Source organism: Bufo bufo, chromosome 8 (genome assembly GCF_905171765.1).
Source record: "Bufo bufo chromosome 8, aBufBuf1.1, whole genome shotgun sequence".
Classification (NCBI taxonomy): Eukaryota; Metazoa; Chordata; class Amphibia; order Anura; family Bufonidae; genus Bufo; species Bufo bufo.
This window is the reverse complement of record NC_053396.1, coordinates 221,208,991-221,353,169: the sequence shown is the minus strand read 5'-3', so window position 1 is coordinate 221,353,169 and position 144,179 is coordinate 221,208,991.

Here is a 144,179-nt window from a genome sequence, read left to right as displayed (position 1 = left end):
CACTATTCTGCTGGTGCAGTCACTGTGTACATACATTTCAATACTTATCCTGTACTGATCCTGCGTTACATCCTGTATTATACTCCAGAGCTGCAGTCACTATTCTGCTGGTGCAGTCACTGTGTACATACATTATTTATCCTGTACTCATCCGGAATTACATCCTGTATTATACTCCAGAGCTGCACTCACTATTCTACTGGTGCAGACACTGTGCACATACATTACTTATCCTGTACTGATCCTGAGTTACATCCTGTATTATACTCCAGAGCGGCACTCACTATTCTGCTGGTACAGTCACTGTGTACATACATTACAATACTTATCCTGTACTGATTCTGCGTTACATCCTGTATTATACTCCAGAGCTGCACTAACTATTCTGCTGGTGCAGTCACTGTGTACATACATGACATTACTTATCCTGTACTGATCCTGAGTTATATCCTGTATTATACTCCAGAGCTGCACTCACTATTCTGCTGGTGCAGTCACTGTGTACATACATTACTTATCCTGTACTGATCCTGAGTTACATCCTGTATTATACTCCAGAGCTGCACTCACTATTCTGCTGGTGCTGTCACTGTGTACATACATTATTTATCCTGTACTGATCCTGAGTTATATCCTGTATTATACTCCTGAGCTGCACTCACTATTCTGCTGGTGCAGTCACTGTGTACATACATTACTTATCCTGTACTGATCCTGAGTTACATCCTGTATTATACTCCAGAGCTGCACTCACTATTCTGCTGGTGCAGTCACTGTATACATACATTATTTATCCTGTACTGATCCGGAATTACATCCTGTATTATACTCCAGAGCTGCACTCACTATTCCACTGGTGCAGTCACTGTGCACATACATTACTTATACTGTACTGATCTGAGTTACATCCTGTATTATATTCCAGAGCTGCACTCACTATTCTGCTGGTGGAGTCACTGTGTACATACATTACTTATCCTGTACTGATCCTGAGTTACATCCTGTATTATACTCAAGAGCTGCACTCACTATTCTGCTGGTGCAGTCACTGTGTACATACATTATTTATCCTGTACTGATCCTGAGTTACATCCTGTATTATACTCCAGAGCTGCACTCACTATTCTGCTGGTGCAGTCACTGTGTACATACATTTCAATACTTATCCTGTACTGATCCTGCGTTACATCCTGTATTATACTCCAGAGCTGCACTCACTATTCTGCTGGTGCAGTCACTGTGTACATACATTATTTATCCTGTACTCATCCGGAATTACATCCTGTATTATACTCCAGAGCTGCACTCACTATTCTACTGGTGCAGTCACTGTGCACATACATTACTTATCCTGTACTGATCCTGAGTTACATCCTGTATTATACTCCAGAGCTGCACTCACTATTCTGCTGGTGCAGTCACTGTGTACATACATTACAATACTTATCCTGTACTGATTCTGCGTTACATCCTGTATTATACTCCAGAGCTGCACTCACTATTCTGCTGGTGCAGTCACTGTGTACATACATGACATTACTTATCCTGTACTGATCCTGAGTTACATCCTGTATTATATTCCAGAGCTGCACTCACTATTCTGCTGGTGCAGTCACTGTGTACATACATTACTTATCCTGTACTGATCCTGAGTTACATCCTGTATTATACTGCAGAGCTGCGCTCACTATTCTGCTGGTGCAGTCACTGTGTACATACATGACATTACTTATCCTGTACTGATCCTGAGTTGCATCCTGTATTATACTCCAGAGCTGCACTCACTATTCTGCTGGTAGTCACTGTGTACATACATTACTTATCCTGTACTGATCCTGAGTTACATCCTGTATTATACTCCAGAGCTGCACTCACTATTCTGCTGGTGCAGTCACTGTATACACACATTATTTATCCTGTACTGATCCGGAATTACATCCTGTATTATACTCCAGAGCTGCACTCACTATTCCACTGGTGCAGTCACTGTGCACATACATTACTTATCCTGTACTGATCTGAGTTACATCCTGTATTATACTCCAGAGCTGCACTCACTATTCTGCTGGTGGAGTCACTGTGTACATACATTACTTATCCTGTACTGATCCTGAGTTACATCCTGTATTATACTCAAGAGCTGCACTCACTATTCTGCTGGTGCAGTCACTGTGTACATACATTATTTATCCTGTACTGATCCTGAGTTACATCCTGTATTATACTCCAGAGCTGCACTCACTATTCTGCTGGTGCAGTCACTGTGTACATACATTATTTATCCTGTACTGATCCTGCGTTACATCCTGTATTATACTCCAGAGCTGCACTCACTATTCTGCTGGTGCAGTCACTGTGTACATACATTATTTATCCTGTACTCATCCGGAATTACATCCTGTATTATACTCCAGAGCTGCACTCACTATTCTACTGGTGCAGTCACTGTGCACATACATTACTTATCCTGTACTGATCCTGAGTTACATCCTGTATTATACTCCAGAGCTGCACTCACTATTCTGCTGGTGCAGTCACTGTGTACATACATTACAATACTTATCCTGTACTGATTCTGCGTTACATCCTGTATTATACTCCAGAGCTGCACTCACTATTCTGCTGGTGCAGTCACTGTGTACATACATTATTTATCCTGTACTGATCCTGAGTTACATCCTGTATTATACTCCAGAGCTGCACTCACTATTCTGCTGGTGCAGTCACTGTGTACATACATTTCAATACTTATCCTGTACTGATCCTGCGTTACATCCTGTATTATACTCCAGAGCTGCACTCACTATTCTGCTGGTGCAGTCACTGTGTACATACATTATTTATCCTGTACTCATCCGGAATTACATCCTGTATTATACTCCAGAGCTGCACTCACTATTCTACTGGTGCAGTCACTGTGCACATACATTACTTATCCTGTACTGATCCTGAGTTACATCCTGTATTATACTCCAGAGCTGCACTCACTATTCTGCTGGTGCAGTCACTGTGTACATACATTACAATACTTATCCTGTACTGATTCTGCGTTACATCCTGTATTATACTCCAGAGCTGCACTCACTATTCTGCTGGTGCAGTCACTGTGTACATACATGACATTACTTATCCTGTACTGATCCTGAGTTACATCCTGTATTATATTCCAGAGCTGCACTCACTATTCTGCTGGTGCAGTCACTGTGTACATACATTACTTATCCTGTACTGATCCTGAGTTACATCCTGTATTATACTGCAGAGCTGCGCTCACTATTCTGCTGGTGCAGTCACTGTGTACATACATGACATTACTTATCCTGTACTGATCCTGAGTTGCATCCTGTATTATACTCCAGAGCTGCACTCACTATTCTGCTGGTAGTCACTGTACATACATTACTTATCCTGTACTGATCCTGAGTTACATCCTGTATTATACTCCAGAGCTGCACTAATAATTTTGCTATTTATAAATGGAAACAAAGGAAACTTTGATAGATAGATAGATGACTTTCTCTGCATCCAAATAAAAATATGCCTGAAAATGCAGAATATAGAATATTTTAGGCTAACAATATATTTGCAGAATTCTGTTTAATGGCCACAAGTTCAGCAACCGTCTAAATGGCTCCTTTCCGGTTTCATTACAAAATCTTTATCCTGTAACAAGCCAAATCCTTCTCCTTTTGTACTAAAGAAAAAGTTACTTTACTGCACAGTAACTAAAACCTGTCTGAATTTTATCTGCACTTCCCAAACAACAGAAGGGAACAAGACTGCACAATTAAGAAGGAGGAAAGAGTCAGCGCAAAATCAATGGCGAGTCAACAAGTAAGAGCTGTTCACGGGGACATGATGACTACAGAGAGAAAAGTCTGGAAGACTGTACAGGAGACGCTCGATGAACTTTCTCAACCCTCCACTTTTATTTCTCCAGTTTTTCATCAGATACTTCTCGACTTGTCATAGAAGGCTTTGTTCTTCCCAGCTGGTTTTGAAAAAGTAATGGAGAAAGACCTCATATAAACTTGTATAAAATCCACTCTCCCTTAATTTCACATAAAAATTGAACGGCTCCATCTGGTGCCTCGGTATTTTTAGACAGAGGAGATGCCAAAGATTTTTGTTTAAAGCCTGTTAGCGGATGAATGCTCTCGAGGTTGATACTTCTTGTAATATGTGGTGAAGAATGGTTCGAGTCTACTTTTGTTCATCGATTGATGCTACTCTCTACTGGAGAGGGGTAAACTCTTACATAAAACTTTTTCGTTTAGCGTGGGCACTTATGCTGTTGATAGATGAAGGAAGATGTTTTGGTTTGATGAGTGATTCTGGAGTATTGACTTGATTGCAGAAAATACTTGACCTTAAAAGAGTTGTATACTGGAGACATTCTAGCAATAGCCCACCAATGTCTATGTTATCGGCAGAGGTCCGAACCCTAGAACAAAGTGACTGAAATGCTAAGGAATTATTGTGCCACTTTATGTTCTCTTGGCTCCTCTTTCTGCACATGGCTGGTCATTGACTATATCATGTGGTTTCCGAAGAAAGCCAAGTGGAGCCAACAGGAGATCATGTGGCCACTGTATCTTCTAGTGTGCTCAACAAGTGTCAATACCTTAGATTGGAAGGGGAACAGCACTATTGACCACTAGGACCAAGATCCATAGTTACGGATGATGAATTTCAGTGCTAGACTGGTGTCCTCATCATCTTCTTCTGTATAAGGCTGGATTCGCTCATGCAGTTTTTGTTTTTGATAAAATATTTTGAAGCTAAAAATAAGAGTGGGTCCAAAAAGTAGTAAAGTCTCTTTTGAATCAATTTTTGGGTTTAGCTAAATAAACTGCACCAAAACTGCCCATGAGAATACAGTCTAAATAACTTGCCTTCATCTTACTTTGGAGTTACTGTAGGATGGGAAGACTCAACTAAATATAAAAGAAAATTTATCCTTGAAGGAGTTAACTTATGTCAAGTATATACAGATCCCTGGTGACTCGAAACATATAGTAGTCATGGTTTGTAAGCTTGCCTCCATCCATCCAGTTGCCTTTTTTGTACTTATCTTTTAGAATCTGTAAAAAATAAATCTTCCCACAGATTAACTAGCCTCACTCATAATTCTTTAACCCTTTCCTGAATGCTTCAGATTGGTCAGTAGTGTCGGAAGAGTGTATGGAGCAGGCTCATGAGCTTAGCCCACTCAATTTGCAGCATTTGCCAGCTGTGTAATACAGTTGACAGTCGGCCTCAATACCGGGATCAGAGAGAAATCAGATCCTAGTCATTTAGCCCCATAGGTGCCACAGCCAATAGAAACTACAGCATCTGAGAGATTTTTTCAAGGGAGGGTCTCTCTCTGACCTCTGAGGGGCACCACCTGGATGAAATCGCAGACATGGTTACCATGAAAGCAAAGGTGGACTGGGAACTTAAAGAGACCCTGTAAAAAAAATTTTAAGTGGCCCCCATGTTGTAGGTGGATCCACATTGACCTGGCTGGGCAACAGAAGTATGCTGGGCCAACACAAGCAGGCAGGACCAACACAAGTAGTTGGGGTCAGCAATACCATAGAGCAGCACAAAATACCTCTCCTTAAGCTGTCCTCAAAAGCTTTCATGTCCTGTCCTCCTCCTCCTCCTCCTCCTCCAGTTGTCTCTAATAAAGATATGGAGCAGGGGTCCTAGGAGCACCCAGCAAGCCCTACCTTCAGCATGCCGCTTGTACTTACTTTAGTAATGACCAGGCCTGTTTCCCTGTGCCATTTGTACACTGGTTACTATAGTGGCCTGTAGTCTATAAAGGTGAACAGCAGAAGAGGGAGCCGTGTGCTCCCATGCCCTGCTCCAGTATCTGGAGGGGAGGGATACGGTTGAATTCAGAAGGTGGACCTGTGGCTACTGGCCAGGTACATGAGTAACTGATGCTCCTAGCAGCAAAGAGGAGGGCTCAGGCAGCCCATTGGGCATAGGACTACTGGGGGATTTCCCTGTAGGGTCTATGGCCAGTCTGCCCCTGCATGGCAGGGCTTAATAGCAAGCCCGGAAAAGTCAAAAATGTCCAAATTATCAAAATATAGAAGTATTTATCCCACACGGTGAACACCATAAAGGTAAAGATACTTTCATAAAACAAGCCCTCATATAAATGTGTGAGCAGAAAAGTAAAAGAATCTATGGCTCTTGCAAGGCAGAGAGGAAAAGATTAAAATAAATAAATACAATTAGACAGGTCCTTAAGTGGCTAAAGGGTTATCCTGGTTATAGAAAGTTATACTCTATTCATAGAGGAAAACTATCAGATTGGTGTAGATCCTACCACTGGGACCCCCACCGATTACAAGAATGGGGGCGCCGTACCCCTTGAAGCCCCCCCTGAATTGGATGGAATGGCTGTGTGGAAAAGCATGCCGGTGATCCAGTCATTTCTATAGGAGCTTCAATGCGGAGTGGACGTGCCTAGGGCTCAAGAAAATAGCGCACTATAGGGTAGTACGTCCTAGCTCATGGATAGGACAGAAGTGCTTTGTGATTAAAGGCTCACCTTTTAGGGTTGTTCTATAATAGGCACAGCTCTACTGTAGTCATATTAAACGAAGAAACCATTGCCTTCGGGTGTGCGGCTGCAGGATGAGGATCCAATGTAGAAGGATGTCCAGTCCCTCTTCACTGGCCGTTGCGTGAATGAAAAAAGAAATTATGCTTTTTGCCGCTCCAAAACTCGGTCAAGGCAAACTTGAGTTTCTAACTTCTTTTTATTGCAATTAAAAAGGTTTTCAATAAAAACGCATTTCGGGGACTTAAGATCCCCTTTCTTTTCTATAGGAGCAGCAGAGATAGCTGAGCACTGTACTTGGCTATGTCCAGTGGCCCTAGTTAAATGAATGGAGCGGCAGCACACTTTTCTGACCAGCTGCTTATTCCATTTTAAGGGGGCTCCACGAGGTACAAAGCCCCCTTATTGTGATCAGTGAGGGTCCCAGTGTCAGAACCCCCACAATCTGTTAACCTCTATCCTGCCATTAGGAACTTTTTATCTTTATTATTATGGAGAATGAAAGGACCTTTAGGGAAAAGGTCACCTACTGTATATCATCAGAATAGTAAGCCAACAGACATATGGAAGTTGAGCCATCTAGTACAGGACCTTCAACTGTATTACAGACCCCTAGATGTTGACTTCAGCAAATCAGATCAAACACTATGCACAGATGTATATTTATATAGTGTATGGTAAGTCAGGTCTGTCTTCTAGTCCATGCTTCTAGAGGAGCATCTTATAGTTAGAGGAGCACTTCAGGTTGCTTGTTTCTTGGGCAAAGTGAAGAACGTCTTCTAGAGCATCTATAGCTCGGGAGTATTTGTCCTGTTTTATACAGACAACCCATTGATTTAAATGGGGATACTGTTATAATTTTCTTCTCCTGTGATGGCAGTGGAGGGAAAATAATCACATGATCACTGGTGGCCTGGGCAGAGGTACACTTTATGATCTGCATATTGTCAAGGAACCCTTCTAACAAGTAGGGGTTGACCAAAGTGGAGAACCTCTCAAATTGTATCACTGTAGAAGTTCAAGACCACTAACCTGAAAGATGTTTTTTAAGAGGTTTCAAGCACATTAAAAAAGTCCATTGCCATTTCACTGACCATGACAAGACAACGAGTTAAAGGGGGGAAGGGGGGGGGGGTTGATGTCATGACGATATCTGCACATGTTTGATAAATTTGCATGGTTAAACAGGACATACTTTTTCATTTTTTCTACTCCATCCCAATTCTGGACTTAGTCACAGTTGATAAATCTTGGCTAAAAGTAAATAACATGGCTTTCTGTTCACCTACCGTTATTTAAAAATGCTAAAATGTTTTTGCAAATACTGTAAGCCAAAGACACAAATGTCCCTTTTCCAACTTTTTGAAGCTGAATTCTAGAGTGCAGGGGTTGATAAATTCCCCCCAATGCTGAAGTCTCATCTCAAAAGCAAGGACAAGCAAATCAATTTGAAAATTCGCTCCAAAGTCTCCAAAAGGTTCTAATTCTAATTAACCAGAATTTTGTGTAATTTAATTTGAGACAATGGAGAAGAGAGAAGAAAGAGGAGCAGGAATAGAAGGATGACAGAGAAGAAAGGAGGAGGAAGAGGAGAGGAAAAGAGAAAGTAGAGGAGGGGTAAAGGAAAGAAGTAGAGCAGATAGAGGAAAGGAGGAGAGCAAAGACAGAGGATAGGAAGAGAGGAGAGGTGGAGAGAAGGGAGGAGAGAACAGTGCCGAGAAAGAAAGGAAGAGATAAGAGAGAGAGAGAGAGTCACTATCAGGATATTGGGACAATTGGGGCCAACACACATTGGGGGACATTCATTGAGCTATTTACGCCACCATTGTGGCGTAAAAAAAAAAGGCGCAAATTATTGTGCATGCCATATTTGAGACTTTTTGAGCTTCGCAACACTTTTCTGAATTGCACACCAAAATTACACTAGCTCCCAACAAAGTAATTGCTGTGTATAAAAAACTCAATTTTTTATCAATTATACAACATATTTAAAAACCGGTAATAGCAGCATGCATACACAGGAATAAAGAAAAACAGGACCACATATAAAGTGTCATATGTTAGTCTACAAAATCCATAGATGAAAATTGTTAATGTTCAGTTTCCTTCAACACCATCTAAACCAAAAGGAGAGAGGGACAAAAGGTTTACCCCAAATTGCATGGTGCAACCTCCTCAATGGAAGAATAGGAGTCAGAAGAAAAGTCACCATGCTAGTTACAAATAAAGTGCTCAGTGCAATAAAGTACATACAAAAATGATCAAAGAGTAATTAATGTAGAGAATAATACAGACCAATGTAGTCCTGACCCCGATGCCCTCCTCTATCCCCTCAAGCTCCTAACCCCTGAAGACGCCACATCTGTGGTGAAACATGTTGGGGGAGCTTTGTTTGTTATTTTAAACACAAGAAACATTATTGTTTGTGGAAAGCTATGGGGTCGACCTGCAGGCGTCCCACAGCATTGATAGTGAGAAAAACATTGAGTAAAAGGATGGAGGATAGTTGGGAAGGGAACTATTGGGAATAGACTAGCTCTAACTGAGCAGAAAAGAATATTGGAATGGTAGCGGATACTGACAGAGCTAGTTGAAACAAAGCAAATACAATATTAACATAGTAACATAGTATATAAGGCCGAAAAAAGACATTTGTCCATCCAGTTCGGCCTGTCATCCTGCAAGTTGATCCAGAGGAAGGCAAAAAAAAACTGTGAGGTACAAGCCAATTTTCCCCACTTAAGGCGGAAAAAATTCCTCCCCGACTCCAATAAGGCAATCAGAATAACTCCCTGGATCAACGACCCCTCTCTAGTAATTGAACCAATTTGCTATATTGGCAACAAGAGTGTTGCTAAAGATAAGCGATTAACTCTCAGCATACAGCAACCATTGATAATTGATACTATGTAGCGTGTGTGAGCCAACACAACCACCGTCATTATTATAAAATCCATACCCAGTTCCACCAATATATGGAAAATATTTGCGAAAAAGAAAAAAACTAAACACTAATAGTTTTTTGGTATTTTAATATCACTAGAGGCTTTTTGAGAATATATAACACAGATAAATACAAAATACTCTATATGAGAGACATCCATTTATTCTGTGTTTATTTTAAATGAACATAATAAAGGTTATTTTTTTTTACTTTTAAAGAAAAGAGAAATAATTAGGGCCTAAAACAGAATTGGTATAGCTATTAGCTATTGATGTGTGTTCATTATATCATAAGGGTAAATTTTTTCAATAGACTTGAGGTTCTGGCTCTTACTCCAGCGCAGGGGGATCAAAAGTGCCTTATGGGAACACTAGTCTTGATAAAGCTCCCTCATTATCTTTTCTAATGCACGTTTTTGAGAAAATCTAGCAGTTCACCTTAAGCAGAGAGTAGCATCCTTTGATATGGAAGACTGAAGAAGAAGAAGAGCTCCCCTTACTTCTCACATTTAGTTGAGCTCCCCATCGTCTGGAGATCAGACTGACACAATGCAACGGCTCCGCCGCTACTTCTCAGATATCTAAGACTCGGGAACATTACAGGGACTCCACTTCTATCACCAGCAATAGTCAGACATCATTGCCATGATGAAAAGAATGACAAAAACTTCTCTGGTCTCTTGAAGAGTAGCATTGTCTACAATCTCTCCTACAGTCCTCTCTTTCTATACACATATTTAATATATTTTCTATCCATTTTTATTATTCCTTCAGGCAAAAGATTTAGATCAAAGACAACATGCAAACTTTTTATGCAGAGACTTTCATATAGTGTCAAACATTTGGCTTGTTACTCCACTAGTTGTAATGGGAGATGTATTCATTATAGTATATATAGAGATAAGTGACCCAGGTGAGATTCGGTTCAGGTTTACTGAACTTTTTGAAAATGTTGGTTAGGACCTGAATGGTTTCGGACAGAACTGAAGTTGCTCCAATTGCCCTGAAAACTGGTATATAACGCCTTCTAGTCTCCTAGGACTCAGAATTCTTAGGAAAAAAAATTATATTTTCATTTATTTTTTATGTTATTTTATTGTCCCCCCTCCCCAAGCCCTGGAACACAATGACAGCAATAGTAAATTATATCTGAGTGACACTGACATACATACGGTGCTGCCCATAATTATTTATACCTCTGGCAAATTTTGACTTAAAGTTACTTTTATTTAACCAGCAAGTAATTTTTTGACGGGAAATGACATAGGTGTCTCCCAAAAGATAATAAGACGATGTACAAGAGGCATTATTGTGGGGAAAAAAATAAAAAAATCCTCAGCTTTTATTTACATTTGAGGAAAAAAGTGTCCAGTCCAAAATTATTCATACCCTTCTCAATAATCAATAGAAAAGCAGCAGAAGCCTTACACAATAGACAGCAGGCTACAGCAGTTGCATGGTGGTTGCGGTGGCATGATGGAAGCAGCAGCAGTAACCATACAGAACATAATGGTTGGAAGGCAGCAGCAGTGACATGATGGAGACAGCAGCTATAAAGAACATGATTGTTGACAGGCAGCAGCAGTGACATGATGGAGACAGCAGCTGTAAAGAACATGATTGTTGACAGGCAGCAGCAGTGACATGATGGAGACAGCAGCTATAAAGAACATGATTGTTGACAGGCAGCAGCAGTGACATGATGGAGACAGCAGCTGTAAAGAACATGATTGTTGACAGGCCGCAGCAGTGACATGATGGAGTCAGGCAGGCAGCAACAGTGGCAAGATGGGGCACCGTCAGATCTATTCATCGGCCTCAGCTGGAGGAGTGTGAATATCCTATTGAATCCAGGCTTGGTTTATTTTGACAAAAGTGATGTATTGGACACTGGCAAATGATAACTCAGTCTGTTTGGGTGTCACGACTCACCATGCCCCCTGTGCCACTGAAAACCCTCTCTGAGATGAGATTGGAGGCTGGGCAAGATAAAAGAAAGAGTGTGCTGTGCTAGTTTGGGCCCTGTTCCAGTCTGCCTGCCCAGCAATCACTGGGGTCAGGGGACAGGGTATGCACCAGAGACTGGCAAGAATGTAGGTAGGCCCAGTGGCATAACTAGAAATGAATAGGCCGAACAGCTAATTTTTTTGAACGGGCCAAACCCCCAAGTAAACACGGAATATTAAGGAGAAGAAAGACAGACTTGTTCTGATTTGGAATGCTGGCCAGTTCCCAAAGGATCCAGTGATGCCAACTCATGTGCTATAATAGAACTCTGGTGCCTATGATTGTGTTTGAACGGCCTCAGCTTATTTTAATCCTGCACATCTTGTACACGGCTGTGGTTTTGTGTACCCTCCCTGTGGAGAAAAAAAAACGGCATATGGGATTGCTCGCACAGAGCTACAGGCAGCCGAGCTCGGCGTAGCTTTGGGAGGTTTTGGGCCTAACCCACCCACAGTTTCAGTGGCATCACCAGATCCTGAAGCAGAAGTGGCACTGGCTGTTTTTTGGGAGGTATGTCGCCTCAGCTCTTTATTGCTTCCACCACCACCCTTCACTGATTTTGTCTTCTCCTCAGCACCCCGATCCAGCTCCCCAGTCCAGTTCAGCACAGAATCGGAGTCCTCACCCTTCCTAAAATGTTATTAGACTGTGAGATATCATGGTGGACTCCTCGGTCCCCCTCCCCTGCTCTGCATTTTCCCACTGTCGCTGCCCCCACCAACAATGCCATGGCTACAGATGTAGCTATTACCAACTCAACTATGCATGGGGTCCCCAGCCTCCTCCTGAACCTCCTCCTCATGGCAGCCCAAACACTGATAGCTCTCACACAAGTTGTTAACAGGGAGACTCTCTTGACTATCTGCCATAGTGTGTGGGGGTGGTTTTTTGCCATGTTTTTGGAAAAAGAAAGGCACGTCACTTGGAAGGAGCAGTGAAGACAGAGAGGACTCCACTGAAAGCCTTCTTTGGGGCTGCTGCGACTGAGAGGGGGAGTGAGCCACCCAATCCACAATCTCATCCGCTTTCTCCTCAACTATAATCTTGCACCTTTCCGAAGCCAGGGACAACTACGTCCTACTACTACTACTTCTGGAGGGATGCGTATTTTATATGATTTTTTAAACTTAAAAAAAATATATAAATAAATAAATTATGTGAGATGCCCTGACACAGAGTTCTCACTAGTATTCTATATGCTATGCTAGATTGATGGATTTGCACTTATTCCACCGACCCAAAAAAAAAGGATTTCTGTTAAAATGGGAAAATAATTAATATCATTGCAGGTAGCTGCTTTTGAGGTTCTGAAGCAGCTGCAGTTCTGCTAGGAGGCACAGCGGCCTCAGCTCCTCACTTCTCACTCCCTGGCTGACAGCTTCCTTTCTTCTCCCTATTCTACATACAGAATTCTTCTTCTTCTTCTTTGTAATCTTTCCCTTTCCCTTTACTATCGCTGGCAGAAGAATGCAAGCTTGATTAATTTCGGACTCTCCCTGATTGTATGTCAGTGATGCAAGTACTGAAAAATCAAACAGTTTTACCCCAGGTTTCCATAACAACACAGCCATTTTTCTTCACTGGTAGAGGGGCACTGTGGATGTCACGGTTTGGGGGGGCGGGGGCACTGTGGATGTCACTTATGGGGGCACTGTGAATGTCAATGTTATGGAGGCACTGTAGAAGTCAACGTTATGGAGGTACTGTAGATGTCACTGTTATGGGGGCGCTATGGATGTCACTGTTATGGGGGCACTGTGAATGTCACTGTTATGGAGACATTGTGAATGTCACTGTTATGGAGACACTGTGGATGTCAATGTTATGGGGGCACTGTGGATGTCACTGTTATGGAGGCACTGTGGATGTCAATGTTATGGGGGCACTGTGGATGTCACTGTTATGGGGGCACTGTGAATGTCACTGTTATGGGGGCACTGTGGATGTCACTGTTATGGGGGTACTGTGGATGTCACTGTTATGGGGGCACTGTAGATGTCACTGGTTGGGTCATGTTGGGGAGGTAGTGTTTCAGGTCATGTTGGGGAGGTAGTGTTTCAGGTCATGTTGGGGAGGTAGTGTTTCAGGTCATGTTGGGGAGGTAGTGTTTCTTGTCATGTTGGGGAGGCAGTGTTTCAGGTCATGTTGGGGAGGTAGTGTTTCAGGTCATGTTGGGGAGGTAGTGTTTCAGGTCATGTTGGGGAGGTAGTGTTTCAGGTCATGTTGGGGAGGCAGTGTTTCAGGTCATGTTGGGGAGGTAGTGTTTCAGGTCATGTTGGGGAGGTAGTGTTTCAGTTCATGTTGGGGAGGTAGTGTTTCAGGTCATGTTGGGGAGGTTAGTGTTTCAGGTCATGTTGGGGAGGTAGTGTTTCAGGTCATGTTAGGGAGGTTAGTGTTTTATCTATAGCTTGCTGCTTTTCCAAGACTGCTTACCAAGAGCTGATCTACAGGAGCATTGGAGATATTCAGGAGATACTCAGGAGGTAATCTGGAGGTGGATACAATCTAAACAAGTAAGATTTGTTTGTTTAAAATCTTTCCCCTCTTTACAATGGCAGACCTGGTTCTGTGCAGGAATTGTTGTGCTTTTATTTCAGGTTCCACTCTTCAGAGGTTTGGATACTGTCTGATCTGTAGACAGCTCTCCATAATGCAGCAGGAAATTACCTTTTTGAAATATGAGATTTTTAAATTAACCACTAAACAAACTCAGGCTGAGAACATTGTAATGTCACTGCCACAGAGGCCCCCTAGAATTGGAAGATGGGTTACTGTAGGTTCTGGTAGACTGAGAGTTGTGGATAGAAGGCATGTCCCACAGTCTGTGGCTCTCCATAATTCATTTGCAGCACTTTCAGAGTGCAAGAGCAACATGGAGAATGGTTCAAGCACAGTGGGTGAGAAACAATCATCTCCCATGCCTAAAGTATGTAAGACTGCAGCCAAAGACAAAAAGGAGAAGGTGAGGATTGATAGTAAGCAGCTGTTGGTGGGCGATTCCATCATAAGAGGTGTGAAGTTTGAGGAGAATGGTGTTGTGAGATGTCTCCCTGGTGCTACCGCTAGCAGGGATAGACGACGGATCCTTAATATTGTTAGGCAAGCAAAGCAGGAAAGGAAAGTGGATGTTATTCTCCATCTTGGGACAAACAATCTGGCTTGCAATGAGGTTTCAAAGGTGAAAGAAGCTTTTCACACACTTGGAAAGGATATACGGGAGGTTGCAGTTTTGCCTGTGCATAACCTTCAGCATGACAGGAAGATGCGCATTAAGGAATTCAATGTATGGCTTGGTGAATGGTGTCTGAACCAAGGGTTTGGCTTTGTGTCTCATGATAGCTCTTGTTGGAATGGAAAAGAACTGTACAAGAAAGATGGTTTGCATCTTTCTCTCAAAGGAACGAATGTCCTCGTGAACAGTTCCAGGTATTTGCTAAGAAGCATTTAAACTAGGAAAGGGGGGCAAAAGAGTGATAATCCAGCAGTCCAACTGCCCCCCGGAACAATGCCAGAAGAGGCCAGTAGCACAAAGGTTAAGAAATGACAAGCTCAGAGTCTTGTCTACAAATGCTCGCAGTCTAGGGAATAAGATTAATGAACTTGAGGCTATAATGGCATCTGAGAATATAGATGTAGTGGCTGTTACTGAGACGTGGTTCAAGGGGAGTAATGACTGGGATATATCAATACCAGGGTTCTCTCTATACAGGAAAGACAGAGAAGGCAAGAAGGGGGGAGAGGTGGCCCTGTATGTGAAAGATAACATAAAATCTAATTTGATACAAGTTAGCGAGAACAATTTAGAGTCAGTTTGGGTTACCGTGCAGCTTGATAATCATAAGGTAACTCGTGTAGGTGTGATATATAGACCACCTAGCCAAGTGAAAGAATTAGATGATCTACTAGTTGAGGAAATAGCTAAAATGACATTGAAGGGGGAAGTTATCATTATGGGAGACTTCAATCTTCCAGATGTAAACTGGAAAACCAAAATAGCTAGTTCTGCCAGGAGTACAGATATTCTAAATTCCCTACTGGGATTATCTCTACAGCAAGTAGTGGAGGAGCCAACCCAGAAGGAGGCCATTTTAGATTTAGTATTCACAAATGGGAATTTGGTATCTGATATTACTGTAGGGGAAAGCTTGGGATCTAGTGATCACCAGTCAGTGTGGTTTACTATAAGTACAGTGACTGAGTCACACCACACAAAAACAAAAGTTTTAGATTTGAGAAAAACAGACTTTTCTAAAATTAGATTAGTGGTATACGAGTCCCTATCAGATTGGAACAGTTTCATTGGAGTCCAGGAGAAATGGGACTACTTAAAAGTGGCGCTATTGAAGGCAACAGAAAATTGCATTAGGCTTGTCAGTAAAAGCAAAAAAAGGAAGAGACCACTGTGGTACTCAGCAGAAGTGGCCAAAATCATTAAAAACAAAAAGATATCATTTAGGAATTATAAAAAAAAAAAACGAGGATGACAGACAAATTTATAAGATTAGGCAGAGAGAGGGCAAACAAGTTATAAGAGCTTCCAAAGCACAGGCAGAAGAGAAATTAGCTCAGTCAGGGAAAAAAGGCGAGAAGGCATTCTTCAGATACATAAATGAAAAAATGAAACTAAAACAAGGAATTACCAAATTAAAAACAAAAGAAGGAAGGTATATGGAAGAAGATAAAGAACTAGCTGACTGCCTCAATGAATACTTCTGTTCAGTTTTTACAAAGGAAAATGAAGGAGAAGGACCTCAGTTAGGAAAGAAGACTAATGAATCTTTTGATGCATGTGTCTTTACAGAGGAAGAGGTTCTAAGTCAGCTGTCTAAAATTAATACAAATAAGTCACAGGGGCCTGATGGGATACACCCAAAGCTATTAAAAGAGCTCAGCGGTGAACTAGCAAAACCATTAACAGATTTATTTAACCAATCACTGGCAACAGGAGTCGTCACAGAAGATTGGAAATTAGCAAATGTTGTGCCCATTCACAAGAAAGGTAGTAGGGAGGAATCGGGCAACTATAGGCCAGTAAGCCTGACATCAATAGTGGGGAAATTAATGGAAACCATACTTAAGGAGAGGATTGTGGAACATCTAAAATCCCATGGATTGAAAGATGAAAAACAGCATGGGTTTACTTCAGGGAGATCATGTCAAACTAATCTTATTGATTTTTTTGATTGGGTGACTAAAATAATAGATGGAGGAGGTGCAGCAGACATCGCTTATCTAGACTTTAGTAAGGCTTTTGACACTGTCCCACATAGAAAGCTTATCAATAAAGTGCAGTCTTTGGGCTTGGACTCCCATATTGTTGAATGGATTAGACAGTGGCTGAGGGACAGGCAACAGAGGGTTGTAGTCAATGGAGTATATTCAGACCAAAGTCTTGTTACCAGTGGGGTACCTCAGGGATCTGTTCTGGGACCCATATTGTTTAATATCTTTATCAGCGAAATTGCAGAAGGCCTCGATGGTAAGGTGTGTCTTTTTGCTAATGACACAAAGATTTGTAACAGGGTTGATGTTCCTGGAGGGATACACCAAATGGAAAAGGATTTAGGAAAACTAGAGGAATGGTCAAAAATATGGCAACTAAAATTTAATGTTGATAAGTGCAAGATAATGCACCTGGGACGTAAAAACCCAAGAGCAGAATATAAAATCAGTGATACAGTCCTAACCTCAGTATCTGAGGAAAGGGATTTAGGGGTCATTATTTCAGAAGACTTAAAGGTAGGCAGACAATGTCATAGAGGAGCAGGAAATGCTAGCAGAATGCTTGGGTGTATAGGGAGAGGAATTACTAGTAGAAAGAGGGAGGTGCTCATGCCGCTCTACAGACCACTAGTGAGACCTCATTTGGAGTATTGTGCTCAGTACTGGAGACCATATCTCCAGAAGGATATTGATACTTTGGAGAGAGTTCAGAGAAGAGCTACTAAACTGGTACATGGATTGCAGGATAAAACTTACCAGGAAAGATTAAAGGACCTTAACATGTATAGCTTGGAAGAAAGACAAGACAGAGGGGATATGAGAGAAACTGCTAAATACATAAAGGGAATCAACAAGGTAAAAGAGGAGAGAATATTTAAAAGAAGAAAAACTGCTACAAGAGGACATAGTTTTAAATTAGAGGGGCAAAGGTTTAAAAGTAATATCAGGAAGTATTACTTTACTGAGAGAGTAGTGGATGCATGGAATAGCCTTCCTGCAGAAGTGGTAGCTGCAAATACAGTGAAGGGGTTTAAGCATGCATGGGATAGGCATAAGGCCATCCTTCATATAAGATAGGGCCAGGGGTTATCCATAGTACTCAGTATATTGGGCAGACTAGATGGGCCAAATGGTTCTTATCTGCCGACACATTCTATGTTTCTATGTTTCTATAGTGTATAACAGAATTGTATTCTGGTCATGCGCCATGGTCAGGTCATGTTGGGAGCTGTAGTGCTTTTTATATATTACAAAGTGTTATACTACAATGTCATATTGAGTTATTGGGTAGTATGTAGTTCTGCATTTGTAGAAAGTGTAATAAAATGTTAATAATACTGGTTATACCCACTGGTCTCGTTACTTTGTTGCCTTCCATCACTTGTCTGCATATATAACCCTCTTTCCTGATCTTTGGCTTACCCCTATACAGCAGTATTAAGGAAACAACAAACATACTGAATGCAATTGATAACACAGATTAAAATGAAGAAATGAATCAATCAACCTTCCATCATCAGCTAAGCACACAAAGAACCTATCATTATAATGAATTGAACATGTCACACACATTATTCGTGTCAGCGAAGAGACTTAATGCATTCAGAGTGCAACACTAAAAGCAATTTCTTTGTAATATTACCTAAAACAACCTGTTATTCAGAGGGAGCCGATCGCCCAGTTGCCGCCTGTTTTTCACCTTTGATTCATAGTTTTGGCATAAGTAATGCGCGAGATGTATATTCTGAATTTAAGGTCGTGCTCAAGGTCATATCCATACAGGTTATTAATACAGACACTTCCCTTTCAATCCACATGAGTAACTTATCCTTGAATGTGTTATGAGCGCATGAAAGGAAATACACCTGCGAGAAGCTAAAGAATAAATGTCATGTCTTTCAGCAGCAGAGTATCAGACCCCTGGACCAAAGCTTCTATATTTATAATCCCGCTATGCAAATTAGCTTTCCTCCAAAGGAAGACAACTCTTGAATATTAGCCAAAAGGAAGAGTCACTCGTCACTAAACAGGTGCTTACCGGTTCTTGCCTTGGGAGGAGAACTAATTATTTATTTTTTCCCCATGGGGCAATGCCTGTAAGTAAGTCTGGCTACACCAGTTCAATTTCTTTAATGAGGAGTCCTCTTCTCTTTCCAGGAATTGCATCAAATGAACCTCATCAAGTCAAGTCTGCTCTGTAGTGATGAGGGGCAAGAACCCTGAAACAGCTGTCTACAGATAGCTCTTTACCAGAAGGAAGAAAACAATTTTGCATGGATGAGATGTCACTTCCACTGGGGATGAGGCTAGAACTATTCTTCTCCCTGGTGCTTGTGCGGAAGAGGTGAATTCATAAGTTTTCACATGAAGCACGGAGAAAGAGCTGGATTTTCAAAAGAGGAGACTCACATGACCAATCCACGCAACCTCAGGATAGTGAGTATATTACATACTTTCTTCTACAGGTGAGTTATGTGTAATTAAGTTGGGTTTGCAACATTTGCTGGATCCCGGAGAACTGGCTCTGTCACCAGTATCAACCCTATTAAACCAGACATACTGTCTGTTAGAGTCGATCATGCTGATTAAAACGATACCTTTCTTTTGTCCAGGGGCATAGTGTGGGGGGGGGGGGGGGGGGCTGGTGGGGCCGTTGCCCCGGGCGCCAAATTGCAGGGGGCGCCAGGCAGCTGAAATTTCAATGAGGACCACGGGAGCCTATGGCTCCTGTCCCCTCCGTTATGACTAATAGGCTTCAGGCCACTAGGCCTGAAGCCTATAAGGCAGTAGAGCGATGCAGGACTCGGTCACAAATCGATAACCTTACTGTGACCTCCTGCGTCGGATCTTGCGAGATGACGCAATGACGTGGCACGGGAAGGCACAGTGAGGCGTTCGTGACCGCCTGCGCCGGGACGCCACAAGCTGTGATGGAGAGAGGTAAGTATTAATTACTATTTTTTTAATGTACCCTACCCTAATTGCAAAGGCACTGGGGGTACTATGGGGGTGGGGAGGAGCAGAAAGAGGAGGATCACTGAGGACATCATAATAATAAGAGTGGAGAGGCGGCCATTATATTAATAATAAAGAGGGGGCCATTATATTAATAATAAAGAGGGGACCATTATATTAATAATAAAGAGGGGGGCATTATAATATACAGGGGGAATAATATTATGGGGAAGGGGGACTATCTGTCTGGCTCTAGCACAGTATTTGGAGGCAGCAGGATGACAGTGTTGAGACACCAGGAAGGAGAGGATGATAGTAAAGTGAGGAACCTAATTTTTTTTCTGTGAAACTCTGCAGAGACAAGAAGCGGCTGAAAGAAGGTGTCATGGCGGTCTTATCTCTGAATGAAAACGTTGAGGAAAGAGTCTCAATCACAGGAGACCTCACTGGATGTAACAGGTATGGTGTGGTATTCTACTGTTATAATAATGTCCATCCACATATCTGTTTCACAGTAGGGTTGGGGGAGGAGATTGAGAATTTGGCCCACCTTGACGCATCCTGGCCCCACACTGTGCGTGTTCTGAATTCTGGGGCCTCACACCCATCTACTACATTATCTGTACTCAGAGAGTTATCACTGTGTTATCTGTGGTGTTACATAGGACTGCAGGTGACATCTACTACATTATCTGTACTCAGAGAGTTATCACTGTGTTATCTGCGGTGTTACATAGGACTGCAGGTGACATCTACTACATTATCTGTACTCAGAGAGTTATCACTGTGTTATCTGTGGTGTTACATAGGACTGCAGGCGACATCTATTACATTATCTGTACCCAGAGTTATCACTGTGTTATCTGTGGTGTTACATAGGACTGCAGGCGACATCTATTACATTATCTGTACTAAGAGAGTCATCACTGTGTTATCTGTGGTGTTACATAGGACTGCCGGGGACATCTATTACATTATCTGTACTCAGAGAGTTATCACTGTGTTATCTGTGGTGTTACATAGGACTGCTAGTGATCTAGTAACATAGTAACATAGTACATAAGGCCTAAAAAATACATTTGTCCATCCAGTTCGGCCTGTCATCCTGCAAGTTGATCCAGAGGAAGGCAAAAAAAAAAAACTGTGAGGTAGAAGCCAATTTTCCTCACTTTAGGGAATTAAAAATTCCTTCCCGACTCCAATCAGGCATCAGAATAACTCCCTGGATCAGCGACCCCTCTCTAGTAGCGATAGCCTGTAATATTATTACGCTCCAGAAATACATCCAGGCCCCTCTTGAACTCCTTTATTGTACTCACCATCACCACCTCCTCAGGCAGAGAGCTCCATAGTCTCACTGCTCTTACCGTAAAGATTCCTCTTCTATGTTTGCGTAATCCTCTTCTATGTTTGTGATCTACTACAGTATCTGTTAAAAGGGGTGTGTCGGGGGTGGGGGGGGGGCACAATTTTTGACTTGCCCCAGGTGCTGGCAACCCACGCTACGCCACTGCTTTTGTCTGTATGTTAAACAGCTGCAGAGATATCTGTGTTCTATTCCTATGGAAATGAGAAGTTTGAGCAACAGGTTGCAGGGCTTAATACTTTGAGAACTGCTTTGCAACACCACCTGTTCTCTGCTCACTTCCCTCCCTATGATTTGCAGAACTACACATGCTGAGGGCAGAGCTTTGTCCTAGTATGTACATACACTATTTACAAAAAGTTAGGGATATTTGACTTGTGGGTGAAATGCCCTCTAACCTTTACAGGTGAACTTAATGTGACCTTCTCTAATCTTCTCAATGCACATGTCCAACTGTTCAATGTTTCAGTACTTTTTGCACAACTTGCTGTTCTCAAACAATGAGCTTAACAGCAAAATTCACAACAGGTGTTTGATCCATGAATCACCCAATAAATTTCCTGGTTTAATTAGAATTGGCATTAAACAGTCCTCCTCATCATGCTGTTCACATTTTGACATCATGAGACCAAGACGACACCTAACAATTGATCAGTATCTCGCCCTTGCAAGGCTTCAAGAAGAATGTTTTCAGACTGAAGTGGCTGTTGAGCTTAGAGTGTCTCAGATTGTCATCAGCAAGTTGTATCAGATATACAGAGAGACTGGAAGAGTCACAGAAAGGCAGAGAAGTGGACGTTCTTTGGCCGCATCCCCCACTGATGACCGCTTCATTGTCAACAATGCCCTGCGGAACGGAATGATGAATGCCACACAACTCTAGGCACATTTAAGGGAGCTGAGAGAAACCAAAGTGTCCCATCAAAGCAATCAAAACCGTTTACGTCAGCATGGTCTGTGTGCTATATGACCTGCAAAGTTACCTGACTACACCACCAGGAACAGGTGTCATCATCTTGCATGGGCCAGGGAGCTATATGCTGGACGAGGGACCAACTAGGCCTCAGTGCTGTTCACTGATGAAAGTTAATTCATGCTGAGCAGAAATGATGGCCGGCAACGATGTTGGAGACGTCAAGGAGAGCGCTATGCATCAGCCAGTGTTGTCACCAGACGAGCTTTTGGTGGTGGTGGTGTTACAGTGTGGGCAGTTGCATCTAGTCAATACAGAACTGCCCTACACTTTGTGAATGGTCCAGTGACAAGCCCATACTACTTGAAGAACATCATTAATTCAGTCATTGTGCCTCTGCATGAACAACACGGGCCTAATTTCATCTTCATGGGAGGACAATGTGCCAGCTCATCGAGGTCACATCATTAGGAAACGGCTGCTGGAGACTGCAAATAGACCTCAAATAGATAGGCGTCTACTTTCTCCAGACCTGAATCCCATTGAAAACCTATGGGATCAGCTGAGCTGCCGTGTAGAGGCTCCTAACTCTGTACCCCAGAACCTCAATGCCCTTCAAGAAGAGTGGTATTCCATGCCTCAGCAGACAATAAGTCGACTTCTGAACAGCAGATGTCGTTGTCAAGTTGTAGTTGCTGCTCAAGGCCACATGGCAAGTTATTGAGACGCTGACATTTTTGTGGCTGTATACCCATCACTAGTGTCGGCTTCTGTTTCAATAAATTGTTTGAGATGAGGAAACACTGTTGCTGCTTCTACTTAAATGCCCGACTTTTATGATGTAATATCACCAGAGCGAGAACTTTTTTAAGTTTTCCATAAATTTCACCGGAAAGCCAAATATCCCTAACTTTTTGTGAGTAGTGCATCACATACTCTATGTGCTCTAGCTTTACCACATTGAGATACATCATTGAGAAAGCTAAAATACATATCAGTGCTTTATTCATAGGCACAATATCTGATTATAATAAAACCAGTAATATGTGTTAGCTTATTTAGTTTGAATTGATTAGATGTAACATTGAAATGTCTTGTTTGAACGTGCTCCCACTGAAATGTACAGTGGAATATATAGGCACTGACATTACAATAAGAACCTGGTTCCACGTGAACCCTGCTTCCATTGGGTAACATAGTGGCCTTGCAAAAGAATATCAGCAAGGGCTGAATAAAGTTGTGTGTTCTCCCATGTTTGCTTGGGTTACCACCAGTTTCCCCCTATGCTCCAAAAACATTCTAATAGGTGACCTTAGAATTTAGATTGTGAGCCTCAGTGGGGACATGGACCAATAAGTGTCCACCTCCAGAGCATACCTTGAATATCCTAAGTCACAGATCCCTTGATAAAGGTCGACACCGACCGAAACGTTGGGGTTGTACTGCTAAACTAATTGTATTGCTCGAATAATTGCTCTGGATGGAACAAAAAATTATGTATAAATTACTATGAATTAAAAAACACTAATTGATGAAGTACATATGGTGTGCCGTGGATTTCTCCTGTAAATCAATTGACGCATGTCCTCTACGAGCACCCACCACCTAGGGTGTGCAGATCTCATATCTTCCCTTATGGACCAATATGATGGCACTAAATTAAATGGACTTTAGTCCCAGTTAATTGAACTGATCAAGATGAAAATTCCATATTCCAAATTTTTACCATACAAGACATTGATGACCAACATGGATCCGTATTTCAGCCTTCATTCTCCTAAATTGGGGAAACCTGCTTCACAATAGGATATTTGTCGGCCCATGAACAGGCAGATTCTCAATCTTCTATTATCTCTAGTAAGATCATTAAAAAGGAAAAAACATTTCTAGAGTTTTTCTGGACTTGCTCTCTGTACTTCACATCGACAAGGACACACAAACCTTCATAGGTGATTAGTTGTAGTGATCACCGATCAATGAGCCGATGTCTCGGGGCTCTCCAGTCTTGCTAGATGCGGATACATTGTAACGTGCTGACTCCATGTTGTTGTATGTACAAACTAAACCTCATTGTGTCAACAAGAAGAATCAATGTTTTATTACTTTCTGAGGCATTGTCTAAATATATACAGAACAAATATCACATTGTGACACGTATGTAACAATGCGTGCGCAGTAAAAATGCAGACAACGCAATTAATCATCCCCGTCTCCGGTAACACTGGATCTGCCTCTCTCTATGCACCACTTGCTAATTAGACCCATCCTGCTCCTGAAGTATCCTTAAAAAATACATAAATCACAGTAATGAGTAATGGAGAGAAGGGGCTTTTATTTTACGGGGTTTTATGTCCGATGTAGACATCGGTCATGTACTGTATGAACAATATATGTAAGTGACTGTATAATGATATTCAGTTTATACGTACATTTATGCTAATTTTTCACACAATATTGCCGGCGCGGACTGGAATTCATACTAACCGATGAAGCGGCAGCATGCTAAACAGTCATCATATACCGAATACCATGTGCATGATGGTCATTTAACTTGTACCAGGCGTAGTGACGTCCAGAGACTGACCTGAATGTGGCCCCTCAATCACCATTAGCAGATCTGGGAGCCAGTGTTATGAGGTACATGAGCATTGGGGTAGGGCAATGATAAGAGCCTACCAGCTGGACATTGAAGGCAATAGGGACCACATTCAACCAGTCACTAGAAGACGCAATAATAGACATAAAAACAACCTGAGGACATTTCAGGAATGGATTCCGGAAGAAGGCAGCTATGGTTTAATAATAATAATGACTGATACCTTTAAAGACTGACACCCTCAAGTCTGACTTGAGAAAGCAGTGGGACACCCCACATTTAATGTGGACATCCTGCATGATCATTTTACCTTGCAGTACCATGCCTGACCACGTGGTGTGCTGTGAAGAACAAACGTGCCCATGGCTGACAGTCCACAAAATGTTCCTGTAATTAAGAGAATATGCAATATTTTAAAGCACCACCTAGTGGTAGAAACATTGACTACAGTTTTACGTCATTTTCACCTATTGTTAGGTGACGAAATGCTTTGAGATTGAACAGTTTTCTTTGAATTATAATTAAACAGAAAATTGAGACACCTTTATAACTCGTCTGTGTGACTGGAGCTGGATAGGACAGATTGCAGGTGGGAAAAATCACAAAAGTGCATTGCTTACAATTTTCCCTTGCGCTCAAGGGCTGAACACAGTCTGAGAAAACCATTCCCGATCACATAAAATAATACCGCCATACAATGTACAAAATAATGTTACTATAAGATATAAATAACAGAGCCACATAGATCTAAAATAATCGCCCCAAACTGTGCATTCACTGGCTAAAAATATATGTCACGTCATACGCAGATAACAGGGTTCAGGTCTAGGGTTCCTAAGCATAAGGAGAGTGATGAAGGACCGAAGATGGTTGAGACCCCAGGGCACATGCCCCGTATGCCCTCCCTCCATTCTGGCACCCTGTATGAAGAATCAAGTCTGTATTTCCAAGTAGAGATGAGCAAAGTTCTCAAAACTTTGATTCAGCTGCTTCGCCAAATTTCACAAAGAAATTCGCTTCGTGATGAATTACTTCGAAATACTCACCTTATTTATTTGACTGTGAAGAGCCCGCTGCAGCCATTGTGCCTGATGATCCAGCGCAAAATCTTGCGCAGTGCTTGGTGAAGTCATAGCTCCCCACACACGAGATCTCGCGCGGGATCTTAAACCTAGATGGCCGCGGAGGACCCTCTGTGTGCAAATGGATGGGGAGAGTATGTTTTTATTTTTGTCTTTTTGCAATTTTAGGGAAAATTGATTCGTTACCATGAAGCACAAGGACATTTGGCTTTACTGTGAATCTAATTTTACCTGAAATTCGTTGTGAACTTCGATCCGCTCAACACTATTTCCAAGTAATCCACCAGGTCTTCCCTCAAGAACAAAAATGTGAAGTAATGGAAGCCATTGTACAACCATTGCAGGAGAGAACAACTTGTTTGCCAGCGAGTTTAGGCTACTTTCACACCCGCGTTTGGTGCGGATCCGTCATGGTTCTGCACAAACGCATCCGTTCAGATAATACAACCATCTGCATCCGTTCAGAACGGATCTTTTTGTATCATCTGTAACACAGCCAAGACGGATCTGTCTTGAACACCAATGAAAGTCAATGGAGGACGGATCCGTTTTGCTCAGTTTCGACAAGCGGACAGCAAAACGCTGAAAGAAGCTGCAAAACGCAGCAAAACGCTGAACTCATGCAAACTGATGCATTCTGAGCGGATCCTTTTCCATTCATTGTATTAGAATACAAACTGATCCGTTTTGGACCCTTGTGAGAGCCCTGAACCTATCTCACAAACGGAAACCAAAAACGCCAGTGTGAAAGTAGCCTTAACCCCTTAGTGACCACCCATACGCCTTTTTACGCCGGTCACTAAGGCCTCTTGCACACAAACACGTATACGGAACCATTCATTTCAATGGGTCCGCAAATAAATCGGAATGTACTCCGTATGCATTCTGTTTCCGTATTTCCGATTTTGCGTTCAAAGATAGAACATGTCCTATTATTGTCCGCATGATGGACAAGGATAGTACTGTTCTATTAGGCTCCATTCACACGTCCGCCAATGGGTCCGCATCCGTTCCACAATTTTGGGGAACGGATGCGGACCCATTCATTCTCTGTGGGGACAGAAAACATGCGGACAGCACAAAGTGCGCTGTCCGCATCCACATTTCTGTGCCGCGGCCCCGAACTTCCGGGCTTCAGCCCCGAACTTCCGGGCCGCGGCTCCGCAAATAATAGAACGTGTCCTAGGCAGTTCTATGGGGGGATGGCAGCCGGGTGTATTGTGGATCCGCAATTTGCGGATCCGCAATATACTACGGACGTGTGAATAGACCCTAAAGGGTCAGATGTAAGAATAGCTCTGATATTAAAATTCAATGCACTATAGGGATAATGCACTGCCTTTTAAAATCAATCAGAATGTTGCCTGTTACAGTCCCCTTGTGGGACTACTAAGTGGTAAAAAAAAAGTAAAAAAAAAAAAAACACATTTATTCAATAAAAAAATGACATAAAAAATAAATAAAAAATAATTGCTTTTTTTCTAATTGAAATTGCAAAAAATAAAATATCCCCAATCTGTTTGGTAATGACCCGGACTACATAAATATCATGTAAATTATCCCCTATGGTAAAAAAAAATAAAAAAGACAGAATTGCTCATTTATTCTTAGTTGCCACCGAATAAACGTAATAACAAGCGATCAAAAAGTGCCATTAACTCCAAAATGATGCCAATAAAAAATACAAGTTGTTCCACAAAAATCAAGCCCCCACAAAACGCCAAAGAAAGAATAAAAAAGTTATAGGTCTTGGGAAAAAAAATGAACGCCATAAAATTTATAATGTAAAAATGCAGTGGCAGTATTGCTGTTTTTCCCATCTCCCTCCCAGAAAGAGTTAATAAAAGTTAATCAGAAAGTTATGTGTACCCCAAAATGGCGCCAAAAGTACAACTTGTCCCGCAGAAAACAAACAAGCCCTCATAAAGCTATATAGACGGAAAAAGAAAAATAATGAAATGCGACGATGAAAAAAGGAATAAAAACGCTTGGTCAGTAAGGCCCAAAAGAGGCTGGTCACTAAGGGGTTAAGATCGAAGCTTTCAGATTTCAATGCTTTAGAGCCACTTTTATATGTTCCCAATTGACTTAACCAAATGCACACATTTCACTTCTTTCACGTGAACTGAACAAGAATATTTTTTTTTCCCCCTTCTCTTTATAGAAGAATCCAAAGAAACATCAGGGAACGTCAGGAAAAATCTGAGTGAAAACATAGTAGGAAGAGAAAAATGTCAGGTTGTCAGAACACGGCAAATGCACACGGCCGGCGTTCAGTCTGGGAAAAGCAAGCCTCTGACAACATTAAGTCATAAGTAATTCATTATGATCCCCGAGAACAAAAATTCACAAAGTCCCTCAAAGACGGGAGGAACGGCCTGAAACGCGACAACTTCTTTTGTTCTTCTTTGCAGATGTTATTAAGCACAGCATCAAATTAAGTTGGAGCAGAGAGAACGATCTTCCTTTTTACATCAATCTTTTACAATTCTATGTATTTCATCTCCTTTATATTTTCTTGTGTAAACTGTATATATAAAAATATCACGCAGCTCAATAAATGTTGTAAGAAATGAGACTCTATACCATGAGTGACAATAAGAGGGCTTTTCAAGTGACCCCAAAGTGCTTGGATCTGGTGACACTTTTTCATGAGTGGGGTCTGACCTACAGTGAAGGGGGGATGGCACACTATGGAGCATTGTGGTTTCCTCTGATTTTTTTGGAGGGGTATGGTGCTAGGCAGTCAAAATGCATAAGGTGGCTTTACCACTTTGTTCTCAGGATCCTTGTGGTCAAACCCAAATCAATTAGCAAGTCGTGATTTACACTCATTGCCCAAAAAAAATAACGACCCAGATAGAAATGTCTCAATGGTAGAAAACACAGCATGCAGCTATATCTCAGATAGATATATAAACGGTTAAAGGTGTTGTCCAACAATCGGCTTTGCCACAAAAGGGGGTAAAAGTGCTCCCCCTGTAACCCTATGAAAAGGCTCTCAGAGGCTACTTTTGGGTAGTGTACCTCTTGGTAATTGCTCATTGACTGCTAGACATGCCTCTATGATGTACTCGAAGACATTTCATTTTTCCCAGTTGACAGACTTTGAGAGGGGGAGCTTTATTGCAGGATGGTAATAAAGATAAATTGCCCGCCATCTAGGCCATTCTGTTTGAGCTGTTCTCGAATATCGGCACTTTGAGAATTCGCAAATATTTTGTATATAGTGCTATATATTCGTTATATTGAATATTCAGCATTTTTTCCATCTGAACACATGATTCCTCCCTGGTTCTTGCTTGTGGGCCAATGAGTCATTGTCCTACAAGCAACTTAAGCAGGGAGGAATCATGGCTTCTGATGGAAATAAATGACGAATATTCTAAAAAACAAATATATAGCACTATATTTAATATAGTGCTATATATTTGTTTATTAGAATATTTGTCATTTTTTTTCCATCTGAAGTGAACACATGATTCCTACTGCTTCTTGCTTGTGGGCCAATGACGTTATTGGCCCACAAGCAAGAAGAAGGTAGAAATCATGTGTTCAGATGGAAAAAATGACGAATATTCGATATAACGAATATATAGCACTATATTCGAAATATTTGTGAATTCTAGAAGTGCCGATATTCGGGAATAAAATTTGTTATTCGAATAGTCGTGCTCAACACTATTAGACACCTGTATCCCTGCCGGGACCTTTTCCAGGTGCTTAGCAGAAGGGAATTTGGTGTCACAGTGTTCATTACATTGACATTCAGCTACCGTTTGCAGTGGTATATTGAACGAGAAACATGGACTGCTACAAACTGGAACCGTATAGTCTTTAGTGATTAATCCAGATGTGACGATGGTGAGGTTGGAGTATGGAGGCCTAGTGGTAAGTTCTTTAATCTTGCTTTCTCTAACATACTGCCCCAACTGCTGGTGTGATGATCTGCGGAGCCATCACATGTGACAGTCGGTCACCCCTAGTAGTGATATGAGGGACACTAACAGCTCAGCGATATGTGCATCCGGCCCCCACTTGTGCTCCTCTCATGGCAGGGCTTCCAACTGGCATTGTTCCGCAGGATGATGCTAGTCCACACACAGCAAGGGTTTCTGCCAGATTACACCACTTGTTTGGCCTCACCAGATTTATTGCCAATCCAGCATTTATCCAGGCTAGAGGCCATATCTCATCTTGTATCCAGGCTAGAGGCTGTATCTCATCTTGTATCCAGGCTAGAGGTTGTATCTCATCTTGTATCCAGGCTAAAGGCTGTATCTCATCTTGTACTCAAACTAGTGGCCATATCTCATCTTGCATCCCAGCTACAGACGGTATCTCATCTTGTATTCAGGCTACTGGCCATATCTCAACTTAAAACAAGGCTACAGGCCGTATCTCATCTTGTATTCAAACTAGAGGCCATATTGCATTTCCTATCCAGGCAAGAGGGTGTATTTTGTCGTGTATTCAGAATAGAGGCCGAGTCTCATATTGTATCCCAGCTACAGACAGTATCTAATCTTGTGTCCAGGCTAGAGGCAGTATCTCATCTTGTTTCCAGGCTAGAGGCCGTATCTCATCTTGTATCCGGATTAAAGGTTGTATCTCATCTTGTATTCAGGATAGAGGCCGTATTTCATTTTGTATCCAGGCTAGAGGCCATATCTCATCTTGTATCCAGGCTAGAGGCCATATCTCATCTTGTATCCAGGTCAGAGGCCGTATCTCATCTTCTATCCAGGCTAGAGGTCCTATCTCACCTTGTATTCAAATTAGAGGCCATATCGCATTTTGTATCCAGGCTAGAGGCCGTATCTCATCTTATGTCCAGACTAGAGGTGCCCAACAGGGTCCTAGAGCCTCCTTCCTGTCATACAGTTTTTTTCCAATAAACCTGCTTTTTTCTAATATTATAATCACTTATAACCTTCCTTCCAAAAACTTTCTTGGTGCAATGTTTTTTTAATTTACAGTACTTGTTTTGTCGGTGTATTCTAGCGATATTTTACGTCATTGCTTGTTTAAGAGGAAAGCTCATGAAGTGGCAGAATTTAAAAGATTAATATTTTTGCCACATTAAAGGGGCATTCCAGGTTCTTAATATTGATGACCTATCCTCAGGATAGATGTGGGGGATTCAGTCAGCACAACCCTGTATGCAGGTGCACATCGCTATGGCGAAATACATATACAAACGCAAAATACAAATGCAATAGCACTCTGCAACCAGCACTCTGCCCTGCCTCTATGCTGGATGTTGAATGAGGCATTGGTGTACATTTTGGCCAAAGCGTAATAAGCCACTCACCACGTCAAGGTCGCCTCTATGAGTGGTCCCTAACACTAGTTCCTACCTGTTATGGGCCATGACAGCCACACAAAGTCCAGGGAATGCAGGTACAGCAAGCACGCCAAGCACACTCTGCTTTTAACCCCCGTCCGGTGCCATTACAGCTTTCATCGGATCCAGGGATGCAAGTACCAACATGCATGCTGAGCCCACCATATACTTCTCCTGGAGCCAAATGGTTACTGGTAGGTGCTATATAAGCAGACTAGTTTTATATGTATTTCGCCATAGTGATGTGCACCTGCATACAGGGTTGTGCTGACTGAATCCCCCACATTTTTTCTTTGTAGTATATATTGGAGGCGTGGCGATCTCCATGCAGTCATGCACACCTGACCAGTTAGTCTGCCCTGGAGGCTGGTTTTAAAGTCAGTATAAAACTGAGTCTGCTTATATAGCACCTACCAGTAGCCATTTGGCTCCAGGAGAAGTATATAGTGGGCTCAGCGTACATGTTGGTACTCGCATCCCTGGATCCGATGAAAGCTGTCACGGCACCGGACGGGGTTAAAAGCAGAGCGTGCTTGGCGTGCATGCTGTACCTGCATTCCCTGGACTTTGTGTGGCTGTCATGGCCCATAAACAGGTAGGAACTAGTGTTAGGGACCACTCATAGAGACGACCTTGACGTGGTGAGTGGCTTATTACACTTTGGCCAAAATGTACACCAATGCCTCATTCAATATCCTCAGGATAGGTCATCAATATCGGATCGGCGGGGGATCCAACACCTGGCACCCCACCCATGAGCTGGTTGAAGAGAAAGCCACACTATACACTTGAATGGGAACAAGGCGCTAGTGCAGTTTCAGCAGCAGTGAGCAGAAGGAGAGATAGGAGACAGCATGGACGCCCAGTGCATGCCTTCTCTTCATACAGATGATTGGACCCCCCCTTTTAAAAGGGGTATTCCAGTTACCAAAAGTCATCTCCTATCCATCAAGAGAATGAAATTGCAGCATACTGTGTTTTTCAAAATGTGTCTATTTTTTTTTTTTTTTAGCTCCATGTTCTCCCTGCTCTTACAGTAAAGAATCCCATCTATGATGATGGCAAAACCTTCTTTCCTCTAGACACAGATGATGTCCCTTATCATGGCTGCTGCCCTAGGTAGAAAATATCATCCGAAAGGCCTCTGTACTGTCTCTCATTACATTTGTACATTGTAATTAGATAACCTTTCCACAGGCCAATTCTGCAGGTGATGGAAGGAAACATTTCTTCTTGCCACTTCCACAGTATGGAGAGGAGCGATCTCTAATACCATCACTTGTCCTCATACAGACTCATTGTTTGCTGGTTTACACAGCACAATCTGCTGCTTGCAAACAACGATTTAGGTGACCGCATCAATCATGCGATTACCCAATGAACGATCATTTCACTCTTTCCTCGGGTAATCGGTGGAACTTTTACACCGCATGATCCCTCTCTCACATGGAGCGCGATTCACTCAAGGAACACGCTCGTTTGAAAGGGCCCTGAAGATGTCTCTATCTAGATTAAAGAAACCCTAGTTTGATAACCGGTCTTGGTTCATAAAACCATCCATGTTTTTCAAGTGACCCTCAACTTTAAGAAAAAAACCAACAGAACAATTACTTGTTTCCTGACCTCCTTTTCTTCTGTCTGGCTGCTGATCAGACATTTCCTGGGCTTCTCTTCTGTCATCCAAGATGACAGAATCAGTTTTCAGACTGAGCATAGGTAGTGCAAGACGCTTCCAGCTTGTCCAGTCCTGTTCACGTGAGTTGTAATGGCCAATCCAAGGGCAGCAGGGAGTGCCTTAGTCTACCAAATGCACAGTGCAGATCAGATAGTCTGAGAAGTGGTGCAGCCATTTTACTGACAGGACGAGACACCGTAGGGGCACTAGACCAGAGAAACATTGGAGTTGCAGCCTTAGTTTTATTAGTAAATCCGTGTGTTACCATGTGCTTTTTGAACATCTCAGTACAAAACCAAGGTCCATAGTTAGGATTTTGTTCCCCTTGGCTGCTATAATAGCGTCCACTGCCTGTGATGACTTTCCTATAGGTTTTCTACCAATGTAATTAGGAATTATCCATAAAGCATTAGCTGTAGCCACACTCATTCATCGCAAAGGCATTGGATGGTGTTGAGGTCAAGGTTCTGTGCAGGTTATTCAAGTTCTTCCAAACCAAACTTTCGATAATATTTTATGAACGTCATGCATTTTGCAAAGTAGTGGTGCATCTAAAAGGGTGCAGTGATAGCATTCATACCAAGGGGTTCAAAAGCTTCTGTCCACATATGGATTATAAATGACAAATGGTAGGTGGTGGTCCTGCTGCAGATATTGTTTTGAGTAGCAGGAGTAGGGATGAGCGAACCCGAACTGCAAAGTTCTTTGCGAGTTCGGGTACCCCGACCTGATCCTGGACTTTTTCACTGAAGTCCGGGTTCGGGTTCGGTGTTTGGGTGATTTTATTATTTTCCGTTATAACATGGTTATATCAGAAAATAAAAGCATTCTTAAGAGAGAATGCAATAGACTATAGCCATTTACGGGTAAAAAACAAAACAAAAAAACAACTCACCTCACCCACTTGATCGCGCTGCAGCAGTCTCTTCTATCTTCATTCAGCAGGACCTGCCAAAGGATCTTCAATGTGCGTGATGACATCACCGTGCTCACCACGTGGGAGAGAGCGGTGACTTCATTGCGCACATCGCAGGTCCTTTGGCAGGTCCTGCTGAATGAAGATAGAAGAGACTGCTGCAGCGCGATCAAGTGGATGAGGTGAGTTGTTTCTTTTCTTTTTCTTTAAACCCCTAAATGGCCATATTCTTTTGCATTCTGTCTTAAGAATGCTATTATTTTCTGATATAACCATGTTATAACGGAAAATAATAAAGTGAAGTTCGGGTCCCGGAACCCGGTGAACCCGTGTGTTCACTAATCCCTAACCAGGAGATTTTGCCTCTAAGCAGTGAGTGATGCAGAAATGTCCAAAATGGCTATATGTTTTTGGTTATGCCCCATAGTTTAAGGACAGCAGAAATGCCCCAAGCTCTAGATACACTCGTCTATTCAAACAAACAAAAAACAGTAAAGTCCTAAAGGAAAGAATATGCAAATAAGAACAGCCCCAAAACTCTGTACACAAATAAAGGAAGTACTGTGACGTATATCTAGAATAGCATGCAAGGAATAGTTCAAGGAAAGTGATTACATTGTATGAAAGGACAAAACATTCCATTATCTAGCGGAGTGCAAGCAAACACATATACGACCACTTCATAGAATCCACAGTAATAGCTAATTCAATTATTTCAGTCACAGGAACAACATTCTCTAAAAGAAGCACAGAATTTTTTTTAAAAACACCAAAGTGCATCTATTTCTACACAATGGGGGACATGATGAAAATGGCTTCATTCTGAACCATGGTTCTATTAACACTAGACTGAATCACAGAATGAAATGATTTATCTGGAAATATACAGGATGCCCAATGAATAGAGATAGAAAATACGCGTAGGCAACATTATGGTCAATGCCAGAATGCTAGATAACAGTCTATAGAGTGCATGCCGCTCTGTACCATGTGAGCTCCCATTAAATTCCCCTTCCAATTGAACCTGCGCGTCTAGCATTAGCATTAGAGCCCAAGCGAGAGATCCTACAATGAAGTGTCCTTAAAAAAAAATATACAAGGTCCTAAAGATAATTATGGGTCTCCATGTGCCGATCAGTTTCCAACACAAAGAGGAGATTCAATACTTTCTGCTGCTAAAGACGGATTTTAGATGAGTACATGTGGCGAATGGAGTTTTGTTGGAAGTGATTTAAGATGTCTGACGCACCCTCCAATCCTCTGGTTCCATCTCCTAAATCAATTCTGATACCTCTTGAAGGGATTTTCAGGGAATCCACAGGATAGGTCGTCCATATTGGAACTGTGGAGGCCCCGATTCCCCAGCCTCCAAAAATCAGCAGTTTAAAGAGGCTGGTGATCGCTGTGGTGTATGCACGGCTTACCAAGCACAGTGTCATACATTGTACAGCGTCTGAACTTGATATTGGAGCCGAGGCCCTTTGATTTGAATGAGACCGAGCTGCAAATAGGCCATGTGAATGATAATTGTGACATCACATGGCCAAGAAAGAGGTTGAGGTACTGATCGGAGTGTCACGGCTAGTGATGAGCGGCAGGGGCGATATTTCGCGAATATTTGGGCGAATATTCGCCATATATTCGAGAATTCGCGAATTCATGATCTCCAGGCATTATTTTCTTGATTGCGAAAATTCGCCTAAAATTCGCCTAAAATATGAACTGGTATTTAAAAAAAAAAGAAGAATATTCGTGATTACGAATATATTTTGCGATATTCTAAATATTTGCGAATTCTCGAAGTGCCGATATTCGCGATTAAAATTTGCAATTCGAATATTCGTGATCAACACTAGTCACGGCCTCTTCATACAAGCTGATCATCAGTGGTGGAGGAATTCATACCCCCACCAATAAAAAAAAATTGAAAACCTCTCCTGAGGATAGGCCATCAATCTTGAACCTTTAACCACGTGTATGGCACTGGCCGGCACTTTAAACATGGCGCCTGCTCGAGTGTGCAGCGGGCGTCATAGCCACAGGGTGCATTCTGTTTCAGACAACAGATACCCGCGGCTAAAGTCCGCGACTGGGGGAAATGACGATCGTGGACTTTTAATCCTTCAGTTGTCATGGTCAAAGTGTGAGCTTCCGGGTGTGCCCCAGCTCCCCTCGGCAGAGATCGAGGGAGATGGATGCGTTGTGTGGCAGCTTCAGTCCTCCGGAATGAACTGAAGCTGCCGCACATTAGTAATTCTACTAAGGCCAATGCATTGGAGTGTATAAGAGAAGCAATCTGTGATGATTCCTTGTTATACTTCTCTATGGGAACGATAAAATAGTATTTAAAAAAAATATATATATATATAAATAAAAAATATAAGTAAAAAAATTTAAGCAATAAATAATGCACATCATGGGTATCGCCACATGCGAAAACACCTGTACTATTTTCGAATATGGAATATTTTTCTCATACGGCAAATCGTGAAATGGAAAAGTCAAAATGGTTGATTCGCCATTTTATGGTCGCTTCTCCTCCCACAAAAAATGTTTTAAAAAAGTGATCAAAAAGTCTTACACACCCCAGAATGGTATCAATGAAAAGTACAGATTATCCTTTAAAAAATGTCAGACTATGGGGGATGAAAAAAAAAAAAAAAAAGAATCATGCTCTGCGTGTGTGATCCTCCGTTATGGACTTGCAGGAGAGCACAGCTTTATACTGATTTATAACGCTGCGTGCCTCCGCTTGACCTTACTTCTCCAGGATCATAGTGACATAAAGCTGCCAGTCTGATCCTGTATCAGTAAGGTCAAGCAGAGACACGTAGCCCTTGAAATGCAAGAAAAACTATGCATCTATCGCATCGCCATAATCCTACTGCCCTGGAGAATGAAAGTAACAGCTCAGTTTTACCATATAGGAAATGTCGTAAAAACAAAGCCCATAAAACAGTTTTTTTTTTAATTTCACCCCATTTGGAATCTTTTACAGCTCCCCACTAGTGTTGGGCGCGAATATTCAAATCGTGAATTTTACTTCGAGAATTTGCGAAGATTTAGAATATAGTGCTATATACCATATTCGTGCAATGTGCCAGTCCGCAGGGGAAAACACGTGAGGTTCACGGTGGGCCGACGGGTGCAACAGTTCATCGGTTACTCACGGTTAGCAGATGCCTCCCTGGGCCAGCAGTGCAGTGAAGGGGAGAACAGCACTGGATTCTCCGGGGCACACTCTATTACAGGGGACACACCGGCCAGGTGGTGATTGAGGTGCCCTTGATGGTGATTAGATTTTCTGGGTGTTTGTGCGGCTGGGCCCCTGACTTAGGTAATGTCGTGTGACGCCAGCACCTTGATGGTGCAAAATGATGAGAGTGGTGGTAGTATGGAGATAGAAGAACGAGGCAGGGTTTGAATCCAACTCAGAACTTTTCTGTAACCAGGATCTTAACAGCAATTTTACATCCAGTTATAAAACAGTCTCTTATGAACATGCAGGTTGGGTGTGATGAATCCCAGTAACAGGCTGTACATGTATATATCTAATTTGAGACCACTGAGATTATACAATAAGAGGTCCAATAACTGTAGATCCCTATTACATATACATGAAAGATGCTGTACATGTAGTTATGTCTCAGGCTATAATAGGAAGTTGTGTACTCACTGATGTTCAGCTCCTTGCCTTGCTTCGGTCTCAGTAAAGGTAGTTCAAGTCTTTGTCTTCTACACACAAGTGATGTAACAGTTGTCCTATCTCTCCTAGAAGAAACGGTGTGGCTGCTGGAAGCTAATACACCTTCACCTTAATACAAAGGCGCCTCAAGCCTGGAATAATGGCTATTGTCCTTCCTTTGCCTTTCCACAATAAACTTAGTAAATTTCACTTGACACTCCAGAAGAGTAGATGGTAGAATAAAGACTTCACCTCTGCCTATTTTCCTGGCTTGACACTGAGACAAAACGAATTGGCTCCTCTGGGCCGTGGAGACCAAGAGAGAGCTGAGAGGAGAGGGTCCTCTCCTTCCCCCTTGCTCCTCACTCCATCTCCTCTAACTCTCGCACTCTAAACTCCCTAACTAGGCCTAAACTGTATGTTATATATATTGTGGTGCTATCCCCATCTAGTGGTGGAATGTAAGTAGTGCACCTGACAGCCTGGTAAAAGGGATTCTACACAAGAATGAAATACTGAATAATACAACATATGACATAACAAGCTTTTGCAGTGCCCACATACACTAGTGGGACGCTGCATTCGTATTCTCGAATATTCTAGATTTTTTTTCATCATTAACCTCCCTTCTTGCTTGTGGGCCAATGAGAAGGCTGCAATATCTTTGTCAGAGCTTAGCAACATCCCTAGCAACCAATAGGAAAGTTGCCTTCCCCTTACTATATAAGAACCTCCCCAGCAGCCACTGTATGCAGTTTTTTGCAGTTCTGAGAGAGAGCAGTATTATTGCTGTGCTCTGTGCTTTCCTGTGTCTTTACATTAGATAGTTAGTTAGCTCATATATATAATACGGATAGTTAGTGGGAGATAGTCAGTGTAGGTTAGATAGTCATATAGTGTAGCTGATAGGTTTTGCTGTCCATACATACATGCTACAGACATAGTTCTGTGATGTCACAAGTTCACAACAATACTTGGTGCACCAATCACTAATAAGTAGTCAGATCTGTTAAAATGTGAAGTTGCACGTATTGCGCCAAAATATTTGCATCATTAATTGCCGATTTGCGAATATATTGGAGCACTCTATCTGCATATAAAGCCATTGTAATGTTCTGCCATGCCGACCATTTTCTCCAGTCTCAGAAAACTTCTAACTGCTTGGAAATTGTAGCAACAGTGACCCACGCCTGTATTGCGCGCGCATTACGTGAATATTACATTGCCGATTTTCGCAATCAAGAAAATAAATCGCAAATTCTCTAATTCGCAAATTAATGATGAATATTCACGAAATATCGCAAATTCAAATATCGCCCCTGCCGCTCATCACTACTCCCCACTATATTGTATGCAATATTAAATGATGGAATTAGAAAGTGAAACTTGATCCGCAAAAAACAAACCCTCATATAGCTAGGCAAATGGAAAAATAAAAAAGTTATTGCCCCAGAAAGGCAGGGAGTGAAAAATGAAAACACAAAAATGAAAAATCTTCCAGACCTGAAAGGGTTAAAAAGATTCTCCATGAGTACCTATAATGCCTTTTGTAAAAATTTTATTTTATTCTAAACTAAAGATAAATCACTACTTTTTGTGTTTTTACCACCCTTTTTCCAAGCCTCCTGGAGCAGGCTTTAGGTTTTCATTAGTGTTGAGCGAAGCGAGCTTCGAATGCTTCATCCGAAGTCGCTTCCTTCAAAACTTCGGAATAATACTGTACGGAGATTTGTCTCTGTACAGTATTAGAATGTATGGGCTCTGATGAGCAGAAGTAAGTTAACTTCTGTAGTTGATTTTTTTAAAGTGGAAAACCAGTTTAAAAATTGAAACCAAACTTGGTTTCGGTTCCGAGGTACTAGTACACCTACTAGCTCTCAGGCATGCCCAATCACTCGTCAGGTACGCAGACCTCCTCACTTGTCAACGCACTGTCTGTGGTTCCACATATGCATTGTTGAGAAACAGTTCTAGACCCGGTCCTGGTACAGTCCTGAGACAAAACATTTTTTGAGCATTCAATTTAATGAAAACAACGAATAAACTGAAACAGGCTGTTTTTCAGCTGATCAAAAGTTTAGGGCCACACCTCCAAAAAAAAACTAAACCCCCCAAAAACAGAAATCCAACTTCCAAACATGAACTCAGTAATGAGTAGCTCCGCCGTTATTGTTTATCACTTCAAAAAATTTTTCGGCATGCTTGATGCAAGCGTTTCCATGAGGTGAGTGGGACCATTTCTCCAAGTGGGGAAGACGGCCGCACGAAGGCCATCTACTGTCTGGAACTGTTGTCCATTTTTGTAAACTTCCCTTGCCATCCATCCCCAAAGGTTCTCAATTGGATTTAGATCAGGGGAACACGCAGGATGGGCCAAAAGAGTGTTGTTATTCTCCTGGAAGAAGTCCCTTGTCCTGCGGGCATTGTGTACTGTAGCGTTGTCCTGTTGAAAAACCCAGTCGTTACCAAACAGACGAGGGCCCTCAGTGATGGGGAATGCTCTCTGCAACATCTGGACATAGCCAGTGGCCGTTTAACGCCCCTGCACTTTCTGAAGCTCCATTGTTCCACTGAAGGAAAAAGCACCCCAGACCATTATGGCGCCCCCTCCACTGTGGCGCGTAGAAAACATCTCAGGTGGGATCTGCTTGTCATACCAGTAACGTTGGAAACCATCAGGACCATCAAGGTTACATTTTTTCTCATCAGAGAATAAAACTTTCTTCCACCTTTGAATGTCCCATGTTTGGTGCTCTCTTGCAAAGTCCAAACGAGCAGTTCTGTGGCGTTCAAAGAGACGAGGTCTTTGAAAACGTTTTTTGTTTTTGTAGCCCTTCAGTCTCAGATGTCGTCTGATGGTTATGGGGCTGCAGTCAGCACCAGTAAGGGCCTTAATTTGGGTCGAGGATCGTCCAGTGTCTTGACGGACAGCCAATTGGATCCTCCGGCTCAGTGCTGATGAAATTTTTTGGGGTCTTCCACTTGACTTTTTTGTTCCATAACCCTCAGGATCATTTAAGAAATTCCAAATGACTGTCTTATTGCGTCCCACCTCAGCAGCGATGGCGCGCTGTGAGAGACCCTGCTTATGCAGTTCAACAACCCGACCACGTTAAAAAAGGGAGAGTTTTTTTGCCTTTGCCATCACAACGTGCAACTTTGATTGCACTCCACATAAACTGGAGATCAGGCAACTTTTTTTCAATGCCCTTTATTTTCCTTATGTCGAAAGAGCAGTCTGACTACAGCAAAGTCAAAGTCATGGCTTTTCATCTGGTGTCTATCAGGGCATGATAAAAAAAACAGTCCCCTCCAGAACCTTGGAGGACTCAGGACCACCATGTCCCTACCGTATCTATTATTTGTTTTGTGTATTTATTTGTTTTTGTGGGGTTGTTTTAAAAAATAGAATAAAGGCTACGTTTTAGAATTGGTGGTACTCTGTGAAGACGAAGGGCATGATAGTAGTTACAGTTTTACAACAGTTGGAGGGCCAGAGGTTGGAGATGACTGCCTTAGAGGTTGTATCTGACTCATGTTAGCCTGAGACTCCTTCCTCATGGGTAGTGCCAGCTATGCAGGAGCTATTCCTTCAAAAGGAAATGTAAGAGAGAAGAAGAAAAAGCAAAAGAGAGGTTTAGGGTACAAAATGTTATGGGTGGGTGTACACCCCAAAAAAAAAAAAAAAAAGAAGTACCCCAAGGGTAGGGCGCCGAGAGGGTGGATGGAGAATCTATAGAGCTATGTAATTCAGGATCCAGATAGGCGGGGAAGGCTGCCCAAGTTGTAAGAGTGTATAGAAACTAACACTCTGGTAGATATATAAGTATAAAAGAGTACGAGTTCAATCCGCGGGATGGGTAACCCCACGTCTGAACCGTAACAAAAACCACCTCAACAGGCGCCAATCCCTTTACATATGAGTATTCCTGTGTATATTTGATGGAGTTCCCAGATCTAGATAATATTAAGTGGAGTACAAACTGAGGACAGGTAAGTTTATAATCAATTAGCCCATGGCTATAAGTGAGAAAAAAAGATGTCTCAATACACATATGTTCTACTCGCTTCACAGGGGAGATGTCCATCGGATAAAGCTCAATACACCTTCGGACAGAGCCCCCCTCGCCGGGTTTGCTTATTGTGTGATGGTAAATGATGGCAGCCGGGTCGTCAGCATCTGAACAATTCCCTTTTATTGGACAAAGTACGGCACTCAACGCATTTCGGGGGTCGCACGCCCCCTTCTTCAGGAGTAGTACAACAATAAAACAACAATAAAAAGCTAATAGTCCTAACACTCTTACCTCATGGTCACCCTTTTATACATGGGTATCAAAAATGAGAACCGGAAGTGTTGTCCCACCTCCGGTTTCGGCATGAGGCACATGTATTTTCTCGTCGGGCAGTGTGTAATAATATATGAGTATATATATTGTGCTGCCCGAATTTCCTCTACAAGCGGTGGGGATTCTAACTCATGCATTTATCTCTTTATCAAAGTATTCAGGATCATAGTGAATCCGTACGCTCCAAGGTTGAACACACGGCCACGTCCTTTCGGTTCCGGCTACACTTAAAGTCCTGCCTCTCCTCCTGTGTGCGCTGGTGATTGTGTTCACAGGGGGAGTGGACATGCGTGCCACCCTGGAGCACAAAGTCAGAGGTACGCAACCCTTTAGTGGTTTTAAAATACCCACAGAGGGCGCAGAATTTGACAAATTAGGTTGGCCAGAGTGAACCCTACTAACAAAAAGGGAGTAAAGGGGGGAAAAAAGGGGGAAATTTAAATCAGGAGGAACCATAAAGGCACAGATTAAGACATTAGGAAAACCAAATATATAAACAAATAAATATATAGTTAGGATCTATTTAAATGGATATAATAAAATAAAAGTTATAGTAATTATTAAAATAAAAAGGATGATATATTAGTGTGTATTAAAACATCATAATAAAAAAAAAATCCTCCTTTTACCCCCTTGAAAGCAGAGGTCCACACATAGAAAGTTTTTTCAATATGGTGATGGAAGATTTTAAAAGCTTATTAGGTAACCGTCCGGAAAACGAACAAGCCCCTAGGGTGAATGGCCAGAACAACTTGAGTGCTAGTGAACAGTCAGCTCTTAAAAGTCTTATGAAAAATAGTAACATCGTAATTAAAAATGCTGACAAGGGTGGGGGTGTGGTGATTATGGATTCCGATTTCTATTTTGAAGAATCACAGCAAATACTTTCTGACCCCAAGTATTACAAGATGCTAAAAGAAGACCCCACCAAGGAATTCAGAAGATCTCTTTTTGAACTAATAGATTCTGGACATTCTCAAGATATTTTAGATAAAAAAGAAAGAGCCTTTTTAAAAACCCGTCCGTATCACGTTTTTTTTTTTACCGAAAATACATAAGTCCCTCAAAAACCCACCCGGGAGACCCATTATCTCTGTGATTGGAAGTTTAACCTCCAATCTCTCAGCCTATATTGATAACTACTTACAGAAATATGTACCCACACTCCCCTCATACCTTAGAGATACAACTACTTGAACCGTTCCAATGGGAGGAAGATTTCATGTGGGTCACCCTCAATGTTTCCTCCCTGTATAGCAACATTAGGCATGATCTAGGCCTTAAGGCCATAGCAAAGGTCCTTGGGAAAGATCCAAAAATGCCAGACCCCAAAAAGATTTTATTTTAAGAGCTATTGATTTTATATTGAAACATAATTATTTCACTTTTAATGATATTTTTTATATTCAAACCAGGGGAACGGCAATGGGGACCAAATTTGCGCCCTCCTATGCCAATCTCTTTATGGGGGTCTTTGAAGAGGTCGTTGGGCTTTCAACACATCCCAGAATTAAATAAGTTCATTGACGATATTATTTTTATATGGCAAGGAAAAAAAGGTGAACTCCATCATTTTCTTGAATCTATGAATTCCAATGATTGGAATCTATCATTTATGTTTGAATGTCACCCCATAGAAGCAGTCTTTTTAGACTTAACTCTTACAATTAAAAATAAGGTTATTTCCACAAGGACTTATTTAAAAAATGTTGATGCCAACAGCTTCTTGGAATATAGCAGCTGTCATCACAAGTTGAAACAGAATATCCCTTTTAGCCAAATGAAGAGAATCAGGCGCAATTGTTCGGACGATAGAGTTAACTTATGAGAAGCCAAATTGAAACCCTAAAGACTAGGTTCAGAGAAAAAGGCTACCCGAAAAAACTTTTAGAAAATTCAGCAAAAAGAATATTCCAAATATCCCAAAAGGAAAGTTTAGTGCTACGGACAGAGAAATCTAAGGAGGAGGAAGGAAAAGATACTCATCATCTTAGTTTAATTACAAGGTATAATTCTCAACACATGCAAATTCGAAAAATCTTAGCAAAAAATTGGCCAGTATTACTAAAAGATCCCATTTTGGGCAAATGAATCTCCCCAACTCCAACGATTATCTACCGCAGGGCCAAGACACTTAAGAACATAATAGCTCCTTCTTGTCCCAAACTTAGTAAGACCAAAAGACATTCTGAAAAATCCAAAAATCTGGGCACCTCCAGATGTGGAATAAAAAGATGCAAGTGTTGTAGCATCATTACACATGGCACGAAACATTTTAAGACTCCCAACAACCAAGAGATTTTTAACATCCAACATAAGATGGACTGCGGGACTTCGAATGTTATATATTTATTACGGTGCCCCTGTAACCTCTTCTATGTGGGTCGAACTACTCAAGCATTAAGAGAGAGGATGAATGAGCATTGCTCTAACATCACTAGGAAGGTACATACACATAGTGTCTCCCGCCACTTTGAACTAGCACATGGTGGTGACCCTTCCTCCTTACAGGTTACCCCAATTGAGTGGATACCACGGTCTTACCAACTGTTGTGCCGTAAGGAGATGTATTGGATCTTTTGCCTCAATACATTGACACCATTTGGGCTTAACGAATCGCTTGAGTATACCACTGTACTACTGACCCCTAATAGTGTGGGCGAGGACTAAATCCAAAATGAGCTTGACAGGTTGACAATCTGGGGACATAAGGATATAGGACCACAGCTGGTCCAATTTCTTTGGAAAATAATCTAAATATTTGAATACATACATTGGGACAATAATAAAATAATTTTAAAAAATATAAAAAATTAAATATAATTTATATAAATTCAGGGGCCGACGATAAAAAATAAAAAAATGATAAAGAAGATGAAGGAGAAATAAGCACTAGCAATGAGGTTTCAGGGGAAGAGGTAATGGGTACATAACATTCAAATTAAATATATGAAGAAAGCGAGAATTTTTTTATATATTTATTGTTTCTAGTAGATTATATCTAATTATTTACATTTTGTATTATTATATTTTTTCCTTATGGTGTTTTAATACACACTAATATATCATCCTTTTTATTTTAATAATTACTATAACTTTTATACATTTTATTATATCTATTTAAATAGATCCTAACTATATATTTATTTGTTTATAAATTTGGTTTTCCTAATGTCTTATTCTGTGCCTTTATGGTTCCTCCTGATTTTAATTCCTCCCTTTTTTTCCCCCTTTACATTTTGTAGTAGGGTTCATTCCGCCCAACCTAATTTGTAAAATTCTCCGCCCTCTGTGGGTATTTTAAAACCACTAAAGGGTTGCGTACCTCTGACTTTGTGCTCCAGGGTGGCACGCATGTCCACGCCCCTGTGAACACAATCACCAGGAGGAGGGATGGCGAACCTCTGGCTTTGCGCTCCATGGTGGAGCGCACGCAGGACTTTATTGTAGCCAAAACCGAAAGGACGTGGCCGTGCGTTCCACCTTGGAGCGCACGGATTCACCACGATCCTGAATACTTTGATAAAAGAGGTAAATGCATGAGTTAGAATCCCCACCGCTTGTAGAGGAAATTCAGGCAGCACAATATATGTACTCATATATTACTACACACTGCCCGACAAGAAAATACATGTGCCTCATGCCGAAACTGGAGGTGGAACGACACTTCCAGTCCTCATTTTTGATACCCATGTATAAAAGGGTGACCATGAGGTAAGAGTGTTAGGACTATTAGCTTTTTATTGTTGTTTTATTGTTGTACTACTCCTGAAGAAGGGGGCGTGCGACCCCCGAAACGCGTTGAGTGCCGTACTTTGTCCAATAAAAGGGAATTGTTCAGATGCCGACGACCCGGCTGCCATCATTTACCATCACACGATAAGTGGACCCGGCGAGGGGGGCTCTGTCCGAAGGTGTATTGAGCTTTATCCGATGGACATCCCCCCTGTGAAGTAAGTAGAACATTTGTGTATTGAGACATCTTTTTTTCTCACTTATAGCCATGGGCTAATTGATTATAAACTTAACTGTCCTCAGTTTGTACTCCACTTAATATTATATAGATCTGGGAACTCCATCAAATATACACAGGAATACTCATAGGTAAAGGGATTGGCGCCTGTTGAGGTGGTTTTTGTTACGGTTCAGACGTGGGGTTACCCATCCCACGGATTGAACTCGTACACTTTCAAAAGGATATGCCATATAAGTAAAGAAGAAAAGATTTAGATTTTTGCTTGTCATCCTGATCACCAAGGAGCAATTGCGAAAACTTGAAACTGGTCTTAAGGGGGAAGGGGGGGTCAAGGTCTGACTTTTGCTATCCTGAGTCCTTAGGTGGCGCCTGCCACGAATCCAATACAATTTGCCTATTTTATGTAATCTATCTTTATACAAGCTTTCCATAGAACTGTCCCTCTGCCATCTATATACATGTCTCACGGCTTGTAAATAAGGCTCGCGTCAGTTCATTTACTGGTCAACCTAAGGGGACAAAGCTTTTATTGTCGATAATCAGGTAGAATTAACAGGCAGCTCTCGCTTTATCGGAGATAGGGAGTAATTAGCGGCACAGAGCGTTCCATCACATGCTACATCAATGTTTCCCTCCACTATCACACAAAGTAAGCTGCATTAGTTTGCTTCCTTGCAAAAATCAAATCACGAAACCGGTGAATTTTTAATGAAAAAACTGCATTATTTAAATTTTAGTGCATTTCTAATAAAGTCACATTAAGCCTTAAATAGAAGAAATGTCAGTTCATAATAAGGTTATTTGCATGCAATTACTTTTTATGAAAAATGTGTGTGAATAAGCAGTGAAACACCTTTCCACTGCTGTTGACACTTCACTATGCCCCTCAGCTAATCCTGGCCTCTTAGTATAGTTCACTCAGAAGGTAGAAGAGACATGAAATAGTTATCGAACATGTACTTCGTTCTGAAATCTGATTCCTGCATATTATATAAAAAAAATATATTAAAAATAACTTTGTGGAAACAATGATCTAAAACAAAATCAATACATACTATCTGTATATAGAAATCCATATCCATATAGAAATCCAAGTTATTTATGTTCTTACGAAATTGAAAGTTAAAATTCTTCAGTGTCTTCTCTTGCTGCACCAACAGCTCTTATGTCTGACACTTTACACCTTGGGTGTTCCATTAGGTGGTTCAGCATTTCCAAAATCTAGACCTTAAAGAGTCCCAACATAGTACTGTATGATGTCATGAACATAAAACTGAAGGATTAGAAGTTAAAAGGGTTCTATGGGCTACAAATATTGATGACCTATCATCCAGATAGGTCATCAATATCAGATTGGTGGGTTCCGACACCCGGCACACCCATCAATCAGTGGTTTTGGGCAGCCATGGAGCTGGAAACTAACAGTGTGCAGAATGGAAGCAGAAGGCTCTGTCCTTTTTGTACTTTCCATCTCCAATGTTCTGAAGCTCAGATCCCATTTACTTGAATAGGAGCTGAGCTGCAGTACCCGACATGGCCACTACATAATGTACAGAGCTGTCATCCTCCAGCTTCTTACACTGTATAGTTTCTGGCACCATAGCAGCCCAAAATAGTTGATCAATGGGAGTGCCGAATGTTGGAGCCCCACCTGGAGGATAGGTCATCAATATAAGTAGCCCCTAGAATCCAATTAAAGGAAATCCTATTACAATAACATTTTGGGATTCCTTGAAGACTGAAATTGAAGAATGCAGTGCTGGTGTACCAGACTCTTCATAACCTCATTAAAAAATAGAATAATTAGATTGATCTAAAGTATATTAGTGATATTAAAAGGGTTGTCCAGTGGGAGAATAAGGGACAGAATAGTGTAAAAAATAACTAAAAGAAGGATTACTCACCAATATCCCGCTGCTGCCACTCGGGTGTTTACCAGTTCACTGCTGGTACAGTGGCCGGGGATGGGGTGGCCCCAATGCTACGCTGGGTCCCCAGGACTCCGTTGAGGTGTCACCACGGGTTGCTGCTCTCCAGAAGGGATGGTAAAGCATGCTGCACCCCAATAGGAAATAAGTCCAGAGAGTCAGGGTCTGTAGTAACCAGCGTGCTTCTTTACTGAAGGAATTCAGGTGCAAACCAATACAGACGAGGCATTGGGCCGGCTTCTCCAGTCTCCTCCCTGGCAGAAGAAGGGTTTGATGCTGAGGAAAGGCCTGAGCTAGCTGTCCCTCTCTCTCAGAAGGCTGGTACCCTGGTCAAAGGCTGGAGGCCCACGGTCTGTCATTCAGTATTCTGGGTGGCTCCTTGGTCACAGGGCTAGTGACTCATGGTCTGTGGCTCAGCGTCCCCATCTCAGCGTCTTCTTTTGGACACTCATGCAGACTGGCAGGAGTCTCCCCTCCAAGAACTGGTCCCTAACTGCAGAACACTAGGGGTTCTGACTGCTCTTCTTTTATACAGTTTCTAGCTAGACTGGAACCTTCTAGTGGGAGGGGTGGAGTGGAGAAACTCAGCCCAAACAATTGCAAAGTTACCACTCCTGGCTGTCATAGATTTACATTACAGCATCAATTATACTCAGTGGCAATGACACAGCAGTTTTTACAGACAAAAACAAGTTCCCAGACATAACAACAGATCTAAAACCAGACATTCAAAAGGTCAGTCTGTCTGGTTTTGGTGGTAAACAAGTTTTTTTCCCTCCGAAACATACTATCCTTTAACATGCTCTTCTTTAAACCCTATGGCAGCTGTGGAAAATTACCATCTTCTCATTCAAAGTCCCAAAAGTCTCTCAGTATTCATTAACCCTTTCCACAGATCCTTGCAAATATAGTGCAAATGAACAGGATATATATCACAACATACATATAAAATGCAGTTAAGCAGTATTAAACCGTGCAAGTTAATCCTTTCAAGTGTACTAAAGTAAGACGGTTATAACTTTACATAGGGGAAACAGGGACAAATGTCCAGACTTCAAAGTATCCCTGCTCCCGAGCACTACACTGGTCTCTGCTTCCTTGTACGTACTTGACGCACAGGAAATGACATGTGATGACCACTCAGTTGGGACTCACCTTAACCACAAATTGGAGACCGGCAGCGACCAGGTGCATATATAAGAAATGCAAAGAATGGGCATTGTTGAGATGAGGAACACTTTAAAAATTTTATGTCATACTGCCCATTATCTAAAAAAAAAAAAAGAAGATATCATCCCACTGGAAAAACCCTTTATATTAGACAACCCCTTTAGTATTAGAGTTAAATTGATCAAGATAGCGGAATCCATATACTGCACCTTGGCTTCAGCTACCCAGGTTGCCGAGTGTAAATAACTCTATTATTCTTCACCCTTAACCCCCTTACAAAGATATGGACTTTCTTGAACTAATCCACAAGTCACAGTCCCCATATTAGTCAAGGGTTGATGATGAAGACTTCAAACAGAAGAAGAGGTGTAGAGCAGATAGAATGGTGTAGGTCAGGATAGCCAAGGGTCAATACCAGGAGGGCACGCCAAGGGAAAAACAGATCTTAGTCCTAAAATGGAGTTGATACACAGAAGACAACAACATAGATCGGCATTAAATCGAACCTACAGTAGCTACAGTACATGGCATAGAGAGAGGAGGACAAGGCAGGTGTGCAGTTAAGACATAGCAAGTCTTTTACAGAAGCTGGGTGAGGATAAAAAAAATGCAAGCATTTCCTAGACGACAATGTCATACCTGCCAAAAGTCTCTCATATGAAGGCACAATCTCTGCCCAATTTGTCCCAAATCCTCTGAACCTTTTCCTTATAAATTAATTTATTATGTACAGATATATCATTCCGCAAAGAGGCTCTCCATGAGCTTTATATTGATGGCTTATCCTTAGGCTAGATCAACAATATCAGATGCGTGGGGGTCAGACACCAGGTACCCCCATCAATCAGCTATTCTGCAGCAGCTCCGGTTCCAGAACACTTGTAGTGGACGGAGCTGGTTACTATATCATTGCTCCCATTCACTGGAGTACTGGTCAGTGCACCCATAGTGGAATTACTGTACACTTTCCATGCAGATCAACAGTAGATTACAGGACAATACACGTGAATAGATTTTATTAAATAAAATAAATTTTATCCATGTGCATCGATTTTCAACACAGATTTATTAAATTTCCAATGTGGAGAGATGAAATCTGCCACAAATCCATGGTTAAAATCCTTATGTTGCACAAAAGGTTAATCTTTCTTGGATGCAAAACAAAACAAAAAAAACAGTTGACAAATATATTTCTCAACCAGCAGTAGGCATATGCTATGGTGTGTATGTAGGAATTAGCAGTGTATACATCACCCACCCCAAACTGTCTCCAACATGAGCCGCGGCTTATAATGTTTACTACTAGATGATACTTGCCAGAGAAGAAGGAGGGGAAAAAATTCATCATCTCAACAAAAATAACACATCTGATCTGTTCAGAGGCATTGAAAATGGAAGGAGTCTTTTTTTAATTGACAAGTCTGCCGGTGTGATATCAAAAAAACATGCTTTGGGTGTGGAGGGCTGAGAAGCCGGGAAGTTCTGAATGGTAATTAGCATCCGAGGCAGACAAACTCAGAATCCGTAACAACTTTCTACGTAATGCCATATGCCCTGAAAAAGAAGGAAGTGGGGGCGTCAAGAGGGAGAGCAAAAGTCAAGGGACCCCTGTCTATTCTCAATCAAATGAGAGAAGAGCAGAAAACAAAAAGAACTTGGTTGATTGAATCTAATCAGCATTTCAATGGTAATGAGCCTCATTATTGACAAAGGGGGGAACAATACATATACATTCTTCAACCTTACTTCTACTTCAGTATCCCCAAGGCAAGCCACTCTTGTTTTCTTCCTTGCTGAAGATAAAATGCATGATGAATTAGGACATTTTAATGAATTTTTAATGTTTTCGGATCACTCGCTGTCAAAAGTTAGGCCGTAAAAATCAGAAACGGCAAAAAGTAACACTGAAGAAAAAGATCTATAGGAAAGAAAATAATTGGTCGCCCATCTGGTAAAAGCTTTTAAATGCGCTATTTGTCTTCATCAACAAATGTCCTCTTGGTCCTAAATGAATTCTGGTTGTGCCGGTAGACAGGACTGGTATGTACAAACAAGTTCATTAAAATTGCAGGAGCCCTTAGCACGTTGATAACAGCTTGCCGAAGGTTAACATCTATTGTTCCATGCTAGCGACATCATGCTTTTATAGAGCATATTTATATGCTAAATTGCCCATTATGTTAAGCGGCATGTTTTCCATTTAGCAACATCAGGAATAAAGATTTGACTAGAGCCGTTCAGATTTTATTAGACTTTGCACCAGCCATCCAAACCTCGGAAACTTCCTACGGGGAAGAAATTTTTGCTGCAGCTCTACAAAAAACTAAGAAATTTCAGCTTGCAGTAAAATGTTACATTATGAAGAGAAAATAAATAAAAAACATACAATGATTCAGATGAGGAGAACGTTGGTAATTATAGCTAAAGACATGATTGAAGCAAAATGCTGAGGACAAATCATATACCATGGAGCACTGACATGGGGAAAGGCATTGGCGGCCCTCAACCTTTACCTTGGTGGTCACAACCCTGTCACCCTGCAACCGCGTTGAACTAATAAGCAGTGAACTGTAAGAACTTTTTTCTTGTTTTAATGATTGATGCTCAGGGCTAGAATGATCTCATCAGATCAGGCAATTTTATGACTATTACAAACATTTCCAATATGGTCAATTTCAATTTTCCCACATAGGGAACAATGGAAGGTAAAAATTAAAATTAGCATTTTGGCGCATTATGCAATGCAAAGTATGAAACCATATTCCACATCATATCACTGCTAGCATTGTTCGATTTCAGGAGATGTTTTACAGAACGTGTATCCCTCTAAAATTCAGATGTCCAGGTACAGTAGTCTGTACTGAAGCAATGTAAAGTTAAAAGTGGCAGATTTGCAGTATATATTCTACATCACGAGGTCTACAGCAAATTACAGGGACAATACATGTGGATGGGGTTAAAAAAAAAAAAAAAACTGAGCAGCTCAGAAGAAAAAGAAATATCTTTCCCCCACTAGAGAACTTCTCTGCATGCGGGTTCCAATGATGGTTGTATAAATTCCTATGTAGTGAGCTCCCTCTAGTGGCAGCTGCAGAAAACAAAATGTTATCTTACCTGGATGGCTGTGTGGAAGCAGAGGATTTGGAGCTCTGTATCAGAAAACTTTACCTTTTATAAAAATAAAAAATAAACGTCTGAAGCTTTTAAGAGTCCATCACCTTAAATTGCAGGCACAATCTTTTTCATTGTGGTTACCAGCACATCCACAATATTTAAAACCCTGCATATCTCTGCACCAAATGCATTCTGAATTTTAGCCGGCAAAGGATATCCATTTTCAAAAGACATTCTGGATCACAAGGGGCTAACACCAAAATACACAACTTTGCCTCAAAGAAAAACTGAATTGGCTGGAAATATCACACCAGTCACTGATTAGAGCAGATAAATAGCAAGTGGTCAGTAATAAACATGATAATTATTCCCATAATTCTCCCAAAATCCCCCTCCCCACACACACAGGATGTCATCGTGATGAACCATAAATACTACCCAGGACCTGGTTGTATCTGTACTGTCCTCATTTATATGAGGTTTCCCGTCTTTATTGACCCATTGTCTCTGGTAAACCTGATATAATGTAACAATTATGTAATATTTATTGGCAAAGCAACAAACTGGTATACGGTACATCCAGATACAGATAATAGGGAGGACACATGGATCACTGCTCAGGGCCTCAACCATCCACCTCCCAGCTTTAAGATGTAGGAACTCTTAGGGCCCCTTGTCACATGAGAGTCCGCAGAAGAGGTCCGGATGCGTTGCGGGTGGCCTTGCGGGAAACCCGCGCGAGTACGCATGCAATTTCAGTCAGTTTTTGGCTGCGAATGCGTTGCGTTGTTCAGTTTTTTCCATGTGAGTGCAAAGAGTTTCATAGCGTTTTGCACGCGCGTGATAAAAAACTGGATGTGGTACCCAGACCCGAACTGGACTTCTTCACTGAAGTTCGGGTTTGGGTTCGGTGTTCTGTTGATTTTATTATTTTCCATTATGACATGGTTATAATGGAAATAATAGCCATTCTTTAATACAGAATGCTAAAGTAAAATGTCCCTTGAGGGTTAAAAAATAATAAAAAATTACTTGCCTCATCCACTTGGTCGCGCAGCCGGCATCGTCTTCTTTCTTCTACTTGCAGGACCTGCAAAAGGACCTACGCTGACGTCATTGCGCTCACCTTCTTTCTTCTTCTTGCAGGACCTGCACCACATGGTGAGCGCAAATGACGGTCCTGGGATGAATGGGTCAGGATTAGTGTTGGGCGCGAATATTCGAATAGCGAATATTAATCGTGAATATCAGCACTTCGAGAATTCGCGAATATTTAGAATATAGTAATACAGTGGGGCACAAAAAATATTTAGTCAGCCAAACAATTGTGGAGGTTCTCCCACTTAAAAAGATGAGAGAGGCCTGTAGATTTTCACCATAGGTACACCCTCAACTATGAGAGACATAATGAGAAGAAAAAAAAATCCAGAAAATCACATTGATTTTTTAAAGGATTTATTTACAAATTATGGTGGAAAATAAGTATTTGGTCATAACAAAAGTTAATCTCAATACTTTGTTATATGCCCTTTGTTGGCAATGACAGAGGTCAAACGTTTTCTGCAATATTTCACAAGGTTTTCACACACTGTTGCTGGTATTTGGCCCATTCCTCCATGCAGATCTCCTCTAGAGCCGTGATGTTTTGGGGCTGCGCTGGCAACACAGACTTTCAACTCCCTCCAAAGGTTTTCTATGGGTTGAGATCTGGAGACTGGCTAGGCCACTCCAGGACCTTGAAATGCTTCTAACGAAGCCACTCTTTCGTTGCCCGGGCAGTGTGTTTGGGATCATTGTCATGCTGAAAGACCCCAGCCACGTTTCATCTTCAATTGCTCTTGCTGATGGAAGGAGGTTTTCACTCAAATCTAACGATACATGGCCTTATTCATTCTTTCCTTTACACGAATCAGTCGTCCTGGTCCCTTTGCAGAAAAACAGCCCAAAGCATGATGTTTCCACCCCCATGCTTCACAGTAGGTATCGTGTTCTTTGGATGCAACTCAGCATTCTTTCTCCTCCAAACACGTTGAGTTGAGTTTTTAACCAAAAAGTTCTACTTTGGTTTCATCTGACCATATGTAATTCTCTCAATCCTCTTCTGGATCATTCCAAATGCTCTCTAGCAAACTGGAAACGGGCCCGGACATTGTACTGGCTTAAGCAGGGGGACACGTCTGGCACTGCAGGATTTGAGTCCCTGGTGGCGTAGTGTGTTACTGATGGTAGCCTTTGTTACTTTGGTCCCAGCTTTCCTGCAGGTCATTCACTAGGTCCCCCCGTGTGGTTCTGGTATTTTTGGTCACCGTTCTTGTGATAATTTTGACCCCACAGGGTGAGATCTTGCGTTGAGCCCCAGATCGAGGGAGATGTATGTCTTCCATTTTCTAATAATTGCTCCACAGTTGATTTCTTCACATCAAGCTGCTTGCCTATTGCAGATTCAGTCTTCCCAGCCTGGTGCAGGTCTACAATTTTGTTTCTGCTGTCTCCGACAGCTCTTTGGTCTTGGCCATAGTGGAGTTTGGAGTGTGACTATTTGAGGTTGTGGACAGGTGTCTTTTATACTGTTGACAAGTTCAAACAGGCGCCATTTATACAGGTACCGAGTGGAGGAGCAGAGGAGCTCTTAAAAAAGAAATACAGGTCTGTGAGAGCTTGCATGTTTGTAGGTGACCAAATACTTATTTTACTGAGGACTTTACCAATTTATTCATTAGAAATCCTATAATGTGATTTCCTGTATTCTTTCCCCCTATTCTGTCTGTCATAGTTGAAGTATACCTATGATGAAAATTACAGGCCTCTCTCATCTTTTTAAGTGGGAGAACTTGCACAATTAGTGGCTGACTAAATACTTTTTTTGCCCCACTGTATATACAGTTGCAAGAAAAAGTATGGGAATTCTTTGGAAAGATATGGATTTCTTCACAAATTGATCATAAAATGTGATCTGATCTTCATCTAAGTCACAAAAATAGTCAATCACAGTCTGCTTAAACTAATAACACACAAAGAATTAAATGTTACCATGTTTTTATTGAACACACCATGTAAACATTCACAGTATAGGTGGAAAAAGTATGTGAACCCCTAGACTAATGACATCTCCAAGAGCTAATTGGAGTGAGGTGTCAGCCAACTGGAGTCCAATCAATGAGATGAGATTGGAGGTGTTGGTTACAGCTGCCCTGCCCTATAAAAAACACACACCAGTTCTGGGTTTGCTTTTCACAAGAAGCATTGCCTGATGTGAATGATGCCTCACAAAAGAGCACTAAGAAGACCTACGATTAGGAATTGTTGACTTGCATAAAGCTGAAAGGGTTATAAAAGTATCTCCAAAAGCCTTGCTGTTCATCAGTCCTACAGTAAGACAAATTGTCTATAAATGGAGAAAGTTCAGCACTGCTGCTCACTCTCCTAGGAGTGCCGTCCCTGTAAAGATGACTGCAGGAGCACAGCACAGACTGCTCAATGAGGTGAAGAAGAATCCTAGAGTGTCACCTAAAGACTTACAAAAGTCTCTGGCATCTGCTAACATCCCTGTTAGCGAATCTACAATATGTAAAACACTAAACAAGAATGGATTTCATGGGAGGATACCACAGAGGAAGCCACTGCTGCCCAAAAAAAACATTGCTGCACGTTTACAGTTTGCACAAGAAGCACCTGGATGTTCCACAGCAGCACTGGCAAAATATTCTGTGGACAGATGAAATCAAAGTTGAGTTGTTTGGAAGAAACACACAACACTATGTGTGGAGAAAGAAAGGCAAAGCACACCACCATCAAAACCTCATCCCAACTGTGAAGTATGGTGGTGGGGGCATCATATTTTGGGGCTGCTTTGCTGCATCAGGGCCTGGACAGATTGCTATCATCAAAGGAAAAATTAGTTCCCAAGTTTATCAAGACATTTTGCAGGAAAACTAAAGGCCATCTGTCCACCAGCTAAAGCTCAACAGAAGATGGGTGTGGCAACAAGACAACGACCCAAAGCATAGAAGTAAATCAACAACAGAATGGCTTAAACAGAAGAAAATATGCCTTCGGGAGTGGCCCAGTCAGAGTCCGGACCTCAACCCGATTGAGATGCTGTGGCATGACCTCAAGAAAGCGATTCACACCAGACATCCCAAGAATATTGCTGAACTGAAACAGTTCTGTAAAGAGGAATGGTCAAGAATTACTCCTGACCGTTGTGCACGTCTGATCTGCAACTACAGGAAACGTTTGGTTGAAGTTATTGCTGCCAAAGGAGGTTCAACCAGTTATTAAATCCAAGGGTTCACATACTTTTTCCACCTGCACTGTGAATGTTTACATGGTGTGTTCAATAAAAACATGGTAACATTTAATTCTTTGTGTGTTATTAGTTTAAGCAGACGGTGATTGTCTATTGTTGTGACTTAGGCTGTATGGTCTATACGAGTGTATTACTGTAGTGCAGCGGCGGCATGAAGCGCACGGCGTCATAGCAACCAATGACGCCGTGCGCTCCTGCTGTCAGCAGGATGCCAGGCCGGGATACCACAGACTGCTCACGGCCGTGTGCATTCCGCATTAGATGAAGATCAGATCACATTGTATGACCAATTTGTGCAGAAATCCATATAATTCCAAAGGGTTCACATACTTTTATTGCAACTGTATTCGTAATTTCAAATATTCTAGTTTTTTTTTTTTTTATCAGTAACCTTCCTTCTTGCTTGTGGGCCAATGAGAAGGCTGCAATGTCTTTGCCTGAGCTTAGCAACATCCCTAGCAACCAATAGGAAAGTTGCCGACCCCTTACTATATAAGAACTTCCCCAGCAGCCATTTTCTGTAGTTTTTTGCAGATCTGAGAAAGAAATCAGTCTCATTGCTTTCCTGTGTCATTACATTAGTTATAATATATATACAGATAGTTAGTGGGAGATAGTCAGTGTAGGTTAGATAGTGATACTGTATAGTGTAGCTCGTGGGCGGTTCAGCTGCACAGGGGCCCAGCGTGTGAGGGGGCCCCATTTATACTAGTGAGCACTTTTGGAAGCACTCACTAGTATCATACAAGTGAGCACATCCAGAAGCGCTCACTAGTATGAATGGGCCCCCTCTAGTATGCAAGAGAGGCGGTGGCGGTGGAGAGAAGCACTTCCTTACCCCTCCTGCTCCGCTTCCTCCCTGGTCTCCTCCAGCCTGATTGCATACAGCGCGCACTATGACCTGACGCTGTACGCAGTCAGGTCACGTGACGTGCAGCGCGGGCTGTTGGAGACCAGCAGGGCAGGCACTCACATTAGGAGACCCCGGTGGAGAGCAGCGGAGCAGGAGAGGTAAGTTTTAATTATTTATTTTTAGTCTGATCTGAGGCTTGATGGGGGTTTGTCACATCGATATGGGGGGCCTGAATGAGCATATGGGGGTGCATGAATAAATAATTAACAACTGATATTGGGGGGGGTCCTCCTGACTCTGGGGGTTCTGAGCAAGTGACATATGGGGGGGGGGGGGGGCTAAGCAATTGACATATGAAGGGCCTGCCAATTTTATATACTGGCAGACATGGGGGGCACTATGGAGGGGGAGGAGCACTATGGGGACCCAATCTTATATACTGGCACACATGGGGCACTATGGAGAAGGGGGGAAAGGAGCACTATGGGGGCATCTTTTATACTGGCAGACACGGGGGCACTATGAAGGGGAGGAGCACTTTCGGGGCCCTATCTTATATACTAGCACACATAGGGGGCACTATGGAGAAGGGGTGAGATGAGCACTATTGGGGACAAGGCAAGGTGCACTACTGGGGCACGATATAGGAGTATTTTATACTGGCACAAATCATAGGGCACTGTGGGGACCTTGTCTCAACTGGGGGCACTATGAGTTTTTTTGGGCACACAGTAGGGGGCATTGGCACACATGAGGGCACTATGGGGGCATTGGCTCTACAGAAGGCACTAAGAGGAGGTATTTTTTATACTGCCACACAACAGGGCATTTTTATTTTTACTGTAACACATTATAAAGAGAATTATTACTACCGGGGGCATTATGGTGGGCGGGACTATGAGGAACATGAATACTAGTATGAGCACTATGGGAGCATTATTACTTCTGGGACACAGTGGGGTCATTATTACTGTAGGGGCACTATTACTACTACGTGTTGTCTGGTAGATAATTATTTCTATTGGTGGGGCTTTGGGGAGCAGTATTACTGTGGGGGCACCCTGGTACGGTATGCGCTTAGCACAATTATTTTTGGGGAACATTATGTTTACACTATTAGTGTCAGGGACACTGTTTCCAGGGCGCAGTTGATTTTTAGGACACTGTGTGACAATAATTATTGAAGGGGAACTATCTGTGTGTAACCTGTATAGGGAGCACAGCGGGCACAGTATTGGGGGTGGCAGGACGGGGTGTTCAGAAGGTGGGAAGATGATGGAAAAGTAGGAAACTAAGATCTCTGTCAAACTCTGCAGAGAGAAGAGATGGCAGAAAGAAATCATCATGGCGGTCTGGTCTGAAAGGAGAAGATGAGGACAGAAAACATCTACATCAAAGTAGACGTCACTGGATGGAAGAGGTATGGGGTGCTGTATTAGGCTACTTTCACATCTGAGTTAGTGATTCTGGCAGGCTGTTCCAACACTGCTGGATGCAGACAGAATGCCCGCCGGCCCCATTGACTATAATGGGGTACGGCAGAGATCCGGCCACAATCTGGCAAATATGCTGAGAATCTGTGGGACCGCATGCTGCAGTTTGTGTCCAGCCGATTCCTTGCATTTTCTGCTGGATCAGGTGGCCGGGGCGTGGTGCCACAGGTGTGAAAGTAGCCTTAACCTGTATGTTTTGTATTGCTATAAGTAATGTTAGGACGGAATAGGTTAGGTTGTGAATTTGGCTTGGGGTGGGGCCGGGGCCAGGCACATTCTTTGCCCTCTGCTGTCTGTGTCCGCCCCTGGTGTAGCTAATAGGTTCTGCTGTCCATACATACATGCTACAGACATAGTGCTGTGAGGTCACAAGTTCACAACAATACTTAGTGCACCAATCACTAATAAGTAGTCAGACCTGTTAAAATGTGAAGTTGCACGTATTGCACCAAAATATTCGCATCATTAGTGCCGATTTCGCAATCGCGAATATATCGGAGCACTTGATCTGCATATAAAGCCATTGCAATGTTCTGCCGTGCCAACCATTCTCTCCAATCTCCGGAAACTTCTAGCAGCTCGAAAAATTTAGCTATAGTCACCCACGCCTGTATTTCGCACACATTATGCGAATATTACATTGCCAATATTTTGCGATCAAGAAAATATTCTCGAATTTGCGAATTCCCGAATATATGACGAATATTCTACCAAATATTTGCAAAATATTGCAAATTCGAATACTGCCCCTGCCGCTCATCACTAGTCAGGATTCAGTGCGGGGGCAATGCGTGCACGTCACACATTGCACACGCGTGGAAAACTCGCCCGTGTGAAATAGAGATTTAAGGAGAGACTCCTACAACAAAACATTTTGTGTGCAGCTTTCACTAATGTGAACTGGTAAGGATCAGTATCCTGCACTGCTCACAAGAAAATGATCAAGTGCAAGGTTTACTATCCATGCGGAGATAAGCAGCTGTTATATGCATCTGGCCCCGCTTATCTTCTGATTGAAAAAGAGTCTTGCAGTCTAAAGTCCAGCAAACTCTTCCTTGGTAACCCCAAGAGCAGAAATCTATACGGGGATGGGAATTATTGAAATTACTCAGGGGAGGGATTCACATTTTTTCCCAAGGGGGCAGTCCTGGATTTACCCATTTAATATTAGGTATTTAAAAATAACTCATCAGCAGGATCAACCCTATTACCCCAGGCATAATGCCTAATAAGCTGGATACTGCTGATTAAAAAGTACCTGTCCTGTGAAAAATCAGTTGATGGAAACAAAATTGAAATGGTTCGGGAACAGCATGGGGAGGATGTCTGGATGCATCTTGGACTTCCAGGTCGCTGCTGGGAACGATGTTGTCCGAGTAGTACGCCACTTTTACAGACTGACAATAATACGCACAAAACCGAAGATAAAATCGATTTTAGGGAAAAAATTGTTAGGAAACATTCTTTCCTGTATATTTACTTGTATATAAAGTGCAAGTGCTGCCAAAAATTACAAGGAAGAGACACTCCGATACAACCTGTATATCACATAAAGGAGGGTCTCATTCACATTGTGGTACAATTGTTCAGGTAGTGGGACTCCTACACTCATAAAGCCTATGCACTAAGTAAAAGGGCTGCCAAAAATTACAAGGAAACGGCACTCAAATACACCCTTTGTTACACATAAAGGAGGGCATCATACACCCTTGAAAAATTATGATTTATGGCCTGTTGGTGACCCTCTAAAACATTATGGGTGAGGGCAGCCTAATAAGCAGGTTGATATGATAAAGGAGGAGGACGAGAAAAGGAAGATTGAACCATATACTCTTTTTGTGGTGGAAGGGGTGCATGGGAATACAGTGTATTTAATACACCATAAAAGCCATATTTAGAGTGCCTTTATGTTCAGCCGCTTTCCTCTGGTGGAGTAGAGAAGTCAGGGGCAATCCAGGCCTTGTTCATTTTTATAAGAGTCAATCTGTCAGCATTTTCAGTTGACAGTCGGATGCGCTTATCAGTTATTATGCCCCCAGCAGCACTAAATACCCGCTCTGACAAAACGCTGGCAGCAGGGCAGGCCAGCACCTCCAAGGCGTAGAGCGCCAGTTCGTGCCACGTGTCCAGCTTGGACACCCAGTAGTTGTAAGGCACAGAGGGATCATTGAGGACGCTGACACGGTCTGCTACGTACTCCTTCACCATCTTCCAAAACTTTTCCCTCCTTGTGAATCTAGGCCATGCATCAGGGTGAGGGTGCTGGCGGGGTGGCATGAAACTGTCCCAGGCCTTGGAGACTGTTTCCCTGCCTCTGTTGGAACTGCTGTGTGTTCCCCTCATCTCCCCTCCTCGGTTGGCCAAGGAACTACGTACTCTGCCGCCAGCGTTGTCAGCTGGAAATTTTTGGAGCACTTTTTCCACAAGGACCTTCTGACATTGCACCATTTTGTTCATCCTCTCCACCAGAAGAATGAGAGATGAGGAGTTCTCTTTGTAGCGGGGGTCGAGAAGGGTGAACCATTAATCCGTGTTGGCCAAAATGCGTATAATGCGAGGGTCACGGGAAAGGCATCATAACATAAAGTCAGCCATGTGTGCCAGAGACTTCGCTGTCCTCATCAGGAGATTGACTCTAAATCTCCTCATCCTCTTCCTCCTCTTTGGCCCATCCACGCTGAACAGATAAAATAAACCTGCTATGGGTGCTACCCTCCGTAGCGGAGGCAACCGTCACCTGCTCCTCCTCTCCTCATAATCCAATTTGCTATGGGTACTACCCTCTGTAGCGGAGGCAACAGGTCTCCTGCTCCTCCTCCTCTTCATCATCATCCAATTAGCGTTGAGAAGACGAAATGAGGGTGTGTTCTGGCTATCACCTTGTGTACTGTCTTCTCCCATTTCCAACTCTTCCACATGCAAATCGTCTGCCTTCATTGTGAGCAGCGAAGCGTTTCAGTAGACGCAGAAGTAGGATGGTGACGCTGATATAACGGAATCGCTGCTCACCATCTGTGTTGATTCCTCAAACTTGCGTAAACCCTCACAGAGGTCAGACATCCATGCCCACTCGTCGCTTCTGAAGAGCGGAAGCTGACTGGAAAGGCGACGACCATGTTGCAGCTGGTATTCCACTACTGCCCTCGTCTGCTCACAAAGCCTGGCCAACATGTGGAACGCGGAGTTCCAGCGCGTGCTCACGTCAGTCAGTGAGCTGGCAATTGTAAGCGCTGCTGCAGCGTTGACAGACCGGCGGAAGCTGTCGATGACTTGCGGAAATGTGCACACACGCGGCACACCTTCTCCAGTAGCTCATGCAAATTGGGGTAGGTCTTGAGAAACCGCTGAACCACTACGTTGAACACGTGGGCTAGGCATGGGATGTGTGTGAGCTTGCCGAGCTCCAAAGCCACCACCAAGTTACGGCCATTACCAGACACAACCATGCCTGATTGTAGGTTAAGTGGCGAGAACCACAGCTCAGTTTGGTCCCTTATACCCTGCCACAGCTCTGCGGCGATGTGCTGTTAGTCATCTAAGCAAATAAGTTTCAGCACGGCCTGTTGCCCCTTCCCCACTGCAGTGCTACACTGCTTCCAGCTACTGACTGATGGCTGACTGGTGCTGCAAGATGACAATTCAGGAGGTGGAATTAGAGGAGAAGGCGGAGGAGGAGAAGAGGGGGGGTTCAGCCACAATGTAGGTGGTGGCAGAAATCCTGATAAAAGTAGGGCCCCGCAATCCATTGGCGTCGGTAGCACCTGTGCCATCCCAGGGTAACGACTCCCACTCCAGCCTCCACAACGTTCACTCAGTGTGCCGTCAGGGAACTGTAGCGTCCCGGCTAAAAGGTACTTGTCCATGTGTTAGTCCGTTAAGTGGACCTTCCAATAACTGCATTGGTCAGGGCACGGTGATGTTACGGGACACATTCTGGTGTAAGGCGGGGACAGTACACTGGGAAAAATAGAGGCGCTGGGTGACTGAGTAATGAGGGACGGCCGCCGCCATCAGGCGGCGGAAAGCCTCAGTGTCCAAAAGCTAATGGCAACAATAACAGGGCCAGCAATTTGGAAAGGTGCTCGAGTTTCCTCCCCGCACGTTTATTGGCTGCGTAGTACTGGCACTCACTGTAATGCCGTAGCCATGTTTGGTTACTGTGAATTATAGTGATTGGCCTGGCCGAACATGTCCACGTTGGTCAAAATGGTGCTCGGCTGGAACATGCTCGCCCCAAACAATAGAGGCAACTTCTAGAATAAAGATACATGAAAATATTTCTATACAAAAACACAAAATGCCTTCTTATGAAGGGACCCTGGATCTACGAAGGAGGCCTCCACTAAAATTCTGGAGACGCTACTAGTGACCCTCAGGTCAGTGAGTGCTACATTTTTTAGCATCCCTGGGGTTAAATTGTTGCAGATATCGGTCCTACATGTGACATATGGGTTTCAATTTCAGTTCATAAAACCATTTAAGGCGAAGCCGAGAGCGACGAAAGCCGGTGAGGAATCCAGGCCGGATGAGAATTCGTAATGAAGTCAGACACACAAGTAAGAAGAAGGAGAAAGAAAAACTATTTGTTTTTTTAATTCCCAAATAATAAAAGAATAATGAAGTCGGTAGGACTGTAAATTCTGCGAGAGGATTCATTAATATTCACACTTGGTTGGGATTGCTCCTCACAGTCGCAGTAATGCGCCGGTTGACACAATTCAGCGACATCTGTTTGCTCTGGAACAAAATCAATTAAGAGATTAATTTTTGATAGAATAGAGGAGTCCATATTTATATGGTTTATTCAGAAAAATCAGCGCAGTTTCCCATTTTACATCTGTATCTCATAACCCGAGATTAGAGGTTTTATTCAGATGACAATCAAATATTGAAAAAAAAAAATCCAAATTAAGTGAAATTTTTTTTTAAAAAAATAACATAATTACAGCTTCAGTACTTCCCACAATTATGAAAGTAACTAGAGATGAGCAAATTTTTCATAAGTTCGATTCGGCTAATTCGCCGAATTTTACAAAAAAATCGCTTTGTGACGATTACTTAGTCACAAAGCGCATTTTCTTGTAAGTAGCAGGTGCAATGACAGGGGAGCTGCAATAACGCCGCCCCGTCATTGTTACCCCAGTGGCGGAATCCAGAGCCTGGTCGCGGGAGAGGCACTTCCAGATTATTTTCTCATTTTGGTACGGCACAAAACAATGGTGCTTTATAGAACAGACTACAGGTGTAGCGGTATAACTGTATATTGTGGGGCACGGTGTTAGAGGTATACTGTATATTGTGTGGCACAGTGTAGCGGTATACTGTAATATTGTGGGGCACGGTGTAGCGGGTATACTGTATATTAGTGGGGCACCGGTGTAGCGGTATACTGTATATTGTGGGGCACTGTGGTATCCTATATGTGTAAAACAAACATATTTCACATGAAAACTTACAATTACTTGGCTTGCCCTTGGTGATCTCGGACACCACTTCCAAACTTTGGCCGGGGGCTCGGCGGAGCTGAATGTTTTGTTTTATCCTAATGAGAAAGATTTCATATAAGGATTTGGAGGAGGGGCATGAGCGGTCACAGAGCAGGGAGTAGGCTGGTTGCTGCTACTAGGGGGTCATACCATTGGGGAGTAATAAGCCCACCATAATGTCCCCCCCTCCAGTAGTTAATTATTCTCCTTATAATGTGACAGTGCAAAAAATACCCCTTGTAATGCCCCCAGTTGAGCTAATGTCCCCATAGTGCCCCTATAATGTGCCAGTATAAAATACCCCTATATAGTGCCCCCAGTAAATGCCCCCATAGTGCTCCTCTCTCACCTTCCTTCTAGTGCCCCCCATAATGTACCAGTATCAAATGCCCCATATATATTGCCCCAGTAGATCCTTCAGTGTCCCCATAATTTGCAAGTATAAAATACCCCTTCTTAGTGCCCCCCGTAGATGACCCATAGTACTCACTCTCCCCCCTTCCCCATAGTACCAACCATAATGTGTCCCAGTATAAAATTCTACTGTACAGAGCCCTCCATATAACATACCACTTCTTTATGGGCCTCAGTAGATCCCCTATAGTGCCCACCATAATGTGGCAGTAAAAAGTGCACCCAATAATGTGGCAGTAAAAAGTGCCCCCATAGATGCCCCCCAATAATTTGGCAGTAAAATGCGTCCCCAATCAGATGCCCCCATTAATGTGCCAGTAACAAGAGACCCCCCATCATCATGTGCCAGTAACAAGAGCCCCCCATCATATTGCCTATACAAGAGCACCCCCAATAACATGTGCCAGTAACAAAAGCCCCCACTATGTGCCAGTAACAAGAGCCCCCCCATCATCATGTGCCAGTACAAAGAGCACCCCATCATCATGTGCCAGTAACAAGAAGCCCCCCCCATCATACGGCGTAGCTATAGGGGTCGCAGCGGTCGCAATTCCGACCGGGCCCATAAGTCATGGGGGCCGACAGGGTCCCCGTCAAGCCAGGAGAGCCACAGTAAAAGCCGTACCCCCCCTCATTGGTGGCATGCGGCAGTTCCGATCGGAGTCCCAGCAGACAGTTGTAATGCTGGGGTCCGATCGGTTAGTCCTGTCTGCCATGGGCCAGTTACTCTGCAGGATACTTACATCGCAGTAGGCCGCCGGCCGCTCCTCCTTCTTGTAACTCTGTCACAGGTCAGTGCGGCGCATTGCTATAAGCATAAGCCCTTGTTTGCCCCCCTGGATCGGCCAGTGTGTACCCCTGAGTGTAAAAACAGTGTGAAATTAACAATAATAAAAAAAAAGTTTAATTAAACTTACGCATCTATTATGCACTCGTGACGGGCTTGCGACGGCCACCTACATTTTGCTTGAAGATCTGGCTCGAAATCTTGCGCAGCGCGAGATTATGTCATTACGCCGGCCGCGATATCATATGTCACCACACACGGGATTTCAGCCGAGATCTTCAATCAAGATGGCGGCCTATCGCAAGCAAATGGAGGAGGTAATAATTAATTTTTGGTATATCTATTCAGGTTAAATCGATTCACTAAGGCTACATGCACATGAACGTTATTTGTTTCTGTGTCCGTTTTTTTTTGCAGATAGGATGCGGACCCATTTATTTCAACGAACACGAAGCACAAGGAAATCCCACTTTATGGGATTCAATTTTTACTAATCTCTAGATGTAACATAAAACATTATGTTTACATTACTATCATGTACTGATCCTGAGTTCCATCCTGTATTATACTCCAGAGCTGCACTTACTATTCTGCTGGTACAGTCACTGTGTACATACATTACTTATCCTGTACTGATCCTGGAGTTCTATCCTGTATTTACTCCAGAGCTGCACTCACTATCTTGCTGGTGCAGTCACTGTGGTCATATACATTACATTACTTATCCTGTACTGATCCTGAATTACATCCTGTATTATACTCCAGAGCTGCACTCACTATTCTGCTGGTGCAGTCACTGTGTACATACATTACTTACCTGTACTGATCCTGAGTTCTATCCTGATTTTACTCCAGAGCTGCTACTCACTATTCTGCTGGTGCACAAGTCACAGTGTACATACATTACTTACCCTGTACTAATCCTGAGTTACATCTGTATTATACTCCAGAGCTGCACTCACTATTCTGCTGGTGCAGTCACTGTGTACATACATTACTTACCCTGTACTGATCCTAAATTACATCCTGTATTATACTCCAAAGCTGTACTTACTATTCTGCTGGTGAAGTCACTGTGTACATACATTACTTATCCTGTACTGATACTGAGTTACATCCTGCATTATACTCCAGAGCTGCACTCACTATTCTGCTGGTGCAGTCACTGTGTACATACATTACATTACTTATCCTGTACTGATACTGAGTTACATCCTGTATTATACTCCAAAGCTGCACTCACTATTCTGCTGGTGCAGTCACTGTGTACATACATTACTTACCCTGTACTGATCCTGAGTTACATCCTGTATTATACTCCAGAGCTGCACACACTATTCTGCTGGTGAAGTCACTGTGTACATACATTACATTACTTATCCTGTACTGATCGTGAGTTACATCCAGTATTATACTCCAGAGCTGCACTCACTATTCTGCTGGTGCAGTCATTGTGTACATACATTACTTATCCTGTACTGATCCTGAGTCTACATCCTGTATTATACTACAGAACCTGCACTCACTATTCTGCTGGTGCAGTCACCGTTGTACATACATTACTTATCCTGTACTGATCCTGAGTTACATCCTGTATTATACTCCAGAGCTGCACTCACTATTCTGCTGGTGCAGTCACTGTGTACATTACATTACTTATCCTGTACTGATCCTGAGTTACATCCTATATTATACTCAGAGCTGCACTCACTATTCTGCTGGTGCAGTCACTGTGTACATACATTACTTATCCTGTTACTGATCCTGAGTTACATCCTGCATTATACTCCAGAGCTGCACTCAATATTCTGCTGGTGCAGTCACTGTGTACATACATTACTTTTCCTTTACTGATCCTGAGTTACTTCCCGTATCATAATCCAGAGTGCACTCACTATTCTGCTGGTGCAGTCACCTGTGTACATACTTTACTTATCCTGTACTGATCCTGAGTTTACATCCTGTATTATACTCCAGAGCTGCACTCGCTATTCTGCTGGTGCAGTCACTGTGTACATACATTACTTATCCTGTACTGATCTGAGTTACATCCTGTATTATACTCCAGAGCTGCACTCACTATTCTGCTGGTGCAGTCACTGTGTACATACATTACTTATTCTGTACTGATACTGAGTTACATCCTGTATTATACTCCAGAGCTGCACTCACTATTCTGCTGGTGCAGTCACTGTGTACATACATTACTTATCCTGTACTGATCCTGAGTTACATCCTGTATTATACTCCAGAGCTGCACTCACTATTCTGCTGGTGCAGTCACAGTGTACATACATTACTTATCCTGTACTGATCCTGAGTTACATCCTGTATTATACTCCAGAGCTGCACTCACTATTCTGCTGGTGCAGTCACTGTGTACATACATTACTTATCCTGTACTGATCCTGAGTTACATCCTGTATTATACTCCAGAGCTGCACTCACTATTCTGCTGGTGCAGTCACTGTGTACATACATTACTTATCCTGTACTGACCCTGAGTTACATCCTGTATTATACTCCAGAGCTGCACTCACTATTCTGCTGGTGCAGTCACTGTGTACATACATTACTTATCCTGTACTGACCTGAGTTACATCCTGTATTATACTCCAGAGCTGCACTCACTATTCTGCTGGTGCAGTCACTGTGTACATACACATTCTGTACTGATCCTGAGTTACATCCTGTATACTCAGAGCTGCACTCACTATTCTGCTGGTGCAGTCACTGTGTACATACATTATTTATCCTGTACTGATCCTGAGTTTTATAGCAAGACACGGAGGCTCCTATTGCTATCTCTTCCTTTACTGTCCACCAATAGCAGCAAAGAAAATTTACATAACCATAACAATAATGGACCCTCCCCTGTCAGCCCTATAATAGGCCGCTTCCCTCTGGCTGCTGCCACCAGATAAGTAACATCTGTGCCTTTCCCTGTAAATGTATTACTTTCTATTGCATGGTTTCTCTTATCTGATGGTTATTCCCTGAACTTCAGCTTAGTTCAGGGGCTCTGTATTAGTTTTGTACTGTGCCTTTGTCACCCCTCTTTAGTTTGGCGTTTTTTCCCACTATTTCTGGCCCCACTATTCCTGGTGCCTGCCATTCTTGGGGGGTTCTCTCCCCCTTTGCGTTTTACCTCCTGTGTTATTGGGGGGCTTCTTTCTTAGGTTCCGGGGCGGCGGTTTTCTCTGCCGCTCCCACCCCTTCCTTCCCATACTTCTCCGCTTTACCTGTACGCTCTCAGGTGTCCGGAGGCCCCCCCTCGTTGATCGCGTCTCCACATGTGATCCCGGTGGCCATCTTGGTTCATTCCGGCGCCGGCCCGCTTCTTCTCCTCTGGTTGCGAGATCTCGCGAGATCTCGGCGGCCATTTTGGCGCGCCTCGCGCCTAATCTCGCAGGATTTCAGCGGCCATTGCTCCTCACTGATCGCTGGACACGGCGCTCCTGCACTGCGGCTTCTGGGGTGATTAAGGTTAGATATAATTTTCCCCCGCTTTAGTCTATTTCGGGCCACATTAATTATGTCATCAGACCAAACCCCCTCTGGGCCTACCCCCCCTCCCCCACTGGGGAGCCCAGGTTGTCTGACATAAATGTTCAGGCCCTGGATTTACAGCGCTCGGTTTCCAGCGCGATTATGGAAGCGATGGGGTATATGTCCTCTATCTTGTCGCAGACCATATCACAGGCTTTGTCTGCCCATGCCCCTGGCCCCTCCAGGCAGACGCCTGTTATACCTATTCCGCAGTCTGCCGATTGTGAATCTCCTACCACACAGGAGAACCTGACCGGTGTGATTTCAGCCACCCATGATAGCGTGCATAGATCACGCAAAAGAGCCTTACCGCGGCAGGCAGAAGGGGCGCGCACGTGGAAATGTGCTAGAGCACAAAATAGTGATACGGAATAAGACTTTGGGTCTGAAGCGGAGGCTTATGTGGAGGCGAGTTGCCACTCTGAAGAGGAGGTTGAGGATGATTTTCCAGGCTCTGCTGGCCCTATTCCTCCCACAACTGTATCTGGTGGATCCCTCTGGCGCTTCCTTATTTGACCCTGATGCCCTCCACCACCCTAGGTCGGCGGAGTGGCTGCCAGCGGCTCATGTGAGACAACTATCTTGAGCACTGGGTGCGCCGTCCTCTAAGCAAGAAGGCCCGTAGCAAACTCAGAGCTGAGTGCCCCAGGCCATTGGTCCCCAACAAGGTCTGTGAGACCCCATCAGTCGACCCCAAGATGACCCAATTCTTGGCAAAAAACGGCTGGAACCCCCGCAAGGGGTTAGATTAGGCACTACGGAGCTGCCAGGACAAGCTCCTGGACATATTTGGTCCTCTTGCCAAAATATTTGAGATGGCCGAGACGGCCAGAGTAGAAGGCTCTCCTATTGATCCGGAGGAGCTTACTGGCTGGATACAAAGGGCAATCTGCATCGCGGGTAGTACAAACTCGTCTCTGGCCATTGAACGGCGTAAATTACTTATCCTGTACTGATCCTGAGTTACATCCTGTATTATACTCCAGAGCTGCACTCACTATTCTGCTGGTGCAGTCACTGTGTACATACATTACTTATCCTGGACTGATCCTGAGCTACATCCTGTATTATACTCCAGAGCTGCACTCACTATTCTGCTGGTGCAGTCACTGTGTACATACATTACATTACTTATCCTGTACTGATCCTGAGTTACATCCTGTATTATACTCCAGAGCTGCACTCACTATTCTGCTGGTACAGTCACTGTGTACATACATTACTTATCCTGGACTGATCCTGAGTTACATCCTGTATTATACTCCAGAGCTGCACTCACTATTCTGCTGGTGCAGTCACTGTGCACATACATTACTTATCCTGTACTGATCCTGAGTTACATCCTGTATTATACTCCAGAGCTGTACTCACTATTCTGCTGGTGCAGTCACTGTGTACATACATTACTTATCCTGTACTGATCCTGAGTTATATCCTGTATTATACTCCAGAGCTGCACTCACTATTCTGCTGGTGCAGTCACTGTGTACATACATTACTTATCCTGTACTGATCCTGAGTTACTTCCTGTATTATACTCCAGAGCTGCACTCATTATTCTGCTGGTGCAGTCACTGTGTACATACATTACTTATCCTGTACTGATCCTGAGTTACATCCTGTATTATACTCCAGAGCTGCACTCATTATTCTGCTGGTACAGTCACTGTGTACATACATTACTTATCCTGTACTGATCCTGAGTTACATCCTGTATTATACTCCAGAGCTTGTACCCTCACTCTTAGATCTTGCAGTTTTAACACAGACTAATGAACTATCGCAGTCAGTAAAAAAATTTTTTTTATAGTTTTTCAGCTTGTGCTGTGTACAGTGGTGATAGGGTTAACAGTCACCTGACATCATGGGTAGGATTACAATCAAAGGTAAAACTTCTGTCATAAATCTGGAGGCAGTTAATACTGGATCACACCACTGATAATACGTGATGGTGACAACCTAGCACCTCCCCCTCCCTGCACAGGCCACCGAGCATGCCCACTACACTCTCCCAACAGAAGTCAATAGTTTATTTTATTCCCTAATTCTTTGCCGTGATTGTTTACCATTCAAAGCAGCCCCTTCAGTGTCATCGCTGCTCACATCATCGTGTAGAGAAATCAAGATATCAATTAAATCCCTGCGTCGCCCAGATGCAGAATGATTATGCTAAAGTGTTTCATAATTATGTCATGAAAAGCTGTCTTATCTGTGACACGTGAAGTAACACAAGGCGACTTCACCTCTGCAGAGCAAGAACCGCACCTGCAAACGTCGACGTCTTCTCCAGCGGCACCGCGCTGCAGATTGCGCTCGCAGGCAATTCATTCTTCTTTCTGTCATTTCATTAATTCCTTTAATTACTCATTTAACAATGGCGGGCTCCCTGACTTCCTGCTAATTGGAAGGCAATGCAGATGCACCTTTTAGAAATGCTAACTAATTACACATACTTTTGGGCGCCTCGGTAGCGCACGCTCAGCTTATTAATTACTGGAAATACAAAGCGAAAACAATTAGAATCTGCAAATCAATTGTAAGGTTTCGCCATCAGTTTCTGCATCCGAACAGTTAAACACGTAGATAGTGTTGGGCGAGCATGGAAGTGTCATTTGGCCGAATTCAGATCACCATTTAGCTTTCCGTTCTTCGAATCCGTCTGAAGAACAGAAAGAAAAAAAATTCTTAGGCCTCATGCACATGGCCATATGTATTTTACGGCCCGCAAAAAAAAAATATGGATGACATCCATGTGCGTTCCGTATTTTGCGGAACAGAACAGTCAGTAATAGAAAAGTCCTATCCTTGTCCGTAATGTAGACAACAATAGGACGTTAGATTTTTTTGCGGAACGGAAACAAAATGCACACGGAGTAACTTTTGCTTTTTTTTTTTTGCAGACCCATTGAAATAAAAGGTTGCGTATACGGTTCGCAAAAAAATGCAACTGACACGGAAAGAAAATACGTTCGTGTGCATGAGGCCTTTTTTTGATCATCAGTTCTGATCAGTTTTCATCAGTTTGTGTTTGTGTGACTTCCGTCAGAGTTAATTTAGATGGGAGAAAAAGTCTTACATGCAGGACGTTTTCTCTCCCTTCTAAAAAAAAAAAAAATAACTGACGGAAGTGACACAGACTGATGTAAACTGATCAGAATGGATGCTCAAAATAACGGATCAGTTTTTTTCTTTATTTTTCCGTTCTTCTGACAGATCAGAAGAACGGAAAGCTAAATGGTGAAGCTGAATTTGGCCTCATAGGTTAGCCAAATAACACTTCCATATAGTAATCTTGAATAGAGATGGTCTTGTGGTTCGCCTGGCGGTTGTTTCGCGGCAAACTTTGCTCGTTCACGATTCGCTGAACATGCGAACATTTGGCGATATTTTCACGTGCCATATTTCTTTGCATAGTGCCAAACTTTGACCCATGACACATCCATCAGGTGGGACAGGACAGCCAATTGAGACGTTCCAGCACATGGACATACCCCCTACCTTATAAATAGAACCGATCTGGCCGCCATTTTACATTCAGTCTTTTGCCAGTGTAGGGAGAGGTTGCTGTGTGGAGCAGGGACAGACTGTTAGGGGCACCAAACGCTAACTATTAGGGCCACAAAAGTCCTTTTAAGGACTGGGATAGGTGTGCTATCGATAGGTGTGACTTACTGAGGAGTGTAATATACTTGGAAATTATATTATAGTGCTATAGTATTATTATATATTAGAACAACTAATTTGCCCCCTCCCCCAAAAAAACTGATTAAGGGGTTCTATATACCTGCTTCCACAAATACTGCTCTTTTATAAGGACTTTGGCACAGGGTGATTTTGAAAATGACAGGCAGAGGAAGAGGCCAGCCATTCCACAGGGGTGGTAGGGGTCGAGCAGGTGCACCAGGCCGGAGCCTAAGTGGGAAGTTGGAGAAGGTGCGTGCGATTACATCAAAGGGCGCACCAGAGTTGGTTGAGTGGCTCACTCAGCCTTTCGCTTCTGCACCCTCCTCATCCTCTATATCTGCACCCTCCTCACTCTCTGCCGTGTGCACCCCCAAAGACACCACCACCACCATAGCCCCTCCACTCGAGTTAGAAAAGTTATTTTCCCATCCATTCACAGACCTTACTGATGCGCAGCAATTTTTGGCATCGGATACGGAAGAGGAGGTAGCAACGGCCGCCACCCAGCGGTCTGACGACAGTACCCAGATCAGCCCAAGTAGGGAGATCCCCGCTGTTGCTGCCTACTCCCAGATCTCTAATGTCAGTGGTGGTGAAGGGGACGATGATGACGTCTCGATGGACGTCACACGTGCCCAATGGTTGACCGCTTGTCCAATGGTTGACCGCTGGCTTGTCGGAACTGCTAGCCCGCCAACTACTGCCATATAAACTGGTGGACTCGGAGGCCTTTAGAAAATTTGTGGCCATTGGCACACCGCAATGGAAGGTGCCCGGATGGAAATATTTTTCCCAGAAGGGCATCCCAGAGCTATATGGCCACGTTCAGCGGCAAGTGAATATATCTCTGGCACACAGTGTCGGTGCCAAGATACATCTGACCACAGACACGTGGTCTAGCAAACACGGGCAGGGAAGGTACATAACTTTTACTGCCCACTGGGTGAACCTTCTGATGGCCGTCAAGCATGTAACCCTTGGCACTCATGTAGATTTGGTGTTACCACCACGGATTGCATGCAGGCCTGACTCTTCTTATCCTCCTCCTACTCCATTCTCCGTCTCCTCCTTGGCTGACTCCTCCTTTTCCACTGCTACCGCCTCTACTGTGCCCACCATACTCCCCAGAACCTATTGGACGTGCCAGGTGAGACGTTACCATGCTGTGCTGCAGCTGTTGTGCCTGGAAGCCAAGAGGCACACCGGTCCTGCACTGCTTTCAGCTTTGCGTCCACAGGCCAATCAGTAGCTAACCTCTCTCAATTTGACATTTGGTAAAGTGGTGTGCGACAACGGTGCCAATCTGCTGAGCGTGCTGAAACAGGGCAAAATGACACACATGCCATCCATCGTGAACCCATTCAAGTTTACTGGGTCTCCATCTGCAACACGGAGTGCACACGTTCAGTACCCATGTATTGTGGACTCACGGTTTGTGGTCACCAATACAAGCACCACGGCCATATAGTCATGTGCATGAGCCCTTATACTAAGGGTAAGAGTCTCCCTCATATATGACAGAAAGAAAAAAGGCAAAAAGCTTGAAGGGGTTGTCAGAGTTATTCTTGTTCTTGGTATGTTTCTAACTAATCAAATGTAACAGCTTTACCATGCACTTACTGCATCTGTAGCTGTTCCTTTCTCAGATTTCACTGAGGGTCACATGATCTGGGATGTCAGCTTCTCTCCCTGCTCTGATGATGTTTTGTGCACAAGCATGAGAGAGCAGATATGTGTCTGTACACCAGACGTCACTGTGGTAACCATGCCCCCCTGCACTGGGAGCTGCTGCTGTCTGCCCTGTGTCTCCCTCCCACTGGATACTTCAGGAAAGATTAACCCCTTCAGGAGCACAGACTCAGGGCTGAAGGCTTTACTGAGTAGTTGCAGGCAGTGAGGAGACAAATGCTGGGCGCAGAAGCTGACAAAGGAGTTCTGCAGAGCATTGCACAAGAACAGGAAGGGAGAAAATCCAGCGTGTATCATCAGTGCCATTGTACAGCTGGGTCTTACACATACAAAATGCTGCTGAGTATCCCCTTTGAAGAGCAGGGAAGGGGCAGAGATTGTTGTTACTGCAGGTAAACAAAGGGCCAGAAGAGAACTAGGGTAATGAGGAAGTAGAATTATTATTTTTTTTTACCTAAAACTTACTTAGCTCAGTTGTATATTGCTGCCCATCAGATTTGCAGTGCTATATATTTTTTTTTCATAACTCCGACAACCCCTTTAATGAAATGTGATCAATTTAATTTTCTTCTGAAGCTCAGCAGGAGCATTTCATCCCGGCTCTGGTGGTCGTTAGGACCAAATCCCCCTCAATAAAACTTCTAGTGCATCATAATAAATAGAGGGAGAAGTCGACTGTTTGCAGCGGTGATTTTTCACCAGTCAATATCCGTCTATTGCGAGAACTGGACTGAAACTAACAGCTCATTTTATCCAGGCCACTGAGCAGCCATCAGAACCCGCGTAGATTTGTCACAGCAGATTTTTCTTCTTTCTGATGTTTCATAACAGGTAATAAAGAAAGATGGATATTAACCTGCAGAAATCCAGAGAGATTTAACCCTCATTCTATAAAATTTTGCAATGCATGACAAGTGCCTTGAACTCTTATTGAATCGAAAAATATGCAGCAATCCAAGGTTGCATCATGCAGCACCATATATCTGAGCAGAACGCGGCTTAATCATTCCCCTCGCTACGAGCAGCAGACAGCTCTGCAGCAGGAATTTTCTATCAGTATTTCATCCCAGGAGTGACATGGACAAATGCTGCATTTTCAATCAAGTGTGTTAGAGCTACCTGCTGCCTGGACTGGTCCTATAGCAGACATATAGTAGCTTGCAATGTCATATTACCATCACACACTACTGGGTGTGAATTTCACACCTTGAAAGCATTTGAATAAAAATCACTGATGGAAACCCACTGAGAAGGAAAAGGACACACTCCAAATTCTTCTACATCCATGTAACATGTCCGTAAATGGACCCTGCTGCCGAAATGACACCATTTACTCACAGGAAACAATGTATCGCCAATGTAGGTTTCAGGGCAACAAATATGTAAAGTGCTGCAGTAATTATTTTTACCACTAGGTGTGCTGTGTGTTCTTTATGCTCATTTTAATGGTCAGATGTGGAACTGCAAGACAACCTATTATATTGATTTAAAGGAAACCATTAAAATCACAAAGGCACCTTCATTTACCATTTTAACAGTTTCTGGGGTCGCCATTAGATGTTGAAAACAATTTTATTTTAGACAATAACTCTGCAAACCTAGAATTTGCTACCAAAACTGCTAAATAGACAGTCAAAATGATTCAGAATAATAAAAATAATAAAAAAAAGCGCTACACAGATAACAGATATAATACAGATAATATAAATCCATACACACAAGAGCTACTGAGGCTGTAAATTACTTTCTGTGATGAGGGCAGGAGCTTCATCAGGATCCTAATAAGTACACGATGTGGCAGAAAAATTAAAAACAGAGCTGCCTCCACCTGGAGGTCATCTGGGTAGGGGGGCAGTGTGACGAACCGCACCTCGCCTGACATCACTATACTACGCGATCACACGGTACGGTTTAGGCACTTATTACCAAGGTGTGACGTTACGCCCTCCCCGGGAGTACATAAGGTCAGCTTGCCACAGTTTTGCACTGACACCCCCTATCCACGCAGACACGGGGAGTGAGAGAGGGTGGCCCATGCGACCTCCGGTGTGGCACAACACTCGCTCACAGCTGGGAAAGCCCTTTTACTGCCCCAGTGAAACAGAGCACTGCTGGCCCAGTAGACTGCCACCAATTTCTCATTAAATATAAGCTGCTCCATTAACGGGGGTTGTATCGGGTCAGAAACCAACCCAGGTAGCATGTAATATAATACCGAGATACGGACGTGTGGGATTCGTGGATCGAGATACAGATTAGCGCAAGATTAACTTATATATTTTATTACTAAACACAACACTATAGACACACAGATGATATACAATGGTCCGATATGCAAATACAGATGATGGTCCAATCAAAGTTACCGGATATGCTGTAGTTGATTAAAGCTGTAATCTAGTATGGTTGGATGCCACAGTCACACGGGAGGCCGTGACGCAAGTAGTGATGAGCGACAGAGGCTATATTCGAATTTGCGATATTTCACAAAAATTTTGTAGAATATTTGTCATATATTCGCGAATTTCGAGGATTCGAGATTATTTTATTGAATGCGAAAAATCGGCAAAGTAAAAATCGCGCAATGCTAATTCGTAATGCGAAATACAGGCGTGGGTCACTTTGGCTACATTTTTCAAGCTGCTAGAAGTTTCCTGAGACTGGAGAATATGGTCGGCACGGCAGAACATTACAATAGCTTTATATGCAGATAGAGTCAAGTGCTCCAATATATTTGTGATTTCACTAATCGGCAGTGATTAGAATATTTTTTTGCAATATGTGCAACTTGACATTTTAGCAGGTCTGACTGCAGGTTACTGATTGGTGCACTAAGTATTGCTGTGAACTTGACATTACTTCCTTCTCATTGGCCCACAAGCAAGAAGCAGAGAGGAATCATGTGTTCAGATGGAAAATAATGCTGAATATTCGATATAACAAATACATAGCGTTATATTCAAAATATTCACAAATTCTCGAAGTGGTGATATTCGCGATAAAAATTTGCTATTTGAATATTCGTGCTCAACACTAGACGTAAGCAGGATTTCCAGGTCCCTCCAAACACGATACCCGGCGTGACCTCCCTTCAGAGACAGACAGTGGCCAGTGCCCTGTAGGACACTCTAATCCTTAGTTGGGCATGCCCCTCCCTCCAAAGACACATTATGGCTCATTGCTCCTCACCGGAAGGTCATAGGGAGATGGTTGTGATGTTAACGGATCTGCCTGGATCGCTGGTGCATTTGGAGACTAAACACGGCGCTGCTATTTGGTTCCTACTCTGAGTTCTCCGTATCTCCCTTTCCCTGCGTCCTATAAGCGAACAAAGACCGGGTGAGGGTCCGTCTCAGTCCCAGGGTCTCAAAGACGTAAACTGTGTATTTCTCAGATGTACGGTCGGTTCATAATTTCTTATGAATTCCCGCTTCCATGATGTCTGGGAATTCTTTTGTTCTAGGAGAGCAGCTCGGCCCCCCATCAGCCGGCCGTCCCGTCAGTGGAGCTTGCTTCCAGCTTGGCTGATGGCAGTGTGAAATGTAGACACTTGATCTGCTTTGAGGCAGAGCCACCTATGGTGCCTGTTAGCCCTCACCTGGAGAAAATGGGCAGACATTAAATCCTACCTCCACATAGTCCTCACAGGCAGTACAGAACATGTAGCACTGTGCTGTATAGAGGTGCTACTAGATGACTACTCAGCACAGGCACTTCAGTTATACAGGTGTGCTACCAGTGAGATGCCCATGATGATTGGCTGGATCTTCTGTGCGTTAGAAGGATATGATGAACATGGTGTTCAGCTACAATGCTGAAATTATTGCACCATGGCCAATGTAACTTGAGGACCACTGTACTCAAGTATTATGAGGCAGATTCTCAACATATTTAAAGACTATTTGATACAGGCGATAGATTTGTCCTTCCTTAGCTTTCCTCTTCACTTGACAAATCCAGAGATGAGTGAAGCAAGATAACCAGATTTGAAGAAGAGCAAAACCTCCTGATTCTGTGATACTCCGTCACTAGATGTCTATGTTATATGTGTCTATATGCGGCCACCCGGTGGTTGTGATGTGCATTGCAGCCTGTCAAGTGTTTTTACATCATTTGTGTCAATTGTGTGTTTATGCATTGCACGCCCCATATCACATGAACACATGACGTGGACAAACATGTCAAAAGCACTGAAATAAAAGTTTTACCTGTAAATCCGTGCGACCAGTAATTAAATAATGATTGAGCATTCGCCATAAAACAGTTATTGGTGGCATCACTCAGGTAGGTGAATTCATGAAATATGGCACCCTGCGATAAAAACATTTACAATGGGTGAAGTTGGATAATTATTTGGAAGCAAGTGCAACATTTATATTAGGCGATCATATGTTTTTTCTGCATCTGATCGCAGATCCCCAAAATGCAGACAGCACACCGTGTGTTTGTCTGCCATCTGTATGTCCATAATCCCGCAAAAAAAAAATAGAATAGGTCCTATACTTGTCCGATTTGTGGAAACAAGGATAGGAGATTCTACAGAAGGGAGAAATAAAATGGTGGCATGCACATGGCTAATTCCACAGTCGTGTGCACGAGCCCCTAATAAGACTGCTGTTTCTTCAATGCCAAAATAACCGATCGAATGTATAAGGTTGCATGAACCAGACTTGAGACAACCATAGACATTACAGTTTTGTAGGCAGGACGAGTCTATAAAGACCTGGTAAGTCTTCTTGGTAAGGTGGAAAAGTTGGATTTCACCTTTCTAGATGTAGTGTTCCCCTTGCCATAGGAGATGGTCTTCGGCTTACTCCTGGAGAGACATTTCATTGCACTCAGCAGGTTGGAGGCACCTTAGCATCATATGAGTTTCTGGCCTCTATATGGGTGGGTGTGCCCCTGGTCTGTATATGGTCGGGGGTCTATGTTAATTTAGAGGGAGCTGTATTCATGACAATGCACACTGAAGGTGGGTCATATGTATTATCTGTGATTGAAATTTTGCGCATTGGGGAGTGTCCAATATAAACAGGCAGAGCACGAGTTACAGAACCTTGTGCAGCATGCAACGTCCACCCCTTTCAGTTCCCGTCTCATAGTCTCCATGATGTTCCTAGGGTATAGATACAGTTCTACTTATCAATATTGCCTCCATATTTAACCCACCACACTTCTTACTGTATATACCATAGTACTTGGAAAAACTGTGAAGAGTCCATGGTGTTCCATCGAGACTCACCATTTTGCTGATTGGTGAGGGTCCTAGAGGTCAGACGCCCTTATCACACATTAATGGTCTATTCTACGGGTTATCCTATCAATGTGCATTCCTTGAACCCCCTTTCAGTAGTGAAACACTCCCCGAGATCAGACCCGATTCACTCACCGCACTACAGATATGCCCTCCCCTTCCTTACCTTTCCTCTTGACGCCACTTTATATGAACAATCACAATACATTAGTAAGAGCCTTGTATTAACTTTCTCTACATGATGAAAGATATTTGCTGAAGCGAGAGAACGCCTTCAAGAACTGGTAATCTTTTTGAGGGATGCAGTTGTGGACAAACTAAGCAGCGACAACCCGATTCTCTGCTCTCTATTCATCTACCCACATCAAACCGGTCAATGTTGTCCTAAATATGGACCCTAAACTACTGAGAGAAAAAAAAATCCCAACAATCTACTTTTCCTTCTCATATTTAGAATTAAAACTAACAATTTAAAAATATATAAAGAACTCTTCAATGTCTTTCCCAGAAGATCAACCACTTCCTTCTCAATGAACATTGCATAAGATCTGTATCTGGCTGTAAGGCAGCTGGGCTGCTGCACAAGCCCTCCCCCACTGCTTATGAGAGAGAACAGATGTGTGAACCATGTGAAGTAAATTGGAAGGTATCAGATGGGAAATCACTCTTTGTTCTGCTTGTTTCAACATCTGAGAGATTCTGCAGACTCACAAATCCTATGAGCGCGTTTCTCCATCTTTCTTTTATCATTCATTTCTTGGGTTTATGTTCCTTTAAGCATCAGAGCTCATGAGAAAGATATCTCTCAGCAGATACAGTCATAAATTAGTAAACTTTTTTATTCTTCTCAGTAAGATACAAATGAGCAAAACAGGAATATTTAAGCAGCAGGGGGAGAAAAAATAGGAAAATAAACTCGATGCAATAAATCTTCAAACAAGTGACAAAGAAAGCAGGTTCCCTTTTAATACTTTATCAATGGATAAATCATTTCTCCTTTTTTATGTTCCAGTAGATCAACAAAATAACTGTAGGCATAAATCAAATGGCAAATAAAAGATAGCTATTACCTAAAAAATAAGCTAGGTGAAACATTAATGAAAAAAATCCGATTGCTTCATTTTTCTCAGAACCAGTTTAATGGCATGTCTGATGAAACGCACTTTATTCTCCTAAAAAAGCAAAGTAAATTTGCAAGTGCCTGCTGAGAAGAGCAGATGAAAGGAGAGCACTGCCGAGGCGGATGTGCGCATATCTGGAATATGTGGAAGCTTAGATCAAGGCCTGTCCAGAATACGGAGCCAATGGGGCCCCCCACACAGCTGTATTTTTAGATGGACTCCACGTGGCACGGCTGGACGGAGGCCGCATTAAAGAGTCCATATTCTCTGCATAGAGGTCGATGGATCCATATTTTATATTCCTGTGTCCCATTGGATACATTGTTGCTGCTTCAATGTCAATGTGGATACATTGATGTATCCATCCTTTAGGCTCTTTGACACAAGCAAGCTTCCCGTCCGGATGCGATGCGTGTAGTGAACGCATAGCGCCTGGACTGAATCCTGACCCATTCATTTCAATAGGTCTGTAGCCACGAGCGTCCGTTTTTCATGCATCCTCTATGTGTTTAGATTATCGCTGTATGTTCTATATTCCACATTTCTCCCACAGCCCCGGCTCCATAGAAGTGAATGGGACTTGTGTGAAAAACATCACCCCTTTTTCTGGGATTCTTGGACATTTCAGGATTGACTTATTGAGTTTGACATATTGGGCAGTATTAAGACTTTACTGTGTAAAACTATATAGCCCTGATCCCGGTGACCACTTCTACTGGTGCAGTGGATGGCGGATATAGTATTTTTCAGGACTGATTAAAAAATCCTGGCAAATGTATAAATGAACCTACACATGCTGTGAAGACTACATAAGCAGTATGTCTTCTGCCAGCAGCATACCTCCCAACTGTCCGGGATCTGGCGGGTCAGTCCCGGGATGGCTGAGATACTGTACGTCTCGATTTCAACTATATCTGCGTTCTGATGGCACAGATACAAGCTGAATGCAATGGTGAAGCAAGGAGCCATCAACTACCACGTGGGGGGTGCTAAGGGGGACAAAACTACTGTATGAGGCCACTAAGAGGGCATAACTACTGTAGGGTGCACTAAAGGGCATAACTACTACATGGAGGCACTAAGGGGCATAACTACTACATGGGGGCACTAAAGGGGGCAGAGGAGTAACTGGGGAAGCTGTAGGAAAGGCTTGACCTCATACTGTAGTAAGCTTTTGAATGGGCCCACCCTCCACTGAGCATAAATATTAGGTGCCAGAATGTTGTATCAGGTCTAAACCTTGTAAAAGGAGTTTTTAATGGCAGCTTTACTATAGGAAATGTTATTTAAAAAAAAAAAAATAAAATAAAAAAAAAAATGTTGCTCACTTGTTAAATCCCCTGCCGCTATTAATACTAACACTAACCTGTATTCATGAGCTCTTTTGGCAGAGCATGTTAGACACCCCCCTCGAATACCAGGGCAATCATGGAGGGGGTCGAAGCTCAACTAAGAATGCAGCTGAGAACCATCTGCAGAAATCAGGTAGAAGAGGGGGACACAGCACAGACGAGAGCGCAGGCAGCTTCTGGGCCCCGACTTGCCGGACACAGCACAGACGAGAGCGCAGGCAGCTTCTGGGCCCCGACTTGCCGGACACAGCACAGACGAGAGCGCAGGCAGCTTCTGGGCCCCGACTTGCCGGACGCAGCACAGACGAGAGCGCAGGCAGCTTCTGGGCCCCGACTTGCCGGACACAGCACAGACGAGAGCGCAGGCAGCTTCTGGGCCCCGACTTGCCGGACACAGCACAGACGAGAGCGCAGGCAGCTTCTGGGCCCCGACTTGCCGGACGCAGCACAGACCGAGAGCGCAGGCAGCTTCTGGGCCCCGACTTGCCGGACGCAGCACAGACGAGAGCGCAGGCAGCTTCTGGGCCCCCGACTTGCCGGACACAGCACAGACGAGAGCGCAGGCAGCTTCTGGGCCCCGACTTGCCGGACACAGCACAGACGAGAGCGCAGGCAGCTTCTGGGCCCCGACTTGCCGGACACAGCACAGACGAGAGTGCAGGCAGCTTCTGGGCCCCGACTTGCCGGACGCAGCACAGACGAGAGCGCAGGCAGCTTCTGGGCCCCGACTTGCTGTTTCGCAATATGGTTCAAGAAATCCAGCTCCACTTTGGTAAAGGAAAAATGTATTTTGCTTGCGGTAAAAATCACATCCAGTTACAAAGTCGTTGTCTACGCGTTTCGGGCTACTGAAGACAATTCGCGCCCTTACTCATGACACAATACAACATTAAAAGGTGGCAGTGTTTATAGAGGGACTGCACCTGTTTTCACTGATTGCGGTCACATGACTGCAGACACCCTCTAAAACATGCCACACCTATGAACAAGACTTCTCATGAGAAAAAAAGAAAAAAAAAAAACACACATTAAACAAAAAAGCCTATACAAAGATGCACAACATATGTACTGGCTATAGGAAACAAAATTAAAGGAGAGAGTTTTTCAAGTTTTTTGAGGGATGGCTGAGAAATGCCGAAAAGGATTTATTTTTGCAAGATTAGGTCTAGACGTCTGTTCAGACCATCAGGTTTGCCGCGTGTTCAGTGCGAAAAATCCAAAAGGATTCTCTGTTTAGTAATTTTCTTTTGTAATATCCTCCTCTTTTTGGCAAAAAAAAAAAAAACCTTTCTATACCCTGTACCACTAGATCCGATGTGTCACCACCATGGCAGACAGCAAAATGCAGACTAGCTGCAGATCTATTGCGACTGCCATGGTGGAGGACGTCGGAAATGTGCCTGCGTATTCTGGTTTTTATGGCATTGGTGGTGCAACCTACATATTGCAGTTTGCATTTCTGCATGTAATTAAATTAAACTGCAAAGGTCGTGTTGCAATTAAGATATGTTTTCATTTGAAAAATCCTACCAGTTGAAGCTGAAACAAAAGTATTAGATATCGACACGTGGGTGCCACATCTGCACCTATAATGTCTGCATCTATAGCTTCCTTTGGTCGTGGACCAGACAGGCTGCGATTTTTTTCCTGTCCTGATATAGGCTGGGACTGACATAGTTAGCGATGGTGGGTGCTCTTCTGGCTGCACATTTGACCCCATCTGCAACTATGTCCGTCCATTCTCTATCATATGCCAGGACAGGAAAATGCCTTTTTACAATGTGGCAGATCAGTGTGAACTCCGTGCTGTACTGTGTAACAAACACATTTCTTTTGTTGTTTCCATTACTTTTGAAATTTTTGTTTTTAGTTTTGTTTCTGTCGGCAGACACAGAATCCTTTTGGATTTTCGCACTGAACACGCGGCAACCTGATGGTCTGAACAGACGTCTAGACCTAATCTTGCAACAATAAATCCTTTTCGGCATTTCTCAGCCGTCCCTCAAAAAAGTTAAAAAACTCTCTCCTTTAATTTTGTTTCCTATAGCCAGTACATATGTTGCGCAAAAAAACCTCCTAAATACTTAGAGCCACACAAATGACAATATAAGAATACATCTTTATTAAATAATCCAAAAAGGACATCATATCCAATAATGATAAAACCTTGCGAAAAGTGCTATGAAATGGAAGAAAGCCCTCCCCACATAAACTGGAGTCAATAGGGTAAGTATACTGCCCCCAATGGTGGCTGTAAATAACACAGTTTAACATGGGGTTCCAAATACAGTATATACCAACAGGCTGAATGAGCCATACATAGAAAATAACACCCCGATCCACCAATGAAACAGTATATTAAGCAGCCAGCAGTAGGGGAGACAGTAAATATGCCACACCGCTAATATGCAATCAGTATATAAATAACATACTGTTATAGCATGTGTTCAATGGGAGATATGAAGCTTACATTCCAATAGTGGAAGTATCATAAATCCCAAGTGGGAGATACACAAGGTGTAAGAACACAGCATATAGTCAGCGCAATCACCAATCTACCTCTGAAAAACATGCAGCAGTCCTGAAGCCATAGCAGGGCAAGCCATAACTATACGAACCAGTGTAAGGAGAGCCACGACCCGACGTACGTTTCGGGGACATGTCTAACCGTATCTTCAAGCCACCTATATATACCCCTACTAATGAGTCTATCAAGTTCATTATCCCTCACATGTGGAACGCATCAGCCGTCACAGCATGATGGAAATCACACAATGTAACATCCAGCACTCCCCCACATGATCGCTCATGTGATCAATACTATCAGGAGACTAGAGGTGTCAGGTGACTCACCCACAATGATCGCATCATGTGATCTATATACAAAGAAGGTGCCAACCACAAGGTTGCCATGTCAACCTGTTGCAAGTACACATATCATCTAATAGAGATTGTATAGATATCATGCAGCCTGCAGCACTACAAGGAAAGAGATAAAGACCTAAACGAATTGTTCAGATATATATCCACTGTCGCTGCAGACATAACATTGTACAATGTGAAAAATGTCAAAAATGATTGATATAAAACACATATAACAGGATTATAATAATGGAACACTGTCTTACATAGAGACAATATGGACCAAACTAATCATTTCATTAAAATTAAGAGAGTGTCTACCCATTATGTCAGTCCGAATCAGACATAAAATTGTGAAATAAATACATTATATATACAGTACAGACCAAAAGTTTGGACACACTTTCTCATTCAAAGAGTTTTCTTTATTTTCATGACTATGAAGGCATCAAAACTATGAATTAACACATGTGGAATTATATACATAACAAACAAGTGTGAAACAACTGAAAATATGTCATATTCTAGGTTCTTCAAAGTAGCTGTCACGAGTTGGAGGTCCCCGGAGAGACCACCGCGTCGTCATGCAATAAACGGACGGAAATCAGGTACAGACACATAAGAGTTTATTGCACAAACAAAACAGGGAAGGCAGCACAGACAAAACTTGAGCTCTATGTACCGTCAGCACAGTGGGAGAAAACCCCCACTGCGCCACTGTCTAGTAATACTCAAGAGGGGCGTAACTAAGCAACTCCTGGTTTTCACTAGAGCCCTAGATGGTAGGGTTAGACTTAGCCGCAGAAAGTTGCCAGGGTCCACTCTGGAGCGTGAACTAGACAGTGACAGCAGGAGCGAATGGACAACAGGTACCAGAAGGTACCGACGGCACATAGGCAAACATAACAGACAGGTAAATACAAAACAGGGCAAATAATAACACAAGCAGGAGTTCATGCAAGGGAGCAGGAGTGGCAATGAGCAGAGAAGGACTTGCTCCACCAGTAGAAACCTGCATGGCCTTGTCATGCCACTCTGCTGCAAAGGCTTGCAGAACACAGACATCAGAATAAACACAAAGTAACTAAAACAACTGGCAGAACAGAAAGACAGGAAAAAGGACGCAAATGAACAAGTAGGGAAACTCACAGAGCACAGACAGACAGACAGACAGACACAGATCCCATGGGTCAGCAGCATGGGAGAGAGTACAAAGCAGGACAAGACAACACACACCAGGAGAGCTGACACAGAACTGAGGAAAGCTCAGCCTTATATACAGGTTCCATGGGTGCAGCAGAGAGACCACACCCATGGAGCAGACAGAGGATTAACTCCTAATAGGAATACAGGGGAGTTAACCCATACAGAACCACAAATGACACAGGAACGGAACTTCAGCGAGGAGTGCTGAACAAGCAATGACGGAAGGTCACAGCCAGAGATAGTGGCTGTGACAGTAGCCACCTTTTGCTTTGATTACTGCTTTGCACACTCTTGGCATTCTCTTGATGAGCTTCAAGAGGTAGTCCCCTGAAATGGTCTTCCAACAGTCTTGAAGGAGTTCCCAGAGATGCTTAGCACTTGTTGGCCCTTTTGCCTTCACTCTGCGGTCCAGCTCACCCCAAACCATCTCGATTGGGTTCAGGTCCGGTGACTGTGGAGGCCAGGTCATCTGGCACAGCACCCCATCATCTCTCCTTCATGGTCAAATAGCCCTTACTGTCAAAGTTTTCCAAATTTTTCGGCTGACTGACTGACCTTCATTTATTAAAATAATGATGGCCACTGGTTTTTCTTTACTTAGCTGCTTTTTTCTTGCCATAATACAAATTCTAACAGTCTATTCAGTAGGACTATCAGCTGTGTATCCACCTGACTTCTCCTCAACGCAACTGATGGTGCCAACCCCATTTATAAGGCAAGAAATCCCACTTATTAAATCTGACAGGGCACACCTGTGAAGTGAAAACCATTTCAGGGGACTACCTCTTGAAGCTCATCAAGAGAATGCCAAGAGTGTGCAAAGCAGTAATCAAAGCAAAAGGTGGCTACTTTGAAGAACCTAGAATATGACATATTTTCAGTTGTTTCACACTTTTTGGTTATGTATATAATTCCACATGTTCATAGTTCATAGTTTTGATGCCTTCAGTGTGAATCTACAATTTTCATAGTCATGAAAATAAAGAAAACTCTTTGAATGAGAAGGTGTGTCCAAACTTTTGGTCTGTACTGTACATATCAGTGAAAGTGAATAAAATACAGTAATATAATCATATAGACCATGAATTAATAAACCTGCGTAATCGTATCGAGCATAAAATATTGTGTTTAATACAAGTAAGCATAATATACACAAAAATAAATAAGAAAAAATAAATAAGTGTAACTAAATAAGTGAATGATAAGTGATACATGCAGAGTGAGGTGACGTGCATTGTGATTGAAGTGCCCAGTGATTAAGTGAAATAACTCAAACATAAAGTTATTATAAACAACATATGTCTCAAATGCCAGAATGGGAGAATTGTTAAAAAAGAAAGTGTTACACATATATGCCACAATTATAAATATACACATAGGCTATGAGCTGAGCGCTGTGATTGGCCAGCACTACAGCATAGGAGAAGGAGACCGCGGCAGGCTCAACTGGGTGGAGCCTAACTACTTACATACCGGAGGCTATACCGGGCGAACGGAGCGGCGCCCGGGGATAACAGTAAGTGCAGGGGGATCCCTGGGCGCCGCTCTACACCTCTGTATAGTTAGTTTAGAGGCTTTCCTCTGGTGAAAGGTCCTCTTTAAAAAGTGGGTTTTGGCAATTTTCAAAAAATTTTTAAGATTTGCTTCTAAACTTCTAAGCCTTCTAACGTCCCCAAAAAAATAAAATGACATTTACAAAATGATGTCAACATAAAGTAGACATATGGGGAATGTTAAGTGAGGCCCCTTTCACACAAGCGAGTATACCGCGCGGTGCAATGCATGATGCAAATGCATTGCACCCACACGGAATCCGGACCCATTCATTTCAATGGGTCTGTATACATGAGCGTTGGTTTTCACGTATCACTTGTGCGTTGCGTGAAAATCACAGCATGTTCTATATTCTGCGATTTTCACGCAACGCAGGCCCCATAGAAGTGAATGGGGCTGTGTGAAAATCGCATCCGCAAGCAAGTACGGATGCGATGCGTTTTTCACTAATGATTGCTAAGAAATGTTGTTTGCAAACATTACATTTTTCATCACGCGCGTGCAAAACGTGATCGCAGACAAAATTGAATGAACTTGCTTGCGAAATCGCGCATTTTTCAAGCATCCGGACCTAATCCGCTCACGCTTGTCTGCAAGGTGCCTAATAAATATTTTATGAGGTATCATTTTCTGTGTTAAAAGCAGAAAAATTGCAATTTAGAAAATTGCTAATTTTTCTAAATTTTTGGTAAATTTGTTTTTTTTTTATAAATAGAGGTGAAATATATTCAAATTTATGCCTATCATCAAGTACAATGTGTCACGAGAAAACAATCTCTGAATGGCTTGGATAAAAAAAAGTGTTCCAAAGCTATTACCACATAAAATGATACATGTCAGATTTGCAAAAAAATGGCCTGGGCAGAAGGGTGAAAACTGGCCCGGGGTAGAAGGGGTAAAAAGAGAGGTAAATATAAAAAAAATTGCGATTTTGATGCGAGTTTTGTGCATAACTTGCAGTGGGATGTAATTTAGGCCTCTTGCACGCGACCGTATGTATTTTGCGGTCCGCAAAAAATACGGATGACGTCTGTGTGCATTCCGTATTTTGCGGACGGAACAGATGGCCCCTAATAGAACAGTTCTATCTTTTAGCGGAACGTATATACGGAAATACGGAAACGGAATGCACACGGAGTACCTTCCGTTTTTTTTTGCGGATTCATTGAAATTAACGGTTCCGCATACGGTCCGCAAAAAAAATGGAACAGACACAGAAAGAAAATACGTTCGTGTGCAAGAGGTCTTACAACAACAAAAAAATCTAACAAACGTGGCAGAAACCACATGATTTCTTTGCACATATGTTGCAGATGGTGAAATCCATAGTCGGACGGAGAAGTCGGATGAGGTTAGAACTGTGTTTCACCTGTAAAGCTCAACCACATTGAAAAGCGCAGCAGAAATGCAGGTGTTTTTGTCGAATGTACTTTGATGTGGTTTTTACGGCACATCAGCTGCAGGTAGTGTACGGTATGTGCGCACTGGGGATTTTTCTAAAACCTGAGGATAAGGATTTGGCTACACAGCGATCTTGGTCGTGCGACAGATCTTGCTCCCAGGAATTGCAGTGTAGCGGTGCTGGCATACAAATGAAAGGGGTCGTGGACTCATATGTGTGCCACAACCGCGACCACAGAGTCACAAAAAATCCAACATTGCTGGATTTTTTGCTTTTCTAGGGTCTTGGTCGCAGCGAACATGCGATTTATGCTGCAACCCCATCATCTCTATGCCAGCACCGCTACACCGCGATCCCTGTAGCTGAACCCTGACTCCCAAATTTCTGATATGGATTTGCATTTAGTTACTGCCATGAGTCCACGTGTGGATAAGCTCCATTCCATGTCAACTGGATCTCACTCGGATTTCGACAAAATCCACATAAAAAAATTCCACCTAAATGTAACCTGAGGTTGAAGTGCAGTTAAAAACAGCATTAAAAACACATCTGAAAAAGTGTGTGAACTTTTATAGTGATTCTCGCTTTTTACAGGTGAAATAGATAAAACACTGGATGGAAAAAGATGCGATCTCGATGCAGTCAAAAACCACATGTGCAAATTGGCTCGGTTTTAAAATTCTTAATGACCTCAAGGCTTTGTGGGTTACGGCTTCTTACCTGAAAAAAATCATGCAGTCCTTACCAATCCACATGAAAAATGTGCTAATTAACTGTAAAATGGACCAATTGGTGCAGATTTCGGCTTTGTGGTCACTACATTGTGGCAATCTCACCCCAATAGGAATATTAACACTAACCCTTTCGCTACCTAAGAACTACTCGGATCCTTACCTTAACACTTTCATTGCCCAAGACCACCAGAGATACTGGAATTAAACCTTTCACTCCCTAGACCACCAGCTATACAGCTATTAACTCCTTTGCCTTAGGCTACATGCACACAGACGTATGTGTTTTGTGGTCCGCAAATTGCAGATCCACGGTAAGACAAATTGTCTATAAATGGAGAAAGTTCAGCACTGCTGCTACTCTCCCTAGGAGTGGCCGTCCTGTAAAGATGACTGCAAGAGCACAGACTGCTCAATGAGGTGAAGAAGAATCCTAGAGTGTCAGCTAAAGACTTACAAAAGTCTCTGGCATATGCTAACATCCCTGTTAGTGAATCTACCATGCGTAAAACACTAAAGAAGAATGGATTTCATGGGAGGATTATCTGTAACATAGTCAAGACGGATCCTTCTTGAACACCATTAAAAGTCAATGGAGGACGGATCCGTTTTCTATTCTGTCAGAGAAAACGGATCCGTCCCCATTGACTTACATCGTGTGCCAGGACGGATCCGTTTGGCTCAGTTTGGTTAAATGGTCACCAAAACGGAACCGAGACGGAACCGAGGAAAACTGAGGCATTCTGAGTGGATCCTTTTCCATTCAGAATGCATTAGGGCAAAACTGATCCATTTTGGACCGATTGTGAGAGCACAAAACGAATCTCACAAACGGAAACCAAAACGCCAGTGTGAAAGTAGCCTTACTTCTAATGGTTTTTATGTTATGAACTGTAATACATCTCTCAGCTGCTGCAGAGCCTCATGAAGCACACCACAAGTGCTACAGAACCTCATATGGAATGTGGCAGGTGCTGCAGTACCTCAATAGGCACACCTTAACTGCTCTAGAACCTCATAAGGCACATCAAAGATGATGCAGAACCTCAAGAGGCACACCTCAACTGTGGTAGCACATTATAATAGAATACATCAGTTCCTGCAGAACCTCATGAGATACACTTCAGCTGCTGCAGAACCTCATCATAAATGCTGCATATCTTCATATGGCACATCACAGATGCTGCAGAACCTCAAATACAGTTGCTTCAGAATCTTATGATGCACATTACAGATCCTGCAGAACCTCGCGAACTGCTGCAGAACCATAGTCAACTGCTTTTGAACCCTGGAACAAATAAATTGCTGGAGAACCTCAGGACATACTGTACTCCTCAGCCTGAGCTGCTGCAAATCCAAAAGAGACACTCCTCAGCTGCTTCAGAACCCTATGATATATGGTTCAGTTAATTTAGATACCCCTCAGTCACAGCACGACACCTCACACAACCTAGCTGACCAGCAGACCAGAGAGTCCTATGGTGGGCTCAGGCTTAGACATTGTTGTGTGTCTCACCAAGAGCTGGGAATTTCTGTGAACCTACGAAAAATACCTAAAAACTGCCGCAGAAACACGTGAGAGATTCCCCCACAGCTGCAGAAGAGATGGACAGCTACACCACGTTACTTTTTTTTTTTGATGTTTGCCCTGTATCAGTTCTTGGACCTCAAGGTAAAATCCATGTTTGCTCCCATCTGTAGTGTGCCATTGCCAACACAGGGACTTGTTATGTAGCAATGTCATCAAATCATCTTGTGTCTATAGGTGGCCGCCGGCTGGTTGTGATGTACATTGCAGCTTGTAAAGGACTTTGCTAACATGTAAGATTGTATCAAATTTGTTTTCATGAGAAATCTGAGAAATTCAATAAAGGGTAAAGGTGACCACATCTGTACTATGATAGATCCCTCCAGCTTCTGAAGGTTGAAGCATGCCATTTAGAAGGTGTCACCATCCACAGTTTTATTTGCCTCCAGTTGTATCCATGAACTTCTGTTAGTTACAGATTGTTGCTCTGTACAGTATAATCTACCACTAAATATCAATCAATCCGTTATGGCTCCAGGCTCAAGTCTACCCAGAGGATCCTATAAAAGATGTTGTGTTACATAACGACATCAGGTATGACAAGCGCACAACTGGAGACATTTCAGCTCCTTCATTTTTTTCTTTCTTGTTACAAAATTCTTTCTTGTTACAAAATAAAAGTCTCAGGAAATTAAGTATATTAAGTATTTATTTTATGCACTTACATAGCGCTACTATATTCTGCAGCGCTTTACAGACATTAGCATCCAACTGTTCCCAATGGGGCTCACAATGTAAGGTCCCTATCAGTCTGTCTTTGGAGTGTGGGAGGAAACCTGAAGAAACCCACACAAACACGGGGAGAACATACAAACTCCATGCAGATGTTGTCCTTGGTCGTATTCAAACCTAGGACCCCAGCGCTGCAAGGCACCAGTGCTAACCACTGAGTATCACGGAATGTCACTGAATATCTCAGTAATTATTGTGTGACTTGAACACCGTGCTGTGGACATTAACCGATCTAGTACCATCATTTCATACAAAGCTTCTCGGGGGACCGAGTAGTGGTTGTACCAAATAATCACAGAGAATAATATCCACTCTCGTCTAATTACAATCCTGCAATGAATCATTTCCACTAATCAATGCAAATTCAGACAAACTCATTTCTGAGTCTAAATGACATGAACCACAAAACAATTAAATTAAACGGGAGATTAAAAAAAACATTGGAATTAATTGAGGGGAGAAGGAGGGAACGGTAAAGCATAGAGAAAAGACCATCTCATCCATAGGGCCATTCGTTTCTCATATACTTGCACATTGTGGCTACAATCAGTGGTGTGGTCCATTTTTTTTCAGGGTCGGTGGGGTCCAAGAGGTCAGATCCAGACCAAACTGGGCAACCTGACCAGATGGGTGAAGCAAACATATTTTATTCTAGTTTTTAGCAAATTAATGAAGAATTAATCTAAAGAAATGTTCTGTTTATCAGGGCAACAACAGACCATAAAGGGGTTCTCTGCAAATTAATAAAATATAATTACCGAAAATACCTAAATACTACTTTACTATTTACACATTTCCAAAATCACATGTTTTTTCTAGGGGGCCAACATTGGGGAAAATAAAATGGTTTCTGCCCCATTACCACACACAAAACCCATCCTAATAACACATCTGGGCGGGTAACTTCAAAGCTAAAGAGCTGCCTCAGCTCTCCTCACTACTGTTGCTGTCAAGAATTATCATTAGTGTTGAGCGAATCGAAGTTCATGAAGTGGACTTCGATTGGAATTTCAGCAAAAATTTCCCAAAAGCCAAATTTCCTTGTCATTCGTGGTAACAAATAAATTTTCCCTAAAATTGCGGTAAAACCCCCAAAAAAATCAGACTCACCTCTTCCATTTGAACTCGAAGAGCCCTCAACGGCCATCTTGATTGAAGATCCCACGTGAAATCTCGTGTACAGTGACGTATGACGTCACCACCCTGGCCAGCGTGATGATGACGTCATCCCGCACTGTGCAACATTTCACACTGGATCTTCAAGCAAGATGGCCATGGTGGGCTCTTCGCAATCAAATGGATAAGGTGAGTATTTTAATTTTTTATATTTCTTTTACAATATTTATTTATTTATTTATTTTTCTTTTGCTTGTGGTGCTTATACTTGAATAAATTGAGATTTTTTTAAAAATATTTTGCTTCCATCGCATATTATTAACATATCTACCAATCCTGTGATTTCCAAAACTCCACAACTATTCCTTCTTGGTGTTGCAATTTTGGAGTTGAGGGTGTACTTACTGTAACGGACCGTTCAGCCCACAACTCCGTTCCGACGATATTCTCCTTTCCATGCACAGGCAGCTACTGCAAGCACCAGTCTGCCGAACTGCAAACTACACGAACACTGGAAACCGCGGAGCAGGAAAAGCATACAATCGGCTTACACTCCTGGCAATCAGCATACAATCCAATTCCCCCAAATACGAGACGACACTTTGTTTTGAGGGTCAAGCAGTGGTCTGACTGTACTTCACGTACAGCCTCTTTTATTCATAAACCACAAACATAGTACAGCCCACAGGGGTTTGAAATGCAACCAATCAGTAATTTACAACACATACAATGTAAGTACAGCAACAAATCGTTCACGCCCCCAGAGGACCAGAAGGGAGACTGCGTCACAGGACAGATACAACATATCCCCACAATGCATCATGGTTCCCTCCTCTCTGTCCCGGAGACAACCTGAGGAGCAATCCAATTATCTCTCAGGACAAAGGGAGATCGCCAATACACATGTGAGGACAACAGAACAGACATCACCATTTTAAACACACAATGGGACAATGGCACAATAGAAACACACCCAGCATTTCCTCCCAAGCTGACAAGTTACACTTATTATAAATTGTTACAACTTTGTGAGTTTACATTGGCCATACATATAACTTACATTAATTTAAACAGTATAACTTAGGGACAAACCCATCCAAAATTCACTTGAATAGGTTCAGGGGTTTAAAAGTTAGTAAAAGTATCTTAAAGGGCCGTAACCCAGGGGCAGGAGGCGGGCAAACAGCCCCCCCCAAAACACCGTGGCGAAGTGGCTTTCGCCACACTTACCTTTCCTTCCTCCGGTGTTCTCTAGTCTTCAGGATCCTGCACACAGGACCTGACACCATCCAGTGTCAAGACCTTGTATGTGCCACATCGTGCACATCGTGTGCAGAGTCCCTTAAGGAAGACTTGAGTCCTGTGCATGGTCAGTGTGTGGAACCCATGATAGGATTCCACGTTAACCCTGGTTGAGAAACCCTGATCTATTGGATGGTAGAATGGATTATCAGCCTGACGGAATGTGGAGAGTTCACCATATGACATGCTGCTAGGTTGGCACTCCATACATCTGTCTGTTAGATGCTTCATACAGATGTGATGTTCAAAAGCAGTCTGTGGCTTTCACTTAAAAAGTTATATGTTACCTAAAAATATGGCCGCTTTCTTCTAAAAACAGTGCCACACCTGCCGAGAGGTTGTGTGTGGTATTGCAGTTCACCACCACCACTCACTTCAGTCTAATTAAGCTGGAATGTCTGACACAACCCATAGTAACGCGTGGTGCTGTTTTTGGTAGAAATCACCCATGTTTTACAAATCCTAACCATTAAGCATCCGATCCAAGTGAAGGAGATACAAATTATCTGTATAAAATAAATAATAAGCAAAAACAAAAAAAAAACACTCTTCGACTGAGTCCTTAAATGGAGATGAAGCAATGTCGTAGGGGCTGCTGTCTGTGCAGCGTTCAAGCTCGGATCATAATAAAGAGCATTTATTAAATCGTGCCAACGGCTTGGGAGCAGATTGAAAATCAATCCATCCTTGACTTGAAGGGTTAAAGAGCGAGCAGGCAAAAGATTGTGGCGTTCTCTAAAGTTTGTCACACCGATATTAATCAAGACGCCGAAGTTTAAACTTGCACCGAGTAATTCATCATTTTCTATTCCCTCTCTCCCCAATAATTTCATGAATTTAGTCATCTGCAGATGTCCAGCCGTCGCTTTACCAAGTGCGTAAAATTGGACGCTAAGGGAGGTGAACAGGCTTACGTGAATGGCTGACAGCGACTGTTTATAATTAGAGGCAGCAGCTTCTTATTTAACGTCACGGCAAGAACTGCAAAAAAATAAAAAATGCCATTAGTTTGGATTTCAGAAGATTTATTTCAGATTTTGAGGGATTTTTCTTATATTTGTTTCCTGGATTCAGCAGATGGCGAGAAACCTGTTATTCTGTAATCAGTGTAAATAGAGAATGCCAATGTTATCGTCTCCACCACTCAGGAAATATTTGCACATTTTTTTCTTATGTTTTCTTTTGCTGGGGCACGGTATGTACAGTACATGATGGAAGAAACATGTCCCCATGGAGCTCAATGTTGTAAAAACCGAGACACACTTACCATTTAGTGGTCACAGTGAGGCTGCTAGGTAGCATTTATTTAATTTTTTATGAATAATGGTTGTACGGTTTTGCACAAAACCATGAACAATCGATTTGAAACTATGTAGAAATGTGTTAGCACAGTATGTCGATGCTGCCTTTGGTGACACCTCAGTGACACCTTGACCATACTGGTTGCATGTCGCTGTTCTCCACTATTAAGTCCAAAAGGGGGTAGGGACTTTCCTGGTTCGATCCCCAGGCTACAGTCCTCAAAATAGTCAAAAAATCTTGGCAGCACCACAGGAACAAAGTCAATGGTCATCACCAGTAGACTGGTCCAAATCTGAGAGGAGAAAGGACATGACGGTAGTGTAGTCAGAAAAGGAACCAAGGGTTACCACCAGGAGTAAAACAATAGGTACTAGATGAACAATCCCAAATGCATGGCAGAGGTGAGGTCAAAGTCAAGAGCAAGGTAATCAGGTCAGTGGCACAAGGAACAAGCATCAGGAAAGAGAATGAACTTCAATCAGCAGGCAAGGAATGCATGGCAGCTGTTCCTATATATCGGCTGCCAGGCCCAATGTCATCTTTGGGCATCAGTTTCCTTGACTGCATTCAGCCACAGCAGGACAGCAGAGGCCTCAATGAGTTGGACTATGGCGGAGGACAAGACATATGGCAGGAGCTGAGGTTAAGCCCGTCTGCTGGAACCAGGTGAGGTAAGTAGTGAATATGAAGCATAAAAGGGTGGCCCATGTACTCTATTAGGGAAGAAGTAGAAGGTGGTGTCCTAATTGGGATTTCCAGCTGTTATGACCAGCAGCTTTTTTCTATTTGAATAGTCCTTGTCTGTTTATTAGTTTGGGGCAGTTGCGTTGTTCTCTGTCATAGCTGAATCATTACTGTTGGTCTGCTGATCTGTCTGCTGCAACCAAAGCTTTCTTGGAAGAGGTTTGGAAGAGTTTTTGATTGGTTAGCCTGTCTACGCTCTCTATCGAGTAAAAAGTAAATTCCAAAAGAAAAAGAGAGAACATGGATCACACATCCATATATCATGAATTGATGTATTGCTTCACTGCACAATTCACATTGTTTCTCAGCATAATTAATTGTAGTCCACTCACCATGTCAAGGTAGACTCTTTTGAGTGGGTCCCTAGTTGGCAACCACCACAAAACCGTGCCCACATGAACACAGCTTTCCTTGGTGGTTACCCTTCAGCAGAGAACATTGACTTAGCAAAAGGAGGGGTCTAATGTATGCTCTTTCTCATTATGGAGAGAGCCTAGTATGCATGAGGAGTAGGGATGAGCGAATCGACTTCGGATGAAACATCCAAAGTCGATTCGCATAAAACTTTGTTCTAATACTGTACGGAGCAGGAGCTCCGTACAGTATTAGAATGTATTGGTAGTGGTACCTTGGAACCGAACCTGTTTTCTTTACAGTACAAATTAATTTATGAAGTTATTGCGCAAAGCTTCGGCTCATCGGAGCCAATACATTCTAATACTGTACAAAGCTCCTGCTCCGTACAGTATTTGAACAAAGTTTTATGGGAATCGCTCATCCCTAATGAGGAGTATTGTAGACCAGGAAATGTTTCTGTGGGAAAAAAAAACTAATTAGCATATCTTATATCCTGTGGCATCAGAAAGGCTTACTTTCTTTCCTTTTTCAAAAGAAAAAACATTCAATGTTCACCTCTCACATCAATGGCACGTGGTGCTCCACAGTCTCCTTGTCACTTATTCACAATGGTGACATTTGTCCACTCACAATAAGCTTTCACCACAGCAGAGCAAGAACAGTTCACACTGCGCAGGTTCAGAAATACTGACACCCGGGGCCTGAAACCCAATAATCATACCTTTTTTCAACTCTGATGAATGGCCCCTGACAGCAATGAGGGATATGCCAGCATTAAAGGGAGTCTTTCACCTAATCTGAGCGTTTCAGACCGCTCAAATCAGGTTATAGACGCTTTGACCCTCATTACAATCGTACCTTTCTTTTATGTGTCCCTCATCCAGATCATGAAAAAAAACACTTTTTAAACGTTATGGGCAGAGGAACAGATTTTCATATTACCAACTAAAGACGGCCGGCCCGCCGTCCTCTGGTGCCGCTCGTGACGTCCGCCGGCTGGAGGCGGAGGAGGTAATAGGACAGAAGGGCGGGCCAGAGGGCTGAAAAAGGTGTGTTTTTCTGGGCACATCGCCCAGTAACGCCGCCCCTGGGCACCTTCAGAAGCTCATTTGCATATGTTTAAAAAGTGTTTTTTTTCATGATCTGGACGAGGGACACATAAAAGAAAGGTACGATTGTAATGAGGGCCAAAGAGTTTATAACCTGATCTGAGCGGTCTGAAATGCTCAGATTAGGTGAAAGACTCCCTTTAAGCCCATCACACACCTTATATACCCACCGAGGGATATGTGTGCAGACAGCCTATCACACACCTTATATACCCACCGAGGGATATGTGTGCAAACAGCCCATCACACACCTTATATACCCACCGAGGGATATGTGTGCAGACAGCCTATCACACCTCTCATATACCCACCGAGCCAGCTCAGCACACATGCCATCCTTTATGAGCTACAATCTGCCAACGTGGAAAGTAGGAAGTGTTCAGAATAATGGGACTCAACTGTGTATTATTTCAAGAATCTGGTTGTTATATAATTTTGCCACACTGTAATTTCTGTGGTTATCCGAGTACTGAGAGACACCATTAGTACCCAGGAAAGAAGACTTCTATACTGTATGCAAAGTCCAATCCTGCTGTCTTTTGAACAACAAGCACTGTGCTTTTATCGAGAAATACAGTCACTGCAAAGGGTCACTCTTTATCGAAAGAACAAGCTAGTGTTGAGTTGTGATGATTGAGCATGCTCGGCCCAACACCTGTTCGGCTCGTGCATCTCGATGCTCGGCACATGGAATTCGGCTGAATACCGCATGTGCTTGAGTGCAATGCTCGAGTCTCCTCCCCCCACGTTTCTCGTCTGCTACGCAGCCAATAAACGTGCAGGTAAGTACTGCCCTCACTGTAATGCCGTAGCCATGTTGGTTTCTGGCATTACAGTGATTGGCTGGCAGGAACGCGTCATCGGGTAATATATAGCACCCGATGACACAAGTTCGACTCAGTCTTAGTCAGGGAGAGCTGAGCATAGGAAGGGAAAGATTGCGTAGGGAGTGAAATAGGAAAAATTTTATTAGAAAAACTTTTCAGAGACCCAAAAGTCCTTTTAAGAACTATTGTTGTGTGTGGCAGCAATATCTATTTTTAGCGCATCCTGCGCTAAATAGCGTACAATGGTTAGGCCGCTGCAGACAGCGACATTAGCTGCGCCACATCTCCAGTGTAAAGTGTGCGCATCCAAAAAATATCTGTAACATCCAGTGAACTTTTTCCGTAGACTGTGTCCGCTGCAGAGAGCGACTTTAGCTGCGCCACATCTCTAGTGTAAAGTGTGCACATCCCAAAAATATCTGTGACTCTGGAAATGTCGCCATTTAGGCTTGTGGACACTGAGGCCTTTCCGCAGCCTGATATCGGCGGCCGTCCCACGTTACGCAGTCCCCAGCCGCCACTATTTTTCAAAGTGTGCCGTGCCCGCCTTACACCAACATGTGTCCCGTAACATAACAAGTGCCCTGACCAACCCAGTTACTGGGAAGGTCCACTTAACCACGGACAAGTGTATTTGGCCAGGGATGCTACAGTTCCCTGACGGCACACTGGGTCAACGTTGTGGAGGCTGGGAGTGAGTCGTACCCTGGCATGGCACAGGTGCTACCGATGCCAAGGATTGCGGGCCCTACTTCTATCAGGGTTTTCGCCAGCACCTACATTAGTAGCTCCAACCCCCACTTCTCCTCCTCCACTTGCACCTCCGAATTATCCCCGTGCAGCACCAGTCAGTCATAAGTCGGGAGCTGAAAGCAGTGTAGCACTGCAGTGGGGAAGCGGCAACAGGCCGTGTTGAAACTGATCTGCTTTGGAGACACATAGGCTTGATTGTGTCTGATAATGGCCGCAACTTGCTGGCGGTTTTGGAGCTCGGCAAGCTCAGACATATCCCATGCCTAGCCCACGTCTAAAACTTTGTGGTTCAGCAGTTTCTCAAAACCTACCCCAATTTGCCTGAGCTACTGGTGAATGTGCACCGCGTGTGTGCACATTTCTGCAAGTCATCGACAGCTTCAGCCGGTCTGTCAACGCTGCAGCAGCGCTTGAAATTGCCAGCTCACCGGCTGTTGTGCAACGTGAGCACGCTGGAACTCTACGTTCCACATGTTGGCCAGGCTTTGTGAGCAGCAGAGGGCAGTGGTGGAATACCAGCTGCAACATGGTCGTCGCCTTTCCAGTCAGCTTCCACTATTCATAAGAGAAGAGAGGGCATTGATGTCTGACCTCTGTGAGGTTTTAAGAAACTTTGAGTAATCAAGACAGATTGTGAGCGGCGATTACGCTATTATCAGCGTCACCATCCCACTGCTATGTCTACTCAAATGCTCGCTGGTCACAATTAAGGCGGACGCTTTCCATGTGGAAGAGGTGGAAATGGGGGAAGACATTACACAGGGTGATAGCCAGATGCGGTATGCCAGACCTAACAGGGGAATTACACGTGAGGTCACGGTGTGAGCAATAGGTGGGCCGAGGTAAATACAGTTCTGGTTACTCATGTTTACGTCGTCCCTGGGCAGGCTCGCATAAGTGAAGAGGAGAATGGCACAGGAAATCTCTGGGGCACACTCTGGTGTAAGGGACACTGGCCAGATGGTGGTTCGAGATGCCCTTGATGGTCTGTATTAATGTGTCTAAGACAAGGTCCCTTGTAGTCGTGACGCCAGTACCTTTTGTGGTGGTACAACCATTTAATGTAGTGTTAATTGGGGAACTGAAGACTAAGACAAGAAGTATGAAATCCAGGGTGGAACATTACTGAAGATAAATCCTGGTAACAGTACATCCAAGTAATAACAGTCTCTTGGTACAGCCAGATATTAAGCACAGTCTCCCATGCATATGGGGGAAAGGAAAATGCAAGTCCTTAGTGGAAACAGGCTCATTTTAATGAATATGAAAGCTACTGCTTCAGACTAGGCTTATAAAATATGAAAGTCTTACACTGGTAAAAACTCCGGCCCTATTCTAACCTTGGTTGAAGGTGCTTTTCTAAATCCTTGAACTTCTATTCCAATGTTGTTCTGACAGTTGGCCGAAACTGTCTTCAGGGTTTAAACTGATGGTGAGGATGCCTGAAGTTGTCTCCTTCACCTGGTACAAAGGTGCCTAGTAAGCCTTCAGGTAATGGCCGTCTTGCTGATCCTTTGTCCTGAATAAATTGTAGTAATCCCTTGGATACTCGGCTGAATGCAGCTTGGACACTGGTCACCCCCGAGGAGCGATCTATAGGAGTGGATTGCTCACCTCTAGGTAGAATAGTTGCAGGCTTGAAAACCCTGGACTGTAGAGCCGACAGGGACAGAGCAGAGAGACTGTGATTAGGCTTCTCTCCAGCTATACAGCTACATGGCTGCTGCTTTCTGACTAAGCTCATGAGAGAACTGGAACTGCTCTCAGCTCTACTCTGCACTGAACTGGACTGTTCTAGAATGAACTCTGAACTGGATTGAACTGCCTAACTAGGTCTGAGCTAAGCTATATATATATATATATATATATATATATATACACTGACACTGCCCCATCTTGTGGAGAAACTAGTGTAGTGCATCCTAACTAGGCCTGTGTAAAGGATCTTGCATGTGGAATCACATTGTGACATGGGAGAATATGATATGCATGTAGAGATGTCAGAAAGAATATGCGGCACTCACCGGATTCTTCACAAGGTATTGCTCTTTATTGGTCCTTCATACAGGACGAGTAGGTGGGGTGCTGGGGCGGACGGGCTCCTGTAGATGAATGGCGGCTACGGCCGTTTCGCGCTATGGATTGCGCTTCTTCTGGCCGCACATGGGAGAATATGACATGAGATGAAGTACAAAATACAGGCATGTTACATGACAATAAAACATAATAAAAAACAAGTTTGCGGTGCCGACGGTCACGTAGTGGGACAGTGCATACCCCGCTGGTATAACATGTGTCGCCCCTGACACATCCAGTAATGGGAAGATGGTCACCTGAAAGACACCAAAACATACGCCATATACAATCACCTCCGAAAAGAGCAAATATAAATGTGGACTTTGCAATGTAATGCAAATACATTCTAGGAAAATATGTCACATACAATATATACATATCAGTAGTCTGGGTGAATAATGGGAGTTGACACTTTTCAGTGCTTGACGGGGAAAAATGGGCGACGATCATAAATAAGTAAGGGAAATAAAGTCCATGGCAAGTAAAGAGTCCCAATAAATATTGGCATATATCAAAGTGTAAATATATTATTTTTTTTAGCATATAAAGCTTTTTAAGAGATAAGTTAGTGCAATGATCACAGAAAATGTTCTTCTGGGCATATGGCTTAAAACATTATAAAACATGTCCATAGCAAAAATAACAAATCAACCTGAAAAGGAGGTAACAGGGAAAGAAATGTGAAAAAACAGGCACAACGGTGATTAAGAAAATACTGTTGTTCAGCAGGAAGTCCTAAAAAAAAAGCACAATGTGGCATTGGATCCAAAGTGACTTTAGGAACTGTCACTGGCCGTGGGGAACTGGCAGCAGCTAAACATTGTAGCAACAAAGGAAATCCCTCACTGGAACAATCATTGTAAATCGAGTTAGCAGGCCTACTTACAAATAGGATAGGTGTCCATTCCACCCTGGTTATTATGGATAGTAAATCCAGGCTCTGCTTTCAACTGGGGCCAGTAGTTTGGGTCAAGTAGAGGGTTAAGCTTTGCAACCGTGCTTGCAGGTAAGTAGATTGGAAAAGGACCCACCCATTGTGTTTGTCCCACAGGTTGTGGTGCAGATACTCTCTGTGGACGGACCCGGCTGGTGGCATAGGAAAGTCTCCTCATGAATGCGGCAATCATGGGATCATCGCTGGTAGATACTGGAACCACAGGAACAGCAGCAGTAGGCTCTAATGTAGCAGAGTCTGTGGAGGCACAGCTTTCCTCAGGTGGCTTCGTCTGATTACACTCACCGCGCTGGGGCTGGGCTGTCTGAAGTGTGGCAAACTAGCGCAGATTTTCCAGGTGTACTTCCAATCTGGCGATCCATTCCTGTACATCTTGGGTCTTGGCATCAGGCTCAGTGGCAGCGTGTTTGGTCTTTTCCTGGCGCATCTGGTCCAGGTAAGCGATGAATCGTTGTTCCGGGTTCGTGATGTCCTCGGGCGTTTGAAGTTTGCGCGGCAGCTCTGGGGACGGATATGGGCTGATAGGTAGCTCCAGCACAGTGGGCTGCTGCCAGAAGACGTTGGGCCCAATGAAGGTGGCTTTTTCCTGGCAGGTGGTATGGATCGGCTTAATGGGGACCGCTGGGGAAATTTCAGGCAGTTCATCAGGGTCCTCCCAATTTTCTGGTTTAGGCTGCAGGCGCGTCATAGCCGTGGCGTACGGACCTCTCAGGCCCTCCGCAGCGGTGAATTCCATGGGCCCACTTCCTGGAAATTGTGCATATATCCTGGTAGGTAGCTCCGCTTTACAGATCTGCGGTTCACAAATAAATCGCGGCCAGTGGTGCGGTCTTTAATAAATCCGAACCCGCGATCCTTATCAAAGGCGATGACAGTGCCCGACCTCTGTTCCAGGTGGGGCTGACAGTCTCTTGGGTCCTCATGGATGGCTTTGGTGACTTCCTCAAAGTAGATTTTTGCTTGGGTGGTCTTCCGTACCGCAGCGGCACGTATCTCTTGCATCAGAGTAGGCCATAATGGATTCGGCCTAGGAAAATCTCTGCTCGGACTTAGGCAGAGGCAGGGCGGCCTCTCCGGTCTTGGAGAGTAAGCAGGTGGCTCACCCATTTCAAGCGCTGCGGCTCCTGGCTGTGTATCGGCAGGTGCAGGAGTCTTGGGAGCACAGTCTCCAGCATCTCTCCCGGCAGCAGGACGTTCATCAGTCCTTCCCACCGCTCAGTCAGACTCCACCCTCTCTCGGGCACGCCTCCTAGGTAGTCCAGCATAGGGGAGGCGGTGCACATATTGTAATCCATGCAAATTAGGCTGGGCCTGTGGCGCAGCAGAATAATTTTTCCCGCTTTTAGAGGGGAGTGTCTTTGCTTTTGCCGCCAAGCTGCTCAGTGATGGCGTAGCAGGAATATTCATTTCATCATACATGTTTATGTGAAGGCCATTTGGAGCTTTGAGTCAGAAAACCTGAGCTCACACTACTATAACAATATATTCGGAAAATTATAGACACAGTCAAAAACCAAATGTACGCTGAAAAGAATTATTTTATATTCTGTGCATCACTTACAGTAAATATCTACCTCGTACTATGAGTGTACAACTATCCTTATTGTTTCTCAGCTGGTTAATGCCACATAGCCTTGCCAATATTATTCTTCCAATATAAAGACATTATAATCCCCGACGTCTGGAACACAATTCTATCCATATTAATTTCATGGCAAGTTACATACTGGAGCCTCCGTCCTCCCATTAGGCCGCGTTACCTTGTCTTCAATAACTCTGATTACTGTTTCCTAATCTTACACCATGCTGAGGGATCTTAAGTTCACTCCATAAAACATATTGCACTGATTTCCATTGCAAATTTTCCTTCATCCAGCAGCGGGAGGTTCTCATGATGAAATCTTTTTTCATTCCAATGTATTTTTGCATTGCGGTGAATGGGAAGATGGACAATAATACCCATAAAACACTTATCCCCGGCCGGATGATTGTGTTGTAAATTAGTTATTGATTTCTCTAGAAAAGGTCATACTTAATGAAGTCATTCTACAGTAAACACTGGAAGAGGCATTTGTAATATTTCATAGGATACAATGTAAAAGGCTATTGTTAACAAAGAGACAAAGGGAGGCACTCAAGCACAAAGCAAGTAGTAACCGCCGCAGCACTAGTCGCCCCTGTACGACTGGGACCATCTGTTGGGCGATGCTCGGGCTGCAAACCTGAGAGGTTCATAGTCTCACGCTCAAGTTTCCCAATTATCAAGTTGGGATGTGGATGTCGGTTCTACTAATGTAACCCCTTCCCGTAAATGCACATTATGGGAAGTACATATGTATTGCCCCAGAGGTGCATTACTACCTTTTCACCTTGCTACTGTCTCCTATGGTTAACCATGGGTCATCCTATGTATTAATTTCCAGATCCTCCAAAATGTGTATTTATATTTCTTATTTTGCATCTGTTTGTGTTCGCGTGTAATATGCCTGGTTTACCAGCAGATGGCGACAAACATGGCAGAGCTACAGGTACATAGAGTGGAACCTTCCTTTCCATTCTAACCCCCCCTCTCTGTGGTGTGGTAGGCGTGTCCCACTTGCTGCAGGGAGGGTGGAGTTCTAGTTAGAGTGAGTAGTAGTTTACCCTCTGCCAAGGAAGGGTGCGCAGCAGGTGCACGTCTCTGTTGGACGAGCGCTGTCTGGACCAGCTTGAGCACCTTCAGCTCAGTTGGACATGGAGGCGGAAGCCTGAAGCCTCAGAGACCAGGAGAAAGTGCTCCCTGGACAGAGCTGGAGACAGACCAGATTACAAAGTGAAGTACCACATAGAGAAGAAGCTGAGTTCTATAGTCAGCCTGTCAGCACAGCAGAGTCAGAGAGCAACTGATGTAGCAGGGAGGAGTTTGCCTGCCACAGTTAATACCAAAGCCTGCTGGAAACCAAGATAAAGCCTGTAAATTGTTTGGGGACATGTTTATTGAGATTAAAGCTGTTATCAAACTTCATCATAAAAGGCTTAGACTTAAGTTATTTCTACAAATTCCTCAATTATTCCCCCTAATGCTCTGCTTTAGACGATAACACCTGGGTTCCAGCGAATCCAGGTAGGAGCACCGTGACACGTGCACCAACATTAAGGGACATTCAGGCCACTCTACACCACTCTGGCATTCCTACACCTGGGTACCATCGACTATATCACTAAAAGGGGCCCTGTGCCCTTGTTCCTTTACTGCAACTGGCATCACAAAAAACATTTGCTTTAAGGGACTCTGTCTGTTGCCCGTGCGTCGCACATACTTCCCCCAAGCAGTCATGCTATTACATCACAGCGATGGCACAAGCTTAGGAGCTGTTCCTGGGGGAGTCTGCTGCATTACAACAGCCCCATGCCATGTAAGGATGCCTATCAGGGCTGCCATGTAGGATGCCTATCAGGCCTGCCATGTACGGAGGCCTATTAGTTCTGCAATATAAGTGTGCCTATCAGGCCTGCCATGTATGGATGCCTATCAGGACTGCCATGTAAGGATGCCATTAAGCCTGCCATGTAAGGATGCCTATCAGGCCTGCCATGTACGGAGGCCTATTAGTTCTGCAATATAAGTGTGCCTATCAGGCCTGCCATGTATGGATGCCTATCAGGACTGCCATGTAAGGATGCCATTAAGCCTGCCATGTAAGGATGCCTATTAGTCCTGCCAATTACTGATGCCTATAAGGCATGTCTTTGGCATCGTGTTAGATTTACTGTAACTTACATAATTCAGTTCAATTCAGAGGTTTTGCAGTGTATTGTGTGGTAGATCAGAGGATCACATTCATTCCCTACAATCACAAAAAGTGTAAAAAAAAATCTGGTAAAAAATAAAGAAAACCATATTTTTTCCATTTCAAGTACCTTTATTTTCATAAAGTATAAAAACGAAAATACGTAATTGATATCACTACATCTGTGACAACCTGTGCAAAAAAAACACAAAAAACCTGTCAACATCACAAAAAACATAATAAAAAGTGATTAAAACGGTGTATGTACCCCAAAATGGCACCAATGAAAACTACAGCTTGACCCACAAAAGCAAGCTTTCACGCAGCTCTGTCAAGGGACAAAATAAAAATGTTCTGGGTCTTTGAATGTGAGATACGAAAACAAACATTATTTTTTTTTTTGCATAAAATAATGAATAAAGTTATCATGTCATATACACCACACAATGAACGACAGATAGAAAAAGGCAATGGAAATGTCACATAAAAAACATTATATGTACCCCAAAATGGAGCTAAAGGAGCAAAAATATGTACAACTCACAGGCAAAAAACAGGCTCACACATAGCTACAGTAAGTAGAGGGGAAAATAAAAAAAAGTTGTGGCTTTTGAAATGCAAAGATAAAAACAAAATATTGTCTCATCCTTCAAAATACAAAGAAGCTGTTCAAAAATATTGGGGTTTATTTATTTATTTATTTTTTAACCAGGGTTTTTCATCTTGATGATATAGTTCTAGGATATCCACCATTATTTTGTACCAATTAATGGTGCATGTGTCACCGCCACTTCTGTGAGAAGGTCTGACAGACGTCCTTCTCTACCTCTTGCATGATGTTCTTTGTTTTGGTTTCACTTTCTCATCTCATTTTCTTCTCACCTATTTAGACTAATCCTATTTCCTTTATATTCCCTCCCATACTGCCTCACTTTGCGGTTTATACTACTTCCTGGATTGAAGTGTTCACTGCTGGAGTCTTCTGCTGCTGCTTGTTCAGATAAGTCCTTTTATGTATTGTGTTTCCTTGCTGGCTTGATTCTAGGTGACCCTGACTCCCTCCTTATGAAGTGCAGGGAGCCAGTGGTCATGTCCCCTCACTATTATAGGGTTTTCAGGTGTCACAAAGTCTTAGGTACGGGGGCATACAATCATCTACCTTTGAGACCCTTGTATGTGCTTAGCAGTCAGGGTGAGCTCTTAGGGTTTTATAGGGGTCACCTATATGCTCCTTAGTTTGGGATCAAGCCAGTCGGACGTTTATTCATAACTTCCAGCTATCTGCAACATCATCCGTGACAGTTTTTTTTTTTTTTTTTCTTTTTTTTCTAGGAAAACTGTCAAGGAAGGCACAAAAAGTGTCTAAAACACATAATAAATTTGGCACAATTTGAGCTGAATTCCTGCTCATTTTGCTTAAAAAATTACGAGAATTTTTGATTAGAGGAATATTTGAAATCTGCTTTTTTTTTAGTCTGTGGGGGAAATTTAGCAAATGTGCACAGTGTCTGGGCTGTAGGGGAATGCATAAGTGTAGGTGCCATAGTCATATTCATGTTTTCAAAGATCCCTGGGGCTGCAGTGCAGTTCTTCCCTGATGGCTATCGAGGTGCCCATTTTTTTGCTCCAGGAAAGGGCTGAGGTGACCCTAACACCTCAAAGTGCAAATTTAGTGCAGGAAGCAATGATGAGGAGACAGTCGTGCAGTAAAACAGTTTTATTGCTGAAGAATTCAAATGCAAACAGTTCAGGACGGGACTCACTTGAAATGGTCCGGCTTATATTACACAGGAATGCAGTATCCTCAGATGTTACAGATCTCAATGCTGCACAGGTCAGAAAGGTGTGTGCCGGATCTCCGCCAGTCCCCATTGCAGTGAATGGTACCGGAACTATTAAAGCCAGTGTGAAACAGGCCTTACTCAGCACTTTGCTAACTGACTTGTACTTTAGCTTCCAGATGTGGGGTGTAATATTTCACATTAAGCAAAATATTGCAACCAATATGGGCGTTCTCCTCCATGGCAGGCAAACACTTCTGCTACATTTTGTGACAGGTTGCTAATCCACTCTTTCACCTTGGGATGTGGAGGTATATATACAGGTGGGCCAAACTTTGGCAGGTGCCGTGGAGCTAAATAAGTCCTTCGTAAGACTGCTCGCCTCCACAGGTTTTTCTCTGCACCTCTATTGCATCTGCTATGCTTTGGAGATGTTCTAGCTCTATAGTGTGTGGTACCAGGTCCAGGAAGAGCTGACCTGTCAGCTTCATATATTTGTGCTCCCTCTAACACTACATGAAACTGAAATGACCTTTCGCTGGCCCTTGCTAGGCTGTACTAGCTACAATGTTCCTAACCGCTCCTTATATTGGGGGTGACATTAGTCCCATCTAGTGGTGGCTATAAGATATGGCCTATTATTACCATGTGCTTACAAAAATACGTAGTAAATGCATACATGACATTATGACAAATATATTTTTGCACTTTACAGTATACGGTGACTCTTGGAGCAGGATGCTAGCTTAGTTGCCAATGGCAACAAATTAGATTTCACCTTTAATTTTCCAAAGGAGCGCTGAAAAATAAAAGGTGAAGTCGTACTGGTTGCTGTGGGCAACTAAGCCACTTTTTCTTTATACCAGTTTTGATAAATATTTCCCGTGTTGCTGTACTTTTTCTGTTTCTCCCTCTTCTTCCAATCTTTCTCTTTCTTCATCTTCTTGCTTCACTATAAGTTATTCTTCCTAATCCTCCTCCTTCTTATTTCATCTGCTCTTTCTTTCCACCCTTCCTTTTTCTTTGTTGTCCTCTTTCTCTCTTCATGTTCTACTTGATCTTCTACTTTTCCTTCTCCTTCTTCTCCTTTTCTCCCCCTCTTTCTCCTTCTCTCCCTCTTTCTGCCCTTTTTTCTCCCTTATCTCTTCCTTTCCTCCTTTGTTCTTTTACATATTATTATTTACTATTATTAATAGCATTTGTTATTGTTGTAATAATAATAACCACACTGGTAACAATAACTTCTTATTGCATGTTCTCATCCTCGTCTTCCTCTTCCCAGTTCCCTTTTTCCACCTTGCCCCCTGGGTTACATTTGGCAGTCTTTCCTCTATACCTTTTGATGAAAGTTTCTATTTTTCAGGCTGCACTTTCCGTCGCCTTCTTAACAATATTTATCAATTAGAAGAAACAGAAATATGACTTCATTGGGGAACAGATATCTGGGGAGATCTTTAACTGTGCAGAGTTTTATTAGCCAGCCCTCAATGATACAGTTTAAATGGCTTTTCTGTGTCTGTTTTGTAGCATTGTCGGCTCGGTCCTACAGGAGACATTTCAGATACATACAATTGTTAGCAGGAGAGTCATTTGGTGCAGGAGTGTAAGGAAATGTTCCTAAGCAATTCACTTTGAAATAAAGTTTGCTTAGGGAGAAATTCTAGCTGTGCCAATGTTGTGAAATAGCCTATTAGATTCTTATAAAAGTGTTCTTTGTGAGGAGTCGGAGTATGGGAGTGGGCATCGCTTATGGCATCTTATATAATAAATGTTTTCTATGTCCCTATAAAATGCTTGAGGAGCTGACAATTCCTTATTGTGTCTTATTATTATTAGAAAACGGTGTCTTATAGGAGAGCTGGGATCATAGACTAGCAGCCACCATTTGACGCAGATGTGAACCCAGCCTAATTTGAAAACCGTGTGATGTTCATTTTCTTTCTGGACCCATAGAAATAAATAAAAAAATGTGGATCGGACACGGACCAAAAAAAGATTGTGTAAATGTCCCCTATAGGTACCAGTGCTTAATTGCCCCAAATATTATTACCTTAGCCTTCTTTCCAGACAGAAAGATACCAACACAAGATCTGATGGAAAAGTAGTGGCAAAGATGCCTATCATGCCATCGGCCTACTAAATAGCGGGATTAGCCTTTTTTCTAAGGTAACTGACGGGGCCGTAGACATCACTGATGTTCACAGTTTTATCCAATAATGATCATGGCATCTAAGCTGCATCTAAGGCCTCATGCACACGGCCGTTGTTCTGGTATGCATCCGAGCCCCCGTTTTGGCGGCTCGGATGCGGACCCATTCACTTCAATGGGGCCGCAAAAGAAGCGGACAGCACTCCATGTGCTGTCCGCATCCGTTGCTCCGTTCCACAGCCCCGCTAAAAGAATATAACATGTCCTATTCTTGTCCACGCTTTGCAAACAAGAATAGGCATTTATATTGAAGGCTGTTCGTGCCGTTCCGCAAATTGCGGAATGTGCACGGACGCCATCCGTGTTTTGCGGATCCGCGATTTACGGACCGCAAAACACACCACGGTCGTGTGCATGTAGCCTAAGACTGAGGGAAGGGGTTTTCTCTGCTGGTGCCATCCACCCCATGCAATGTGACTGTTACAGGGGTTTTCTGAGACTTGATAACTGAATAGCTGAAGGACTCGGCTTCGCTCGGGTGTAGTTAATCTATTTCATTTAATGTTTGTGTGTGTCGTTAAAAGATATCGACAGTATCCACTATAACAGTGACCTCCACAGCCTCCACCCATTAACACTGACCCCCTCCCACAGTGCCCCGTCTCCTTAAAATGGGACCTCCACAGCAGACCACCCCCTTAACTTTGACCTTTATAGCAGCCTGCCCCTTTAACAGTTAGTTCCACAGTCCCCTTAACTGACCTTCACCATTCCTGAACCTCTTAACAGAGACCTGCACAGCGACTGCCCCTTTAACAGCGACTGCCACAGTACCCCACTCCCTTAACAGTGACCTCCACTGTACCCCGCCCCTTTAACAGTGACCTCCTCAGAGCTTCGTTCCCTTAAAATGTGACTTCCACAACACCCGGACCCTGAACACTGACCACCATCGCGGATCGTCCCCTTAAATGGTGATCTACACCGTTCCCTGCCCCCCTTAACAGTGACCTCCACAGCATTCCGCCCCCTTAACAGTGACCTCCACAGCGGCCGCCCCTTTATTAGTGACCTCCACAGTACCCCTTCTCCTTAACAGTGATTTCCACAACACCTCGCCCCCTTTACAGTGGCCTCTACAGCAATCTGTCCCTTAACACTGACCTCAATAGCAGACCGTCCCCTTAACTGTGACCTCCACAGCAGCCTGCCCTTAGGGTAGCCAGAGGTCCGGTTTTAGGCCAGACAGTCTGGCTTTCAGACTCCCTATCCTCCGTCCTGCGCAAGGCCTGGACGGACACAGGGATGTCCTTTTGAACAGCTCACTCTCAGACAGCAGCACTGTGCTGTCTGAGTGTGAGCTGCAGGGAGAAAGTCACCGTCCCTCCCACCCCTGCAGCCGACAGAAGTTGATTTTTACTTTCATTTCTTTCAATCACTGTCAGCTGCACGGAGTGAAAGAGGGTGTGGCCTAATCAGATCGGGGGCATGGTTTAGCAGGACCTGGGGAGGTGTTTTTAAGTCCGTCTTTTGAGGGTGGCCTGAATGGCCACCCTACCTGCCCCCTGAACTGTGACCTCCACAGCACTCCGCTCCCTTAACAGTGTCATCCACAGTGCCCTGCCCCTTTAAAGCTGACCTGCAGCAGTGAAGAAAAAAGGCTCGGTTGTTATGGAATCCTGGTGTAAAACTGTGCGTATGTGGAGACTAAGGACCTACGAGCTTATAGAAAAAACTTTTATCCAGCTCACCTGCCTGGTGTGGTAAATAATCCCGGCTCCAGAGGCCCTGGGGGAGTATTCCCGTAGCAGGCAGCAGACAACTTAGAAAAAGGATTCTGGAGACAATGGAGGTCCTCTTTTCAGCTCTTCTTTATTGATATATTTCATAAAATCGACATAGTCACTGTCCCCACGGCATGATCACTGACGCGTTTCGGGTAGGTACCCTTAGTCGTAGCACCATGCTAAGTGTGACCCCTCATTATAAAGGAATTGGAGTGCGCCTCTTCAGGAATCCAAGGAGGAACCTCCAATCCCATAGGCTGCCACAACAGAGGCACACCTCTTCCCTTGGTTCCCCAATTACTCATACAATTGGAAACACACTGTGTGGATAATCCTGGGGCAAATTAACCCCGCAGTCTCCATGCTGTTTGCTTGTAAAGGAATAAACCGCACAGTGTGGATACTTGGTCCTTTCTACCTATTAAAATAGCATTATAAACAACCGGAATGGCCTAACAAACTGCAGAGTGTTACAGTAAGTTGTAAGCCGGCAATAGATACAGAAATCTATATATTGAAACAGAAGCAAACATGTGTAAAAACACATTACTGCAGCGATAAGTTGATACAAAGTATTAATTACAAATAAACAAATAAACATAGCCAGTGTTGTAAACCTGGTTGCTCCATATATGAGAAGCATGAGAGAGGAACAACATGCATATTTGGAGATACAGTCTTATCTGCATTGCTCTCATCAGACAGATTCATGCCATAAATAGATCATATTGTGGAGAACTAAACCGCTCTGTGTGATCAGTGTCCTGAGCAGTGTTCAGCCGGCATGCACGGTCCTATGTGACATTTGAAATTCCGCCCATCCTGACTACTACAACAGAAGATGAATCATTATAAGTAATCGTCCAAGCCTCCCATTGAACTGACGGTAAGTACATATCTCCACTTGGCTCTTATGTTCTATCGATCAGTGGTAAATATACATAAGCTCCTTTCTCAGGTTGAGACCTGCTGGAATCCTAGACCCGAGTCTAAAGATCCAGTAGGCCTCCCTGAGAAGAATTTTCTTTCGATGGTCACCGCCCCTTTTGGGTGCCAAGACTCTTTCGATGGCAAATGCTTGAAAAAATGTCACTTTGCGAGCATGTTTTTGGATAAAGTGCCTCGCTATATTAGAGATGTTGAGGATATTTGGATTACTAATATAGTTCAAATGTTCAAGGATGCGGCTCTTGAGCTTACGGGCCGTGCTGCCTATGTACATCAGATCACAATGGGTACATCTGATGACATAGACAACACCCTCCGTATTGCAGTTAATATAACTGCGAATGGGAATTTTGACTGTATGCGTTGAGTTGTCAAATGTTTGTGTGGGTAGAACATAGTTGCAGGTTTTACAAGGGTTGCTTCCACATTTAGTGAAGCCCTGATAGCATAGCCAGCTACTTTTGACATCTTTTTTGATATTATTAGCGGTGTAGACAGACGGGGACAACGAGCAGGACAGGGTAGCAGCTCTTCTAGAGACTATTCTGCAACCTGATTTCAATGCTTGGTATAGAATATTATCATCAAACAATATTGGCAAACATTTTTTTATAGATGTACTAATTGCATTGAATTCACTACTATATGTCAGGGATAAGGTAGGAATGCTGTCCCGCTCTTTCTCCCCGCAAACTCCCACACCGCCTGCAGAAGCCTTTCTAGTTCTCTTATACTTGGGCTTGCCAAATAGCATTTCCTCTCTGTCTTTGAGCAATGCCACTGTTTTCCCCCTTTTAATCATCCAGGTGGGATAATTCCTTTCTTTTAATCTTAGAGATACCTTGTCAAACTCATCTTCTAGCTTTTCCCTATCACTGCAATTTCTTGCTGTGCGCATAAATTCACCCACGGGGATTGCTCTAATAGTATGCATTGGATGATGACTTTTTGCATTGAGAATTGAGTTGCCAGACACTTCCTTTCTGTATGTGATGGTGTGCACTATTTCTCCCGGACACCCGCGGAGTGTCAAATCCAAAAAGCTGGTATGGGATTCATGTGCTGAACAAATGAATCGCAAATTGTAGTCATTATTGTTTAGATAGGCCTGGAGGTCTGGGACGGCAGACACACCGCCCGCCCACACCATGAGTATGTCGTCGATGTATCTGCCGTACCAGACCAAACCAGGCCCAAAGGGGTTGTCCAGACTATAAATGAATTTTTCCTCCCAATAGGACATAGTCAGATTGGCCAAGGACGGTGAGAACTTGGCCCCCATTGACACTCCGCGGGTCTGCAGGTAGTGCACACCATCAAACACAAAATAATTGTGAGTCAACAAAAATTTCGTGACTTCACAAATAAAATCTATATAACCGGAACCAAGTCCAGTATATCGATGCAGGTGAAATTCCAATGCTAGTAGAGCAACCCCGTGGGGAATAGAGGGATAAAGAGAAACCACATCCGCTGTGATCCATCTATAATTTTCATTCCACACAAATTTGTACATGGCTCGTAGCACATCTGAGGTATCTTTCAAAAACCCTGGAGTACGCCTGACCAGTGGCTGGAGAATATTGTCCAGCCAACTGCCCAGGCGTTCAGTCAGGGAACCTATGCCAGAGACTATAGGACGGAGGGGGGGCGGTTGTACGCCCTTGTGGATTTTAGGCAAAGCGTGCATTATGGGGGTAACCGGCACCTCCACATTTAGGTATCTATACTCACTGTCACCGAAGGCACCACTCTCCCTTCCTCTCGATAGCAGTGAAATATAGCTAACCATGTATTCTTGTAGCGGGTCGCGCAATAATTTCTTATATGTGGAAGTGTCCGCTAACATCTCCAGCAATTGTTGGCCATAAATTGTCTTATCCATAACGACCACCGCCCCCCCCTTGTCCGCCATTTTAATCACTATGGTGTCACATTGTTGTAGTTGCTGAAGAGCAAGGGCTTGGGATGCATTGAGGTTATTATAATTCTTAGTTTTCTTACTATCTAGTTCAATATTCCTCAATTCTTTTTCCAGGACCTCCTGGAAGACATCCATACTGCCTGTGCGTGACATACAGTAACTGGATAGAACTTGGTATTACGTGTACAAAATTTGCTGGCCGGTTTGGGTAAGTCTCTAATTCCCTGTTCATCCTGAAGACCCTCAAGACAGCATAGAGCTAGCTGTTCATTGAACAGGAGATCTTTATACGAGTTGTCTTCATAAAATTGTATGCTGTCCTGAGGGGGATCAGGAGGAGATGGTATATCATAAAAATGTCGGGATACAGTAATATTGCGCACAAATTTATGTCTAGTAAGGTAGAGAACATATCAAAGTGACAAGTTGGTGCAAAATTAAGACCAAGTGAAAGTACATTCCTCTGTTCACTGCTCAGGACAACACTAGATAAATTAACAACACTTAGCTGCTCACTGTTCACTTCTATTTCGTCTACAAGCTAGTTGATCTGCAGTTTGTTAGGCCATTCCGGTTGTTTATAATGCTATTTTAATAGGTAGAAAGGACCAAGTATCCACACTGTGCGGTTTATTCCTATACAAGCAAACAGCATGGAGACTGCGGGGTTAATTTGCCCCAGGATTATCCACACAGTGTGTTTCCAATTGTATGAGTAATTGGGGAACCAAGGGAAGAGGTGTGCCTCTGTTGTGGCAGCCTATGGGATTGGAGGTTCCTCCTTGGATTCCTGAAGAGGCGCACTCCAATTCCTTTATAATGAGGGGTCACACTTAGCATGGTGCTACGACTAAGGGTACCTACCCGAAACGCGTCAGTGATCATGCCGTGGGGACAGTGACTATGTCGATTTTATGAAATATATCAATAAAGAAGAGCTGAAAAGAGGACCTCCATTGTCTCCAGAATCCTTTTTCTAAGTTGTCTGCGACCTACGAGCTTCTATTGGCTGATAAGGGACATGTGACCGTGTGTATGGCAGTTGGGATATGAAGAGAAAGACCTGCAGGCTTCTATTGGCTAATGTAGGTCATGTGATGTGTCATATTTGCATTTTGCATTTGCACCTCCATAGCGGACCATCCCCTTAACCGGGACCTCCACATCAGCCTGCCCCTAGGGTGGCCAGAGGTCCAGTTTTAGGCCGGACAGTCCGGTTTTCAGACTCTCTGTCCTCCGTCTGGCGCAAGGCCTGGACGGACACAAGGATGTGCTTTTTAACAGCTCACTCTCAGACAGCAGCACTGTGCTGTCTGAGTGTGAGCTGCAGGAAGAAAGTCACCCTCGCCCCCACTCATGCAGCTGACAGAAGTGGGTTTTTAACTTCATTTTTTCAATCCCTGTCGGCTGAGGAGTGGGAGGGAGCAAGGCCTAACCGGATCAGGGGCGTGGTTTAGCAGGACCTGAGGGCGGGGTTTTAGGTTTGTCTTTTGAGTTGGACACATTCTGGCAGAGGGCATGTCTGGGCTCCTTCCTGCAAGATTGACGCTTCTCGGGGCACCTTACTGGCTCATTTGCATACCCAAAAACTGGATTTTCAGAGGATAAAAACATCTATTGCTGGAACAAAGGCACATCTGGAAATAAGGCACTAAGTGCATATAGGCCATGGCTTTACTTCAATAGCGATTATCCTGGTGACAGATTTCCTTTAAAGCTCACCTACAGCAGTGAATAAAAATAGCTGGGTTGTTATGGAAACCTGGAGTAAAAGTGTGTATGTGGAGGCTAACGGCCTGCGAGCTTCTATTGGCTGATAAGGGTTGTGTGACCAAGCTTCTATTGGCTATTGCATTTTTTGGGAATATCTCAGGAACGGTAAGTCCTAGAGAGCTGAGACCTGGTCTAAAACCTTCCCGGTACACACATATACACTCAGCTTTATATTTTAGATGACCTATCCTCAGGATGAGTCATCGGTATCTGATTGACTGGGATCCAGGACCCCTACCGATCAGCTCTTAGCGTTTCTTAGGCCCGTGATGACATGTTCATCGGTCATGTGACCTATGCGCAGCTCAGCCCCATAGAAGTGAATGCTCAGGATAGGTCATCAATATCAGATTGATGGGGGTCAGACAACTGGGACCCCCACCCATCAGTTGGTTGAAGAACTTCATTGTTTATCTGCTCGCTATCGACACTGCAGCAGCAAGCAGGTGTTTTTACAAGAAGCTTCACTTCTATGGGACGGCTTCATCCTATACACTTGAATAGCATGGTGCCGTCCATTTGAAGTGAATGGGACGGCTTCTTGTAATTACACCTGCTCACCACGGCAATGTCGACGGCAAATGGGTAAGCAATGAAGGGAAGGTTGCACTCTCATGGTGTCGGACCCCTGCCAATCGGGTCATCATTATTAAAATCCTGGAAAACCCCTTTGTAATATGTGAAAATAAAAATTCAAAATACTAAAATAAACACAAAAATTTACAAATAATTTCCCCTGATACACTGCTTTGTATGTAAAAAAAATCATTCTCAAACATGGTACCAATGAAAACATCAACTCATCACACAAAAAAATAAATCTTCATACAGTTCCGTCAGTGAAAAATAACAAGGCGTTCTACGGCAACCCAAAAAAATGAAAAATGCTTGCCTTTATTAAAGTTGTTATTGTTCAAAAATTATAAAAAGGATACAATTTTTTATCACCATATTCATATTTACCCAGGAAACAGTCATTTCATTAATGTTGCAAATCGAGGTCCACAAAGTGATCGGAATTTCAGAGAAAATTCATCTCGAAGCCGAATTTCTTTGTGCTTCGTGGTAACAAATCGATTTTCACTGAATGGCGGTAAAAAATAAATCATACTTACCTCATTTGTTTGAGCGTGAAGAGCCGGCCACCGCCATCTTGATTGAAGATCCTGCAAAAAATCTTGCGCGCTGTGATGTATGACGTCACCACGCCGGCCAACAGGCTGTGCGAGATTTTGCGCTGGATCTTCAATCAAGACGTCGGCCGGCTCTTCGCGATCAAATGGAGCAGGAAAGCATGATTTTATTTATTTAGTTTACACAGTAACATTAAAGTCAGAACCCGCAATCAGCTCTGAACCCGGCATCTGAGGGGTACAATGCGGGGGGAGGTGCAATCACTGCTCCCTGTCATTGCACTACCAAGCACCCGAGTATAATGGAAGTCAGTAGGAGAACCCGAGCATTAAACCAGGCGCCCCCTGCTCTGAAGAGGGGAGGGCGTCTGGTTCATAGGAAAAGGTCAGAAATTGATGGAAACACCACTGAAATGGTTCGGGAACATAATAAGGCTACTTTCACACTAGCGTTCAGAGCGGGTCCGTCTGATGTCTGCTCAGACGGATCCGCTCCTATAATGCAGACGTTTGCATCCGTTCAGAACGGATCCGTCTGCATTATATTGTAGAAAAAATTCTAAGTGTGAAAGTAGCTTCAGACGGATCCGTCCAGACTTTACATTGAAAGTCAATGGGGGGCGGATCCGTTTGAAGATTGAGCCATATAGTGTCATCTTCAAACGGATCCGTCCCTATTGACTTACATTGTAAGTCTGGACGGATCCGTTTGCCTCCGCACGGCCAGGCGGACACCCGAACGCTGCAAGCTGTGTTCGGGTGTCCGCCTGCTGAGCGGAGCGGAGGCTGAACGCCGCCAGACTGATGCATTCTGAGCGGATCCGCGTCCACTGAGAATGCATTAGGGCAGTACGGATGCGTTCGGGGCCGCTTGTGAGCCCCTTCAAACGGAGCGCACAAGCGGAGCCCCGAACGCTAGTGTGAAAGTAGCCTAAGGAGGATGTCTGGATGCATCTTGGACTCCCAGGTCGCTGCTGGGAACTGGATAAGCCCAACGCACGTTTTGCGTTAGCTTCTTCAGGGGAAACGTGCGTTGGGGTTATCCAGTTCACCACTCAGGTATTTTATGTCATAGTTTCAATATGGATGTTTTATCAATATGATTCATGTACTTGTATTTTGGCACTTTGCACTTTATTTATCCTTGTACTGTTTTTGGATTTTCATCCGGTTGCATTATCTATGACTTTGCCTGCATCCTTGATATCTGGCGTTTTCATCTATTTATACACTATGTTATATCTATATGACTTCATTAGCTTTGATATCTAGATTGATATTTATATATTCATATCTATATGCTCATTATCAGTGGTGTGCGTTTTCTTCCTGTGTGTCCCTCATTCACCACAGTATTGTATTTTATCTGTATTTTATTACTTCCGGTCTCGTGTAGAGACCATAATAAAGATGATATATATATATATTCATTTCTGTGCTGGCCTTTTCTCTTTCTTTGGTGTTACATCCCAAAGATTCCCAATGAGGTTAAGGTCCGGACTCTGTAGTGGCCAATCCATGTGTGACAATGATGTCTCATGCTCCATGAACCACTCTTTCACAATTTTAGCCGGATGAATCCTGGCATTGTCATCTTGGAATATGCCCGTGCCATCAGGGAAGAACAAATCCATTGATGGAATAACATGGTCCTTCAGTAGGTTCAGGTAGTCGCTGACCTCATTCTTGGAGCACATACTGTTGCTGAACCTAGACCTGACCAACTGCAGCAACCTCAGATGATAGCACTGCCCCCACAGGCTTGTACAGGAGGCACTAGGCATGATGGGTGCATCACCTCATCTGCCTCTCTTCTTACCCTGATGCGCCCATCACTCTGGAACAGGGTAAATCTGGACTCATCAGACCACATCACCTTCTTCCATTGCTCCAGAGTCCAATCTTTATGCTCCCGAGCAAATTGAAGCCTTTTTTCTGGTTTGCCTCACTGATTAGTGTTTTTCTTAGGGCTACACAGCTGTTCAGTCCCAATCCCTTGTGTTCCCTTCGCATTGTGCGTGTGGAAATGCTCTTACTTTCACTATTAAACATAGCCCTGAGTTCTACTGTTGTTTTTCTTCGATTTGATTTCACCAAACGTTTAAGTGATCGCCGATCACGATCATTCAGGATTTTTTCCCTCCACATTTCTTCCTCGAATACGATGGGTCCCCACTATCCTTCCAGTTTTTAATAATGCGTTGGACAGTTCTTAACCCAATTTTAGTAGTTTCTGCAATCTCCTCAGATGTTTTCTCTGCTTGATGCATGCCAATGATTTGACCGTTCTCAGGGTTGTTTAAGAAATGAGAAGCAGCTCATTGCACCAGTCGGGGTTAAATAACTTGTTGGCAGCTGAAAGATAATCGCCCAGGCAGTAATTATCCAATAGGAGGCTCAGAACTATTTGCGCAGTTAAATCCAGATGGCAACTTTTTTTTTGGGACAAGCAATGTAAATTACATAATGAATCTATACAGATGATGGCTGCATGCATTATATGCTGTCAATAAGACGGAATTGCCTCCATGTACATCCATGTACATCTTTATACGGGAAAACTGCAATAAAATACCAGTAAAGTCTGTGTATAACATATAATAACTGTGTATAACATATATTAACTGTTCGTCTCGCACTCGAGACTTCAAGAACTCACTTGAGAAACAAAGCAATTGATGCATAAAGTTCTCTAGATGGATTCAGTACATAGGTATGAAAATGTCCATTATCTCGGGGCCGGCCCTCGGATCCCCAGTCATACATTTTTTAATGTCTCACTTTCAATGCAAGATATTCCTCTTAGACAAATTGAGGCATATAAATCTATTCAGGAGCATGATTTCTATGGGAGTCTCATGACAGTTGTTATAAATTATTACAACCAAATCTGTAAATTCGGGAAACAGGTAAGATAGACGACATTGTTATCATGTAACAAGTAATGGAACAGAAGTTAACACTGAACCATTTACATAATGGGTTTTCCTTTATTGGGGAGATATCAGCAAAAGCCATTTAAAAAGGGGGATGTGCAGGAAAATGAAGGAAAAGAGAAGAAAGGTCGCATTAATATTAAAACTTTCATCCTTCCTTTGATTTACTGTGTTAAAGCTATAAATTCCCCCCTCCTTACACACAAATAAAAAATTTAAAATACATATATAAATAGTGCAATACTGTCTCCTATGCAGAAGATAATAGTGAATATTATACTTCCCCCACATATAGTACCAGGGGCGTAGCTATAGGGGGTGCAGAGGTAGCTACCGGGCCCAGGAGCCTGAGGGGGCCCAAAAACCCTTGTGCCACATAAGACACTGGCATTCTAGTAAGTGCATGCTGGTCAATTTACACCTCTGGCTGGAGGTCAAGAATTTGGCATAAGGGGGTGCCCTTTCAATGTTTGCCTCTGGCAGCAGGAAGGCTATGTGCTCCCCTGCCCCTTGCCAACAGGCACTGGGGGGCCCAAGCAGAACTCTTGCACCAGGGCCCGTGAGCCTTTAGCTACGCCCCTGTATAGTACATTACAAGAATATACAGTAACTATTAAAATACTGCTCCTATGTACAACAATATAATTACTATAATACTGCGTCCTATGTACAAGAATATAACTACTATAATACTGTTCCTATGTACAAGAATATAACTACTATAATACTGCTCCTATGTACAAGAATATAACTGCTATAATACTGCTCCTATGTACAAGAATATACCTACTATAATACTGCTCCTATGTACAAGAATATAACTACTATAATACTGCGTCCTATGTACAAGAATATAACTACTATACTACTGCTCCTATGTACAAGAATATAACTACTATAATACTGCTCCTATGGATAAGAATATAACTACTATAATACTGCTTCCTATGTACAAGAATATAACTACTATAATACTGCCTCCTATGTTCAAGAATATAACTACTATAATACTCTTCCTATGTACAGGAATATAACTACTATAATACTGCCTCCTATGTACAAGAATATAACTACTATAATACTGCTCCTATGTACAAGAATATAACTACTATAATACTGCTCCTATGTACAAGAATATAACTACTATAATACTGCTCCTATTTACAAGAATATAACTACTATAATACTGCTCCTATGTACAGGAATATAACTACTATAATACTGCCTCCTATGTACAAGAATATAACTACTATAATACTGCTCCTATGTACAAGAATATAACTACTATAATACTGCTCCTATGTACAAGAATATAACTACTATAATACTGCTCCTATTTACATGAATATAACTGCTATAATACTGTTCCTATGTACAAGAATATAACTGATATAATACTGCTCATATGTACAAGAATAGAACTACTATAATACTGCCTCCTATGTACAAGAATATAACTACTATAATACTGCTCCTATGTACAAGAATATAACTACTATACTACTGCTCCTATGTACAATAATATAACAACTATAATACTGCTCCTATGTACAAGAATATAACTACTATAATACTGCTCCTATGTACAAGAATATAACTACTATAATACTGCTCCTATGTACAAGAATATAACTACTATAATACTTCTCCTATGTACAAATATATTTATCTACTATAATACTGCTCCTATGTACAAGAATATAACTACTATAATACTGCTCCTATGTACAAGAATATAACTACTATTATACTCCTATTTGGAAAAATATCAATTTAAACGGGTCTCTGAGAGATATAGTGAGAGAGCAGAAAAAAATGATAAAATATGGAAAAAATGGTTGAACTAGTGCCGGATATGTGTGTTTTTTATTTTTTTTATTTTTTTTCTCTTCTCTCTCTCTCTTTCTCCAAAGGGTGGGGGGGGGGGGGGTATTTGGGGTAAAATGTTTACTGATTTATGTAATATGGATTTTTGGAATTTTCAGATTTTGTATATGTTTTTTATATAACTGAAATAAAAGAATTTATAAAAAGAAAAAAAAAGTAATTCCCTTCAAGAATGCCCTCATTAGTAATACTGGCCCCTACAGTGCCCCCAACTGTGATAATGCTCCCCAAGAGTGCCCCCATTAGTAGAAGAACCCTCCAGTATTAATAATGCCCTTACAGAGCCCCTAGTAGAAATAAGGCCCCCTTTTGTTCCCCCAGTGGTAATAAAGCTCTCTACAGACCCCTCAGTAGTAATAAGACCTCCACAGTGCTCTTATTAGAAATAATGCGGATCTATAAGTCCTTCCTATAGAGCCCCCAGTAGTAATAAGAATGCCTAATGTCTTCTGGATTTAAAATGCCCCCACAGTGCCCCCAGTACTTATAATGCCCCCTACTGTTATATTGATCATTCTGAAATGCCCCTGTATTTATATCGCCCCCTACTTTTAAAAATGCCCCCACAGTGCCCACAGTATTTATACTGCCCCTACTGTTATAATGCTCGCCCTGAAGCCCTCGCAGTATTTATAATGCCCCCTGCAGTGCCCCCTGTAGTTATATTCCTCCGTTTACTGTCCTCAAAAATTATAATTCCTCAGCCCCTCCACCATACAGTCCCATGTAAATAACATTATTTCCCTTCTCCGCCATAGTGTGCCATGTAAATACCATTACACCATTTCTCCTGCCCCCTCTAATATACATTCCCATGTAAATAACATCCCTTTCTATCTACAGCCCCCTCTAAAATACAGTCCCATGTAAATAACATCACACCATGTCTCCTGCCCCCCTTAATATACAGCCCCACGTAAATAACATTACCCCCTGCCCAGCCGCCTTCAAAATATTAGTTTTTGTCATTGCTGCTAAAATGCTTTTAGATCTTTGTTTCAGTTGTTTCTGTGATGTAGTGAAATATAATTACACGCACTTCATATGTTTCAAAGGCTTTCATCGACAATTACATGACATTTATGCAAAGAGTCAGTATTTGCAGTGTTGGCCCTTCTTTTTCAGGACCTCTGCAATTCGACTGGGCATGCTCTCAATCACCTTCTGGGCCAATTCCTGACTGATACAACCCATTCTTTCATCATCACTTCTTGGAGTTTGTCAGAATTAGTGGGTTTTTGTTTGTCCACCCGCCTCTTGAGGATTGACCACAAGTTCTCAATGGGATTAAGATCTGGGGAGTTTCCAGGCCATGGACCCAAAATGTCAACGTTTTGGTCCCCGAGCCCCTTAGTTATCACTTTTGCCTTATGGCACGGTGCTCCATCGTGCTGGAAAATGCATGGTTCTTCACCAAACTGTTGTTGGATTGTTGGAAGAAGTTGCTGTTGGAGGGTGTTTTGGTACCATACTTTATTCATGGCTGTGTTTTTGGGCAAAATTGTGAGTGAGCCCACTCCCTTGGATGAGAAGCAACCCCACACATGAATGGTCTCAGGATGCTTTACTGTTGGCATGACACAGGACTGATGGTAGCGCTCACCTTTTCTTCTCCGGACAAGCCTTTTTCCAGATGCCCCAAACAATCGGAAAGAGGCTGCATCGGAGAATATGACTTTGCCCCAGTCCTCAGCAGTCCATTCACCATACTTTCTGCAGAAGATCAATCAGTCCCTGATGTTTTTTGAGAGAAGTGGCTTCTTTGCTGCCCTTCTTGACACCAGGCCATCTTCCAAAAGTCTTCGCCTCACTGTGCGTGCAGATGCGCTCACACCAGCCTGCTGCCATTCCTGAGCAAGCTCTGCACTGGTGGCACTCTGATCCCGCAGCTGAATCCTCTTTAGGAGACGATCCTGGCGCTTGCTGGACTTTCTTGGATGCCCTGAAGCCTTCTTAACAAGAATTGAACCTCTTTCCTTGAAGTTCTTGATGATCCTATAAATTGTTGATTGAGGTGCAATATTAGTAGCCACAATATCCTTGCCTGTGAAGCCATTTTTATGCAACGCAATGATGGCTGCACGCGTTTCTTTGCAGGTCACCATGGTTAACAATGGAAGAACAATGATTTCAAGCATCACCCTCCTTTTAACATGTCAAGTCTGCCATTTTAACCCAATCAGCCTGACATAATGATCTCCAGCCTTGTGCTCGTCAACATTCTCACCTGAGTTAACAAGACGATTACTGAAATGATCTCAGCAGGTCCTTTAATGGCAGCAATGAATTGCAGTGGAAAGGATTTTTTGGGATTAAGTTAATTTTCATGGCATAGAAGGACTATGCAATTCATCTGATCACTCTTCATAACATTCTGGAGTACCGTATTTTTCGCCCTATAAGACGCACCGGCCCATAAGACGCACCTAGGTTTTTGGGGCGGAAAATAAGAAAAAATATATTTTTAACCAAAAGGTGTGCTGTGTGTTTGGTGGGTTTGGAACTAATGGTGGTCTGTGGATGGCACTATTACTGGAGATCTGTGGATGACGGACACTGTTATGAGGGGATCTGTGGATGACGGACACTGTTATGGGGGGATCTATGGATGATGGACACTTATGGGGGGATCTGTGGCTTGCACTGTTACAGGGGGATCTGTGAATGGCACCGTTACAGGGGAGATCTGTGGATGGCACTGTTACAGGGGGGATGTCACGGCTGAGGATGGGGGAAATCCTCAGCCGTGTGGAGCCCGGTGATGTTATGGCTGCTTGACCAAGAAGACAGGATTAGGGAGCAGGTCACCTCCTAAACGCATCCCTAACCTGACCCTGACTCCTAGCTACATGAGCCAACCTTGATGGTAGGAGGGCTCATGCTCCGGAACCTAGAAGTCCCTGCTAGCCCTCAAGATGGCCCTAAACTAGGAGCTGAGTAAGACAACCCACTCCTCCTAAGCACGGAGGAGCAGGAGTCTCAACGGCCAAGCTGCTGGAAAAGGGGAGACATAAACAGCTCTATGGATATGGCAGGTGAACAAAGAGTTCCACCTACCTGCCACAGCCTTGCTGACTGGATCCCTGTGTTAGCAGGGTGCAGATCACAAACGCATCCCCACACAGGGACCCAGATCCATAGCTGCACAAGATCACAACAAAACATCAGACATCACACATAACTAGAAATAAACTTAATGAGACATTATGGTTATGACCACAGGGGTGGCTCTTACTGGCAGGTAGTAAAGACAGGAGGCTGCTTTCAGCTAAGCATGGCTGAAGCAACCTGCAGACCTGCAAAAGCAGTGAGGCTTTATAGGCCAAGAAGCCACACCCCACAGTCGGACACACCCAGTGAGAAACACACACTAGGAAGGGGGTTAACCCTTCCAGCACCAGGGAAGGGAAACTCACATTAATGGGAAGTGCACAAAATACATACAACGTGCATAACACACACACACCTAACATAAGGAACGTCAGGTGAGACCGCATGCCAGGGCAGCAAGCTGCCTAGCGACGCTCAGGCTGCTCTGCTGCTAACAACAACACTGGTTGCCCGCGGCAACCACAAGTGAGGCCACAAACAAGCGGCCCTCACCCGTGGTTGAACACCCATACAAAACCGCAGGCAACAGCATGCGGTAAAGGAGTCACGGTCATGGGCATGGCCGTGACAGGGGATCTGTGGATGGCACTGTTACAGGGGGGATCTGTGGATGGCACTGTTACAGGGGGGATCTGTGGGTGGCACTGTTACAGGGGGGATCTGTGGGTGGCACTGTTATATATGTGCCATCCACAGACCCCCCACCCCATAACAGTGCCATCCACAGACCCCCCAGCCCATAACTGTGCCATTCACAGACCCCCCAGCCCATAACTGTGCCATCCACAGATGTCCCCCATAAAAATGTCATCCACAGATCCCCCCCCCCCCCCCCCCCCCCCGCCGCTCCGGTATACTAATATAAGATGTCTTATTCAATTAATAGTTATTAAACATGCCACCCAACTTCTATTAGTACCTTACATCCTAACAGTTTCTGTACAATGCCGGCAGGCAGGCCGGGCGGCCAGCGCGTCACTCACTGACGTCACTTGCCTGCGCCGCCTGCTTCATTCATAAAGTAGGCGCAGGCACGTGACATCAGGGAGGCCTGCCTGCCTGCATTCTACAGAAGCTGTTAGGATGTAAGGTACTATTAGGAGTGAGGGGGCATGTTTAATAACTATTAATTGAATAAGACATCTTATATTAGTATACCGGAGCTGCGGGGCGGGGCTATACTACACTGACTGCACCGCCCCGCCGCTATTGCCGGCCCCAGCTCCTCCTCCCAGTCCCTCCCCGAGTCCCCGCTCGCTTGTACATCGCAGCTTGCAATCTATGCAAATTGCTATTATAAAAACTTAAGCAGCAACTTTTCCAATTTCCAATATTTAAGTAATTCTCAAAACTTTTGGCCACGACTGTACATTATTTACACTCTTGCCATAAAGGCTGTCATTAATGAAGGAGGAAAGCCAAATTTATGGAGGGTCTGGGTTAGCAAAAAATTGATCAGAGCCCTGATACAATTCAGGCTTTGAATACACTCCAAGTTAATGAGCAGGCAATGGGCCCCTAAGCAAAGGGAGGGGGGAGTGTACTTATTTAAAATATAGCTTTTAATAAGTTATACGATAAGCAGAGTAAAAAGGACTCACTAAACGAAAAACATACAAACATAGATAGGACCAATTAGTACCAGGCTGGTACAAATGAAAAATTCTGCTCCGTCTGTGAGGACGCGAGCAGTCTTACCAGACCCTTTGTAGTAAGTGGGTACGGTTCCTTGGTAATCGGAGGCAGGAAAACCTGGGAGTATGCCGGGCGGAGGACGGATGCTTCAGCTGTGCAGTCAGGTAGATCAGACAGTGTAGTCAGGTAGATCAGACAATAGGAGGAGTCCTATATATCCCTATCAAGGTGAGAGGGGCTATTATGCTGCTACCTGTCTATACAGAGCACTCGCCTTGAAAAAGGCGACCCCGTCCGGTAGCCTGTCCCTATGGTGGACCTGTACCCTAGAACTACAGAAGGTTTTGTTCAGTGATGAATGGATGATGATACTTCCAGTGGTCACCCGACGTGGCACGTTTCTGTCCGTGACTTCTTCAGGGGGAACGACTGCAGGAGGTAACAATATAGCCGTAGGTATTTAACCTTAGGCTAGTTTAGCACTGAGGAAAAAGGACAGGCTGTAATGGCCTGTGGATTGCTGAAGCCTGGTTGGGCTGCAGTTGCTGCTTAATCCAGGGTGGACAGCAGAGTGGCACAGGAGGGGTAGTCTTGTGCAGGACGGTCTGGGGAATCTAATAATCCCTTTCAAACATGTGCAACCCCTATGGTTGGGGGTGACAGTATAGACCAGCCGCGATTGTATGTCACAGAAGTGAGTTTAAATATCCGCGCCTCAGTTCCGTCGCCCCGCCCCCCAGTGACGTCATCGACGCAGGACGCCACCCGGGAGCGCCGCCGTACGTCCAGTCACGTGACCCAGGCATCAGGGAAGCCCGAGGAGAGTCACAGTGAACAGGGCAGAGGGCGGACGCAGCCAGTGACGTCACACGCCGGCAACACTACTCAGGTGAGGCGGGATTGCGGCAGGGGGTGGGCGGAGACAAATCGTCACACAGCCAGTATCTAAATGGTCTGGTGACGACGTCCGACGCAAAGTGTATGCGTCACCTAGGTTACCAAGTAAATGGTAGTATAGCCTGGATGCGGCTAGTGGCATTTAGTGCAGGGTGGACGGGCACAGGGCAGGACGCAGATGATGCTAGAGGTATAACTAGCTGGGCCACATGAAATTGATATATGTGTATGGGCGCACTATTGTAGTGGACAGGGGTACCATGAGCTGATGTATCAGGGATCCCTGTAACAGTACACAATATAGTGCGACCACCGTATTATGCAGATGACAGTCAAAACGTAGTAGCTGCATCAATTCAGGAGGGGGATGGGCCAATCCGGCGCATGTACCCCAAAGGAATTGAGTCAGGGGTAGCACATGTGTGTAGTCGGGCGCAGATCACATACATGTGATGATGCAGAAGAGGCGAGGGGAGGCTCTGCACTGTATGCCCATGCACCGCAATGCGTGTCAGAGATTGCGCAGCAGTCAGTGCCTGCCCAGGTGCAGCTCACCTCCCCAAAGAGCCATGAGGGAAGAACATGATAGTATTAGTCTCTATATAAGCCAGGCTTAATGACAGATATAGAGTGTCATTGTCACAGAAAGCAGGCATAGTTTAGCCTCTCGTTCATGCCGCCTGGTGCAGCTGTTTTCAAATTGAAAATCCAGCGTGCTTCACGTTGGAGTAGGCTTTTGTCCCAGTCCCCTCCTCTTGGCGGGGGTTTCACAAGGTCTATTCCCATGAACTTCAACCGGGCCTTGCCATTATGATTGGTGTGCACGTGTTTGGACAAAGGGGTGTCCCTCTTGTGTGTGACATCCCCCATGTGCTCACCAATCCGCCTCCGAAATTCCCTAATGGTTTTGCCGACGTATTCCAGACCACACTCACATAAGATGCGATATATCACACCTCTGGATTTGCAGTTGATGAAGTGTGGAATGGAATACGTCTTGCCGGTCACAGAACCTGTGAAGGTTTTGGTGGTCAGGATATGCTTACAGGCAACGCACCTGCCGCATCTATGACTGCCCACCACAGTGGACCGCAGCCATGTTGATTGCATGATAGGTGAATAGTGGCTGCGGACCAGTTTATCACGCAGGTTGGTGCCACGTCTGTATGTAATTTGTGGACTGTCACCTAGTATGTCCTGGAGGTCAGGGTCCATCTTGAGGATCCCCCAGTGGCATTGTAGGATTTTTCTGACCTGGTTTGAACCTCTGTCGAACGTAGTGATTATACGGGACAGTTTAGTGGTGGGAGCATTCGGCTGTTTAGTCATTAGTAGGGTGGGTCTCTGTCGTATAAGAGCCGCTTTGTAAGCGGACCTTAAGATGTAGTCAGGGTACCCCCTTTGTAGAAATCTTGTCCTAAGGTCAGCCGCCTGGGCCACAAAATCCTTCTTGTCTGAGCAGTTTCTGCGCAGACGAAGATACTGCCCTTTTGGTATACCCCTCCTGAGTGGGAGAGGATGACTGCTCTCCCACCTCAGGAGGGAATTAGTCGCATTTGGTTTCCTATGAATGGAGGTGTCTAGTTCTCCCCTGGCGTTCTTGGTGATTTTGATGTCCAAGAATGGTAGACTAGTGGGATGTGTCTCATGTGTGAATCTCATCCCAATCTCATTTTGATTCAGTCGGGACACAAACGAATCAAACTGAGAGGGGCTACCGTTCCAGGTGATGAAAATATCATCAATATACCGCGCCCACAGTCCAATTCTGGGCGAATCATCCGGATTCCTTTCCCCAAATACCAGGGTCTCCTCCCACCAGCCCAGGAATAAATTAGCATACGACGGGGCACAAGGGCTCCCCATCGCGGTACCCCTGAGCTGGTGGTAGATTTTATTGTCAAAGGAAAAGAAATTCCTGTTGAGGGTAAATTCCAGGATCCGGATGATGAATTGGCTGTGGGCGCGGTATTGACAACCTCGTGATTTAAGGAAAAACTCAACCGCCGCCAATCCCAACTGGTGTGGTATTGAGGAATATAGCGCCTCTACGTCAATACTGGATAACAAACATTCATTCTCTAGGCATAGACCCTCCAATTGTTTTAGGAGGTCCGTAGTATCCCTGAGATGAGAGGGTAACGTAGTGACAAAAGGTGCTAGGACACGGTCAATATAGATCCCCAGGTTTTGATTCAAGTTGTCAACCCCTGACACTATTGGCCTTCCTCTCAGGGGGGTTGTCCCCTTATGGACCTTGGGGAGACAATAGAATGTAGACCTGCGGGGGAATTGAGGTAGTAGAAACGTGTACTCTTCCACCGAGATGATCTTTGAACTTTTAGCATCATCAAGGATGGATTTGAGCTCACGCTTGTACATATCTGTGGGGTCCCTTTCTAAGATCTCATAGGTCTCTGTATCGGATAACAGGTTCCTACACATATCCCTATATTGACCAGAGTCCATGACCACGATGTTGCCCCCTTTGTCGGCTGGTTTAATGACGATATGGGGGTCATTGGCGAGGGAGGAGATCGCGGTGGCCGTGGACTCTGTGCAATTGGAGTAGTGTGAGGAAATCTTTAGGTTTTCCAGGTCACTGCTGACCATATTTAGAAAGACGTCTATGCAAGAGACTTCGCTAGAGCTGGGTGGCATCTTGGTACTCTTACATTTAAGATCTGTGAAGGGGCCAAGGCCTGAGACTGAGTTGTCTAGCGTTGATAGTGAATTCAGGAGTTGGACGTCTGTTAACATCTCCACCGGAATACCCAGCTCAAGGCATTGTCGTTTGTCAACATATTTAAAATGCTTGTGCCACCTTAACTTTCGAATGAATAGGTTCAGATCTTTAATGGCAGTGAACCTATCAAACCTAGGGGTGGGCACAAAGGAGAGTCCCAGTTCAAGAGCCATAGTCTCGTCTTTAGAAAGGGAGCGTGAGGACAGATTTATGCCCTCTGGTCCTGTGATTGATTTGGCGGGAGTGCTGTGCGGCTGCGAAGTGGGTAGTCCAGAGTCTGGTTGGGTTGTCCTAAAAAACGATTTCCTCGTCCTCTATATGAGCCCTTGGGTCGACCTTTTTTGGAGGACCCCTTGTTAGGTTGTTTGTTTGTTTTGGGGCCTGTTTCCCTATCTGAGTCGGAGTAATCTGTTTCGGTTGATGACCTTTCTGAGTTACTGGGTCTATTGTCCCTTGTCACGTTACTCAGGGAGGAATAAATGCGGTTTTCCTTAAAATCAGAAAGGTCACGTATATACTGGCGGTGCTTTCTTTCTTTGAGGTGGTACTGGTACTTCTCAAGGGTCAGTTGTAGTTGTTTTTCCCTATTGGAGAATTCTGTCTCCTGTGAGAAGGTCCGCACCACCTCAACTTGTTCCGCCAGCTTCAGGTTAAGGGTGGTCAATGTATTTCTCTCCTCCTCCACCAAAAGTTTCATCAGTCTGAGGGAGCTGTTGGTTGCCTCCTGTTCCCACTTGGTCAGGAACCCTGGGTTACGTGATCGAGCTGATGGGAGAAGAGATATACGGAGACCTCGTGGGACTATACTGTTTTTTATGTAGTTATCCAGACTCTGGACTTCCCACCACGACGTGATTTGCTCTTTATAGACCTGTGTCAGGTCCGTAAAGGCAGTATGGAAAGATGGAAGATACTTTTTTTGATGAAATAACTTCTCAGAGAATATATCTTTGGCTTCATGTAGCCAATGGTCTGCATCAAAGCCTGTTGCCAGGAACCCTGCCATGCCACAGTAGGAGAGGATAAGCAAAAAATTGATCAGAGCCCTGATACAATTCAGGCTTTGAATACACTCCAAGTTAATGAGCAGGCAATGGGCCCCTAAGCAAAGGGAGGGGGGAGTGTACTTATTTAAAATATAGCTTTTAATAAGTTATACGATAAGCAGAGTAAAAAGGACTCACTAAACGAAAAACATACAAACATAGATAGGACCAATTAGTACCAGGCTGGTACAAATGAAAAATTCTGCTCCGTCTGTGAGGACGCGAGCAGTCTTACCAGACCCTTTGTAGTAAGTGGGTACGGTTCCTTGGTAATCGGAGGCAGGAAAACCTGGGAGTATGCCGGGCGGAGGACGGATGCTTCAGCTGTGCAGTCAGGTAGATCAGACAGTGTAGTCAGGTAGATCAGACAATAGGAGGAGTCCTATATATCCCTATCAAGGTGAGAGGGGCTATTATGCTGCTACCTGTCTATACAGAGCACTCGCCTTGAAAAAGGCGACCCCGTCCGGTAGCCTGTCCCTATGGTGGACCTGTACCCTAGAACTACAGAAGGTTTTGTTCAGTGATGAATGGATGATGATACTTCCAGTGGTCACCCGACGTGGCACGTTTCTGTCCGTGACTTCTTCAGGGGGAACGACTGCAGGAGGTAACAATATAGCCGTAGGTATTTAACCTTAGGCTAGTTTAGCACTGAGGAAAAAGGACAGGCTGTAATGGCCTGTGGATTGCTGAAGCCTGGTTGGGCTGCAGTTGCTGCTTAATCCAGGGTGGACAGCAGAGTGGCACAGGAGGGGTAGTCTTGTGCAGGACGGTCTGGGGAATCTAATAATCCCTTTCAAACATGTGCAACCCCTATGGTTGGGGGTGACAGTATAGACCAGCCGCGATTGTATGTCACAGAAGTGAGTTTAAATATCCGCGCCTCAGTTCCGTCGCCCCGCCCCCCAGTGACGTCATCGACGCAGGACGCCACCCGGGAGCGCCGCCGTACGTCCAGTCACGTGACCCAGGCATCAGGGAAGCCCGAGGAGAGTCACAGTGAACAGGGCAGAGGGCGGACGCAGCCAGTGACGTCACACGCCGGCAACACCACTCAGGTGAGGCGGGATTGCGGCAGGGGGTGGGCGGAGACAAATCGTCACACAGCCAGTATCTAAATGGTCTGGTGACGACGTCCGACGCAAAGTGTATGCGTCACCTAGGTTACCAAGTAAATGGTAGTATAGCCTGGATGCGGCTAGTGGCATTTAGTGCAGGGTGGACGGGCACAGGGCAGGACGCAGATGATGCTAGAGGTATAACTAGCTGGGCCACATGAAATTGATATATGTGTATGGGCGCACTATTGTAGTGGACAGGGGTACCATGAGCTGATGTATCAGGGATCCCTGTAACAGTACACAATATAGTGCGACCACCGTATTATGCAGATGACAGTCAAAACGTAGTAGCTGCATCAATTCAGGAGGGGGATGGGCCAATCCGGCGCATGTACCCCAAAGGAATTGAGTCAGGGGTAGCACATGTGTGTAGTCGGGCGCAGATCACATACATGTGATGATGCAGAAGAGGCGAGGGGAGGCTCTGCACTGTATGCCCATGCACCGCAATGCGTGTCAGAGATTGCGCAGCAGTCAGTGCCTGCCCAGGTGCAGCTCACCTCCCCAAAGAGCCATGAGGGAAGAACATGATAGTATTAGTCTCTATATAAGCCAGGCTTAATGACAGATATAGAGTGTCATTGTCACAGAAAGCAGGCATAGTTTAGCCTCTCGTTCATGCCGCCTGGTGCAGCTGTTTTCAAATTGAAAATCCAGCGTGCTTCACGTTGGAGTAGGCTTTTGTCCCAGTCCCCTCCTCTTGGCGGGGGTTTCACAAGGTCTATTCCCATGAACTTCAACCGGGCCTTGCCATTATGATTGGTGTGCACGTGTTTGGACAAAGGGGTGTCCCTCTTGTGTGTGACATCCCCCATGTGCTCACCAATCCGCCTCCGAAATTCCCTAATGGTTTTGCCGACGTATTCCAGACCACACTCACATAAGATGCGATATATCACACCTCTGGATTTGCAGTTGATGAAGTGTGGAATGGAATACGTCTTGCCGGTCACAGAACCTGTGAAGGTTTTGGTGGTCAGGATATGCTTACAGGCAACGCACCTGCCGCATCTATGACTGCCCACCACAGTGGACCGCAGCCATGTTGATTGCATGATAGGTGAATAGTGGCTGCGGACCAGTTTATCACGCAGGTTGGTGCCACGTCTGTATGTAATTTGTGGACTGTCACCTAGTATGTCCTGGAGGTCAGGGTCCATCTTGAGGATCCCCCAGTGGCATTGTAGGATTTTTCTGACCTGGTTTGAACCTCTGTCGAACGTAGTGATTATACGGGACAGTTTAGTGGTGGGAGCATTCGGCTGTTTAGTCATTAGTAGGGTGGGTCTCTGTCGTATAAGAGCCGCTTTGTAAGCGGACCTTAAGATGTAGTCAGGGTACCCCCTTTGTAGAAATCTTGTCCTAAGGTCAGCCGCCTGGGCCACAAAATCCTTCTTGTCTGAGCAGTTTCTGCGCAGACGAAGATACTGCCCTTTTGGTATACCCCTCCTGAGTGGGAGAGGATGACTGCTCTCCCACCTCAGGAGGGAATTAGTCGCATTTGGTTTCCTATGAATGGAGGTGTCTAGTTCTCCCCTGGCGTTCTTGGTGATTTTGATGTCCAAGAATGGTAGACTAGTGGGATGTGTCTCATGTGTGAATCTCATCCCTTCTGCATCATCACATGTATGTGATCTGCGCCCGACTACACACATGTGCTACCCCTGACTCAATTCCTTTGGGGTACATGCGCCGGATTGGCCCATCCCCCTCCTGAATTGATGCAGCTACTACGTTTTGACTGTCATCTGCATAATACGGTGGTCGCACTATATTGTGTACTGTTACAGGGATCCCTGATACATCAGCTCATGGTACCCCTGTCCACTACAATAGTGCGCCCATACACATATATCAATTTCATGTGGCCCAGCTAGTTATACCTCTAGCATCATCTGCGTCCTGCCCTGTGCCCGTCCACCCTGCACTAAATGCCACTAGCCGCATCCAGGCTATACTACCATTTACTTGGTAACCTAGGTGACGCATACACTTTGCGTCGGACGTCGTCACCAGACCATTTAGATACTGGCTGTGTGACGATTTGTCTCCGCCCACCCCCTGCCGCAATCCCGCCTCACCTGAGTGGTGTTGCCGGCGTGTGACGTCACTGGCTGCGTCCGCCCTCTGCCCTGTTCACTGTGACTCTCCTCGGGCTTCCCTGATGCCTGGGTCACGTGACTGGACGTACGGCGGCGCTCCCGGGTGGCGTCCTGCGTCGATGACGTCACTGGGGGGCGGGGCGACGGAACTGAGGCGCGGATATTTAAACTCACTTCTGTGACATACAATCGCGGCTGGTCTATACTGTCACCCCCAACCATAGGGGTTGCACATGTTTGAAAGGGATTATTAGATTCCCCAGACCGTCCTGCACAAGACTACCCCTCCTGTGCCACTCTGCTGTCCACCCTGGATTAAGCAGCAACTGCAGCCCAACCAGGCTTCAGCAATCCACAGGCCATTACAGCCTGTCCTTTTTCCTCAGTGCTAAACTAGCCTAAGGTTAAATACCTACGGCTATATTGTTACCTCCTGCAGTCGTTCCCCCTGAAGAAGTCACGGACAGAAACGTGCCACGTCGGGTGACCACTGGAAGTATCATCATCCATTCATCACTGAACAAAACCTTCTGTAGTTCTAGGGTACAGGTCCACCATAGGGACAGGCTACCGGACGGGGTCGCCTTTTTCAAGGCGAGTGCTCTGTATAGACAGGTAGCAGCATAATAGCCCCTCTCACCTTGATAGGGATATATAGGACTCCTCCTATTGTCTGATCTACCTGACTACACTGTCTGATCTACCTGACTGCACAGCTGAAGCATCCGTCCTCCGCCCGGCATACTCCCAGGTTTTCCTGCCTCCGATTACCAAGGAACCGTACCCACTTACTACAAAGGGTCTGGTAAGACTGCTCGCGTCCTCACAGACGGAGCAGAATTTTTCATTTGTACCAGCCTGGTACTAATTGGTCCTATCTATGTTTGTATGTTTTTCGTTTAGTGAGTCCTTTTTACTCTGCTTATCGTATAACTTATTAAAAGCTATATTTTAAATAAGTACACTCCCCCCTCCCTTTGCTTAGGGGCCCATTGCCTGCTCATTAACTTGGAGTGTATTCAAAGCCTGAATTGTATCAGGGCTCTGATCAATTTTTTGCTTATCCTCTCCTACTGTGGCATGGCAGGGTTCCTGGCAACAGGCTTTGATGCAGACCATTGGCTACATGAAGCCAAAGATATATTCTCTGAGAAGTTATTTCATCAAAAAAAGTATCTTCCATCTTTCCATACTGCCTTTACGGACCTGACACAGGTCTATAAAGAGCAAATCACGTCGTGGTGGGAAGTCCAGAGTCTGGATAACTACATAAAAAACAGTATAGTCCCACGAGGTCTCCGTATATCTCTTCTCCCATCAGCTCGATCACGTAACCCAGGGTTCCTGACCAAGTGGGAACAGGAGGCAACCAACAGCTCCCTCAGACTGATGAAACTTTTGGTGGAGGAGGAGAGAAATACATTGACCACCCTTAACCTGAAGCTGGCGGAACAAGTTGAGGTGGTGCGGACCTTCTCACAGGAGACAGAATTCTCCAATAGGGAAAAACAACTACAACTGACCCTTGAGAAGTACCAGTACCACCTCAAAGAAAGAAAGCACCGCCAGTATATACGTGACCTTTCTGATTTTAAGGAAAACCGCATTTATTCCTCCCTGAGTAACGTGACAAGGGACAATAGACCCAGTAACTCAGAAAGGTCATCAACCGAAACAGATTACTCCGACTCAGATAGGGAAACAGGCCCCAAAACAAACAAACAACCTAACAAGGGGTCCTCCAAAAAAGGTCGACCCAAGGGCTCATATAGAGGACGAGGAAATCGTTTTTTAGGACAACCCAACCAGACTCTGGACTACCCACTTCGCAGCCGCACAGCACTCCCGCCAAATCAATCACAGGACCAGAGGTCATAAATCTGTCCTCACGCTCCCTTTCTAAAGACGAGACTATGGCTCTTGAACTGGGACTCTCCTTTGTGCCCACCCCTAGGTTTGATAGGTTCACTGCCATTAAAGATCTGAACCTATTCATTCGAAAGTTAAGGTGGCACAAGCATTTTAAATATGTTGACAAACGACAATGCCTTGAGCTGGGTATTCCGGTGGAGATGTTAACAGACGTCCAACTCCTGAATTCACTATCAACGCTAGACAACTCAGTCTCAGGCCTTGGCCCCTTCACAGATCTTAAATGTAAGAGTACCAAGATGCCACCCAGCTCTAGCGAAGTCTCTTGCATAGACGTCTTTCTAAATATGGTCAGCAGTGACCTGGAAAACCTAAAGATTTCCTCACACTACTCCAATTGCACAGAGTCCACGGCCACCGCGATCTCCTCCCTCGCCAATGACCCCCATATCGTCATTAAACCAGCCGACAAAGGGGGCAACATCGTGGTCATGGACTCTGGTCAATATAGGGATATGTGTAGGAACCTGTTATCCGATACAGAGACCTATGAGATCTTAGAAAGGGACCCCACAGATATGTACAAGCGTGAGCTCAAATCCATCCTTGATGATGCTAAAAGTTCAAAGATCATCTCGGTGGAAGAGTACACGTTTCTACTACCTCAATTCCCCCGCAGGTCTACATTCTATTGTCTCCCCAAGGTCCATAAGGGGACAACCCCCCTGAGAGGAAGGCCAATAGTGTCAGGGGTTGACAACTTGAATCAAAACCTGGGGATCTATATTGACCGTGTCCTAGCACCTTTTGTCACTACGTTACCCTCTCATCTCAGGGATACTACGGACCTCCTAAAACAATTGGAGGGTCTATGCCTAGAGAATGAATGTTTGTTATCCAGTATTGACGTAGAGGCGCTATATTCCTCAATACCACACCAGTTGGGATTGGCGGCGGTTGAGTTTTTCCTTAAATCACGAGGTTGTCAATACCGCGCCCACAGCCAATTCATCATCCGGATCCTGGAATTTACCCTCAACAGGAATTTCTTTTCCTTTGACAATAAAATCTACCACCAGCTCAGGGGTACCGCGATGGGGAGCCCTTGTGCCCCGTCGTATGCTAATTTATTCCTGGGCTGGTGGGAGGAGACCCTGGTATTTGGGGAAAGGAATCCGGATGATTCGCCCAGAATTGGACTGTGGGCGCGGTATATTGATGATATTTTCATCACCTGGAACGGTAGCCCCTCTCAGTTTGATTCGTTTGTGTCCCGACTGAATCAAAATGAGATTGGGATGAGATTCACACATGAGACACATCCCACTAGTCTACCATTCTTGGACATCAAAATCACCAAGAACGCCAGGGGAGAACTAGACACCTCCATTCATAGGAAACCAAATGCGACTAATTCCCTCCTGAGGTGGGAGAGCAGTCATCCTCTCCCACTCAGGAGGGGTATACCAAAAGGGCAGTATCTTCGTCTGCGCAGAAACTGCTCAGACAAGAAGGATTTTGTGGCCCAGGCGGCTGACCTTAGGACAAGATTTCTACAAAGGGGGTACCCTGACTACATCTTAAGGTCCGCTTACAAAGCGGCTCTTATACGACAGAGACCCACCCTACTAATGACTAAACAGCCGAATGCTCCCACCACTAAACTGTCCCGTATAATCACTACGTTCGACAGAGGTTCAAACCAGGTCAGAAAAATCCTACAATGCCACTGGGGGATCCTCAAGATGGACCCTGACCTCCAGGACATACTAGGTGACAGTCCACAAATTACATACAGACGTGGCACCAACCTGCGTGATAAACTGGTCCGCAGCCACTATTCACCTATCATGCAATCAACATGGCTGCGGTCCACTGTGGTGGGCAGTCATAGATGCGGCAGGTGCGTTGCCTGTAAGCATATCCTGACCACCAAAACCTTCACAGGTTCTGTGACCGGCAAGACGTATTCCATTCCACACTTCATCAACTGCAAATCCAGAGGTGTGATATATCGCATCTTATGTGAGTGTGGTCTGGAATACGTCGGCAAAACCATTAGGGAATTTCGGAGGCGGATTGGTGAGCACATGGGGGATGTCACACACAAGAGGGACACCCCTTTGTCCAAACACGTGCACACCAATCATAATGGCAAGGCCCGGTTGAAGTTCATGGGAATAGACCTTGTGAAACCCCCGCCAAGAGGAGGGGACTGGGACAAAAGCCTACTCCAACGTGAAGCACGCTGGATTTTCAATTTGAAAACAGCTGCACCAGGCGGCATGAACGAGAGGCTAAACTATGCCTGCTTTCTGTGACAATGACACTCTATATCTGTCATTAAGCCTGGCTTATATAGAGACTAATACTATCATGTTCTTCCCTCATGGCTCTTTGGGGAGGTGAGCTGCACCTGGGCAGGCACTGACTGCTGCGCAATCTCTGACACGCATTGCGGTGCATGGGCATACAGTGCAGAGCCTCCCCTCGCCTCTTCTGCATCATCACATGTATGTGATCTGCGCCCGACTACACACATATGCTACCCCTGACTCAATTCCTTTGGGGTACATGCGCCGGATTGGCCCATCCCCCTCCTGAATTGATGCAGCTACTACGTTTTGACTGTCATCTGCATAATACGGTGGTCGCACTATATTGTGTACTGTTACAGGGATCCCTGATACATCAGCTCATGGTACCCCTGTCCACTACAATAGTGCGCCCATACACATATATCAATTTCATGTGGCCCAGCTAGTTATACCTCTAGCATCATCTGCGTCCTGCCCTGTGCCCGTCCACCCTGCACTAAATGCCACTAGCCGCATCCAGGCTATACTACCATTTACTTGGTAACCTAGGTGACGCATACACTTTGCGTCGGACGTCGTCACCAGACCATTTAGATACTGGCTGTGTGACGATTTGTCTCCGCCCACCCCCTGCCGCAATCCCGCCTCACCTGAGTGGTGTTGCCGGCGTGTGACGTCACTGGCTGCGTCCGCCCTCTGCCCTGTTCACTGTGACTCTCCTCGGGCTTCCCTGATGCCTGGGTCACGTGACTGGACGTACGGCGGCGCTCCCGGGTGGCGTCCTGCGTCGATGACGTCACTGGGGGGCGGGGCGACGGAACTGAGGCGCGGATATTTAAACTCACTTCTGTGACATACAATCGCGGCTGGTCTATACTGTCACCCCCAACCATAGGGGTTGCACATGTTTGAAAGGGATTATTAGATTCCCCAGACCGTCCTGCACAAGACTACCCCTCCTGTGCCACTCTGCTGTCCACCCTGGATTAAGCAGCAACTGCAGCCCAACCAGGCTTCAGCAATCCACAGGCCATTACAGCCTGTCCTTTTTCCTCAGTGCTAAACTAGCCTAAGGTTAAATACCTACGGCTATATTGTTACCTCCTGCAGTCGTTCCCCCTGAAGAAGTCACGGACAGAAACGTGCCACGTCGGGTGACCACTGGAAGTATCATCATCCATTCATCACTGAACAAAACCTTCTGTAGTTCTAGGGTACAGGTCCACCATAGGGACAGGCTACCGGACGGGGTCGCCTTTTTCAAGGCGAGTGCTCTGTATAGACAGGTAGCAGCATAATAGCCCCTCTCACCTTGATAGGGATATATAGGACTCCTCCTATTGTCTGATCTACCTGACTACACTGTCTGATCTACCTGACTGCACAGCTGAAGCATCCGTCCTCCGCCCGGCATACTCCCAGGTTTTCCTGCCTCCGATTACCAAGGAACCGTACCCACTTACTACAAAGGGTCTGGTAAGACTGCTCGCGTCCTCACAGACGGAGCAGAATTTTTCATTTGTACCAGCCTGGTACTAATTGGTCCTATCTATGTTTGTATGTTTTTCGTTTAGTGAGTCCTTTTTACTCTGCTTATCGTATAACTTATTAAAAGCTATATTTTAAATAAGTACACTCCCCCCTCCCTTTGCTTAGGGGCCCATTGCCTGCTCATTAACTTGGAGTGTATTCAAAGCCTGAATTGTATCAGGGCTCTGATCAATTTTTTGCTTATCCTCTCCTACTGTGGCATGGCAGGGTTCCTGGCAACAGGCTTTGATGCAGACCATTGGCTACATGAAGCCAAAGATATATTCTCTGAGAAGTTATTTCATCAAAAAAAGTATCTTCCATCTTTCCATACTGCCTTTACGGACCTGACACAGGTCTATAAAGAGCAAATCACGTCGTGGTGGGAAGTCCAGAGTCTGGATAACTACATAAAAAACAGTATAGTCCCACAAGGTCTCCGTATATCTCTTCTCCCATCAGCTCGATCACGTAACCCAGGGTTCCTGACCAAGTGGGAACAGGAGGCAACCAACAGCTCCCTCAGACTGATGAAACTTTTGGTGGAGGAGGAGAGAAATACATTGACCACCCTTAACCTGAAGCTGGCGGAACAAGTTGAGGTGGTGCGGACCTTCTCACAGGAGACAGAATTCTCCAATAGGGAAAAACAACTACAACTGACCCTTGAGAAGTACCAGTACCACCTCAAAGAAAGAAAGCACCGCCAGTATATACGTGACCTTTCTGATTTTAAGGAAAACCGCATTTATTCCTCCCTGAGTAACGTGACAAGGGACAATAGACCCAGTAACTCAGAAAGGTCATCAACCGAAACAGATTACTCCGACTCAGATAGGGAAACAGGCCCCAAAACAAACAAACAACCTAACAAGGGGTCCTCCAAAAAAGGTCGACCCAAGGGCTCATATAGAGGACGAGGAAATCGTTTTTTAGGACAACCCAACCAGACTCTGGACTACCCACTTCGCAGCCGCACAGCACTCCCGCCAAATCAATCACAGGACCAGAGGTCATAAATCTGTCCTCACGCTCCCTTTCTAAAGACGAGACTATGGCTCTTGAACTGGGACTCTCCTTTGTGCCCACCCCTAGGTTTGATAGGTTCACTGCCATTAAAGATCTGAACCTATTCATTCGAAAGTTAAGGTGGCACAAGCATTTTAAATATGTTGACAAACGACAATGCCTTGAGCTGGGTATTCCGGTGGAGATGTTAACAGACGTCCAACTCCTGAATTCACTATCAACGCTAGACAACTCAGTCTCAGGCCTTGGCCCCTTCACAGATCTTAAATGTAAGAGTACCAAGATGCCACCCAGCTCTAGCGAAGTCTCTTGCATAGACGTCTTTCTAAATATGGTCAGCAGTGACCTGGAAAACCTAAAGATTTCCTCACACTACTCCAATTGCACAGAGTCCACGGCCACCGCGATCTCCTCCCTCGCCAATGACCCCCATATCGTCATTAAACCAGCCGACAAAGGGGGCAACATCGTGGTCATGGACTCTGGTCAATATAGGGATATGTGTAGGAACCTGTTATCCGATACAGAGACCTATGAGATCTTAGAAAGGGACCCCACAGATATGTACAAGCGTGAGCTCAAATCCATCCTTGATGATGCTAAAAGTTCAAAGATCATCTCGGTGGAAGAGTACACGTTTCTACTACCTCAATTCCCCCGCAGGTCTACATTCTATTGTCTCCCCAAGGTCCATAAGGGGACAACCCCCCTGAGAGGAAGGCCAATAGTGTCAGGGGTTGACAACTTGAATCAAAACCTGGGGATCTATATTGACCGTGTCCTAGCACCTTTTGTCACTACGTTACCCTCTCATCTCAGGGATACCACGGACCTCCTAAAACAATTGGAGGGTCTATGCCTAGAGAATGAATGTTTGTTATCCAGTATTGACGTAGAGGCGCTATATTCCTCAATACCACACCAGTTGGGATTGGCGGCGGTTGAGTTTTTCCTTAAATCACGAGGTTGTCAATACCGCGCCCACAGCCAATTCATCATCCGGATCCTGGAATTTACCCTCAACAGGAATTTCTTTTCCTTTGACAATAAAATCTACCACCAGCTCAGGGGTACCGCGATGGGGAGCCCTTGTGCCCCGTCGTATGCTAATTTATTCCTGGGCTGGTGGGAGGAGACCCTGGTATTTGGGGAAAGGAATCCGGATGATTCGCCCAGAATTGGACTGTGGGCGCGGTATATTGATGATATTTTCATCACCTGGAACGGTAGCCCCTCTCAGTTTGATTCGTTTGTGTCCCGACTGAATCAAAATGAGATTGGGATGAGATTCACACATGAGACACATCCCACTAGTCTACCATTCTTGGACATCAAAATCACCAAGAACGCCAGGGGAGAACTAGACACCTCCATTCATAGGAAACCAAATGCGACTAATTCCCTCCTGAGGTGGGAGAGCAGTCATCCTCTCCCACTCAGGAGGGGTATACCAAAAGGGCAGTATCTTCGTCTGCGCAGAAACTGCTCAGACAAGAAGGATTTTGTGGCCCAGGCGGCTGACCTTAGGACAAGATTTCTACAAAGGGGGTACCCTGACTACATCTTAAGGTCCGCTTACAAAGCGGCTCTTATACGACAGAGACCCACCCTACTAATGACTAAACAGCCGAATGCTCCCACCACTAAACTGTCCCGTATAATCACTACGTTCGACAGAGGTTCAAACCAGGTCAGAAAAATCCTACAATGCCACTGGGGGATCCTCAAGATGGACCCTGACCTCCAGGACATACTAGGTGACAGTCCACAAATTACATACAGACGTGGCACCAACCTGCGTGATAAACTGGTCCGCAGCCACTATTCACCTATCATGCAATCAACATGGCTGCGGTCCACTGTGGTGGGCAGTCATAGATGCGGCAGGTGCGTTGCCTGTAAGCATATCCTGACCACCAAAACCTTCACAGGTTCTGTGACCGGCAAGACGTATTCCATTCCACACTTCATCAACTGCAAATCCAGAGGTGTGATATATCGCATCTTATGTGAGTGTGGTCTGGAATACGTCGGCAAAACCATTAGGGAATTTCGGAGGCGGATTGGTGAGCACATGGGGGATGTCACACACAAGAGGGACACCCCTTTGTCCAAACACGTGCACACCAATCATAATGGCAAGGCCCGGTTGAAGTTCATGGGAATAGACCTTGTGAAACCCCCGCCAAGAGGAGGGGACTGGGACAAAAGCCTACTCCAACGTGAAGCACGCTGGATTTTCAATTTGAAAACAGCTGCACCAG